We start from the raw sequence: 144,179 nt of genomic DNA, 5'->3' as shown, positions 1-144,179 counted from the left end.
TCAGTTAATGGTACATTAGTCTCATAATGACAATTAAAGCTACGTATATCAAAACTTACTCTTAAATTCTTATTTGATTCATTTGTGTTTCAAACAAACAAAAAGAAAATATGCCGCATTTGATATATTTTATTGAAATGATAATTGTTTAGATTTGTTTTAACGTATGTTATACTTGTCAATGCTTTACTGATAGAGTAAAATAATAAATAAATATTGTTTTTCTCTAAAATAAAATATTTTTTAAATGATTTAATGCTAATTAGCTCATAAGTACTAATTTAATTAACCTATCCGAGTGCAGCATAAAAGCATCAGAAATGTTTTCTCGTGTTTTAGTAATCGATGAACAAACATAAATTCTTATCCTTTATTTAGAAATAATAAAATATTTTTAATTTAACAATCATTAAAATTATATTTTTTTTTGCTAGGAACAACGATTTAGATTCAAATTTTATTGAAATGAAATGATATTTATCTCTCTATAACAAAAAAAACATTACAGGTAATTTAAAGTAACAGTACAGTAACAGTAACAGCCTGTTAATGTCCCACTGCTGGGCTAAGGCCTCCTCTCACTTTTGAGGAGAAGGTTTGGAGCTTATTCCACCACGCTGCTGCAATGCGGGTTGGTAGAATACACATGTGGCAGGATTTCAATGAAATTAGACACATGCAGGTTTCCTCACGATGTTTTCCTTCACCGTCAAGCACGACATGAATTATAAACACAAATTAAGCACATGAAAATTCAGTGGTGCTTGCTCGGGTTTGAATGATGAAGCCAATGGAATTGGATGAAAGCAAGATAGATAAAAATATGTTATCTTATAGTCAAATAAATTATGTATATGGAATAGATCTGTTGGTTGACGCACTTCTTTTGTTGTGGCATAGTTTTTGTATTACGTTTAAAAATAACATTTCAGTTTAATTATCAAATTACAGAATAATTTCGCTTTACATTCCTTCCGTGTTTTGATCATTACACTTGTCTTGTCTAACATCATCATTATATTGCTAAGAGCAACTGCCTCATTGGTCTAGTGGCTTGATATAAGGCCGCAGACCCGGAGGTCCTGGGTTTAATTCACATCTCCTGCGCAGTTGGCTAATGTCTCTTGAGATTGGCCGCCGTGGCCGAAATCTGTCTGTAGGACATTATTATTGCTAAGAGCATAAAAAAGCGCAAATGCTACCTACCAATAGCATGTATTATGTTTCGAGTTCGATTGTATTAAGCAGCTTAAGTGATTGTTACATCCCGTGCAAATAAATTCGTATATCGCTTTAAGCGCTCAAGTTATAAAAAGTAATTTGAACAGGATCATGTTCTCAAATGATACTCTGAATACTCAATTATTTTCAATCATTGCGATATTTTGATAGGTTAAAGCTATCATGTTTAATTGGTATTATTAAATTGAAACATTTTTGGTTGTAAAAGAATATTTACCAGCGTAAATATATTACAGAAAACATGAAGCGAAATGTTTAACACTGTTGTTAAATTAATAATTATAGCATAAAATTTATCAGTACGTAATACGAATTCCTTATCGATTTGTTATTCGGTTATTTCAATACAGGTATACCGAATATAGATAACGACTACACGGACATTAATCGTACTCTTCTACATATGTGGGCCGGTTGGCGTGGTTGGTAGATACTTGTCTTTCATTCCGAAGGTTGTGGGTTCGATTCCCACCCAGGACAGACATTTGTGTGCATGAACATGTCTGTTTGTCTTGAGTCTGGATGTAATTATCTATATAAGTATGTATTTACAAAAGAAAAAGTATATCGGTTGTCTGGTTTCCATAGTACAAGCTCTGCTTAATTTGGTATCAGATGGCCGTGTGTGAATAATATCCCTGGATATTATTTTTATTCGATTACTATGTATATCTGAAAATAATGAAATACTAAAAAGTACAAAACACACATCGTATCGTACACAAGTTTTATCTAGATATATTATTATATAACTCAGCTTACAATTAGGGTATAGTACAATAAGCGAGCAAAGGCGGTCGTATTGCTTCCAGCAATCTCACCAAGACTATCTTTGATTAGAGGATTTTTGAACGAAAAAGAGGCTCACATTTATATAAGATAGTAGCCGTATACCAGATAGGATATACCAATTGGAAGAAAATCATAAACCTACCGAATTTCCTTAAGCATTTGTTTGTTTTGTAACCTCCGTTGCCCATACTCTCAGCTTACCTCGTTCATGGCACACTATCTGAGTATCTTTACTCACAAAAAAATCTGCAATAAATCAACAATATTATTTCACGGAATATCTCATTTTATTTGATAAATAAACAAAGAATAGGAGAAGAAGTAAATAGCCAAAAAAAAAAGTTTTGAATAAAGAAACAAAATTATTCGGTTTTAAAACTGTTTTATATAGGCAACAATACCAAGTAATTAAATTAGGACATTTTTGTAGAAATTATTAATATTCAGGACATTACAATAGGTGGTCTTCTTGAACTATTTTGGCTTGAACAATATTAAAATTAAATGTATTAAACATTATTTTTATTTAAGAAAAAGTTAGTACTGAGCTATTTATACATTTTCTTGGAGAGCTGTGTATAAATATTATGGTTTAATGAGCCTTCTTTATATTTAAAGTTGGGTATTATGTGGTAGTAAAAATATTTTATAAGCGTAAACGGTTATTTCCTAGAATAACGTGAAATGGGAATTCATAAAAATGGTATCCGACACAAGTGGTGACAATTTGAATATTGTTATTTAAATTAAATAAAAACTGGGTGCGACTCGTGCAGTCCACATGACTATCTTCCTAGAGATGAGGAATAAAAACTATTAAATGCATTTTAAATCGCTTTCAAAAATTCTGTTAAGATGCTTTTTTTTAGACCAATTTTGCTGAAAACCTTTCAGCTCTTAATTATGTAATTACGCATCGAACGAGCCGAATCCCATATCAATATCGTTTCTGGTTCACGAGAGCGATAATCAAGGCGAAAGATAATTCCGAACGTACACACAAACATCTATATAATTTATAATCTGGTGACCTTAAAATGTGGAGATATGCAAAAATTGGGGTTTTACAAAATTGGCCCCATTACATCAACTTTCTCTAGGAAGTTAATATTCTATCAAATCGTACGTAAATATTACGTTTTGATATCCAATGACGAACGTTCCCTTTATTAATGAGAAGAAATCACAAGCAGCGTGGCAGAATTTCAGTGAAATAAGACACATAAGATTTTTCTTAAAGTTGGTTTAACATCTTTTTTTAAATGTATATGAGTCGAATGAAAATATGCAAAATTACTCATGTTGCATATTTTCCTCAAAACCGCATTAGAGCAGCGAGATGGTATAAGGCTTCAAACCTTTCAGTACAAAAGTCGAGGATGCCTTATGACAGCAGTAGGACATTTACTGTTACTTTTGTGTTATCCATACTTTAATAATACATTATGACAATTCAGAATGGTCTTCTATGAAATCCTCAGTTCTGTGAAACGTGTTATCGTACAAAACTGTGCACTATTACAAAGCCATAAAGATCATAGCTATATGAACTTATCTCGACCATAACGCCTGAAGCTGGCATTTTATGTAAAAATCCTTGAATATTATAACTACTCGTGTTTGTTTAAAGAAACGTTCGCGGGGATTACGCAGTGCGTATGAATTTTAAACCAAGTTAATTTCAATAACAAAACATGATGCCACGAGTAGTCTGCGCTATGAATATTAAGCTTTTCACTTTTACCTCGCAGCTTGAATTCTCGTGAAAATAATAAGCTATTTTTCCGTACACGATGTAAATGAACGGCTTGTTTGCATTTTCTTTTAAAACAAACAAAATATTTGTTCTTTTAAAATGGTTGCATGGTGAAAAAATTAAAAACAAGGGGAGGTCACTCAGCATGGTAGTTGTAGTGTTTATGCTCACACACACATTCATATGTTATAAGAGAAATATAATTATACTATAAGTATTAATATCATATAATATTTTATAAATATTTAATATTTTGTATCCATACGTAGTGTCGTATGGACTTAAGAGCGCATATAAAGCCACCGAAATTTCATATTTGACCCGCGCGACCGTTGCACTTACTGTCGGTACACGATCTCATTTCTACGCTGTTTCTAAGCACAAATATTTGTTTATCTTATTGATGGCTGATTTTTTCCATCATGTGGCGACTGTTTTAAAAAGCAGATAATATGTATGAAGTACCCATGACGGGAGATTTTGTAGTAGTATGTAGTAAACGCCATCAACGCGTCTTGTTTCGGAATAATTATTAACCGAAAGGGACTTTAATATACCACTAATGCCATCGATGCCAGATTATAGGTCATAATAATATTTAATAATCCCTTTTTTATCTCAATAACCTATATAATAACAAGAATAAAAATTCAGATTTCGTGATTTCTATCAAGAATTTAAACTCCAAATTTGAAAATATGAAATTATAATGTTATTTTATACATACATTATTTACTATTTATAACTGAGCATACTCTAACAAACTTTTTTAAAGATACGCTGTTTTGTTTTATATTTTTCCTTTTGTATGTGATACTTACAAAATAAACTTGGTGGTAGTGTTTCGTGCAAGACCGTCTGGGTAGGTACCACCCACTCATCAGATATTCTACCGCAAAACAGCAGTTCTTGGTATTGTTTTGTTCTAGTTTGAAGGGTGAGTGAGCCGGTGTAATTACCTACAGGCACAAGAGACATCTTAGTTCCCAAGGTGGGTGGCGCATTGGCGATGTAAGCGATGGTAACATTTCTAACAATACCAAAGTATGGTGACTACCATCAGGTCGCCGATATGTACGTCCGCCTACCTATACCGTAAAAAAAAAATTACTTATAACCTTAATTTCAGCGCTGACAATCATTTTACACGAAATGAAAATGTGGTGGTTGACCGGCTTGGCACTCGATATCTATTTTTAAATACCACGTGGTCTATCCAGTATGGTGTTTGGGCTGACCTTGAACCTTTTCTTGGTTCATAAAACATTTAGTATTTTTTTATGTCACTAGTGATATTCTTATTTATTTTTAGTACATTCATTTCGTACATTCTTATTTATTTAAAAAATATAACGGTAGGCGGACAGGCAAATGTGCCAAATGGCAAAATACTTACTACTGCTCATAGATATCGGTAGTGTAAGAAATATTAACCACCGATTGCATCAGCACAGCGCCACCACCCTTTGATATAAGACAAAAATCAATTTCATAATAATCATCCGTTAAAATTATTCCAAGCACCTGTAATTTGCTGAAGAAGCGCATAAATTACTGAACGCAAGGAAATTTATGCAAAAGCTCCACGCGGCTGTCAGTTTTAATCAATGTATTGCAAGGAAGGGACGCTGAAATTAAGGTTATAATTTTACACGAAATGAAAATAATAAATTTGATAAAAACAAATCTTTTAAAAAAATACCAAATTAGTGAAATGAGAAATTATGAGATCGGATGAAAAAATAATGTTTTAAATAAAAATAAGTGGAATAGGGAAATTGGACAAAAAACACTGATTTTATGTCACTGTTTTTTCTCATTTATACGGTTTTTACTGTGACTTCATGTAATGCCTCTATATTGATTAAAGTATTTTGATTTTCGAACAATTACTCAGTATAATGACATGACTGGACATAATAATTATCTTTGTATTTTAAACAGATTACTGTACCTGTTGAACATTTACTGGTGGTAGGGCTTTGTGCAAGCTCGTCTGGGTAGGTACCACCCACTCATCAGATATTCTACCGCAAAACAGCAATACTTGATATTGTTGTGTTCCGGTTTGAAGGGTGAGTGAGCCAGTGTAATTACAGGCACAAGGGACATAAAATCTTAGTTCCCAAGGTTGGTGGCGCATTGGATATGTAAGCGATGGTTGACATTTCTTACAATGCCAATGTCTAAGAGCGTTGGTGACCACTTACCATCAGGTGGCCCATATGCTCGTCCGCCTTCCTTTACTATAAAAAAAAAAAAAAAAAAAAAAAAAAAAAAAAAAACATGACTTGTGTCATTTCGAGTAATTCCCCGCAGCAGCAGCAATCCGCGATTATCGAGCCGATTAAAGGACATCCAACACAACACAACAGCCAGTAGAGGCGGAAACCAAATCACTAAAATCAGTACCACAGAAAATAATACTTTTATCGCGGGGCCTGAAAGTCTATCTGATCACGTCATTCAGTACTATAAACACAATGTTCTCACTTCCAATACATATGTACATAATATAAGTGTATAGTATATATACATAATATAGTGTATATATTATGTCCGCCATTATAATAATTATAATGGCGGACATTTTAATTATACCGTACAAATATGTCAATATGGGTACCGAGATTGCCAATATTTAATACGAAAAGGATATTTCGTATATTTACAACAAAAGATCTGCGAATAGTATTTACTTGTAAGGACTTACACGGGAATTCTTTAATTGGTAGAGTAGGTGTAATTCATCATTCATCTGTCATTTCATCCTTTCAATGTTTGAAACTTTGCCATTGAAATACATTTAATACTAAAATTTTATAATTATCTATAAAATTCTTCAGTCACAATAAGGCTATATTATTATTTAATTGTCTAGACAAAGCGTTGCACTACAATCGTCTAATGAAAGAAGGAGGCCGAATTAAAATGTTACGTATACATTACATTACCTTCTCCTCAAAAGGGAGAGGAGGCCTTAGCCCAGCAGTGGGACATTAACAGGCTGTTACTGTACTGTACTGTATACATTTTACACACTTAAGTGTACGTTGCTTCTATTATTTTACATTCGTTCATTGAAGTGTATTGATTTTCATACTAAATGTATAGAAATTTAATTTTAATATAAAGGTAGATGAATAGCATTTATTTTTAATTTGATCAGTGAATCATAGTATTATAATGAAAGACTTGACACAATATTTTTTGTTGGTTAAGAATTGTATTAATAATAAGCTTGCGAGGAAATCGGTAAATACGGTATAATATGATCCCATAATTGGCTGATAGTTTTCTACGTACTATAAAGTTGTATACTCCATCTAAAAATATAAACATTCAAAGATAGATATAAAGATGCATGCAGTTTTTATTTTCGATTTTCATGCAGGATATGTAAATCAAATTATATATTATTTTACGTATATATATAATTGAATTTATTCTATATTTGGAATTGGTTTCTTAAATATTCTGTGGTAGCTTCAGATTTAAATGAATTTATTATAATAACGAAGTTTAAAAGTGTTTGTCAAAACCTTCTTAGATAGAATATATTTCGATAAATAAATTTTGACAAAATAAAAACTGCGTGTTTGTCACGCAGTTTTTATCAGCTATCAAAAATTATTTAAAGAAAATGTAGCAGATTATTTATTAATATAATAAACACTGTATTCAAATTAATTTAATATTATTCAACCTTTAAATATGGAAAGATTTCTGGGTCATCTATTTTAAATAAACAACAAACCTCTTTAATTTTGTATAATATTATGCTAATATTATTATAGATAAAACATTTTATCTCTATATAAAATCGAATACCCTATAACTACAAATGTTATTTGAAAGGGAAGTTTTCAAGCTAATGTCTTTAATATCTACGTCTATAATGCAATGAGCTTAGTCATTAAGCGTGCTTATCGTATGTCGTTATAATAATCGTAACAAATAGATGAAAACATACGTATATATATTTTATCAAATAAATGAAATTTTATTTACGTAAATACTTCTTCGAGGCATATGAAATACATGTCTACATAGTTTGACTGGGAAATGGGGTCATGATAAGTGGTCAACACCGCCCATAAACATTGGTACTGTAGGAAATATTAAACATCTCGTACATAGCCAATGCGCCACGAACATTTGGAAGTAAAATATTATTGTATCCGTATTTACTCTGGCTCACTTACCCTTTAAACGAAAACAAAAGAATACTAAGTATTGCTTAATAATAATAATATTGCTTATTAATATTAATATTCAAACAGGCTTCCTTAAAAACCTGTAATTACTCTGACTCACTCACCTTCAATCCCAAACATAACAACACCACGAACCGCTGTTTTGCAATAGAATATCTGATGAGTAGGTGGTACCTACTCAGACGAGCTTGCACAAAACCCTACCACCAGACAAAGAAATCTCCTTTGTGCTTGTGTACTTGTGCTATCAAAGCGGAACAGATAAATTCTAAACGATATATCATTTCAAGTCATGTGTACCACACAACTTCCAGCTACCAGCTGACATATTACAATATGTTTAAACAAACAACTTGATAGTCTTATTATAATTGCAATACATGAACTATATTATTATAATTCCTTAAAACAAAAAAAGTACTTACTATTCTCTAGGAAATTCCTTAGTATTTTATTCGTGAAATATTTGAAACCTAATTACGGCGATATATTTTGATGTGTGCATTCAATGAATGTTATAATTATTACAGTCAATGTCTAATATTACATTGACAATTCAATAACCGTGTTCAGCATTGAGTTTCGAGTTTGTCTCAACATAATAGCACAATGTTTGGTTGTTTATTAATGTTAACTACCTGCCAATTCATCAAAAGATATTTTTTAAATTTTCACTTGACGTCCCACGTTTATTACATACATTTGATATTTCATCATTATATAACTAATTTGTTAAATAATTTTGTGTATTTAATAATAACATGACAAACATTCAAAGTTGAAGACAAAAATATTTATTTAATATAAAAGCGTTACACTTACTTATTCATTGTCATATATCTACCAACGGTTCGAAAATACCTCAGACCTGAGAAGAACCGGCGAAAAAATTCATTCAAGAATTCTATCAATACTATACATTCATTAGTATAATAGTGTTTAGAATAAAAAAAGTTTACTCTATTGGATTATAAGGCGAATTTCTCAAAATACAAATACAAATTAACTATTTTCAATAAGTAGGCTAACCGGAACCGAACTGGTTAGGTTGGGTGGGAAACTTTGACTCACAAAAAAAAAATAGGTTAGGTTAGAACTGTGACTACAACGCATGAGCTGAACAAGTGAAGCGAGCTTAGTTCAATAAAATTATGCAAACCAATATTTTCTGTGATGATCAGTTAGCAATTCACTTAAAATAAATTATTATTACATAATGTTTGTATAAATGTTATTTTACCTAAATAATCGAAATATTAAATGAAACATGTATAAATAATCAAATATAATCCAAATTATTTTTAAAGAGCAGAATTTATAAAATAAATATTTGTAAAGTGATTGCCTGTGAAATAAAAAATATTTGCAGAACAAGTTGTTTTAAAATGGATAGCTTTAACAATTAAAATAAGTATGTTATATTTTTTATATGAAACATCCAAGCTGGGCACGCTTTTGCGGTGAGACCGAATCATGACTGTAAAACTAAGTCAGATTGTAATATATAATATTAGATGTAAGACGAATTATTATTAAATATTACTGGAGAGTATCTGTCAATTTTTATATAAATCAATATTAATCTATATTTTTAATCTGGCAACATTGATACATTGAACATTGATAGTTACTCTTTATGGCGGGAAAATGATAGACTGCATACTTTTTACGAAGATTGCGGATTTCGTGTTGAGATCTAGTTTTTTATATGATGCACTTTTCCCCGCCTCTGTACTCTACACTATGTATAATATATACTTCGTTGCACTATGTATATTAAAGTAATAATAAGAAAAAATATACTACATATTTTCTATTGATTTTCTTTTATTTTAATACTTATGTTGCACCTCTGCCAAACGTCTCGTGACGGTTATGTTTTCTTTTTTTTATCGCTATAGAGGCATAATCGGGCCACATAATGGTAAGTAGTCAACGTCGGCAGCAATGCCAGTGACATAACCAGGCTGTTGTCTTTCAGAAAATACTCTTCTTAAGCCTCGCTTAAAAATGACATATTGTAGTGTTAAGTAATCACTGAGGACGGGACGGTTTTGTTTTCATAAATGATTTAACAACTAACCTTTGCTATAAATAATTATATTATCTGAAAATTTCCTGTTCAATTAAATTATAAAAATGCGTTTAATAGAATATTTCCTTTACCGTGTGTATACTGTTGTAGAACTAAGACAGGCTCGGAATGCACTAGACTGAGATAAGATGATGTTGATACAATTCAGATACAATCGGTGCATTTGTTGATTAAAAATCCCTATTTTATTCGTAATAAATCTTAATTTTATTTATAATCATTGATTTTTTTATTGTTTTTTTTTTACGAGCTTATATAAAACCTTACCTGTTACTATGTATATAAATCAAGTGTAGTAACTTAATTATTAAATTTAGCCATATTTAAAATTTTGTAAACATATTTACTCTGGATACACAATAATTAATTAAAATATAATTTTGTTATGGTTAAATTAAAAAAATAAAAGACACGTATAATAATTTTTCAAATACATTTTTATTCTATGAGCTAGAACAAATAAAAGCGTAATGTCTGTTCTGGATCCTGATTGGAGAGACTTTAAATTCAATAACATTGTTTGACAAACATACTAACAATTCAAGTTGAATAAATGTTTTTAAAAAAGAATTTACTTTAAATATAAAACTTTATCCTTTTATATTATTTTAATACATTTCATATTTTCATTTTTTATTCATTATCTGTTTATAAATTATGAAATATAATTAAATATATACCCGCCTGAACAGGCTATGTGATATATTATCAGTTTGTTTATTCTCTTTATTATACTACTGGTGGCAGGGCTTTGTGCAAGCTCGTCTGGGTAGGTACCACCCACTCATCAGATATTCTACCGCAAAACAGCAATACTTGATGTTGTTGTGTTCCGGTTTGAAGGGTGAGTTAGCCAGTGTCATTACAGGAACAAGGGACATAAAATCTTAGTTCCTAAGGTTGGTGGCGCATTGGCTATGTAAGCGATGGTTGACATTTCTTACAATGCCAATGCCTAAGGCCTTTTGGTGTCCACGTACCATCAGGTGGCCCATATGCTCGTCCGCTTTCCTATTCTATAAAAAAAAAATACACGATGTGAAAAATAATCATACACTTAAAATAGCTAATGCTGTTTTAAATTATAGATTTATATTTATTATTTCATTTTCTCCTTTAGTTACGTAGGTCTCAAACTTTTTGTCAGCAGTGTACAAAGGTGGACTTAAAAATGGATTTCAACAAAACATGTGTGTAAAAAAGTATATAAATAATGTATTGATATAAAGTAAATATATAAATAATAAATATATGCCCATATAATGTGAAAAAATATAGCTCAGATCAACGTCCTTTTTAGTCGCATAATTTCGCAGATGCTTTCTAGCGGCTGATTTGAAAATAGAACATGTTGGAGATTTTCAAAATGTTTCACTAGAAACGCATTTAGTTAATTGAAAGAAGAGCGCCTGTTTTTATTTTAGGATACATTGGAAAATACAAATTTAAATTATGACTAGATCTAATTCGTTCATCAGTAATATCATCTATGAATCAGAAACGTTATTTTAGCAAGAAGTTATAGGAGCGAAAATAATCTTATAAGAAAGAGATAGAACATTCTATATAGTTTAAGTTCGTCTAATTATTTGCAATCTATGGAGTAGTAGGTTTTGCATGAACTCGGAAAATACAAACAAATAAAACTTACCTATGTAAAATATTAATATGAACATTTATTTGCTTTAAAAACTTTAAAATCATCATTTTAAGTACTTATCTAACAAATGAAAGAAAACAGACTGCTATTGTTATTTGAATAAATGTATTAAAAATACAAAGCATAAATATTTTCATTGTTAATACAATAGCGGTTACATTCAATAGTACAGAAGACATTATTAGCTAGTAAATAGTACATAAAGTACTGCTCTGTGGCCGATTTAATCCCCGTCCCCGTACTTAGTACTCAGTTGCTCCGAGCTTGTCTCAAGATATAGGGTTACCATGTTTTCTATTTATAGACATTCAACAAAATTAGCGTATTATGTATCATGAAGAAGAAATTAATGAATCACGTCCTTCTTTTACATTATACATGTTTATAAAATCTTGTATGGTGTGGTATCTACTTGGTGGTAGGGTTTTAAGCAAGCCCATCTGGGTAAGTACCATCCACACATAAGATGTTCTACCGCTATGTAGCAATATTTAGTACTGTTGTGTTCCTAAGCTTGGTTTAATGAAATGAACTGTTATTATTTCTTACAGCACCAGTACCTATTTGCGGTGGTGACCCTTTGCCACCACGGTCCAATGCGCGTACTCCTAAAATCGTTCTATTAAAAAAAGTCTATTCAAAACAAAAGGGAGAAGAGAAAAGAAAAGATAGAAATCCATCTTAACAGCTTACTCGCTTTTGGCAACTCTGAGAATAAACACCTCCTTCGTCGTGATTATAATTTGAATGAAATTCTCTGTATTTTAATTTATATAGAAAGTTTAAGTTTAAAAATTACCTCATAAAAATGAAACTTATTTTAGGTACATACATATGAAATTTGCGTTTTGTACGGGAGGAATATAAAGTCATAACCGTAACAGCCTGTGAATGTCCCACTGCTGGGCTAAAGGCCTCCTCTCCTCTTTTTGAGGAGAAGGTTTGGAGCTTATTCCACCACGCTGCTCCAATGCGGGTTGGTAGAATTCACATGTGGCAGAACTTCAGTGAAATTAGACACATGCAGGTTTCCTCACGATGTTTTCCTTCACCGTGAAGCACGAGATGAATTATAATCACAAATTAAGCACATGAAAATTCAGTGGTGCTTGCCCGGGTTTGAACCCACGATCATCGGTTAAGATTCACGCGTTCTTACCACAGGGCCATCTCGGCTTTATATTATATTTATAAAGTCATTGTTTTTTGTAAAATATATTTAATTAATCAACGTATGCACCGTTGTTATACACTTTTGCCATCTCATAGGTAGTTCATTGATCCCTTTACTAAAAAAACCATGGGGGCGAGAATCAATAAACTCTTTGAAGGCGGTTTGGACTGCCGCATCGGATTTGAATTTTTTTCCTTGTAAGAAGTTATCCAAATTCCGGAAAAAATGGTAATCTGTTAGAGCAAGGTCTGGGGAGTACGGTAGATGTCGCAGACATTCCAATTGTAGCTCATCTAACTTAGTGGTTGTTTGTTGTGCAGTGTGTGGTCTTGCGTAGTCGTGAAGCAGCAATGGCCTAGAGCGATTGACCAATCTCGGTTGTTTAGCAGCTAGTTCTTCCTTCATGGTTTGCAGTTGCTGACAATAGATATCTGCCGTAATTGTTTAGTCAGATTTTAGAAAGCTGTAGTGAACGACACCGGCGCTAGTCCACCAAACACTCACAAGTAACTTTTTCGGAGTCAATTTTCGTTTAGGGCAGGATTTGGCTGGGTCTACAGGATTCAGCCATTACGACGAGCGCTTCCGATTGTTGTACAGTATCCACTTTTCATCACAAGTAATGATTCTATTTTAAATCCCTTCATTATTGTGTCGGTTGAGCAAAATAACACAGCAGTCAACGCGTGTTTGCAAGTTCAATTCACTTAATTCATGAGGTACCTTCATTCAAGTTTTTTTACTTTCCCGATTTGCTTCAAGTGGATTAATACAGTTTTATCACTTACCCCGAAACCTGCAGCTATCGTTGAAGTGCTTTGTGATGGGTCTGCTTCCACAATAGCCTTTAATTCTTCATTTTCCACTTTGGTCTCTGGCCGTCCACGTTGCTAGTTCTGAAGGTTGAATTTTCCAGAACGAAGACATTGAAACTAAAAACGTACCGTGCTTTCTTTTGCGACATCAGCACCGTACAGATCATTAATCGTTTAAACTGTTTCTGCAGCACTGGTGCCACGGTAGAACACGTACTCGTAAATATACCGATATTTCATGTTTTCCATTGTGCGGTAATAAGCGACGCCAAAGAAAAAAATGATGAGGAAAAAATAAATGAATGACTGTTTTCAAAACTCAAATGTACCGGCTAAGTGAATTTATAAATTTGAATTTGGAATACTTAACCAAAGAGGAAAATATTTCAGATCAAAGTGGTCAGTACGACAAAACGCTTATTTAATATATTATTTAATGTAAGACCTAATATTTATGGTATTTTATTGTTGTGTTTTAATTATTATTCGAAATGTGGAAGTCAATTACGCATTTAGAGATTCTTGTCCCAGTTAATTAACATGTTCTATTCTATGTTGTTGTTGTGTTGTTCTTTTGTATTTTATTTTTTCGCATTTATTTTTAATTAATATGACAAATTTACTTAATTGCTTTACAATTAATAAAAAAAAAAAACAAATATTTTTTGCTATAAATTCTATCCTTTACCACCTAATAAGACTTTCTCAACTTTTCAGGGCTTTATAAATATTATTCCAATAGAACTGTTCGGCAAACGATGATTAACTTGTAACACGCTTAATAACAGTACGGTAAAACAAGCTAAACATTTTTATACTTATTATTTAATGCTGCGGCAAGATGTCCCAATGGCTAAAACCCGTTCATCGTAACCAAAAACTTCGGGTTCAAATCACTGAGTTTTCTTGTCCTTGAACAAGATATGAGTTATAAATACAAGTTATTCATTTCGAGCTCGATATAACCTCCTCAGAATATCTACATGTGTCAAATGACATTCTGCTACATGAAAAGTGTAGTGGACAAAGTTGCAAAAAATTCTAAGAGGAGCGGAGGCTACTCAATGTTCAGCCTTGGGACATTTGCTGGGTGTTACATTATAGACTATTATTTTTTGACCTTCATATTTTATCCTTAAAAACTAAAAACCATGGTCACTCTAAGACAACAAAGCATCAATAAGATTAAACTAAATTGTACTTAGTAGTTTTTAGAGCGTCGTAGAGTATTACAAAGTATCTTTGCCAAGTTTGTTTAATGTGAAGCGATGGCCGAAGTTTTAACCGCAGCAGCCGTAATTAGCAACCGGACAGAGAAGCCGGTCTCGAGATAAATTAGACTTTTTAAAAGGATCGTGCATTATGATCTTGTTGAAATAGAAATATAATTTTTTTCTTTAACACTGGCCTTTTATACGCTAACATATGAAGTACGTGTTGCGTTACTTTGTTGCAGGGCTTTGTGCTGGCCGCCTGGATAAGTACCACCCACTTATCAACTATTCTACTGTTAAGAAGTAATTATTTTTATTCATGACGTGTTCCAGTTTGCTAAATAAGCCAGCGTACTAGCACAAAAGATATTATTTACAGCTTAGTTACCATGGTGCAATGATGGTTGAAATTAACAATATGTCTTATACCACCATATACAACCATGTGTCTATATTATCGGTAAAGACTACTGACTGACATGCGGACAATTTGTCTGTATATATGCTATATATTATTAAATTATGTATGATGTATATCTCTTTGGTATAGTGGCTATTTTGTGCGCTGCATATCCTGCAATTGGGATTCAAACGCTGGGTTGGGTCAATAAAAGTTATTAAATATATTTTTTCAATAAGTATGTATTTACACAAGAAATGTGTAATATATCAGTTGTCTGGTTTCCATAGTACAAGCTCTGCTTAATTTGGGATCAGATGGCCGTGTGTGAATAATGCCAGTGTAATTACAGGGACATGGTAAGACATCATGGTTCCTGGGGTTGGTTAACATTTCTAACAATGCCAATTTCTATGAGCGTTTGGTGTCCACTTACCATCAGGTGGCCCATATGCTCGTCCACCTTCCTATTCTATAAAAAAAAAATGTAATGTTTATTCTCTCATGTCTCAGAAAGTCATTGTTCCATTGCCTGAACTCTTTAAGGTCGTATCAGACTATGAGAGTGATAGTAAAGAGACAGTACACATTTCTGCACTAATATTTGTTCTGGGCAGTCTAATTAGGACCACCAGTGGTTATTTCTTGGTGAACATGTTTAAAGAATAGAGAACTCTCAGTGACTAAAGTAGAATTATAAACCGAAACTTAAGCTAAATCTATTTTCGCTTAATTCAAAAATTAAATTCTTAAGGAAAAGAAGACAGTATTTACGAACAGTATTTTATAATTTATTTAATAATTTTAATCGTTAATAATTTAAAAGTTTTTAAAATATTTTCCCTAAGCCTGAGACACGTTTTATACATATTATTGTTCAGACATTTCATAGAATAAAAACAAAAGAATGTGAGGTGACAAACATGTTAAACGATTTTTTTTATTACAAAGTGAATCAAAATTTTATTATAATACAAATCATCATTAAAAATCATGTTAAAATTTTAGAATTATTTTAAATTATCGAATAATTTTTAGTGACGATATAGATTATCGAATTGGAAGCTGCAAAACTTTTGTCTTTGTCTATAAATTATGTTATTCATGCGCGTTCTGAACGTGATCATATAGGTCATGACCCAAAAAAAAGACAAAAGCCACGTCTAGTGTCTTAAAAAATTTACAATTAAATATTCATCCAAAGATAACCCTAGACGACTCAAATAAAATATAACCGATTTATGAAAAATTATAGACTCATTTCTTTTTTAATTTATACATTATATTATATTTATTTTAAAGTAAAATTTAATATGCATTGCCCCAAAAGTATTTAGCTGCGACCGCGCCTATGAATTTATAACTAAAACATTTACCCGAGGGTATTTTATTCCATGTATTATGTAAAAGAACACAAATAAAAAATAATTACAATATAAATTGCCTTTCGTTATTAAAAACAGAACATCACGAAATAAGTAAAATGACTATTTAATACAAAATTCTTTCTCATCCATAAATAAAACTCACAACACAGGACATTTGAAATGGAGCGTTCAATAAACATTAAACATTTTTACGCGTATTGTTGGACTTTTATTTATGAAACAACAACGCGTTGTAGTGTGAAATATTAAAACAAATTGTATGGCCTTGATAGCAATTTTCGAAACGACCTCCGTACAATAGTGTTGACGTGTTGAACGCACTCCATCACACGTTACAATCGTAAGCGCGATGCAAACGCTCCCATTGCGATTTCGTGACAAAAATGTTATATGTGAATTTCTTAAAATGTTGTTAAAAATATATCTATATATAATAAATATAACATGAGTGATAATGAAATTGTTATTTCTAATTGAACATCACATTAAAAGAAGTGGTTAGACTGTGGACTATCTCCAGACATTTTAAATAATTATAAATTATCGTGATTCATTGTATGTTCTATTTTTTCAAATAAAACACTATCTTTTTCATTTATGTTATTGATGCTACATAGCGCTCGAACTCGAATCATTTCGCTTGAATCATTATTCTGACACATTGGTCAACAAGTCTGTGTAAATAACTATTTGCCGTCCCATAATCTCATTTATCGTTCCTAACAGAAAGACTCAGCTCCGCGATGTCCATATGTTGTTAAAAGTTATTTTTATTAATGCTGCTTGATTAGTATATATATTTATAGTGTTATATATAAATAATGTTTTACGTCATATTGCTTGGAATAACATTATGGATATTTAAATTGTTTTTATTACAAATATATACAACACGAAAAAAAAAAATATTACCGGTTGTACATAGAAAAAGCATAGATCGTGGACCGAGGAGGTCAATTGAGGGACGCGCGGGAGAATTCTGAAATTTTGATGGCTTTAACTTTTGCTGAATTCTCTAATTTGCTGGCTTAAGCTGACTTAATTTGAAGTCATTTATTACATTATTTTATTAAATAGAATAGTGTAAATGTATATTTATTACATAAATATAATTAAATCAATTGGTCGGGCCCTTAGATCAATATTAATATTTTATAGTATAGGTAGGCGGACGAGCAAATGAGCCACTCGACGGTAAGTGGTCACCAATGCTCATAGAAATTGGCATTGTTAGAAATGTTAACCAACCCCAGGAACCATGATGTCTTACCATGTCCCTGTTATTACACTGGCAGTATTCACACACGGCCATCTGATCCCAAATTAAGCAGAGCTTGTACTATGGAAACCAGACAACTGATATATTACACTTTTCTTGTGTAAATACATACTTATATGGATAATTGCACCCAGACTCTGGTCTGGTGGGATACGAACACACAACCTTCGGCGTGAAAGTCAAGTATCTACCAACCACGCCTACCGACTCGTCAAATTATAGATAAGTACTGTTTTATATATTATTATTTGGTTTTATATTATATTATGTATTGCATAAGTCTGATAACTTGTTTAATTTTATTATATCTAATCTAATTCAAATGAATTATGTATAAATAAGTTATTGATGACTTGTAACTGTGTTTTGTTTTGCTTAATGCCTTAATTACCTTAATAAGGATTAGTTTTGAGAGAAATATTTTATTCATTTTATGATATCATTTAATTAAGATCCTACTTCTTACAAGAAACACCTAAATGTTTATTACATATATGATTAAATATTATCATAATATATTAAAAATATATATGGCAATAATCAAAATTGGTTGTTACCTTTTTTAAACCCTTATTTTACAGAATATACAATAATATAAAATAAAAACAGCTTAATTGATTTGTTCTTTAAATTATGCAAATACGGCCTTATCACTTACGGTGATCTTTTCCAGGTATTTTCATTACGTGTTCATCAAAGCAGGACAAAAATTAAAATCTCAGAAAATTACAACGACAATCGACATATATGTCGAGCTCGACAACAGTCAAACAAAAAAATTGTAAGTTTATCCTAATTTCCTTAATAAAATTGTATGTTTGACGCCTAAGAAAAATATATGGGGTCACCTGGAGACCTTAATAAAATAAAATTTCAATCGCCTAAATCCGTATAGCCGTAAAACATGTTATCTCCTAATTTTCATTCTAGAAATATGATTATATAACCATTTATATGCCATATTTTAACGATTTTTATTTTAATGCCAAATCAGGTCACATATATATAAAGACTAGAGCCTGAAAATATCCCACTGCTGGGCAACAGTCTCCATTTCACTAGAGGAAAAGGTAAGATACATATATGACAATATTGCATCGGTCCCACGCAGATTTTTATCTTAATCATAATTTTTTGGTCCACTGCTGGACATAGGCCTCTCCAATGGTACGCCACTGAGTTTGATATTCAGCTCTCAATTTCTATTTGCTGCTAGCCACTTTGCGTATATCGTTACTCCATGTTTCCATTTACCGTCAAGCACAAGATTAATTATAAGCACAAAAAGCACATGGATATTCAGCAGGTAGGTCCTTGCGCGGGAACCCGTTGGATTAAAACTAACATGCTATCTCGATTTATATATACACGTAAATACAAACCTAACAAAACAGTACTATATTTTGATTATCCGTAATTCCATACCCTAAACGACCAAAATCGGTTATTCAGCATACATAATACACAAGTAAGTGTACCGCGATGTGATTTACTCGCCCCTTCTACTAGATTTATGATAATTGTTAGAAAAGTTATGATTTAAGCGGCACCTCACACGAAAACATCTTTAACGATATTTTTCACGGCCACAGTTTTTCTCACATTTAGAAGATGTACTTGAAACTTCGTGTATTGTGGAAAAGTGTCTAACTTGTGAATAGCATTTATACAAGCTGTATTGTAAAAAAATGTGGACATCAACAACAGAAACGTGAAATATCGAAAATGATGATCATTAAAAGGATATAAATTAAAAAAAAATATATAAATTAAAAAATAAAATAATATAGAGTAGGGCGGGACAATATAACAGTAAAGCTGTTTGCCGTCACGGCATATCACTCGTTCCTACCACCAAAGCGCGATAATAGGAGTTTCACATAAAAATATTAACTTTTAAAATTTGTGTTATATCACTTAATGCTACTAATCGCCATATTGTTAAATTTTATACGGCTCATGCTCAATTTCTGTTTTACTAAGCATTAACACTCGTCTTCATTAATCGTCATTTCTTATTTATACCAAGAACATGCAGAAATTTATTAATGAGTTACGGTTATATGGATATACGGATATACGGTTTCATGGTATAATATGGTGACTATCAACTCTACCACATTTCTTTCTTCATCAATGTAATTTCAAAAAACTTTAAAAATCATTATGATTCCAAATTGAATTTAATAAGATAAAACTCATTACGATCAATAATATCTAGGAGGTTCTCCAGCTTTCGGTACGGTAACAGCCTGTAAATGTCCTACTGCTGGGCGAAGGCCTCCTCTCCCTTTTTGAGAGGAAGGTTTGGAGCTTATTCAACGCTGCTCCAATGTGGGTTAATGGAAAACACATGTGGCAGAATTTCAGTGAAATTAGACATAGGCAGGTTTCTAAGCGATGTTTTCCTTCACCGAAATAGCACGATATGAATTCTAATCACAAATTAAGCACGTGAAAAACTTCAGTGGTGCTTGCCCGGGCTTAAGCCCACGATCATCGGTTAAGATTCATGCATTTTTACCACTGAGCCAGCTCAGCTTTTCATCTTCTTAAGGAATATATCGAGTTTATCAGCTTATTTGTCGGCAACTTTGTTATCATTACTCAATATCTTAAATATCCTCGGTACTCGAGAATTGGCACCTATTAATGATCTTCTAAGAAGGGCACATAGTAGAAGTAGTTTTGTAATGGGATTATGAACGTAAGCGCGAAACGGGAATCTTATCACTAAAAGCAGTCAGAAGTAAAGGTCAATTATTATTATCCTTTCCAACTAGATCTAATACTTTCCTTCTTTTAATAGTCATCTTCAAGTATCACAGCTTCTAATTGTATATAAAGTCTTTACTTCCTCGGCCAGTTTTTTTTCTAAATTTGCTCCAAAATCACTCACGTTTGTAATGGCGAAATCACAAGAACAATGGACAATATTCCGAAACGATCGGGACTAAATGTTTACGTCATTGCATTTATAATGATTAAGCTAAGCATTTAATGAGAAAAAATCTATAGAGCTACCAATTTATTAATATATAGAAACATATCGCTATGTTTTTTGTATAGAAGGAATTTGAATTAAGCTATTGAGCGTTGAAATATTTTGTTTTTGATGCTAACATCCCTGTCATATTTTTACGAATCTGGATGAATCCAATTTATAAACAAGAATTTTTGGCTCGATTATGTAATTATAATGAAAGTAATATTTTAATAAACATTTGAAAGCGAGCAACATTAAATAATGCAATTATGAAAGAGTTTGTATTTTAATTAAATTGTGTTTGAGTTTACCATGATAAATTAAAATTTTATATTTTAATTATTTTATAAAAGGCCGAGATGGCCCAGTGGTAAGAACGCATGAATCTTAACCGATGATCGTGGGTTCAAACCCGGGCGAGCACCAGTGAATTTTCATGTGCTTAATTTGTGATTATAATTCATCTCGTGCTTTACGGTGAAGGAAAACATCGTGAGGAAACCTGCATGTGTTTAATTTCACTGCAATTCTGCCACGTGTGTATTCCACCAACCCGCATGGGAGCAGCGTCGTGGAATAAGCTCCAAATCTTCTCCTCAAAAAGGGAGAGGAGGAATAGCTCAGCAGTGGAACATTCACAGGCTGTTACGATACGATATTAAAAGAACGGATGTAGAGTCTAAGATCGTGAGTTCGATTCAAATCACGGGCAGAGCCACAACATCTACGGGACTTATACGACACAAAAAATTATAATACCAGTCTGAAGATAGGAAATTTGTTATCTTAAACTTCCGTGCCTCTGAAAGTTCCAATTTTGTTGACACTCCAACAGATTATAAAATCGAATGAACGTCATTGTGCTTTTTTTTTTTTTTTCTTGCTGGAAAAACACATTTATGTGTTTCCCCCACATGAGGTGGGGGGGTATGTGGGACTCGCCGGCGCTGAAGGCACCGGAATACCCACTAAAAAACCAGCGGTACCCACTCCGTCTTGTCGGGGGACGTCAAGGGATCGCTTGTGCATACTACCGTGCCGTCCCGACGGTTGGCCCGCTCCTGCGGGCCTCCAAATCCTAGGGGGTAGTCGGGGTACGGAGACCCCCTGACCCTGGCGACACTCACGGCGGGAGGAGAAGATGCGCATAGCGCCGACGTCTTCTCCCCGGTCTTCTTCGGCGAAGCGGGTCAGCGGAGGCACTCTCCTCGCGCTCCCGCTCCGCGGCCTCCTTCTGCGACATGACATTTTCGCAGAAGGATACCATCTCCATCCAGCACCTTTCGCTACCAAGCATGGCGTTTATCACGCTCAGCAGCGAAAGGTCTCTGCCGATTAAAGTCGCCAGGGAAAGGCGCTGAGACCCCCAAGCGGCCCACTCCATCAGAGTGTGGCATGTCGTGTCCATAGGCGCACCACACTCGTGGCAGGAGGGCGTTACCCGCCTGACTATTCTATGCAGGTACTTACCGAAGCACCCATGTCCAGTAAGCACCTGAGTCAGTCTGAAGGTCAGTGTGCCGCCTTTTCTCGTTACCCAGCGACTCAAGTGGAGACGGATCGCCTCCACTGTCGCCAGGAATGCTGATGGGGACCTCAGATCCTCCTCCCACCTGCGAATCAGGACTTGCTGGGCGATAGTCCTGATTCGCAGCACCTCCTCCAACCCTGGACGGTCGCCACGCGACCTCACTTCCGCCCGGAACCGGTACACTTCCGCGAACACTTCCGCCTGGAGCTCCCAAGGCGGATCGCCCGCGAGAAGTGTTGCCGCTGTCCACGACACCGTACGATATCCGCGTATCACCCTCACCGCTATGATTCTCTGCGGCCTTCGTAAGAGATCCTTGTTCCGAGCGGTGAGAGCGTCCACCCAGATGGGAGCACCGTACAGAGCCATGGACCGCACAACACCGGCGTATAATCGCCGGCATGGCGTTTCCGGCCCTCCTACATTTGGTAGGAGCCGGCTTAAGGCAGCAGCAGCATTGATGAGCTTCGGGCCAAGTTGGACAAAATGCTGCCCGAAGCTCCATCTTCCGTCCAGAGTCAGGCCCAGATACTTCATGTGGGCCTGCAACGTCATTGTGCTTGCTTACACGCTTATGTCAATATATTTTTTTATCGATTGTATTAATCAAATGCTATATCTTTTGAGAAACATAACATGTACATACATGACTTTATTACTTCAAATATTTGCTTAGATGAGGCTTCGTTATTGTTAGTTCACCGTTATTGGTTCCCAGGAACGCTCAATCAATTCGTCGACCTTCGCAAATAAAGGCAATAACTATTAGACCTGGATTGGGAATTATGTTCGTATTTGTTCAACCCGCCTGTTTATTTTCTAATAAATGTGCCCCAGTCGTTTATGCAATTTAAATTTAACCGAGATTTCGTTTAATATTACAGTTCGGCGTTGTACTATTATTGAATTGTTAATGGTAAATTTTACTTATTACGTTATTGAATTTAGACTGTTTCTGTAATTATTTAGTACAATAATAAATGTAATTTCGTATTTTTCAAAAAATTTATATATTAAAAATTTAATTGATGGGTATACAAACTTTTATAGACTTCAGTGCTTAAAATCAAATGGACGCTTATCGGTTGTTTTAACATAATGAATCTTTAGTAGTAGTAGTAAAAGGCACTCAATGTGATTTTATAAGTTTGTTATGTCTATTGCTACTTGGAATATTTAAATTTAATAATATGCGACAATAATTATATAGTTTTTTTGTATCTCTTCAATTTTAATATCTACAATTTTGATATTGTAATGGATTAGTTAAAGATATATATTATAAGTAGAGATAGTGATATCTTAGTTGAGATGACCCGGTGGCAAGGCCTCCTCTCTTATAGAGCAGTATGACATTTATATGCTGTTACTTAAACAATGAAATTATTCCGAATGTATATAATCAAAATTACAATAGCATTTGCTTAAATAAAATGATTATACATAAATCAATATTAAGTATTAACAATAAGATACAAACAGCTAACCAAACAGAACTGATGGAAATCTGGAAGGCTGTCACATTTCAACATGAATTTGTGAGATGAACAAACCGCAAATAGCAAACGCAAGCCGCTTAATGGACAGCCGCTATCATTACCACGTTTTAGATTAGGAGTGTTAGAATTTGCCAATTTCACGTCTTCATTTACTTAGCTACACATCTCATACGAGCTTTGAATTTGAATTCATTTGCGTGGATTTTGCTTTATTCGGGCAGACTGTCAAACGAGTTACTTAATGATGTGGTTAGCAAAGTCCATATACACGGGAAATGTAAGAAATAATAGCTATCCCTAAAATCCTCAATGCGCAATCACCCTTGCAAACTAAGACGTTATGTATTTTTTTTTTATAAAATAGGAGGATAAGCAAATGGGCTACTTGTATACCTATGTAAGAAATATTATCCATTCCTTACATCGTCAATGCGCAACCAATCTTAGGAACTAAGATGTTATGTTCCTTTTGCCTGTAGTTGCACTTGCTCACACATCCTTCAAACTGGAATCCAATTATATGATGTACTACTACTACTACTATTGTTTGGTGATATAATATGTTATGAGTGATTGGTACCATACCATAGGGCATGCGCAAATTCCTACCACCAAGAAATTGGGTAAAAGTTTTGATCTTATAATTAAACAGTAAATATTTCCTTTATAGAAATGAATTTCCCATATAAAGATACACAAACAACTTTTTATTGGTATTAATTTCCTTGTATGTAACAACTCACAATATGTTAATACTTTATTATATAATACATTTATATATTTACAATAGTCCAACCGCTGTAGTTTTTTTTTTAGTCAAAAAAATTAGATTTTATTTTATTTAAGAATTTTATAAAATTCAAACTCTAAGCGGCTTAAATTGGATGACAAAGTTTGTATGGCGACATAATAAAAGTTGACACAAGTACTTAACAGTATAAACAAATAATCTAATTTGTAAAGTTATACAATAACGCAGTACTACATTTTACTATATAATAGAAATAATAGAGAGTGCCGTTTATTTCCTAAAGCAAACTAACGAAAGTTTCCTTCATTCATAAGATGATGCATTAATCAACTCATATAAAGTATTTATACTAATATTATATTTTTTTTTATAGAATAGGTAAGTGGACGAACATATGGGCCACCTGATGGTAAGTGGTTACCAAAGCCCATAGACATCGGCATTGCAAGAAATGTTAACCATCGCTTACATCGCCTATGCGCCACCAACCTTGGGGACTAAGATGTTATTTCCTTGTGCCTGAATACTGGCTCACTCACCCTTCAAACCGGAACACAGCAATACCAAGTACTGCGGTAGAATATTTGTTGAGTGGGCGGTACCTAGCCAGACGAGCTTGCATAAATCCCTACCAGCAGTAAAAGACCTAACACCAGTATAATATTATAAATGTGAAAGTGAGTTTGTTTGTTTCTTTGTAACGTTAACGTCTTAACTACTCAATCAATCATCATTAAATTTTGTATACACGTTCATAGGCATACAGAAAAGGACGTAGGATACCTACCACCAGTACCACCTGCTAACTCTTCAGCGCTGCATAACCGTCGACGATGTTTTTTTTATAATAATAATATTGTGTAACGAATAATGAAAAAATACTAAGAGCGTAAAGCTTCTCTGTTTGATAAAAAATATGCAATATATTTTAATTTTAATTCCTGAAGAACTAGAGCTAACATTTTTTTTGTTGTTTGTTAGTTATAAGTTACTAGAGGCAACTGTAATAAGAAAAAGGTACACTGAACAAGTATCCTACATTACTAACAATTTTATTATACTGCAAAATGACATTATGAGTTATTGTGAGACTTTTTCCAATGTCCACTACTTCCTATATAATCCTTACTGTCTATTGCATATGCGTCATATTTTTTGTACTTTTATATTTATTACAATTGTTATTATTTGATTATATACAAGGTTAGGAATGTAAATACTAGGATAAATTGTTTAATACTTTTTAATCCATTTAAAATTGTGTTCTTATCAAATTTCCTTTCCATTCAAAATATTTTATGAGTTTTTGAATGCCTTAAGGAAGGCCAATGGGCCGGTATCAATTCAAACTCATTATTAAGTTTATTTGGAATACGTAAAATTTCAAGAGTAAATATTTCTAATACAAAAAGGACGTTAAAACAAATTTCCTACAATATAACTTCTTACCCATGAACCACGTGACAAATCTTCATTCAAGCGATGTCACCAACTTGTACTTCATCACACTAATACAAACACAATTGTTAACATTACATTAGTTTTAATAGAAATGATATCTCAATAACGTTTAGCGTCGAATGACAAATGCAGAATTGAAATTTAATACACGTTCAATATCTCCGAGTATTTCACTTCCAGTAAATTAATGTTTACGTAAAGCAGTTCTTGAAATCTTAGTACAAATCAATATGGCAGTGTCTGAAATATGGAAGTGATTTATTATTTAAATAGATTATTTACTGGTGGTAGGGCTTTGTGCAAGCTCGTCTGGGTAGGTACCGACCATTCATCAGATATTCTACCGCAAAACACCAGTACGTGGTATTGTTGTGTTCCGGATTGAAGGGTGAGTAAGCCAGTGTAATTAAAGGCACAAGGGACATAAAATCTTAGGTCCCAAGGTTGGTGGCGCATTAGCTATGTAAGCGATGGTTGACATTTCTTACAATGCCAATGTCTAAGGGCATTGGTGACCACTTACCATCAGGTTTCCCATATGCCTTTCTATTCTATAAAAAAAATTGTTACAACATAAGACATTAAACTAAAATTATTCCTTATTTAAATTTAAATATAAAATTATATATACTTATTCAATTTACTGTGTAAGTATTCAATGTATTATTATTATTGCTATATGTTTCAATCTCACTTACGTTATTTATTAAAATATTCCTTAAAGACCATTAGAAGCTACTGCCCGTTTATCTTTTCACAGAAAACACATACTTATCTTGAAATAATACAGTGCGCAACTTTTACTATGTCACCTTATTAACATTGAAAACGTTATTTTGTTTGCATCATACATTTTATTAAAAAATAAGTGGCAAGCGTTAAATTACTAATTACTCTAGTAAAGTAGTTCAGTAACAGCCTGTGAATGTTCCACTGCTGGGCAAAGACCTCCTCTCCCTTTTTTCCACCACGCTGCTCCAATGCGGGTTGGTGGAATACACATGTGGCAGAATTTCAGTGAAATTAGACACATGCAGGTTTCCTCACGATGTTTTCTTTCACCGTCAAGTACGAGATGAATAATAATCACAAATTAAACAAATTAAAATTCAGTAGTGCTTGCCCGGGCTTGAACTCACGATCATCGGTTAAAATTCACGCGTTCTTACCACTGGGCCATCTCGGCTTTTAATTACTCTAAAAGAAAAAGAAAAATAAATCCAAAGTTTTAAAATAGAATTATAGAATTTATATAAATAGTACATATATATTCATTATACTTATACAAATTGTGAATTCCTTGCATCCTGATCGCGGTTAGCAATTCATGAAAAAGTAAGTAAGTTAAACACTACATTGTCATATACTTAGATAGTTATTAACAATTATTATTATTTTATCAATATTATCTTATTAAAATATTAACACTTGCCATGTGTTTAGTTTATGCATTTATGTTTAAGTGTATTGTTAGTGAAACGTTAAACGTAAAAAAATATATTTTGTAAAATATATTTGCTGCTGCTTCTAAGTTATTTTTGCTAGTAACATGAATATATATGAGTGAAATCGTTATTGTAAATATTAAAAAGTAATAGTAGAGACACATTTGTAGGCAGACAAATATTGGCCGCAATCGGTGGTCACCATAGCCTATAGACATTGGCATTGTAAGAACTGTTTACCATCGCTTACATCACCAATGCGCCACCAACCTTGGGAACTAAAATGTTATGTCCCTTGTGCCTGTAATCACACTGGCTCATTTACCCTTCAAACTGAAACACAACAATACCAAGTACTGTTGTTTTGCCGTAGAATATCTGATGAGTGGGTGGTACCTACCCAGACGAGCTTGCACAAAGCCCTACCACCAGTAAACATAGCATAGTTGTTTGGTCTGAGCGCTGTTCGAGTTTCATTCCCGCTCACAACGAATATTTATATATATAGCTCTCGAACTAACGACACAGGATTTTTTAGTGAAAACATTTTAAAATCTATATTCATCAACGAACGAAACGAAATATGGATTAAAGCGTAGAATGAAGCGAAAGGAAAGGATAATGGAGGGAAAACCTGAAAAAATAATTAATTTTATAAGTTTCGATTTTATTTTGTTTTGTCTAAGTAATTGAGGCTCCGACCTTATCATCTTTAATTTTTATCCTACACCAATTAAACAATAAAACTTTTAAACAGGTACGAAATAATATATAGACTTTAATTCACTCGGTGGTTCGTCTGGGTACGTACTACCGCTCACCACATATTTTACTTTGCTTTGTGAATGGTCAGTGTAACTACAGGCCCAAGGGACGTAACATCTTAGTTCCCAACGTTGGTGATGCAGTGGCGATTTAAAGAATGGTTAATCTATGTCGTTCTTTATAGATTGGTGTATGATGTTGACCGTTAAAGATTTCTTTCTTCGGAAGCCAATCCTATATCCAATATGTAGAATCAGGTCATGCTTACCTTAAAAATGCATTATCATCGGAACTGAACCAAGATGTAAAATTTCAACTCTGTGAAACAAGAGGATTTGGTTCTAAATTCAGCTTGCAAAATTTGGTCTTAACAAACTATCAAACAAATATTGCAAATTGCAAAAGCTTGTTAAAACATTATTTATTTATTAACAACAAAATATTAATTTTTATTTTTACGTGATGCTATCTCGTACATCTATTGAAATACGTTTTTTTTATTTAATAATGTAATAGGTATTCTTTTCGGCATGATATTGTACTCACTCACTATTATTTTGAGAAATTTGATCTTGCTTATTTACTTAAGCATCTTCTAAGATACTTAAAGACTAAAAGATTAATAAAAGTTAAAAGTATTCTCTTACAACCTTACCCTAAACGAATAAAGAAATAAATGGAATATTTGTATTAAAATTTCAAACCAATTTGATCCTTGTATCATTGTAATTATAATTATATTTGATTGAGAATCGATTCATGAAAAGGTTTTGCCCAAGCTATGTACACACATTAGCTATGTCAGCGCGAACAGTAAGCTAAATATCATCAATCACTAACATCGTTGTACACTCGTCAACCTTGAATTTAGTAATTTTAGTAGTTATAGCCCTTATTGCGTTTTGAATAAGATTCATTAAACTGTGCTTATTTTGCAGGGTGTATGCAAACAGTTGCATCTCATCGCTTCTGATGCTGTTTAGAACGTGTTGCAAGTTTTAAGTCGTTAACGTTACCTAATCAATGAATTCATGCCAAGCTTCAATTTATCAGTAAAGTAAAGATATCAAATATTGTCCTAGTATTAAATTTTATTCGTATTCACGTATTGAGGAATCAATACTTAGTATTGTTGCTTACTGGTTTAAATGGTGAGTGAGTTTTACAGTTTTACTACAGGCACAAGGGACATAACATCTCCGTTCCCTAGGATAGAAGCACATTGGAGATGTAAGGAATGTTTAATATTTCTTACATCGCCAGTGTCTATGGGCGGTGGTGATTTACCATCAGGTAAATAATCACGTTTGGCCATCAACCTATCTATAACATAAAAAACCCTCTTTGTATCAATATTAGTTTCCGCCTGCTGTTTCGCCCACCTTTAAGAAGGGAGTAGGCAGGTTAGTTAGTTAATTTAAAACATATATATATATATATGTACTTCACCAATAATTAAAAAAAAAGATCAAATTTAATAAATATGTTACTGTTTATCTTCGCTTTAGTTTATTTCCTAAGTAATTCAAACAACAAACATCAATCGTCATTAATAAAAACACCACTTTTTGATATTGATATTTCCGAAATATATGCATTAAAATATATTGCTAGGATTATCTTCCAAAGGGGCGTGGCCTAGCGGTTCGACTTAATCATCGTGGTTGGGACTGGCCCTGCCGAGCTCATCGGTCGGCCAGACTGGCTTTATTTCACTTTTGCTTGGTTGTGGCAGATATTTCTTAAATAATAATTCAGTTACTCAGTTTTGATTCAATTTCAATTTTTGTCTATAAATGATTTCTAAAACTGACAATGTAAGAAATGATGAATATTTCTCATAGTGCCAATGCATATATACATATATATATATATATATATAATAAGGCAGCTCATGTGCCAATTTTGCTACCTGTTTTAAAGAATAAAAAAAGACTGCTTCGTTATTTGTGGCTAGCTTGTGAGGCTACAGAGTCTGAAGTCCTAAGTCTAATCTCGGGTATAAGCAATAAAAAAGTTAAAAAGTTAATGTGTTTTTCTTTTGAGGTTTTTTTAATAGCAGCTCTGAGTTGCTGCTTTGCTCGAAATGCATTTACAAGAATTTAGTTTAAAAATCTTATGATAAGTTGTGTCATACAAGATGCATTTTTTTAATACCGTCCAGTTTCAAATCCGTTATATATCTGGAATGACAGATTAAACATACTAATCCTATGATAGAGAACACAGTTTTGAAGGGTGAGTGAGCCAGTGTAAGTACAGGTACAAGGGTCAAAATATCTTAGTTCCCAAGGTTGGTGGTGCATTGGCGATATAAGCGATAACAAATAAAACGTTGCTTATATTGCGCTATTAAAAAAAACATGGAGTTAAATCCTTATTATACTCGTACAAAGTCGAGATTAGTCTAGAGACGCAACAAATATGTATATTTTTAGAGTATTTCGTAATCATCTTAAACGCTTTCCAGTATACGTTTACGTTCATAAGCTTACAAAAAGCTTCTATACCAATTTCTTACAATCTTTATTCAAGTTAATATTTAAGAATACTTTAATCGATACTGTAACATTGTCTTGATTCCTTATAAAATATAATAATAGTTTCAATCAAATGATCTTTCGTATTAAATTTTTATAGCAACTTTCATACTCGTAGCACATTGTACGCGTATTTCAAATTGAAAACAACGGTAGAGCTATCAGAAGGAAATCGCATACAAGTTTGTTGATAAACGGCGCATGCGCGGAGGGTATGCTCCTAGAAGGCAAAGTTCCCTCGAACAGTTGCAAATAGGACGTTGGTGTGATATATTACCGCCATCTTAAATATTCGTACGCTTCCTATCGCGGGACTCGAAACTAGTTCAAAATATATTTAAACATTTATTCTAATGTTGGATGGTTTCGTTAGTGACTTTATAGATGTGAAACGTGGTTTGTGATGATGTGGCCATCTTTTCATAAAGTTATAATACTTTTGGGAATTACAGTGTTGTTTCGTTGTACGGACTCTGTCGGTAAGTTTATTAAGGAATAATTTATTTATTATTAACTGATTATGTATTGTTTCAGTTATGAATACTAATTAATATAAATTTGTATTATTTTAATAAGAAATATGTTTTAAATAATGGATATAATAGTTTGAGCTTTGAAAGTTATGTTTGTAACGGAATACTAAAAGAAAACTTAGCTTTAGTTTTTAATTCTAATTAATTTAAATAATTTTTTTGTTTTTTTTTGAGATAAATATATAGTTTTTTATTTTTATGGTAAGTATATTTCAAAGAAGCTTTTAGTAGGAGCTCGGACAAAATCGTTTTGTGTGTTAAGTTTCCCCTCTAACGGATTCTTTCGATATACGATGTAAAGTATCCCTTGGCGATTTAGACTACGTAAATTATGGGAGTAAGAATTAAATTGGAATAAAGGTCATAAAGTATAATGAAATGTAAAAAAAAAAACTAAATAATGTTATCAATAAATCAAGATCAGATCACACAATGGTTTTAAATCAAAGAAGGTTGGAATTTTTTTTATTAAAAAATGACTTGTAATTTTAATTAAAGATATTGAGATTTAAAATAAGAGTAAATTTAAAAATTAAGAATAAAATTTATCTTCAACGAATTATGATTCTATTGTCAGAAAAAAAGATTATATAGTTAAGTAGAAATTAAATAAATGTCTTAGTATTTGTCGGTAGCTTCTTGCAATTAGACGACGAAATTGGTGATTTATACAAACATATCACGCTGTTCTACGCAGCTTAGATGCAGCCTTATAGCTTTATTTATCTACGTATTTATTTAGGATGCTAACTGATAATTAAGTAGAGTTTTAATATATATTCGAAACTTGATTTGCCTCCAATTTCTGAAGTATCTTTTTTTTGCGAGCAATAAATCCAATAAAATTAAAAAAAAAACTAACTCGATTTTCTAATTCATTCTGTAATTAAATTAGATTATTCAATTAACTGGGGAATGAAACTCAAGACTCGCTTGGGATTTAAAACGTGTTTTACCTGCAAAAACATCTATATAAGCACATTTTTGCGCACCAGTGGATCATTTCAGTTTTCAAAGTCCTATGAACTTACGTAACTCGTCGAACGCGTTTCTTTTTTGTGGTATAAAATATTTTTATGTGCAGTAAAGATGTTTATGCAATATGCAAAATTTAAGTCGAGAAAATTTTGCTCAACACAGAATGCGCAGCGGATTTGCAAAAGCCTCAAACTTTCATAAAGGCCTTTGTAAAAGGGCGATAAGAATGTAGAATTAAAAATTGGCTAGACTTTTTAATTATTTTTTTATTCTTACGTAAATTGTACGATAAAGACGATAACAATCAACTTTTAATTAATTATTTTATAGCTATATTGTATTTATAATTTGTTTTGACTGCGTCATTGGTTCAATTTCCAGGTCATGCCAATAAGAAGTTATTTGTTTTTTCTGACAGCAAAAACTTAGTAGCAGCCCGGGGTCTGGAAGTTGGAAGTATGTATACCGACGTGCCTCGAAAAGCACGTAAAGTGGTTGCTCCTGCGTCTGAACTCTTTCCGGTTATATCGAATTGCCGTCCCATCGGATCATAAGAGCTAGGGAACAGATAGTGCACCTGCTTGCGCACACACTTGTGCACTATAATATGTCCAGCGCTGTTGGCTAATCAATCTTGAGATTGGCCGCCGTGGCCAAAATCGGTCGCGAGGACCTCAATATGATTTAAAATGTTTTCAGTCGAAACACAAATTTGAGTAGAAGTGCCAAATATGAACATTAAATATTTAGCACACCGGCTTTTTGGTTGGATTATATTTGGAAATTGTATTTATAGGAATTGCGATTGACTGGAAAAATGCTGCTTACATATTTGTCTCCATTCCACTTGATTGTGAATTTTATAGTGGTTTTGTTTTGTATTTATTTATTTAAGTCCAAAAAATGAGCCATTTACATATAAAATATACCACGATTAGCTAAACTATCAAAATTAAAATCTTAATTGGAAATTATTTGGAATAAACGTTAGTATAATTAAACTTGTAATTCAAAATTATACATTTATAAAAGTAGTATAAAACTATATAAATGTTGTAGTAACTCATTTTCGTTTTATTAATTCTCTTGGTAGTACTAAAGAAATATCAGTAATTAAAGTGAGAACGAATTGTTTCTTCCAAATGTATAATTATTAGTCGTCAAAGAGCTCTTGAAGGAACAACAAACCTTTTCCTTTAAGTTAAAACCAATAAATCGTAGGGTCGTTTCAAGTTCTGGTCACGAATTTCCATTTTAAAAGAATTATATTTTCAACTCCGATTTCGTAAGGGAGAGAAAAAATTGTTTTATTAAAAAAACATCTAAATCGATCCATTCGTTTAGAAGTTTATATAGACATCGAAAATATAAAATCAAGTATTGCTAAAAGACGCTCAACGCAATGCACTTATTTTTCTGGACAACGTCGCTCTTAAGTGGAAAAATGATATAAGTATTGTATGTGCGTTTGGCTATAACAAAGCCGTTAGCTTAGTCAGAATTAAGTAAAATTATTGATTCAATCCAGTTTTAATGAGCTCCAAACCTTCTTCTCAAAAAGAACAAGAGGCCTTAGCCCAGCAGTGGGACATTGACAGGCAGTTATTTTACTTTTTATTTTAATTGATTCAATAAATAAATATATACATACACTAATATATTTCCGGTCAGTCCAAACTAAAGAAAAAATGTGATTTTTTTTTTATAGAATAGGAAGGCGGACGAGCATATGGGCCACCTGATGGTAAGTGGTCACCAAACGCCCTTAGACATTGGCATTGTAAAAAATGTTAACTATGTAAAAATGAAAGCATTGTAAAAATGAACTAAGATGTTATGTCCCTTGTGCCTGTAGTTACACTGGCTTACTCACCCTTCAAACCGGAACACAACAATACCAAGTACTGCTGTGTTGCGGTAGAATATCTGATGAGTGGGTGGTACCTACCCAGACGAGCTTGCACAAAGCTCTACCACCAGGATACAGATCAATAAAATACTTTCACATTTATTTACTATCTACCCGTTCTTACTATGTACTGTTAAAATTAAGTTTTCTATGACGTTTTCTTGAAAAAGAAAAGCTTTGGAAATCGATCGCTGTTCAAAAACCCCAATTTAAAATCCACTCAAGTATACAAAAAAAAGGGTATCAAAATTGGTCCAGCCGTTTAGTGACATACACTCGTGCAGGAGAAATTTATATACATAAAGATAAGTAAGGTAGACGCATCGAGGTACATGTAATTGTATATAATAATATGTATTTGATTATATTATTACAAAAAATATCATTTAAAAAAGTAGAAGTTCAATTATATTTTAAAATTCTAGTATTATATTAATTACTGCCTTGTAATTAAGTAAGGCCGCAGACCCGGAGGTCCTGGGTTCAACTCCCAGGCCGGGCCAATAAAAAGTTATTGGGGTTTTCTCTCGAAAATTCTAAATAGCAGCTCGGAGTCTAGAAGTTGGTAGTGTGTACACTCCCGTGCCTTAGAAAGCACGTAAAGACGTTGGTCCTGTGCCTGAACTCTTTCCGGTCGTGTCGGATTGCCGTCCCATCTGATTATGAGAATTAGGGAATAGAGAGTGTACCTGTGTTTACGCACACACTTGTGCACTATAATATGTCCTGCGCAGTTGGGTAATCTCTCTTGAGATTGACCGCCGTAGCTGAAATCAGTCTGGAGGACCGTATATTCATTGCGTGGAATGCGTTTCATATAAATATAATATCATGAAATAAAAATTGTATTATTTTTCAAATAATAGGTTATTAATATTATTACATTATAAGGTAAACTCAATTCCTGAAATGAAATAAACGTTTTATTTAATTAATCTACAAAGCCTTATAATCTATAGTTTAACAAAAAAATGTTTCTAATCGGATTATGAGTTTCAAATCCCTTGTAGTAATTTCTTTAAAAAAATTAAATCAAATTTTTTGAAACGTAAAAAATATATAATGTAGTATTATATTATTGTAGAATAGTTTATTCGTAGTCAGTAGCTCATAAAGTGTATGAAAATAGCCTAATTAGAGTATTAAATATAACTCAGTATAATGTTTGAGGTTAAGTTTATTATAGCAGTTCTCAAACTACAGCAAACTGAGAATAAGAACCGAGTGGTCCACGATAGGACCGCTTAAAGATAGACCGCTCTCAACCAAAGCCATTGTCCTTTATGCTTCCAATTAAACTAATAAATTTGAACTTGGGACCAGTTCATATTGTTTGGTCACTAGATTAGGATGTTATAATGGAGTTTGCACTGAACAGTCATAATTTGATAAGTATGGGTATCCAGATGAGTCTACTGAACTTAACTGGACTTATAATTTGAGTTCATGAGAATATTTTACGGTTAAAAAGTAACAAACATCTTGTGTATTGCGAAATGTTCTGTGAAGTTAAAAAAACAGTAGGATCAACAAAGCGATCTTCCAAAAATCTGTCCTTCATTACACTTAAAAAAAACTAAATACACTCTTTGGGTAACGAGAAACATTTCCTGTGTGTTGATAAACGAAAACAAACGTATGTCATATTAGCGCTAAACGCTAAACTAATTTAACTGAAAAATAAATGCATCTTAGGCGATTCTTATAAAAATATATTAACGAATACCAGCAGTTTTGAGTGAAACATCCACGTGTTTTATGTGTCCTATATTTTGATCGCTTTATAAAATTATTATAACGCATGTATTTATCAATTATTTAAATATGTGATATTTAATATGATAATAATTCCAAGGCCTGAACGAAAAGGACCTGCCCACCAATCTAATTAACAGTGGTCCAATGGTTTACATATTCGTATATCAGTATGAAATAGAATTGAGGTAATATAGTCAAAGACACAAGAGATATGAAAACTCAAACCAGAAATCGTTTTAGGCCAATCACACTAATTACCACCTATTACTATCGTACAAACCACTTTTGGACGGACCTGGTGTTATAAATCGGAATAACGACGATACTACCAATGATAATTAAGAAAAAAATATGTTCACGTTGAGACGATAAATTTCGAACGCAAAAGCCCTTTTAACAAAGAAAAGACTACTTGATCGAGTAAGGGATGAGATGAGGGAACGGGCAATTAGGTATTAATTAGTTTAACGAACCGCTGGAGTGAACAATTGATGTGGTTAGTCGTAGGCGGAGGATATTGGATACGCTTTTTGGGAAGATATATTTATTTAGTACCTGATCGATATGTGTTTAGCTGAATTCTGTTTCATACCTTCGTTTCTATTACCAAAGGCGATTGTAATGAGAGTTATTTTGTATTTGGTTTGGAAGTGAATTATTTTCCTGGCGTGGATAGCTATCACAGCCACCCATAAACATTGGCATAGTGAGAAATATTAACCACCCCATATTGTGCCTGTAGTTACAGTGGCTCACTCACCCTTCAAACTGGAATATTGCTGTTTAGCAATAGAATATTTCCATTGGACAAGAATATAAACATATACATAGCTATAGAATAGAAAAGAAATTCTAACAAAAATAATAACATTTGTTTACATGATTTAACAATAAATAATATGCAAGAGGACAATATCTTACAGACATATCTACCCAGAACGGGCATGTCCAAAACCCTACTACCGAGTGAATTTGGTATTATTATTATCTTAAAACATTTCTCAAAACACGAAAAAAATACGAATAAGTTGGCTAGCAAATCTTCATAATATTTCATGGGTTATAATCCATATATATAATATTTATATAAATTATTATATAAATATTATATATAAGAAAAAAGTTTTTTGAAATATAGATATCAGCGGGACAAACAAATTTGTTAATCGATGTATAACTGGTCTAGACACGCAGTTCACTTAGCACATTAGAAAGAAATAAACTATATTACTTGCATGTTCATACACATACTTACTGGTGGTAGGGCTTTGTGCAAGCTCGTCTGGGTAGGTACCACCCACTCATTAGATATTCTACCGCAAAACAGCAGTACTTGATATTATTGTGTTCCGGTTTGAAGGGTGAGTGAGCCACTGTAATTACAGGCACAAGGGACATAAAATCTAAGTTCCCAAGGTTGGTGGCGCATTGTATATGTAAGCGATGGTTGACATTTCTTACAATGCCAATGTCTTAGGGCGTTGGTGACCACTTACCATCAGGTGGTCCATATGCTCATCCGCCTTCCTATTCTATAAAAAAAAACATAAATAGAAATATATAAAATTATAACATTTTAAATTATTTTAACAATAAATTTTATATAATTTAAATTATTATAATACAATCCAAAACTGCAAAAAAAACCAACATCGAGTGTATCTATATATTTTAAAACCTCATATCGCCCTTGCAGATAAATCCCTATATCCTCAAATTATTACTGAAGCTGTGTCCAGAAACCCTATTTATTTTTCTACAAGAAACGTTTATACAAATAAGATTTTGGAATGTCCCTTATGGGTCAAAGGGAGAGTACAATTTAGTCCATTGTCCACGTATTCAATAACGCCGGTCACGCGACTGTGTGATTACATCACGGACCCTTCATCCTGAGCCCTTATTGCTCCTATTTCTTTTATTTGTAAGCGCTTATGATTATTATGATGCATAACGGTTATATTATTTCATACACATGGATCTCGTCTTTATTTATTTTTTTGTCAATGTACAGTAACAGCCTGTTAATGTCTCACTGCTGGACTAAGGCCTCCTCTTTGAGGAGAAATCATTTTGAGGAGAAGGTTTGGAGCGTATTCCACCACGCTGCTCCAATGCGGGTTGGTAGTATACACATGTGGCAGAATTTCAATGAAATTAGACACATGCAGATTTCTTCGCGATATTTTCCTTCACCGTCAAGCACGAGATGAATTATAAACACAAATTAAGCACATGAATATTCATGGTGCTTGCCCGGGTTTGAACCCACGATCATCGGTTGAGATTCACGCGTTCTAACCAATAGACCATCTCGGCTTGTATTTTATCATTGTACGGAACTGTTTAAGTGCAACAAAAAATATTTTACATGCGAGCGAGTATGCTTTGTGTTGATGCGTTCTGGTGTGAATTCTGAGATAGTCGTTGTTCCGTACATAGCAATGGCGAATCGCGTCTTGTAATGGCATTTTATTGGTTTTTGTGTGTTTTATTAGTTACATCATCAAATTTGCATATTGCATTTTCTTTTCTTATTTTATCCCATTGAAATGATTGATTATAGTTTTTTTAGCACAACAAAAAATTTAGGAAATATAATAATAAATTAACTCGACTAATATGAAATCGATAAATATTTTCTATAAAATATTTTAATCATTTGATTATAAATAACAAAACTTCAAATGTATTTATAAGTCAATTATAAGCACAAGTAAGTATTAATACTCAATGTCTTTATAAGTCAATTATACATTAGAATAAATGTGATGTTAAATTAACGAAATAGGCATTAAAACTTGGGAAAATGTGACGACCGATTTCGCCAGTGAAATACATAAATGAGGATATTTAATATTGAAATTCAAAGGATCCACGATCTTTCATCGAAAAACTAAAGAATGGTTCTTTGTAACCAAATAAAGGTTCTCTTTAAGAAATATTTGAAATACTAACAAATACGCGGAAGAAAAGACGGCCCTCAAATTACTTACAAAACATTCAGAGAGGCGTATTTAACGGCAATTTTATACGAAAAAGATCACGGCCTTTCAATATTTTTATCAAAAAAATGGTCATACAAAATGACGAAATCTATTCATGAATATTAATGGTCATTTCAAATACGCTAAGAAAATATCCATTCAAAAATGTTACAGCGATTTATTATAAAGTGACGTTTAATTAAGCTACAGGATATCTTCCATTTCTTGTCTGATTTATGAAGTTATAATGTTAACTTTAATTTTATTGAAGCCTTCGTGAGTTGAACAAGCGAGTTGTTTTAATCAATCTTTTTCTGTTCTTAATAAAGTTTGCCAGCGTAAATTTTTTCTCATTCATTTTTCTTTGAACTATGAATAATAAGGAAGCTGTTACGAAGTGAATAATTTTAGCCTTCTCGTTAAGGTCGAGAAGAGATAATTTAATAAGCGCTCAGAAAAAGGAAATATATTAAATTATTGAATGAGTTTTTGTATATAATTTTACAGGATTTACTACTAGTTGATAAGGAACAAGAGCCTACGAGATAAGATACTAGTTCTGTTTCTCTAATCAAAATTGGCGAATATTGTCCAATCTCAGATGACTACGACGGGAGAATGATCCAGATCACAGGCTTTCAAGCTTTCTGAGGCATATAGATCTAAGTGTTAGTACAATATTGCTTTGACTTAAAATTTCAGTTAACCTTAAAACAATTACAAACGAAATATTAGAGAACCTTTATTATTTACTTTAGCAGATTTTTTTTAATCCGTAGTAATTAGTTATTTTATGAAAGCAGAATCATTATCCATTTCTGTTAAAAGGAAGGTAGGAGCTTAATCCATTATAAGGATTTGTGGCTATGGCAACGTTTTATGGCCTCGAAGGAGAAGACGATTATAAAAAGAACAAATAAATATAAATAAAAACTGATTTGAACTGTATTCTTTGTCTATTTTATGTAGATTTTCGAAAAGAATAAATGGAAAAATTATTTTCTTCCAAAGTAAATAGCACAGAATTATAATTAATTAAATTATGATATAGAGGGCCTATTCAATCTTCACTAAGCTTTCCTAGGTCAAACTTACAATGAGATGGCTTTTAACCCGAGCTATTGTTGTCGGTCTCATAATGAATCTCATTGGAGCGACAGAGTTTCGATTTTGTCTGATAATTTCATCAATTTCAACTTAACATAAGACGAGAATAAAATATAAATAAATATACATTTACCCCCTGATTAAAAATATCTTTCATCATATCATATTCAGTCCACAGCCACACACTGATCAACAGCTACAGATACTCGCACGCCTATTCTCACGGTGCCGTGCTGAGCGCATCCATTGAACACCATTTTTCGAAAGTTATCCGATCATCGGGTGGATGGTCTGGCCTCTTCGCTTCTCTAGGCTATCAATCTGTGATCACTTTGAGCCAAATTAAATGGAACAAAAGTATTTTCAACCTGACACATTTAAGCGAATCGCCATTAATCGCGCTAGTACTGAATCTCTCTCCACAATAGCTATTAATTTGGCAGACACGCTTTACGTATCTGATACACGACGGCTTATATTTAACTTATCATTGGGCGCTGGAAACGGTTCAAAGTTAGAATTGGTGCAAGTGGTTAAAGATTTAGTTTGGTGAACGGGTTATTTACAAATATTTTTACCGATTTCAATGAATAAAATATTATTAGAAAAGTCACAGTGCAAAAATGTTCCATTGATTAAAAAAAATCTCACTTCTTAGGAAATATTCTGCTTCGTACATCATATCTGACAGATTTACCGGCATATGATCTGCTTGCTCAGCTTTGCACCTATATTGCCGGCTTACTATAATAGCGTAGCCTTCGTGTTTTAGTTGATGGTTGCGCTTCACTATGTAGTGAATACTGGGGTCACTCAGGTATCTGTGCTATCCCCCACACTCTTCTGAATAAAGTATCTGTCGGTCTTGCGTTGAATATTGCTCGCACCTTTGGGATGGCTCTGCTAAGCACCTTTTGGAGGCCTTAGATCGGTTGCAACAACGTGCGATTCGTATTATTAGCGATGTAAAGGCCGCAAAAACCATCGAAAGCTTTTCAATTGCATCGAGAGATTGCGCCGCTAAACGCTTTCTATGTTAATTATTCTCCCTCATTTCCGCTTCCACTTTTTTGCTGGCTTTCGATGTCACCGCCTAACTGTGACTTAAATTTCATCGCACACGAAAAAATTTGGCAACTCTTTTCTTTGTCGCACCACTACAAAATTGAATTCTTTACCAGCACACGTGTACTTCTCCTCTTACAACCTGGTTTCCTTCAAACGAGGCGTGAAGAGGCATCTTGTGGGCCGGCAAGGAAGGGGCGGCTAGTGCAGAACATTCTTCCCGACTAGTCTAGCTGTCGTCGCGTTTGGACTCCACTACCACTCACCATCTGGTGGAGTGAAGTCTTTTGCTTTCCCGGTTTATTAAAAAAAAATTCTTCCGATATATCAATTAATATTCCTTCAACTCTAAGCACTTGATTAATTATAAACAAAAATTAAGAATGAAAAACTCAGCAATATTGTATGTTGTATTAAATATAAATGCATATTGCCTCTGAAAAAATATAATTACACTCTTACAAAAGTACGTAACAACAAAAGTTACATTACTAAAAAAGTACTAAGTTGACTGACCACCACAATTTAATATGACCTGTTTTTTTATTAAATTAGAATATTTATGTATTTAATTAATTCTATTTATATCGTATAATATCTTTATGGGCTTTACATTCCAAAAAAAGTACTAAGTTGACTGACCACCACAATTTAATATGACCTGTTTTTTTTATTAAATTAGAATATGTATTTAATTAATTCTATTTATATCGTATAATATCTTTATGGGCTTTACATTCCAACTATTTGGTTTAAATTGTTATCATAGATTAATTTGGATTTGGTAAGATCCTCAGAATGTTGCGATATGCTATTTATAGATTATAATGCACAAACCAGAAATTATTTTATTTAATTCGTAAATTTAAAAAAAAATCGTTTGTGTAAAACCGGCTTAAAATATATTTTCCCATAAACGAAATTAACATTTGGACCAGCGGTCGAGACTGATTGCCTGTCGTAGTAACCGGCTAACGGTCCGTTCGTTCTGGCGGAATTGATTGCTGCCATTTTGCAATTGATGCCTACTCAGCTTACCACTGCTTTATAATGCTACTGATTCGGAATTAATTTACTCCGAGGGATACGAATTAAAATAAGGCAAAGGTTAATAACGATTTTTTTAAAAAAATATAGTAAGCAATATGTACTTTTATTATTTTTTATATTACATATTTTTTATATTTTATAGAATTGGTATTATAGCATGAGCAGCAACTGGCTACGTGATGGTAAGTGGTCACCACCGCCCATAAGATTAGCATTGAAAGAAACGTAAACCATTGTTCACATCGTCAACGTGCCACTAACCTTGGGCACTAAGATTTTATGTACCTTGTGCTTGTAGTGACACTGGCTCACTCACCCTTCAAACCGGAACAGAGCTATACTCAGTAGTGCTATTTTGCGGTAGATTATCTTTTGAGTGGGTGGTATCTTCATAGATCAGCTTGCACAAAGCCCTAAAAAAATTAATGATAATATACAGGTTATTATCATTTATTTATTTTATTATATCCTTAGATTTATTTATAAGGTATAAAATTCTTAGATTCAGATATCGGACATTTATTACTTAAGATGATATGATAAAATATATACATATGTAATATAAAACTAGTTAAACCCTTATTCTACGTAAATTGTTATCCTCCGCAAACTATTCCACATTTCTCTATAATTCAGCAGATGTCTTGGCGTAGCAGACAATTTTTCGCACAAATACACCCATTCGTCATCCGTCAGTCCCAGAGGATGAAGTCAGTGGCCAAATAAACACTCGCAATATTTATCAAAAGAACCCGCACATTGTTATTGTACAAGGAACATTCATATGGGGAGACATTTACGAAATCGCATACAATAATATGGTTTTAGGCACATTAAAAGGACTTTCACATTTACTCACGTAAGGATTCATTGTTTCATTAGATTCATACACATTAACACATTCATATTATTTGATGTACAATTTTTATTCGACAAATAATAACGTTTGTAATTTATACAAAAAAAATACTTCGTTGCACATCAAACTTTCACCGTATGGTAGGGTGTATGCCGTTGTTTGTTGAATATTTTATTAGTTGTACTCGTTGCTAGTTGTGACAACGTAGTTGGAGAAAAAAATTGACGATCTGGCGAATTTTTTGCACGCCTACAAACCTCATCTATAAAATTTTTTAATGGCCTTTGAGGAAATGTATGTATGCCTTTGAGGAAAATTCTCTAATAGCAACGATATACATTTATCTTTCATCGTAAGTCACCGTTACCACTTTCATGCTTTAAAAAATGTACGTAAGCGTAACGTCATTTATTTATAGGATTATTACGTATTGTACAACATACCACAAATGATAAATGTCATTACAGTCTTATTTTTTGTAGCCATAGCTTCGTTTTGTATTTATTTATATTATGTTTTAGTAGCGTATTTGGGGAAACTCGCTGAATGATGGTAAAATTATAATTGTAGTATATTTTTATCTATATAAAAAATTACGTATATAACACAAAATAAATTATAACTTATAAGTACCCATATAAGCCCTTATGAACAACATAATATAACATTAAGAGTATTAATTCAAGCAAATATACTATAATATTTTCGTGTTACTTCATTAATATTTTATTTCATTTATGTTACAAAATATAATATAAAAAAAACTCTATATACTTTTATTATGATTCGTTTTCATTCAGAATAATATACTTAAATTTCAGAACGTTCCTCAATACAGTCCCTAGAATTTTGTTTGAACATAAAAAAGCTAGATGGCGTTATTCTAGGTAATGATTGTATTTTTTCGTTCAACCTTAAAACCTCAATCAAATAGTCCAAATCGACCCTTTCCCTGTTTTCTAAATAACCAGACATTTCGCGGTTTATGGAAAAATTGTCGTCGTCTTTCGAATGCTGAACAGTGTTTGGGACGTGACAATTTGAATCGAACTATTACGATTGCAAAGAACAGCCGCCGTTTGAATTGGAATTCCTGTAGGGATTTTCGCAATTTTTACGTTGACGACATTGTAGCTTATGTTTGAACATTTTATTGCTTTTATTTACACGTTTTTATTTGTTTTCATTATTACACAGATGCAATACAACAATAGGCATATTTACATACCTGTTATGATAGTACAATTTTTTTCACATTTAACCTATTTTATGTCACAATAATAACAATAAAAAGTATATTTTATAGTATATATATATATATATATATATATATATATATATATATATATATATATATATATATATATATATATATATCTCAATTTATCGTAGCTTAAGGACTGAATAAAAACATGTTCACAATCCGGAGTTTGTTATAACTGATTCAACGAATGGAACAAAATGTAAATAAAACGTGACATCGTCATTTCTTAAGAGATTTTGTTCCAGTGTCTTGAGTTTGTATTTTTTTATGTTCTTTACTCTTAGTAAAAGTATAATTAAAACTTGTAAATATAAACCTGTCAACACAGCGCAGTTTTTGTCAAGCTTGTGCGTAAAAATATGCAGCAATTCTTACAAACTCACATGTTTGTAAAAGTTGCGTCATTGCTCGCCGCTGGTGAGACGGTATCACGATTCACTACGTGCATGAAAGAGCGTGTACAAATTCAAAGGCCGTTATAAAAGTGCCTGTTAACACATCGTCACTTCTTCAGCATTAAGCTGAATTATTGAATAAGGCTGCTTTGATACGGCACCGTATATTAGCTGCCTAATTGAGTCTTTCTTAAATATAAGATCAACAGATTATTACAACTACTATAATGAAGTTTACAAGTAAATTTCTGTTTAGTAACGCAATGGTTAGGAATAAAACGCGAAGGTTGCCATTACGAGTCTTGACACGGTCGCTTATCGCTAATGTTTCTACACGAACGCTTACAGGTTGGATGTTACGTAGGCACTATTCACAAAAATATGCTTTTATTTTCATAAAAGCTTTAGTTACTTTAGATAAGTATACCTGAAAGCGAAAGTTACTATATATTATTTTAGTTGAAATAGAAATTTTTCTAATAAATATGAAGAAGATATTTGCCATAATAGTAGCAATTGATATTTTAAAACTATGTTAGAATGTCACGCAACTCGTAGTTCACTTGCCCTCATTCCATATTCTTCATGAAAATGGTATTGAACCGAAGCTGCATGCAAAGGTGGATGAAGACTATAATATGGCCTGTCGTCTCCATAACATCCCACTCTCCTTATAAATGCTTATATTATTGGTTCTCCGACACCAAGGTTAAGCGCTTACGATCTTAATTGATGGATATACTTTGCAAAAAATCTCTTAGTCTCTTTTTATTAAGTGGGCGCCCCATAGTTGTCGATACCCGTACCCTCAATTACAATACTCTACCATAGCTTCACGGAAAACACACACAACAATATTATACAAAACACGAACGTATTACTACGTCACGTATCACGAACATTGCAACAACTCAGCTTTAGGGGCTCAGGAGGGGAACATAAATACGAGAAAATGCAGCTTTACTTGCAAGCCGTTGAACAATTTCTAGCACTTCCAAAGCGTTCCGTTTTACACTTGAATTGCAATCTTTAGAGCTAACCTAGTCTCTTTGATTAAACTGTTTCAAGAATAGTTGGACTTTTATTCAAATAATAGTACTCGCATATGAAAGTATTTCGTTACATATGCTTCAAATTTCATAAATATCTTTCAAAATAATTAATGATATACAAGATTTATTTTACATACAACATTTTTTTCACTTTTAATTTTAGTTCTAAAATTTTTCTCGTCCGTAGAAGATATTTTATAAAAGATTCAACAAATTGAAAAGAAAAATTTAGACTATGGATTTTATAAGCAATAATATATTTATATATTATGAGATCTATGAGGAAGACTCGCTTATTAAAATACTAAAATATCTTTTGATTTCTGGATAAGAAATTGCGTTAAAAACTTACGGAGCTATTTTGGAGCACAAAATAAATACACAATTCACAGGACATAAGCGAAAACTTAGTCGTTGACATCACTTACATTTGGCCATTAGATATTTGATTCAGAGTTCAAAAAAAGCCTTTAAAGATTATTTCAATTAGTACTCTACATAAAACTATTATACATAAAAGCCGAGATAGCTTAGTGGTTAAAACGTTTGAATCTTAACCGATGATCGTGGGTTCATATCCGGGCAAGCACCACTGAATTTTCTTGTGCTTATTTGTCTCATGCTTGACGGTGAAGGACAACATCGTGAGGAAACCTGCATGTGTCTAATTTCACTAAAATTTCACCACATGTGTTTTCCACTAACCCGCATTGGAGCAGCGTGGTTGAATAAGCTCCAAACCTTCTCCTCACACAAGAAGAGGAGGCCTTAGCCCAGCAGTGGGACATTTACAGGCTGTTACTGATAAGATTATTTTGTCTATTATTACGTATGAATCATTTTATATCAAAACATCAGTTTGTTTTGATCATATTTTGTGATACATATTTCAACATTAAGTCATTTCCTTTGCCCTGAGATTGTCTAAGCCAGGATAGCGGATGCGAACATCCTTTTTAACATCTATTATTATTTTGTTTTTTTTCTTCGTAATTGTTTTTGTTTTGAAGTATATTTTTTTATTTATGATATATGTATCTTTTTTTTTTTAATTTGTATCAATGTTATTTCATAGTGCTTGAATGGTTTTTATTACCAGACAAGTGCCTGGTAATAAAATTACAACTTAGGTGTATAATTAATACAGACAATATAAAACTTATTAAGAACTACTTATTTAAGAACGTTGCATATATTTTTAAATATAGCTTAATATACTTTATTGATCAAAATTATTCTGAAATGACAAACTAAAATCATATGAATGTTGAATACCGATTGGTTAATTAAATTGTTTAGCTATCACTATGTTATACTAATAATATTTTTAACAATTTTGCAAGAATAAATAAGTTTATTTTATGCTAAAAAATATTTTATCTTGTTTAGATTTAAACAGTTATCTTTAAGCGCTACAAAGTTTGAAGATAGATTGCAATCTTGCTTGGGTAAAGTTGTTTCAGGAACTAATAATCTACGAGTCTATTATAACGCTAAGTAAAGTAGAAGGACTGGTTATTTTCATAGATACTTGATTTTTACTAGAAACGAAATATAAAGTTGTTAAAGTATACTCATTTTAGTTCTTAACTTATATATAGATAGATACACAAAAACACACACATACTTACATAGCTAATGAAAACGAACGCTGCGTTTCTTAATTCAATTTTACTTCGCGTAAGTCTTATAAGCGCAGTTGCGGTACAACATCTATCCATATGTCACATATTTAAAAGAAAAAATATATAATTAGAATAAAATAGGTATATAAATTAAGAGTCGTAAAATATATAATGTAAAATGTACGAGTACATGAAGACAGCGGATATAGCTTAATGGTTAGAACACGTAAACGTTGACCGAAAATTTCGTGCTCAGACTCATAAGTACCAAAAAGTTTTTATGTGCTTTATTTTTGCTAACAAGTTATCTTGTTCACAATGTTTAATTAAATAAATATACACCAAAATCATTGAAAAAGCGTGCTGGAATAAGCTCTAAATATTCTCCTCAGAAGGAGAGGAGGCATTTACAGAAGGTATGCAGTTACTTTTTTAACTATTCATTCATAAGCATATTTACGCAAGACCTTTTCTCAAAACTATATAGATCAGGTACGAAGTCGTCGTTTGCGTAAAATTTTAAATGAGTTCAGTTCTTCATTGTATCAATACAGACTGGTTACTTAAATTTAAGGAGAATATTTCAATAAACATATTTGTCTATTAAATCATTGTTTTTTTTAAATATTTTTTTATAAAGTATCTGATATAGACATTTGATAATAGATTAAAAAAGAACGCAATAAAAGAGAACAGTACTAATAAAATACTTTATTGTAAGTTAATAGTTGATACCTTAATATAGCTTTCGAAGTGGACTCTGCTAAACACTGATATAAAAAAACTTTAAGAGATTTGTATTTCTCAAAAATTTCTTCAAAATAATCAGCGATAGCATATGCTATTTTTAAGGCATAACTAGTGAATGGCCCAGATAAATTACCAGGAACTTATTATATATTGGGTACATAACATATATAATATAATCCAATATAGTAGAACAAACAGATAAATTTTATATTAAAGGCTGCTTAGGTTATTATTATATATTTATTATATATTTAGTCCAGAGTGTGGATCTACCAGTTACCTGTCGGATAGCTGGTTGGAATCACTACGGGTACGCGACCCCGGACTGCTCTAGCTATTAGTGTCACATTCCTGTATCTTCCGTGATCATAGTATCCTTACCCCTCTCCTTGATACGCTGTTTCCCAAAATTATCCCAGCCTCACGCCCTTGCTCCCACGTCACTCCCTTTCTGTTTCCTTAACTTCCAGCCCATTGGACGTAGTAGTAGCCCATGTAACAGCGTCGCTCTCTGCTAACCGACTTTCTATTGCCGGTCGGCGTGGTTGATAGATACTTTCACGCCGAAGGTTGTGGGTTCGATTCCCACCCAGGACAGACATTTGTGTGCATGAACATGTTTGTTTGTCCTGAGTCTGGGTGTAATTATCTATATAAGTATGTATTTACAAAAGAAAAGTAGTATATGTAGTATATCAGTCGTCTGGTTATATATATAGCACATAGCACAAGCTTTGTACAAGCTTAATTTGGGATCAGATGGCCGTGTGTGAAAAATGTCCCAGAATATTATTATTATTATTATTATTATTATTTTGAAAGTAGCAGATTGTCGTTAAAATCGTTGTTCCCTACAAACTCTCATCAGTAGCTCTAAGAAGCTGTAATAACATCACAGCGGCTACGTTCTTCTTCTTCACGTCGGCTCGTGAAATAAAACCTGATGATGGGAGGGCTGTGACCTCACAACGGCAGAGACGTCAACACCGAGTCTCTAAAAAAGAAGGAAAACTAGTATTAAACCCGGAGTGGTGCCTCTTTTAAGTTGTAAGCCAGTTACCTGCGGCCAAACCAGCACCACACGTATTGACTCGTCATTCCTGCGGATCCTGCTGGGGAGGAGGAGAAGGTGGCATGGGTACTGGGCAAGCCCGTGTTGCCATAAAGTCGCCTGGCCCAGGCGTAGCAGCATCCACGGAGAGGACAATTCGCTCATCTGTCTTGCAGATGGAAAAAAACACGGAGAGTGGCAGTCACCGGTTATAAGTCAGCACAAATAGGCGTAAGTGCGGACGCCAGGGGCCACTCTTGACAGTAGGAGGATCCATAGTAGATCCATTGATCAGCTACCGCCTGCTTTAAGTCGGGCAGCCCCCGATCAATAAGGTACTGATCCGCCTCAGCGTTAACTTATTCCGCCTGGGTGAACGGAACACAAGCCCTACAGCTAGACGTTGACGCTTTGACATTAACCACCTGCTCAAAGAAACAAAAATCTCAAAACCCACACCAACGCTGCTTACATGCGCTTTGCGACATGTAATGTCCGAACGATGAGGACAGGCTTCCCGAACACCTACGGAAGCTCCGATTGCGCCCAAGAACTGCGCAAAACTTACAGTATCGACGTGGAGCTTAAAAGGCTCAATATTGATATAGTAGCCTTACAAGGGACCAGAACTGAAGACGAAGGGTCTTTGCGTGAAGCTAACTACACTTTTTACTGGAAGGGCAAGAGTTCCTTGGAAACACGAGAGCGTGGTGTAGGTTTCGTGGTTCGAAACCATCTCATCAACGCCATAGAGACACCTGTAGGTATTTCCGAGCGGATTATGGTCTTGCGTCAAAACACAAAAAGCGGCTTTGTCACGCTAATTTCCGCTTACGCACCGACGCTTAGTTCAAAACCTGAGACCAAGGATCAATTCTACGGCCAGTTCAATGAGACAATGCGCAGGGTGAATCCAACTGACAGACTGCACATTTTGGGTGACTTTAATGCCCGCGTCGGTCAGGGCACATTAGCCTGGCCTAAATGCCTCGGTACACACGGCATAGGCAAGCTTAACGACAACGGACAACGATTATTGGAGTTTTGCTCAAGGCACCAGCTGTGTGTTACCAACACCTTTTTTAAAGGCAAAATGATGCGGAAAGTCTCGTGGATGCACCCTCAATCTAAACACTGGCACCAATTAGACCTTGCTCTTACAAGAAGGAGGGATCTACGGGAAACGCTTCACACGCGGGCGTTTCACAGTGCTGAGTGTGACACCGATCACAGCCTCGTTGCTACTAAAGTCCGACTTGTCCCTAGGAGAGTCTATTCTTCCAAGACACTCGGTCGAAAAAAGATAAATCGTTTCAAAACTCGTGACATGGGAGTAGTGGAGTCATTTGGGGAACTCGTCCGCGAAGAAGTTGCAACTTGGGACAGTACGGCATCAGCGCGAGTCGAAGGGGAAAAAGTCAAGTCTTTTCTCACTGACACTGCAGGCAAGGTTTTTGGCTATCAAAAGGCAAAATCTTACGACTGGTTTCAAGAAAACGAGGAGCACTTACTTCTCTTGATTGACTCAAAATGCCAAGCCGCTTTAAATTTTCGCCTTAACCCTTGCGATGCGACGCGTGAAGATCTCACGAAGGCAAAAGCCTCACTCCAGCGTAGCACGCGCTTCTTTGTAAATGCGTATTGGACAGAGCTTTGCCAAAGCATCTAAGCGTGCGCAAACGCGGGGGATATTGGCGGGGTGTACGCGGGCATCAAAAGAGCTCTTGGACCTACTCCAAATAAGACGGCACTGCTCAAGGAAACTTACGGTTCTGTTATAACAGACAGCACCCGTCAGATGGCAAGATAGGTAGAATACTACAAGGGGCTCTACTCGTACCCAGTGGATATTCAGCCAGAAGTAGTGGAGCTTGTCCCGAATCTGGCTACTTGGCACGAGCTAGACGTTGCACCCACAGTAGAGGAACTTTATCTGGCCGTCAAGAAGCTCAAATGCGGAAAGAGCCCCGGAAAAGACAATGTTGTCACCGAAGTCGTCAAGCTTGAGTGCCTCTTGCCCATCCTTCATAACCACCTGTCTAAGTGCTGGGAAGAAAACTACGTCCTCAGGATATGCGAGATGCTAACATCGTCACTCTTTATAAAGGCAAAGGCGATCGTGGCGACTGCAACTGTTACCGCGGAATATCTCTTCTTAGCATCGTCGGTAAAGCCTTTGCCATGGCCATTTTAGGCAAACTACAAAGGCTTGCCGACCGCGTATACCCTGAGGCACAATGTGGTTTTAGGTTCCAACGGTCAACTGTCGACATGATATTTTCTGAGTGAAAACTGACAGCTACAAGAAAAGTGTAGGGAGTAACATACCCCCCTAGTCATTGCATTTGTAGATCTAAACAAGGCTTTTGACTCCGTGAGCAGAGAGGGGTTGTACTCGGTTCGTGTCAGAATTGGCAGGGGACCGTGCCAAGTGGCGACGCCTTATTCACGAAGGTCAATCAAAGCATGACGATGCCTGGTTTAAATTACTAAAAGAAAAACGCACTAGGCGTCATGAGCGGGCTTCAAAGCCCCGCCCATCTGGGGGCGCATACACTTGTCGGGAGTGCGGCCGAAGGATCCTCTCATAATATTCAATATTCCCTGTCCACTAAAGAGGAGCGGAGATTTTGTGCAATCTTATTGGTTAATATTGATCCGTTTCTCCGCTCCGCTGCCTCGCTCCGCTCCGGTGGACAGGCAGCCTTAGAGATGTTTCAGTGATCAACAGATTTAATACCGGAAGTGATCACCGTTTGGTTCGAGGCACTCTAAATATCGACTTAAAAGCCGAAAGATCGAGAATGATGAGGTCTACTCTCCGACCTACCATGCTCCAAGCTGCTCAAGGCTCCGAAAAGTTCCAAATAGAACTTCAAAATCAATTCACCGCGTTGGAAACCGTAAGCAGCATTGATGAGAAAACCGATAGGCTGGTCAAAATACTGCAAAACACATCCCGCAAGTGTTTTCCGCCACAGAGAAGAGACAACGCACCAAAACTGAGACACTCGAGCTCATGAGAAAACGACAAGAACTACCATCGTTTTTGTCAGATAAGGCCTTAAATCGAACATTAAAAACGCTGACGCGACGCGATCTTCGACGCTCCAATACCCGTGCCATCAAGGCTGTGATTAAGCAAAATCAGGAATCGAAAGTGTTCGCTCGCAAGTTTGGGAGGCCGCGTCTGACAAAACTTAAAACTGAAAATGGTGGGGTCGTTACCTCTAGGCCTGAGATTGTCGGAGAAGTAGAGAGGTTTTATGGGCAGTTGTTCTCTTCAAGATCGGATAAACCCGTGGGAATCAGTATTGATGACCAGCGCGCCCCTCTTATGCGCCATTACTCCGAGGAGCTCCCGGTCGTTGACCAAGGCGAGATTAGGGCGGCTCTAGAACAGCTTAAAAACAACAAAGCTCCGGGAGATGACGGAATCACAACAGAGTTGCTTAAGGCAGGCGGGACTCCGGTCCTGAAAGAGCTAGCAAGCCTCTTTAATTCAGTTATCCAACATGGCAAGACCCCGGAAACGTGGAGCGGGAGTGAGGTGGTACTGTTTTTCAATAAAGGTGATAAAACCCTCTTGAAAAACTACAGACCAATCTCCCTCCTGAGTTACATGTATAAGCTGTTCTCAAGAGTCGTCACGAACCGTCTCGCCAGACGACTTGACGAGTCCCAGCCCCCAGAGCAAGCCGGCTTTCGATCAGGCTACAGCACCGTGGACCACATCCATACTGTTCGACAGATTGTGCAGAAGACCGAAGAGTACAATCAGCCGCTGTGTATGGCATTTGTGGACTACGAGAAAGCCTTCGACTCCATCGAAACCTGGGCAGTGCTCGACTCATTGCAGAGATGTCATATCGATTGGAGATATATCGAGGTACTGAGATGTCTGTACAACGCCGCTACAATGACTGTCCACATCCAGGACTGTAAGACGAAGGCGATCCAACTGCGCAGAGGGGTGAGACAGGGGGATGTAATATCCCCGAAACTGTTCACCAACGCGTTGGAAGACGTTTTCAAAACGCTGGATTGGACTAGGTATGGAGTCAATGTAAACGGCGAGTACATCTCACACCTTCGACGACGATATCGTCATTATAGCAGAGTCGCTGGAACAACTCACCGAAATGCTGCGTAGCCTAGGCGAGTCTTCCCGGTGTGTCGGTCTCGGTATAAACTTGGACAAGACCAAGGTCATGTTCAATAGGCATGTCGTGCCGGGAACGATATACGTCGAGGGGAAACCTCTCGTTAGTTGTTAGTAAATATACCTACCTAGGACAGATAATACAAGTCGGTAGGAACAACTTCGAGAAGGAAGCCGATCGAAGAATTCGCTTGGGATGGGCAGCATTTGGCAACCTTCGTCAAGTCCTCAAGTCGTCTATACCGCAATGTTTGAAGACGAAAGTCTTCAACCAATGCGTCTTACCTGCCATGACATACGGTGCCGAAACGTGGACACTAACTGCGGGACTAGTCCACAAATTCAAAGTCGCTCAGCGTGCTATGGAGCGAGCTATGCTCGGAGTATCTTTGAAGGATAAGATCAGAAATGAGATTATCCGGAAAAGAACCGGAGTCACCGACATAGCTTGCAAAATCAGCAGGCTGAAGTGGCAGTGGGCTGGTCACGTATGTCGTAGGACCGATGGCCGTTGGAGCAGACGAGTCCTAGAGTGGAGACCGCGAATCGGCAAGCGCAGCGTAAGGCGCCCTCCAGCCAGGTGGACCGACGACCTTAAGAAGGTGGCGGGCACCAAATGGATGCGGAAGGCGGAGGAATAGAGGGAGCTTTGGCGCACCCTGGGAGAGGCCTATGTTCAGCAGTGGACAACGATTGGCTGTTGATTGATTGATTGATATATATTTAATACCTATTAAATATATATTAAGTGAGATAGTATTCAGTATTAATGTTGAGATAATGAGAACACAAGATTAGATTTCTTCTTGATATATTTATTATTTATTACGTAAATAAGTTAGTGAAGTAAGATCTCGTTAATATCCTGGTGGGGAAAAGGATTCTCTGCTTTGAGGAATTTTTCGGATTTTATGTTATTTATTTTATGACTATTATGTTAAAAAACAAATATATTTTAAAATTCATTTGCCTAAATTGTTTTATTTAATAGTAAATAAATTTTAGTTACCAATTTATATTTATAAAAAAAAACAACGTTCAATAAGCAATCTGAATCCGTAAAACTCGTACAAACGTTTGGTCACGTACGTCAGCTTTCGTTACATTCGTGAAATTCTAACTTTAACTGAATTGAGATAACTACCAGTTGCGAGAATATGAATTCGCGAAAATGGATTGAAAGAGCAATTTTGTTGTTTATTTTTTGTGGTTTCGACGAAATTAATAAACATAGTTTGTCGTATATCACACACATACAAACAACGCTAATAAACACGAACACTCTGATTATGACAACACTACTTAATCGTCAAAATAAAGAGACGTAAATTACAAATAAAAAGTTTCATTTTTAAAAGCTTTTATGTAACTTGCAATGTTTGTTTGTTAATTAGTTTATATCGAAAAATGCAAAGTTGAATTAGAATCTCAGTTTAATAATAAAGTCCTCCAGACCGATTTCGGCTACGGGGGCCAATCTCAAGAGAGATGTTTGCGTGTAAGCGTACAGCTGACTGCCGATCGGTGGGTGCATCGGCGCGAGCGCCGCCTTTCGGTGAAGTAGACTTTCGGTAGAACAATGGGAACTGGCTGCGGCCGATCTATCAATTCACTACTAATAAATGATGTTTGCGTGTCCGCTTTACATACAAATTTATTATATATATTTTTACAATATTTATTTTTTGTTTATGTGCTTTTTTATTTTTTTATTTATATGTCTTTATATGTATATATATTTTTGCAGTTTATTTTTTATATTGTACGATTATGCTAGTTTTTTAAAATCATAGCGAATTGAAATATGCAAAAACGAATGCCCACCAATCATTGCCGAATGTTTTGTTACATGACACAAATAATTTCATTTTGTATTTCAGTAAATTTACATATTTCTACCCCTAAATCATAGTAAAAGTCATGTAATTAATACAAGTTCTTTTTTAATGTTTTTATCGAAACCTAAAACTATTAATATAATTGATATGGAACGTTTTAGGACATTCACACTGAGCTATATTGTATGTTAATATTTTATTAGATGTAGCTTAATGTCAGAAAGAAAATTGTCGGTACATGTGCTTTTGAAACCAAGCTGTAAAAACTATATGAGATACACAAAAATTTAAGAAATTAGTAGGGCAAGACGTTGGCAGAATAGTGATTATATATTTTATAGCTTTAATAATGAGTAACTCAACTCAACCATGGTCTTGGCACTGGCTATACATCGGTGAAGAAAAATATCAATTTCTATTAGCCGATGCTAACGTTCATTCCATTCAACGTAATGTTTTTAAGGCATAACATCACACATTTTTAAAAGCGTAAATTTTTAAAGGCTTATATTTGTTAAAGTTTTAATACATAAGATCATTAATTAAAATGAAATGATTTTGAAGTTGAACTATTACCTCATTGATAAAAAGATTTAACAAAATTGAAAAAACAATTATAGTATGAAAAACTTTATGAAAATTTTATTAAAATGTGAACGTAAACTTGGTATATTTTTTAACATTTAATCAATCAACCTTGACGCACAGAAAAAAATGATAAAAATCGTTTTAAAAATTCATTTCATATACGCAGATTTTACCGTCGACTGTGGCTAACAAGCTGTGAAATCGGGTTTGAATGCATGGCCACTTGACCGGCTTCATATTGGTAGTAATTAAATTTGGTTTTATGAATTTGAGTGAAATAGAAAATGAATTCGAATTTCATTTGAATAAGCTTGTCCAATTGTATTCAATAATTTAGTTTGGTTAACTCGATTGAAATTGCTTCGAGACTATTATTGAACTTTTTAAACCTTATATCAACCTTAGAAATCCTTTTTTATTTTGTTGTAAGTTATCAATCAATTTAAAAAATTGCATTTGTACGTATTCAAAAATTGTTTGATAAGTAAAATAAAACATGTCTAATGTTATTTGGAATAGATTTTTAGTAAGTTTAACACTTTAATGCTGGCATTAGTTGTCTGACTAGCTACGGTGTAAGAACTCACTTTGTACCTCGCTTGTGAAAAATTAAAAAAAAGTTTGTAGCTATTCTGTAAAAACAAACTATGTTTTTAATAAGTTGGTTGTCTACATTTCACGGCTTTTATACAATTCAAAACCCTCTCCGCTGAATGTATATGCGTGTGCGTGAGTGAGTGTGGGTGTAAGCGTTATCAACTGTCATCTGTCACCTGTCAACTGTTATCTGTCAACTGTCGTCTGTCAACTGTCATCTGTCACCTATCAATTGAGGGAAAGCTAAAATAGTCTAAATCGGTTAGGAATGCGCGACTATGCACACTGAACTAAAAGAGTTTTCCTTCGTTTTCATATTTAAAATGGCGTTTTGATTTGACCAATTTTCGTTATGATATTCGTGATAAGGAGGCCATAATACGTTATTATACCAAATTCAGATCGATCGGTGGTATGCGCTTTTCAGAAGTACACCAGTATAACCATGTTAATATTATAAGCAAATGTTTACTTCAGCGGACTAGGAATGTTCTCGATTTAGTGCAACTTCTTAGAAACTATGCTCAAACGAATCGTTGTTAGTATATACTAGCGTTAAGCTGATCGATGATTTTCGATCCACCTATCAGTGATGCCTTGCAATATTTAAGGCTTGCGGAATTTATTAAAATTTCCAATTATAATACATATTTATTATTTATATTGATTCCATTTTGTGTCGTTCAATGGTAAGTATAACTAATTTAGTCACAGTATTTGGACCGAGTACCCAACCCGGGTTCCTTCAAACGAGGCGTGAAGAGGCCGGCAAGGCAGAGGCGGCTAGTGCAGAACATTCTTCTCGACTGTACTGGCCGTCGTTGCGTTTGGACTCTACTACCGCTTACCATCAGGTGGAGTAGAGTCAATTGCCCTACCAGAAATATAAAAAAAAATGTTGGTGGCGCTTTGGAGTGGTAAGTAAAGTTTTATACGCCAATGTCTACGGGCAATCATGTGAATTCACTATCAGATGGCCTATTAACCCGTACACATACCTAGATTATGAAAGTAGATGTAGGTATTTTATATAAAACTTCATGGTCCTGATTTTTATAATTTGACGATCGGTAAGGAAGTATTTTTGTTCGATGTACATGAAAGGATTTTGTCCAATGAAAAATGTGTAATATTGTTAGCGATCTGTGGGCAATAGGTCTGGCAGCATACATATCGTAGTTGTCACGGACGTATTGTGTTTCTATTATGATTATTTTTTGTTAGCGATGGCTATGTTAACGATGATTGAGGGGGTAATATTTAAAAGGCAGTATAAGATATCGATAAGATCTCTAAATGATTTTTATTATAAAAAATCGTTCAATTCGTAATAATGTGATAATTCCGTATCCGTAACAGCCTGTGAATGTCCCACTGCTGGGCTGAAGACCTCCTCTCCCTTTTTGAGGAGAAGGTTTGGAGCTTATTTCACCACACTGCTCCAGTGCGGGTTGATGGAATACACATGCGGCAGAATTTCAGTGAAATTAGACACATGCAGGTTTCCTCACGATGTTTTCCTTCACCGTAAAGCACGAGATGAATTATAATCACAAATTAAGCACAAGAACATTCAATGGTGCCTGTCCGGGTTTGAACCCACGATCATCGGTTAAGATTCACGCGTTCTTACCACGGGGCCATCTCGGCTTTTTTGATTTATTACTTCTTTTTAATTGATATTTTGCTTCTGTCATAAAATTATATTTTCTCTAACGGTTTTTGCGTAATCGAGCACTAAGAGACACGAAAAGCAATAAATAAGATTTATATTTTAAGGTCCGCTAAAATTAACAATTAATTTTATTTTTTCGTAAGTAAAGGTAATTTACTTTATTTAAAGTATTGTCATTTATAAATACTTCAAAGCAAATATTAAATAAAACAGGTTTCTCATTGTATGTTACTAGATGGCGTTAATTTTTGGAGTTTCTAAATCGTGCTGTATGAATTTTTTGTAAATACTTACCATGCGTGTTGTCAATGTTATACAATTTGATCAAATTTATGAGTTTCGTGATCAGAAAAATATAGTTCTTATTTCTTTCATAATTTGGTCCCTCCTATTACTTTTATGTCTGGGCTTCATATAATACATTTGATTAATCAATCAAACTTTTACAATGTAAAATAGGCTAAAAGCTGTGGATGAAAGCTAGATTGTCATAAAAAAATATATCTAAAAAAATAAAAATCATGTTTCAATTGAATAAAAAAGCAACAAAAAAAGTGTTGAAATTGGTTTTAAAACCCTATTCATTAATGCTTATAAACGAGTTCGTTTTTGCAACGCGTACGCTTGTAATTGGTTAAATTTGGTGAACCAGACAAACCGAAGCCTTCGCTCAAACTGTCAAAGGACTTGATGAATGCGTGTGGGGTTTAATTAATCAAGCGAGCATTTAAATACAGATTTTTGTGTACGCTACTAAATGATCATTTGTGTGTCTTAAAAGCGGATTTTTAATATGATTAGCTTAATTACTGCAAAATGTTTTATAGATATGACGATTTCATCAAGTGCATAAATGTGTCATAACTATGGAAAGTTAGTACTAATAATCCATGTGTCAAATAAGCTATTAAAATTTCAATAATACTTATATCAAATTATTACACTGCAAAACATCAAAAGAACGTTTTTCCATTATCCACGCGTATTACTGGAAAGGGTTGTTACCTAAAATCAAATGACGTCATTGGTTTTATTATTTTCACTTTAGTTTTAATTTTAATTACAGACGTGATCATGGCTGAATCGTTTTAAGCTTTCTAAGCTTAGAATAATTACAATAAAATAATTACATTACTTTATATGAAATATAAAGTAATGTAATTATTTATATATATAATATAGGGAGCTTTGGCGCACCTTGGGAGAGGCCTATGTTCAGCAGTGGACAACGATTGGCTGTTGATTGATTGATTGATATGAAATATATAAAATACTTAATTGTCATGAAAAAAATAAAACATTAAAGATAAAAAAATACAACTACATAAGGAAATACACGCCGTCAAAACGATTATCCAGATCCAGGCTGAGTCCGTTAATTCTTTGACCTGTAATAAAAGTCTTAAGCAAAGTATGCTCAGCTCTCCGATCATCAGGTATGCCAAGGAAACAACAGTTAAAATTATAATTTGAATGATCATACATGCAAATACATACATGCAACATAACATATTCGATGATATTATACATTAATATTATTTTTAAAAGTGCTTTTAAATTTTATAAGATAATAATATTTTAGCATAGAGCTCTGCGGATTTTGTTGGTTTTTCTACATCCAATATTTTTATAAGAACAAGCTTTAGAATGCATATATGTTTTATGACATTTTGATATCATGCATTTATGATCGAATATTTTATTGGTTTAACTGTTTTTGTGAAATAAAAATGTGATCAAATAACTTTTCACATTTGAAATAATGATCGAAAAATATTGTTGATTAAAGAAAGGTAAAATTAAAAAAACTAAAACCTTCTTTTGCCTTCTTATACAAATACGAATATTTTGTAGTAATTGATTATTGTGTGTATAAATTTATTTGTATGTAATTAGAATTCAATTATTTTTTCCTAAAAACAAAAAGAAAAAAAAAGAATTATCAGCAAATGTAAGTAAAAAGCTAGAGTACTGTTTCATTACTTCTATTTATTTATAGTCGATGAATGAAAGTTATCCGTTAGTAGTAGTTAAGTAATTATTGTTTCACTTTCATTGCATGAAATAATCTAGTTATTTTAAAATTAATAAACTTAACTTAACATGGAATAAAGGAAAGATGTGATTTTATTAAGAAAGTTTATAGCGACATGTACATGAAAATGTAACACTTGAAATTCCGACACGGAGACAGTTTTATAGGAAAAGTGTTTCAAAAATGCTTAGCGATGTATTCTCTAATAAAAAATGACATCACAAAGAGCAATTACGTTGGGAATGTTTTCTAAAAATCGAAATACTTATGAAATACTTCGTACGATACTAGTAGTCAGTTTTTTTATATGAAACTTCTATTGGCGCGTTTTGGGAGGTCCGACTCCAATACTCCAGTAGTCCGATACAGACTCGTCTGCCGTAACAACAAACAGCTCGACACTCATATGCCTCCACGCCTTATTTTGCTATGTATTTTATATAATAATGGTAAAAATATTTTTATTTTACTGAATTATATGTTATTTATGCTTCACATCGTCTGGGCGTTCCAATGACGGCCAAATTTCAATAAAGATAAAATGTATATTTTTGTTTGTGAACACATTGAATAGAAAATATGGATTAATCGAAGATTGTTTTCGTATATAAAAATAAATAGTACACAGTTTTCAAATGCTGTGTTTGTTAAAATAACAATAATTCATCTCATAGTTGGCACTAAAGAAAAACTCAGAGGGAGCCTCCGAGTGTTGGACACAATTCCGTAAGATGTTTATTTTTTCACCTGACTAAGTTGACTATATAAGACATGACATTTTTATTAGCAAAACATAAAATCATTTTATTGATTAAATTTATTTAACAAAGTTACAAAAAATATATATTACAAGTCTTAAGACTTTAGTAAAGATATTTATCTTTATTTTCAAAAAAAGGCCAACCCTTAAATTTGAAATACTCTGTTCCATATTTTATGGACATTGATTAAAAATTGTAGAAGGTATATATAAGCTATCTTCGGTAGATTCTCACTAACGATAAAGCTTTGTGATAGCATGTCTGGCTGGGCACTTACAGTAACTGCAGCTTGAAATAATATGCTTCATTCATAAGTTATTATTATGTTCATTTATTCATCAATTATATCTATACTGTAAATATAACGATCACTGTTGATTTATTTCTGAATTATGGTGTTAATTATTAATTAATTATAATTCGAGTTAAGCTCATTCTATTTTTGAACTATAATAAGACTAATATTTAAATCGACTTTAGAATTTAATATATATTTGAATAGGAATATAATTGACTTATACTTGCCTCGATGTAGGTAAAGTGCTCAGGTACATCAAACTGCTAAACTCAAGAAACATTATAATCAATACATACTAAAGACGCGAGCAAAGCTCAAATGTCGCTTGCGACTATTATGCAATATTACAGTATATAAAAAAATACCTAAACAACAATATCACCCACATTAAGGATGATCTATATTTTTGGGAAATTGGTAAAGGGTGGATTTTTTGTTTCCATACTTAATAAGAATGAGCTATAACAAAGTATTTGGGCTCCTATCTTGAGTATTAAGGATCTACAAAATAAATTAGGTAATATACCGTGTAAAATTATTAGGCAACATAAAAGATCTGGGAACATAAATATCACACAATATATGTGGACAGGTAAAATATAGCTGACATAAGCCGTGCAAAATTTCACTAACTCCACTCAACTTATGAAATATTACCGAAAATTTATTTTAGCGTAGACTCTGTTGATGTGTGGGGTCTCATTCCAAAATGGTGTTATGTACCTAATTATTGCGTAGAACGTAATATGTAAAGACAATAAAAAAGGTTGGTCCATGTATTTAACAAGGGCAGCATTTGTTTTTGTCTATAATGTTTTCATTTGAGATCGTACTTGACCCTCAATGATCTTGAGTAATAGTGTTTTTTATTTTGATATTACTAATGAGTACCAGTTTTACCTGACAATGCGAAACTTACCTCTGTTAATATTTTGAGTTATCCTCTTTACAAATGCCACAAGGGTAAACAGATGAACACCAAAAGAGAGGACGCGAGAGCTACTAACTTACAGTGAAGTCTATAAACGTCCTACTGCTGAGAAGGTTTGGAATGAAGGAAGGTCTTGTTGAATCAATTGTCTTCGTTTACAATTTACATGTTCTAGCCTATGTCTGCTCTTATTTCTCAGTAACAGCCTGTGAATGTCCCAATGCTGGGCTAAGGCTTCCACGCTGCTCCAATGCGGGTTGCTGGAATACACATGTGGCAGAATTTCAGTGAAATTCGACAGATGCAGGTTTCCTCACGATGTTGTCCTTTACCGTCAAGAGAGATGAATTATAATAACAAATTAAGCACATGAAAATTCAGTGGTGCTTGCCCGGGCTTGAACCCATGATCATCGGTTAAGATTCACGCATTCTAACCACGGGGCCATCTCGGCGTTTTTTCGCTGTGATTATACTACAGAGGAATATCATTTCAATATGATTATGCTGCTGTATGTTATATTTTACAATATCAGAAATAGCCTGCAGCTACTGCATTAAAGATCTTATGGATAATAAATGTCTTAAGTGTTTTTGATAACAAACTTTAATATTGAATCAGCTATTTATAGATGACGGTATTTATGAAATAAGAAATCTTGCTGAGTTTTTTCATGTATCTGGTACATATATTTTTTTATATTATAAATAGGCAGACGGGCAAATTGACTAACTGATTGTGAATGGTTACCGCCATCCATATTGGACATTGAAGCTGTAAGGAATATTATCAAATCAATCAATCAACAGCCAATCGTTGTCCACTGGTGAACATAGGCCTCTCCCAAGGTGCGCCAAAGCTCCCTGTCCTCCGCCTTCCGCATCCAGTTGGTGCCCGCCACCTTCTTAAGGTCGTCGGTCCACCTATTAAATAAGTCCACCTAAGGAATATTAAGCATTTTTTATATTGCGAACTCGCTACCAAAATTGAGATATTAGATGTGTCTCTTGTGTCTATAGCTGGCTGGCTTACTCTCCTTCAATTCAGAACACAACAATACTAAGTTTTGCTATTTGGCGGTAGAATATTTGATGAGTGGGTGGCTCCATTGAGGAATGGAGGACGCCTCCGCTGATCCGTTCCTGATTGATTTGAAAAAGACTATTGAAGGCATAGGTGCTATGCTCATCTTCCCCCTACCGTAAGTATTACCCGTATTCTCTAAATCCTGGGATCCCCTGGAATCCCGTTTACTCACAAAGTTACCGTTAACTCCCGTTTACTCTTAAAGTTCGATCCAAAACATTTATTAAATAAAAAAAACTCCATTATTCTCGAACATTGTGTCGTCATCACAAGCGAAACAACCTTGTATGTGTATGTATTCATCCACCCTTAATTCATCGTCAATAGACTCAATATTATCTAATAGCCTCGCTCTGTAATATAAGTACTTTTTTTGTGAACCCTTACGTAATTTTGATAAAATGAATTAATAAGAACACTGAAAAATAAAATAAATTAAAATATTATCTTTTCTTTTCGAACTTTTTACATAACGTTTACTAGACTTCACATTATATGTACATAAGTTTTGGATATGTTTTAGAATGATGTTAAGTGACTAATATTACAGCAAAAAAAGGTGTATAGGTGTATTTTTGTACTATTCGAGTATTTAATAAGTATTTTTTGGTGTTTAATTTCACTAATTGGCATCTCAATCAGTTAATTCCTTAATAAATTCAGCGTACTGCAGACTAACAAAATCGTTATTTAGTTTAAAAACAGAAACATGAAATGATGTTTTTAACAAAAATAATAATATAAATGCCAGTAAAAATATTTGTATTTTAGTAGAATTTACATATTTTTATATTATATTTCTATACATGTATTTTCAAAAGTATTTCTTTTGCCTAACATATCATATAGGAAAATAAGATACATATTTATAAGCAATTTAACCCGATTTGTAAAGTATAAATTGAACATCTTATTTACTTAACATTAAATTGGATTTCATAGTTATTTTTACGCTCTTTATACAAGCTTCACTTGTAAGAATGTAACAAAGTAAGCCAAAAGCAAAATATGCATGTTTGAACTCACAGCTTAATGTCGTGTAGACTTGAGTACTTTACAATAACTGTATTGAAAGTGTGCACCTGGCGGGCGAAATCGTAATAGTACTTATTATAATAAAGCTGAAGAGTTTGTTTGTTTTGACAACCCATTCTCAAAAAACGCTACTTAAAATCAAGCTACGATTTTGGAGTGGAGTAGCAACACCTAATAAAAACCGTATGGAGCAACTTGACACATTAATATTATAACCACACATAAATAAATCAAAGTAATTTTATTTAAAATATTATACCGTTAATAATAATTGATTTAAATTGAAAACAGACTGTAGTAATAGTTTTAATTTTATTTTATAAAATTAATTGATAAATGTTAATCCGTTAGTCATATATAATGAACCGTTTAAAATAATTTTACCATTTGAAATTATATTATCAAACTATTGAACGATGACAAATTGTCAGCGATGTAAATTCGAAATAATATTATAACTGTTATGCAATTGATTAATGGTATTTTATTTGATGAAGACATTTTGTAACAGCGAATTCCTTCAATTAAAAACCTTACTCTTCTTTTTGATAAATATTCCATTACAAAACGTGAGATATCAAACCTATATGACACTAGTGGAGTTGCACTTGGTGGTAGGGCTTTGTGCTACCCCATCTGTGTAGTTACCACTAACTCATCTTACTGTTGTTGTGTCCCGGATTGGAAGGTTATTGAGCCAGTGTATCTGCAGGCACAGGACAAAACATCTCAGTTCCCAACGTTGGTGGCGCATTGGCGATGTTAGGAATGGTTTATTAACCATTTTTTACAGAGCCAGTCTATGGGCGGTGGTGACTACTAAAAATTTACAATAATTACAATAATAATAATATCTTGGGACATTATTCATACACGACCATCTGATTCCAAATTAAGCAAAACTTGTACTATGGAACCCAGACAACTGATATACTACATATACTACTTTTCTTTTGTAAATACATACTTATATAGAAAATTAAACCATTTTTTTTTCGCTGGAAAAACGCATTTACGCGTTTCCTCCACTTGAAGTGGGGGGTTATGTGGGGCTCGCCGCCGCTGAAGGCGCCGGAATACCCACCAAAAAACCAGCGATACCCACACCGTCTTTTCGGGGGACGCCACGGGATCGCTTGCGCATACTACCGTGATGTCCTGTCGGTAGGCCCGCCTCTGCAGGCCTCCAAATTCTAAGGGGTTCTCAGGTTACAGACACCCCCTAGCCCCGGCGATATTTATGGTAGGAGGAGAAGGTTTGCATAGCGCCGACGTTTTCTCCCCGGTCTTCTTCGGCGAAGCGGGTCAACGGAAGCACTGTTGTCACGCTCCCGCTCCGCGGCTTCGACATGACGTTTTCGCAGAAAGAGACCATCTCCTTCTAGCCCCTCTCGCTACCGATCATGGCGTTTATCACGCTCAGCAGCGAGAGGTCTCCGCCTACAATGGCCGCCAGCTAATGGCGCTGAGGACCCCATGCAGCATACTCAATCAGGGTGTGATGCGCCGTGTTTGAAGGCGCGCCGCACTCGAGACTCGAGACTCGCACTCGGGAGTGACTCCCGGCCTCGCTATCCGGTGCACATACCTACCGAAGCAACCGTGCCCGGTAAGTACCTGTGTCAGCCTGAATGTGAGTGTCCCGTGAATCCGTTCCACCCAGCGACTCAAGTGGGGACGGACCACCTCCACTGTCGCCAGGCCTGCCGAGGGGGACCCCAGGTCCTCCTCCCACGTGCAAATCAAGGCTCACTGGGCTAGAGCCCTGACTCGCTCCACCTCCGCCCATACTGGACGCCACTCGACCTCGCTTCCACCCGGAACCGGTACACTTCTGCAAGCACCTCTGCCTGGAGTTCCAAAGGCGGATCGCTCGCAAGAAGTCGCTGCCGTCCATGACACTGTACGGTAACCACGTATCGCTCTCACCGCTATGACTCTCTGTGGTCTCCGAAGAAGAGCCTTGTTACGAGCAGTGAGAGCGTCCACCCAAATGGGCGCACCGTACAGTACCACCCCGTCGCCGTGATGAGGGTGTCGTCCGCGTAGCACAGCACCTCCATCCCGGGAAGGACGGGTGCTCGCAGGAGCCAGTCAAAGCCAACGTTCCACAGGATTGGGCCGAGAACCGACCCCTGTGGAACGCCGCAGCCTACTCGACGCCGGACAAGTCGCCCATCGCCCCCCTCCCAGAGGACCATCCGATTCTGGAGGTATGCCCCCAACAGCCTTCTGAGATAGGAAAGCACCCCGTGATATCGAAGCGCCTCCCCTATTATCCCGAAAGGAAGACTATTGAAGGCGTTCGCCACGTCCAGCGATACTCCATGGTCCGGGTCTTCAGGGTGTTCAGGGCGTCAATAGTTGATTGACCCGCCCTGAACCCGAACTGAGCCTCTGAAAGACCCGGTCCCACCTCCTCGAGGTGCTGAACAAGACGGGCAGCGACAATCTTCTCGAAGAGTTTGCCCGTCTCATTCATGAAAGACATGGGCATTCCTCCTCAGCTTGGCGCTGTCCGACGTTATCAGTGGTCTGGGTGCCTAAGAACATTTTTCCTTTAGTGATCGGTGGGTTACACTCCCCTGACCCCATTACGTGCCCGAAAAGCCTACCGGCATCTGTGCATACAGCGCAGCACAACTTTCCGGTGCAGGTATCTGCCTTGTGGCTTTCGACACCACACCGGTAACAAAGCCCCCCTCATTCCGCCTTAGATGGGCAGAGCGCCTTAGTGTGACCAAGGCCCATGCATTTGAAGCAGCGCAAAGGGCACTGCTCCAGTACGTACACCTTGGTTGAGCTCCACCCAACCAGGAGGCGATCAGCTTCGGACAACCTTTTCGCTGTTGTAATAAATATATACTTATAACAGTGCGGAGCTTCTCGGCTAGCTTTTCCGCCTGCTCTGTTTGTGCCTTCGGGAGTTCCAGGACCCTGGCTTCCGTTGCCGACCTTCTGACCTTAAGTCCCCCGCAGAGCCCTAGATCCTGGAGCTTGACGCCTTGCTCGGCCCGCTCCAGGATGTGGGCGTAAGTCACACGTTTAGGTGCCGGTGCGGGTTTCGGCAGTGGGGCCAGCCAGTCAACCTCGACTCCGTCTCCGTATCGGAGTCAGAATTAAAAATTAATAGGCCATAAGGCCGCTTTCGTCTAACCAAGGCATCTGACGACGTCCATTGCCGAAAACAACAAACAAAAATCGAAATCAAAAGACCAAAAAAAAAACAACCAACGATAACAAAAAAAGGTCTATAAAGACCTAATTCAAAACAACAAAACCAATCGATACGCGAAACAAAAGTCCATATACCAAGCAAGAATGTCCAGATGTGTCGCATTAGAGATAACAAAACCAGTTTACAAAGCCAGATGTCGTTTATGCATCAATTCGAACAATCTTATCGCAGTAAGAAACACAACCTCGCTCAACGACGTCCGAAAGGCGAAACCAGAAAATTACACCCTGACTCAGGACAAAAAGACATGTTCATGCGCACAAATGTCTGTCCTGGGTGGGAATCGAATCCACCCAGAACATCCTTTCACGTCGAAGGTTGTCTTCGGCGTGAAAGGCAAGTATCTCCCAACCACGTCAACCGGCTAGTTTTATGGTTTGGCCGTTGTTAAGAGTATAATATTTTACTAATAAAAATGAATAGGTGAGTGTTCATTAAATTTTGTTATTTCTTAATATCGCTAGCTAGATTTTTATATTATATGCTTACGTTATTTATAAAATAAAATTTCTAATCGGAATCGTATACTTGACACTGCGAAGTACGGCAACAGGATTGAAAATCAGAAATAAAATAAAATAACTGTAAATACCAAATTTTTAACAGTTTTGTTAACAGCAGAATATAGTTCGCTTTGTTTTAAGCATAATTTGGTCCCACCGATTATTTCGAGCGCGAACTGTATTGTAATATCGAGTAGTCGATACAGATTCCATAAATATAAAATCTGTTTCATCACTATAATAAGAAAATACCATTATTTAAAACTCCAATTTTGCTCTACTTTAAGCCTATCAAGTTCGTCTATAATCAATGAATAATATACACAACTTTATTTAAATTCTTTCATTGAACATCTCTAGAGAATAATCATTCATTTGTATTTGACGTAAAGAGGTAACGTATTGCACTCCAGCGGCCGAAAAATTATTATATCGTTTATTTGACTGACGATTCACAACTAATTAGTGAACGATGCGTTCAGACGCGTGACAATTCAATATGTCACTTATTATTGATAGTAGGTTTAATAAAAGTTGTTTTTTTTTCTTTTATATATTTTCATTGAGTCTTTTTCATGTCAATGGTAGCTCCATAGATTTGGTTACTGGCAATTTTTGCATGGAAAATATAGTTTTTTAGACATATTATTTTATGCTCTTTTTTTGTACATCACATTACATAAGGCTCACGTCTCACAAAACATAAAAGAAATCACGTTTTCCTATCGATTACGATATGGTTACTGGATTTTAAATTAGTTTGTGTGATGTATTAATTTATAGCAATTATAACATGAAAATACGTACATTTACTACATACTTTATTTGTGTACGGAACACAAATACGGTAATACGGTATAAATTTTGCTGTTAAATATATGTACCATTTCACGCTACGTATTGATTTACTATCAATTATTATGATGCATGATTTTGACGAGCCGGTTGGCGTGGTTGGTAGATACTTGCCTTTTCACGCCGAAGGTTGTGGGTTCGATTCCCACCTAGGACAGACATTTGTGTGCATGAACATGTCTGTTTGTCCTGAGTCTGGGTGTAATTTTCTATATAAGTATGTATTTACAAAAGAAAAGTAGTATATGTAGTATATCAATTGTCTGGTTTCCATAGCACAAGCTTTATACAAGCTTAATTTGGGATCAGATGGCCGTGTATGAAAAATGTCCCAGAATATTATTATATTATATTATTATTATATTATGATGATTAATATGTACGATTATGTTTATAAATATTTGATACATAATGATATGCTTATAATTGATGTCTTAGTTATAATTAAAAGAAAAACTTACAAGCAACTATAAATAAAAACAAGTGATTATATTCGCCGATACTGCCAAGAAGTATAAATCGCTTCTTGTATCTTATCAATAAAAAACTATGGGATCTCAGACGTTAGCACCCCTTGTCTGTAATTACTCACTATCGTTCAGTTTGTTATGAATACAGAATAACTAATGAATAGCAGACGTATGCACAGAGCCCTAACAAATTTCTGATACCTAACATTGGTAAGTAGTCACCAACGCCCATAGACACTGGCATTGTAAGAAATGTTGACCATTGTTTCCATTGCAAAGGTGCCACCAACCTTGGGAAATAAGATGTAATGTCCCTTGTGCCTGTAATCACACTGGCTCAAACTGGAATACAACAAAACGAAAGACTGCTGTTTTGCGGTAAAATATCTGGTGAGTGAGTAGTACCCAGACGAGCTTGCACAGAGCCCTTAGTAGCAAACAACCAGTGGTGATTATGATGGTGTTGATAATGATATTCTAGCGACTGTTTTCGGCCACGGTATTTGATTAATGGCTTTTATATTTTAATATTGTAATTATGAACATCCATTGAACCATTTATACTACTATTTTTTTTAACCTATACTAGGTGTAACCCTATAAATTTTAAGTTTTCAATATTTTAATTTTTATTAAAATATTGTATTTATTTTACCAAATCTAACCGGTTTATAAAATAAATTACGATTATCGAATCGGCATTCATTGTTTCGACATTTATTAGGTCCCTACATATGAAATTAGCGTTTTGTCGTACAAACCACATCTCTGATGATCTGAAATATCTCCTCTTTGGTTAAGAATTCCGAATTCAAATTTATAAATTCATTTAGCTGGTACATTTGAGTTTTGAAAACAGTCATTCATTTCTTTTTTCCTTATAATTTTTTTTTTTGGCGTCGCTTATTACCGCACAATGGAAAACATGAAATATCGGTATATTTTTGCGAGTACGAGTTCTACTGTGGCACCAGTGCTGCAGAAACAGTTCAAACGATTAATGATCTGTACAGCGCTGGTGTCGCAAAAGAAAGTACGGTACGTTTTTGGTTTCAACGTTTTCGTTCTGGAAATTTCGACCTTCAGGACCAACCCCGTGGACCGCCAGAGACCAAATTGGAAAAAGAAAAATTAAAGGCTATCGTGGAAGCGGATCCATCACAAAGCACTTCAGAGATAGCTGCAGGTTTCGGGGTAAGTGATAAAACTGTATTAATCCACTTGAAGCAAATCGGGAAAGTAAAAAAACTTGAACCTCATGAATTGAGTGAATCGAACTTGCAAACACGCGTCGACTACTGTGTTACTTTGCTCAACCAACACAATTATGAAGAGATTTTAAATCGAGTCATTACTTGTGATAAAAATGGCTGAACCCTGGAGACCCAGCTAAATCCTGCCCTAAATGAACATTTGACTCAGAAAAAGTTACTTGTGAGTGTTTGGTGGACTAGCGCCGGTGTCGTTCACTAAAGCTTTCTAAAATCTGGCCAAACGATTACGGCAGATATCTATTGTCAGCAACTGCAAACCATGAAGGAAGAACTAGCTGCTAAGCAACCAGATTGGTCAATCGCTCTAGGCCACTGCTGCTTCACGACAACGCAAGAACACACACTGCACAACAAACAACCACTAAGTTAATTAGCTACAATTGGAATGTCTGCGACATCTACCGTACTCCCCGGACCTTGCTCCAACAGATTACCATTTTTTCCGGAATTCGGAAAACTTCTTCCAAGGAAAAAAATTCAACTTCGATGCGGCAGTCCAAGCCGCCTTCAAAGAGTTATTTGATTCTTGCCCCTATGGTTTTTTTAGTAAAGGGATCAATGAACTACCGATGAGATGGCAAAAGTGCATAGATAACAACGGCGCATAAGTTGATTAATTAAATAAATTTTACAAAAAAAAAATTGACTTTATATTCCTCCCGTACAAAACGCCAATTTCATATGTAAGGACTTATATTAACCATATTTCAGCGGGCAAAGATAGATTCAAGGATATACGAATATTAAAAATATTGCCTTAATACAGAATTTTTTCTGTACCTAATAACTGTCTTAAAAACACGATTTCAAAATAATATATATTTATTGAAAAAGTCTGACGAGTTAAAAACATTTATAGTTAAACTAAAATCTAAATTAAATGATTTTTAATATTATTTCAACGGGCGGACATGTATTGGACCAAAGTCATTGTTTATTCGATCAACCCTTTTATATGATTTTTTATGAATATTACGACTGGCATCGTATTTTTGCCATTTCCCTAAATTTAGCATTTAAAAATGCTTATATACACCTTAAAATAACTATAAATACAATATATTTATAGTTATAAACACAATAACACACATATACACACGTCCTCACACAGACTCATTAATTAGATTCTCATTTCTTAATAGTTTTAATTTGCTTACTGTCTTCTAAGTAAATAATTCGATATGATGCTTAAACTAATTGTGTAATCCTTTGTCAGTTTTGGTCAAAGTGAAATCATCTCATGTCGTATTTACGTTTTTTAAAAAAGCCGAGATGGCCCAGTGGTAAGAACGCGTGAATCGCAACCGATGATCGTGGGTTCAAACCCGGGCAAGCACCACTGAATTTTCATGTGCTTAATTTGTGATTATAATTCATCTCGTGCTTTACGGTGAAGGGAAACATCGTGAGGAAACCTGCATGTGTCTAATTTCACAGAAATTCTGCCATATGTATATTCCACCAACCCGTATTGGAGCAGCGTGGTGGAATAAGCTCCAAACCTTCTCCTCAAAAAAGGGAGAGGAGGCCTTTAGCCCAGCAGTGGGACATTCACAGGGTGTTACTTTACTTTACTTTTATTTCAGTTTTAGTTACATTTTACTAATTAACCAAATAAATAATAAACAATTATCATTAAATAATTCATCGATTTTGTACTTTCTGAAGCTGTCTTTATTTTTTTTAATTAAACCATTTAGTTCTAGATTTGTTCAACTTAACTAAAAATATGGATGGTAGAATTACAAAGCAATTTTAGTCGACTAAATTAGTAATACATTTTAGCTTGAGGCTAGACAAACAACAGTATTTTTCGCGTTGACATATTTTTTTTAATATATATTAATATTTACCTACAATTTCATTCTCATTTCGATTTTACCGAGCTTAGCTTAAATTCTCTCGTTATTGAACTTAAATTATCCGGGGTCAGATTTAGGGATGAAGCTACGGCGAAACGATGTTCGATGCTCGGATTTATGTTATAAATATATTTTTAAAAGTTTGGATTGTATTTTATAAAATTTTATAATATTATCTGTCAGAATTTTTTTGCAAAATATTCAAACCTTAATTCAAATATTGTGAAAGCCCAGGAAACACATTGGGACGTTTTTTGATTATTTAAAAAGCGTTTTAATTATTTGACGTATAATTAAAATTGTATGTGGCAACTTAATTTGTCTTTATTTTAATTACAAAGTAATTTATGATATAATTGTATATGTATATTCATGTATGTATATTATACCTCTTTCTGTCCTCTCTAAGTTATTGGTTAATTTGTATTAAAATCTTAACCTGAATTTAGATGACGGTAAATGAGTTTACTCTAAAAATGTTTCAACTAGGATCTGTTCATAATTTCAAATACAAGTTACTGAGGATAAAAACCGCTGAAGTGAAAAATGTTCTCGTTTCAAAACAAACATATCTCTAAAATTGAACCTTAAGATCTTAATTATAAGACTGAAAATTTAAACATTTTTGGTCATGTTTTCTCGCGTTATCCGTCTAGGGAGCGATTGTCGTTTCTCGCTCCTCTCGAAATGTCCGTTTCTTGAAAATATGGTTGGTTTCCTCTTGGGATTTTTGGGTACATTTGAAAAATGGTATATCATTGCAAGGGTACCTGGGGTCAATTTGCGTAGGTAAGTGAGAGATCGTGTAATTTTACCTTAACCGTCATTTGGTTAACTGCCTTTTTTTTCATTCAACATTCAAAGGCTCGGTGATTAGGGTTTTCTTGTTACATTTTACCTGGAATAGATAAAAGATTTTATGCATCAATTATATGATATGTAATCGTAATTTTCCACCAAGTATTTGAGCTTGAAGGTATACTTTAACTAATCAGTTAACTTTATGCTAACGAGCTGAGCGATTGGTTTAATTTTTTTTTCTTGGTACGTAATTTGCCTAAACGTGGACACTAACTGCGGGACTAGTCCACAAATTCAAAGTCGCTTAGCGTGCTATGGAGCGAGCTATGCTCGGAGTATCTTTGAAGGATAAGATCAGAAATGAGATTATCCGGAAAAGAACCGGAGTCACCGACATAGCTTGCAAAATTAGCAGGCTGAAGTGGCAGTGGGCTGGTCACGTATGTCGTAGGACCGATGGCCGTTGGAGCAGACGAGTCCTAGAGTGTAGACCGCGAATCGGCAAGCGCAGCGTAGGGCGCCCTCCAGCCAGGTGGACCGATGACCTTAAGAAGGTGGCGGGCACCAACTGGATGCGAAAGGCAGAGGACAGGGAGCTTTGGCGCACCTTGGGAGAGGCCTATCTTTAGCAGTGGACAATGATTAGCTGTTGATGATGATGATGACGTAATTCATAGATTTGAAAAAAGGAGGAAATATTCAAATCGTCTGTTTATTTAGTTTTTCCTATGTTTAATATGTTAATACTATACAATATTCTGTTTACGTTTGTACTGTTTGTACTTCAACCAATTATATAATTCCTAACCTATATTATAAATCTCGATGAAATCATATAAAATCTACTCAATGAAATTTCAAAATGACCATCTGGCATACAATGCACAGCCTAAGTCGGTGCTTCGAACAGGATGAAATTTTGCACAGGATTTCTTTAATCAAGGTAGGTGTGGCATAAGAATTTTCAGAATTCATCAGATGTCAAATGGAGGATCAATATTTGTATGGAAATTCGTAATTTTTAATGTTAGAAATATGAAATTAATGTTTACGCTGATGAGCTAAAGCGAAAGATAAATGTAAATTGTTCTTAGTCTTTTGTTGTACGAGTTATACATTTTTCCAAATTAATGCCTTAAGAAGATGACAAATATTTATTAAGATGTTTGTCATATATCAAATTAAAAACTCAATTAGTTGCTTCGTTATTATTACGTTCTAAGGATACAGCCTCAATTTAAAACTTTATTGCTATCTCATTCTATTATATTATTGATAGAAAGAGATAGTAAAAAATTAATTATACAATAGTAAGCTGATAAAATATGTATCGGTATGGAATCCTTTTAATCTCAAACAGATAATATATCAATATCCAATGATATAGTAACTAAAATTATTTTACTCTTCGATATATAGATAAGCGAACAAACCGTACAAATAATACTCTTGTATTGCCCTTTATAACTTTACCATTGAGCAATTTACGGAGCCTTTCAGTGACGTAGAAACCAGTGGAATAAATTACGACTTTAAAAATTTTTGTTATAAATTATATCCGAACATTTTTAGCAGAGTTCGGTCGCGGAGAGCAAAGTTATCCAATATTTTATACCCAGGTACGGTCGTGTTTATTCATGCCCTGTGTAAAGTTCGAATTATTCAATTATCGTTAGTATTAGTCAAGTAAATATTTGTACCTAAATTCTGTAGCGCGTGTTTCATGCGAATATTAATAATTCGGCATAGTTGTTTTGTCCTATGAAATCAAATCCGATATAAAGGCTTTTATGTTTGGAATTTGTTGTTGCATGACCGGAAAATAGCGAAGATTTTATGCGTGTAAATTGAAAATTTGTTTGTTTTTTTATTGTATTGTGTAGTGTGTATATGTGCGAGTGAGTATGACGAATTGTATAATAAAATATAATCACAAATACATCATCATAATGTACATATATTATCTGCATGATCAAATTTCATATCAGCAACGGTGATGTATCTTGATGTCTATAGAAAACCTAATAAAATTTTATTATGTCTATTATTTGTCATGTATATTTTATAATTAATAAGTTAATTCAAGAGGTTACTTACTTCTTGAAGTAACTTATTTCTTTAAAGAAATTATCAAAAATGTAGACCGCTTGGAAAAATGCAGTAAAATATATTATCACAATACAAACAGATATGTCACTTGTTTCTTTTCTCCGTTCGAATTCAGATCGGATTAATCTAATATAATCTGAAATTTATCTCGAAAATTGATTATAATACCAGAATGGCTTACGGACCACCGTAGGCTATTGTCATCCGCACTCCTAACTCAAGCTTTACGCCTAAGTAGAGGGATAAATACGAATATTAGTGATTCCTTAAAAAACGGGCATTACTATTATTAAAAAAAAATGACTAAGAATTATAATGATATGCTTAGATTTAGTTTTCGTTTTATTTTTAAAGACCAAAATCCGCAGATTCGCCAGCGTGATATTTTGTGACGATAATCCTTTAAAAAATTGTCATTTCTACCGTGCATATTTGAATTATATACTATACAAAATATTTAAATTACGAGGTACATCTTTTATATTACACTATTTTTTATATTTATGAATTCATCATGGTATACCTAGGAGGACAATTATAGTTGAACCTTTATTATATCTCTTTAAACTGTATTATCTTTTTAAGGTTGTAAAGCGGTTTTTTTTTGTTACAGATTTGCCACGATTTGTGGGTCCAGGATCAAATGTGACGGTGGCGGTAGGCAGAGACGCGGCTCTTACTTGTACAGTTGACAATTTACAAACATTTAAGGTAACTTTCCATAGTGCGCATATAAAGTAGCAACCACTAAATAATCTACTGAGCCGGGCTGGGCTGCTTACCTCTTGAGAAAATGTTTGGAGCTAATTTTACATACATGCAGGTTCCCAATATGAATTTCTTCATAGCCAGGCACGAGATGAATTATAAACAAATAAAACAACCGCAACCTTCGATTAAGACTCATGTGTTCTAACCACTAGGCCATTAAGATGCTTAAAGTGTTTGTAGCATGTAATTTAAGACTGTGTAAATTGTTTTTCACATAAAGCTACGCTGTCAAAAATAACTGTTTTATAAACAGACGTGCATATATACATAGATTTATGTAACAGTACTTGCCTTTCACGCCGAAGGTTGTGGGTTCGATCCCCACCCAGGGCAGACATTTGTGTGCATGAACATATCTGTTTGTCCTGAGTGTGTGTGTAATTATCTATATAAGTATGTATTTACAAAAGAAAAGTAGTACATGTAGTATATCAGTTGTCTGGTTTCCATAGCACAAGCTCTGCTTAGTTAGGGATCAAATAGCCGTGTGTGAATAATATCACAGGATATTATTATTGTTATGTCCTGGACAATTGAAATAAAAATATCTTATTAATAAAATTCGAGAAACATGTTATACGAAATTTAGTAATTCAATACCGTATTAATTTTGATTATTATTTAAGAAGTTATTAGATACATTATGCCTTTTAATGCATATTTATTACGTGGGTCTGTCTCGGAATAAAGTACTGGATTTATAAAATGATATTTGAATATGAAGGAAAATGTATGTAAGCAAATAGTTGACAATATTTTGAGTCATGAGCATATGTCAATCCACAGCGGATCTGCAGTGCTATTCTGTAAGATCGAATTCTTATTTCAATGTTAGTGTTGAGAATCGACGTTAGATGCTACGCTATTTTGTTGCGTGTGTATTTTAAACATTTAAAAAAAGTATAGTAAAGGCTGCAAATGTCCCATTGCTCTGGCTAATTCTTCCTTTTCGAAGAGGTTTTTGGAGTTTACTCCACAACGGTGCCCCATTGCGGGTTGGTTGTTACACGTGGTAGATTTTCATCCATCACATGCAGGTTTCTTACCGCCAAGCACGCGATGAATTATCAAAACAAATTAAGCACGATAAAATTCAGTGGTGCTTGTTCCGGTTTAAACTCGGAATCATCAGTTTAGATTATCGCCTTCTAATTACGGGACCATCACGGCTCTCATGGCTTTAATGTTATCATTTTATTATAACAATGTCACATATAACTTCAAATATTTTTTTATCATACCGGGACGTGTGTGAAGTAAACATTTGCATTAAGCGTTATCAAATGAAATCAAAATATAATAAATTCAATTGGCCTCTTTCATTTCACAAGATTAAATTAAAATTAAAAATATCAAAGCTGGTTATTTTCATTTATTATGAAAATAAACATGTTGTTTATGATATCTTAATTATTTAAAAAGAAAATTTATGAGTACAGACGAGTGAAAAAAACAATATAAATTGACAATGGTAGGAAATATATTATATGATATTTTAACTCTACTTTTAATTAATATATAACAGGTATAACTCATTAATTCGCAAAAAAATATAAGTATACAATAAAAGGAAGATTATTGTGCCGACTAAAAAGTAGTGACTCGGCGTATATCATTGAATAGTTATAAGCCTTATAATTCAACAAGGCCTCATACATATTTATTTCAATAGAAAATATCAAGTCATTATACCGATGTTCTCAAATATGTATTACTGTAATTTCAAAGAAAGATTTGAATAATTATAATTAGAGATCAATTCTTTAACTTGGAAATTATTATCATCCGTCAAAGTTATTCCAGATATATAATGAATATATTATATAATGTAAGATCTTGTTAAGAAAAAGTATTTTTCGTGTAGGTTGCGTGGCTACGCGTAGACACGCAAACTATCCTCACAATAGCGGGACACGTGATCACGAAAAATCACCGAATCAGCGTACAACATGGAGACGGAGCATGGACGCTTGGGTTACGTGATGTGAGCGCGACAGACGGCGGGAGATACATGTGCCAAGTGAACACGGAGCCAATGATGAGTCAGACTCATCTATTGCAAGTTGTTGGTGAGTATAAATAATATATTTATTTAATATTGTAACAAATTATAATAATTAAAGATATGTATATATATGTTTAAGATTAATAAACTCCGGCTGTTTAATTACTATTATTCATCATTTCACGGAAAAGGTTCTTGTATCATCCATATTGTTTTAACTCGCCTCTATGTAACACTACAACACATTAACTTCTTTACCAATCAACCCGTGGCCAATTGATCGCCAACCGGTCCCTACGTACTGCAACACAACGTCTGTCGGATTTACTCATAAAACGATAAATAAATTAAACTATTTCACACTCAATCTCACAGGCATATATGTATATCATATTCATCGACTTAAGCCATTTAAAGCAATGATGATTCTTCGCATTGATTAAGGAAGATCGCAACCAACAGACTGATATTATAAATGTGAAAGTACTTTTGTCTGCTTGCTAATTCATCATGACTAAATCAGAGAAATTATAATTACATAATATAACGCTTAAGTAGTCTTGAATCAAAATAAGGACATAGGCATATTGAGAACTGAATTCGTAGGATAATTATTTTTTTTCATTTTTTTTCCATCGTATGACTAGAAACATACAGTGTAGGAACAAATTTTATTCTAAAAATGGTAGCATACATCAATATTTAGAAGAAATAACAATTCCAGCAACTTCGATTCTCAACTTATGATGCCGATGATAAACATTCTGAGAACTATTCCCTCGGAAGATATTACGAAGGACCGGGAAACGGGACGTCTGAAACAAACTTAGGGAAACTCTTTCGAACTACTCGTAGCTTACTTTATCAGGACCAAATGTCTTTTACGCTTCTTGACTGAGAAAACGTGAGTTCTACGTGATTGTTCAAATTTTAGAACTCGGTACAAATTTGATGGTTTTTTTTTTCCATATTCAGAAATACTTCATCACTTTCACTCAACAAATAGTAATCCAATTTTCAGTTCACAATTTGATATATCAACTTAAATATAACTTATAGTTGTTCAAACTATTTTCTACCTTAATATAAACGAGAGGGTGTAAAAATCACCTAAAACGAGGGTTTTTAAGACCTTAACTATTTTTAAATGAGACTTAAGACCACAAAGGCTAATATTTAGTTGTTTATATTCATAATGCTGTGTCATTTTTGCATGTCATGGTGGTAACTAATAATAAGTATGGCAACTTTTACCCTTAGACCTATTAGTTTTTAAACTTTTTATTTGTAATTTTAACTGTATGTCATGTTGGTGATCCTAAATAAATAAATAAATAATATTATGTGAATGATATACTATTTAAAAGGCATCTTTTTAACAATTATTTACGTTAATAATAACAGTAAAGCGGACGGGTTAACTTGTGTTAAGTAATTGATGGATGAAGAATCATTGACATCCCCGCTGTTAGATATTGACTACTTTTTATTTTAATTATATTTTCAATCAAAATACATATTATTCAAATGGTCTTTTAAAGCAATTTTTTGTCATCATTCTACTAGATTTAATTTAATGTAAAGCAACAACCGATAGGAAATAAAAATGAAGGATTTTTACTTCCGCTTGCCAGATGGCTTTTGTGCTTTCTATCACAAGGATATATCAAAGAAAATAAATAATAAAAATATGCATAAATAGAATCAGAAGTCGAACAAATAGAATCAGAAGCCAGACAGACGCTGCTGCGGTTGTTTAGTCGACAAATGGAAGAATATACTATACTATACGATATGATCATTGGAATATTAATTATAATGCAGTCGCATATTTTATGACGTCACTTTGAAAAATGAAATTAAAAATAATCAATAAATTGTAATATAGAAAAGCGAATAGAAAAAATGTTAAATATAAGCAAAACCGAAAAAATTAAAAAGAAACAGAAATCGAAAAGTGATAAGGAAGTATACAAAATATACATAAGGAACTACTTTTCCTACTAAATCTCAAAAAGAGAAATATTTAAAAATTTATTTAACTGTGAAAATTAAGTTAATCTCATAAGATTATTTGGAAAAGAAAAATAGCATAAGACTAGAATTGCATTTTTAATGTCTTTAGAGAAAATGTATTTTAAACGTACATATGTCTAAACAAGTAAAAATAAGGCTGTGCATAGAAGCTAAGTAGTAAAAGAGAAAATTATCGTAATGTGTTGTGAAATGAAATTAACCACAATCTTATGTGAAAGCGTTTTCTGTGCAACGCCATGCTTTAGAAATATCAAAGAACACTGATAGCATTATGTGATTTCTTCCAAGCCACCAATATATTTACACATTAAATTGTCGCGATGGATGTTATTAATTTCATATATTAGATTCGATTCCGAATCAGCTCATGACCATATCTGGTGCAAACCTTTCAAAGTAATATAAAAAATAGGTAAAGGTTGTAATTAACATCCGAATACAATATTTAAAATGGGTAATCTATGTATGTATATGGGTCTAATTCTATGCTATTTCTGCTACAATCGTGAAGCGATTTTCTCAATATAATATTTAATACCATTAAAGCACTATATAATATACATATATTTATAAAATTCAAATCCTTTCTTTGATTTCTCCAATCCCGTAACTGTTATTAGAAAAGAAAATCAATTTTTGGTAGTATATATGTAACGTAAGAGTCATTATCGACATTCCAATCAAATTGCAGCTTTGTAAAAGTTATAGCTCGAAAATGCAAATATATAACGCCCTCGTATATTCTACTTGAAGATTTATTCGAAAAAGGAACAGATTTGTCAAATTTAAAGTCCCAGATCAAATAGTTCAGAAGATTTCTTAATATCAATATCAGCACCAGGGAATATCTCTTATAAATCAGTTACATAGTTAACTTAGAAATTAAATTTAAACACAACAAATTAAAATTAAGTTATAAGCAACTCCGAAACTGCAATTTGGTAATATTATTTACAATAATAGAGTATTTTCACTTTCTATTTATAATCTCGATAAACGTTACTGCTCGGCCCTTTATATTGTAACGTGATGTTATAATATAGTCATCTTCATAAATAAATGGGCAATCAAATGCGAAAAGATTTTCACAAGAATTAAATGTAGTTGAACTTTATAATATTACTATAGATGTATTATTGACATTTCCGAAAAATTTAAATATCATTACTTTGTTACAGTTCCCCCAGATATAGATGATGAGGCGAGTAGCGGTGAAGTGCTAGTGAAAGAAGGGGAAAGTGCGTCCTTGCGATGTGTCGCTTCAGGCGTCCCGCCACCCAATGTGATGTGGAGGAGAGAAGATTCGAGGCATTTTAAGATTGACAATCAAACGCTTGGTAAGTTAAGAACTCTATTTGTTTTTTTTTTTTGTATTCTGACGCATTTTTTATATTTGTAAACGTGAGCGAATAAGAAATCAATTTTGTAGAAATGCTGTTTTTATTAGGTCCTTACGTATGAAATTAACGTTTTGTCGTACTGACCAGTTTGATCTGAAATATCTCCTCTTTGGTTAAGAATTCCAAATTCAAATTTATAAATTCATTTAGCTGGTACATTTGAATTTTAAAAACAGTCATTTATTTGTTTTTTGGTAATTATTTTTTATTTGGCGTCTCTTATTGCCGCACAATGGAAAACATGAAATATCGGTATATTTACGAGTACGAGTTCTACCATGGAACCAGTGCTGCAGAAACAGCTCGAAGGATTAACGATGTGTATGGCGCTGGTGTCGCAAAAAACAGCACCGTACGTTTTTGGTTTCAACGTTTTCGTTTTGGAAATTTCGACCTTCAGAACCAACCCCGTGGACGGTCGAAAAGCAAAGTGGAAAACGAAGAATTAAAGGCTATTGTGGAAGCGGATCCATCACAAAGCACTTCAGAGATAACTGCAGGCTTCGGGGTAAGTGATAAAACTTTATTAATCCATTTGAAGCAAATCGGGAAAGTAAAAAAACTTGAACGATGGGTACCTCATGAATTGAGTGTAGCAGAAACTTGCAAACACGCGTCGACTGCTGTATTACTTTGCTCAACCAACACAATAATTAAGGGATTTTAAATCAAATCACTACTTGTGATGAAAAGTAGATACTGTACGATAATCTGAAGCGCTCGTCGCAATGGATGAACCCTGGAGACTCAGCCAAATCCTGACTCAGAAAAAGTTACTTGTGAGTTTTTGGTGGACTAGCGCCGGTGTCGTTCACTACAGCTTTCTAAAATCTGGTCAAACGATTACGACAGATATCTATTGACAGCAACTGCAAACCGTGAAGGAAGAACTAGCTGATAAACAACCGAGATTGGTCAATCGCCACTGCTGCGTCACGACAACGCAAGACCACACACTGCACAACAAACAACCGCTAAGTTAGATGAGCTACAATTGGAATGTCTGCGACATCCACCGTACTCCCCGGACCTTGCTCCAACAGATTACCATTTTTTCCGGAATTTGGATAACTTCTTTTTAACCAGGAAAAAAATTGAACTCCTATGCGGCAGTCCAAACCGCCTTTAAAGAGTTTATTGATTCTCGCCCCCATGGTTTTTTTAGTGAAGGGATCAATGAACTACCTATAAGATAGCAAAAGTACATAGATAACAACGGTGCATACTTTGATTAATTAAATATATTTTTCAAAAAAAAAAAGACTTTATATTCCTCACGTACAAAACGCCAATTTCATATGTAAGGACCTGTTATTATTAGTTCCTAAAACAGATTAGGAAATAATGCTTATGTAACTTTAATGTATATAACTACAATTTTATTTTTTTTAAGCGGAAAAACAACACCATTGCATACATAAATATCCCACCAATACTGGGATTTTAGACGAAGTGGCTTTATATTATTGTTTATATAATATAAAGGTAGACGCAATGGAGTAACACTATTTTAAAGCTGTATTAAGGAGTTACTCAATGTTCAGATGAAAATTGTTAGCCTTTATAAAATATGAATATGTATGATGTAACATTTCTATGATTGAAAATACTTATAAAATATCGAGTGTATGTTGTAAATAATATATACAAAAAATCCATTTAGTTGAAAAGAAAATCTTTAGTACATCCACTGAAGAGGATTGAAAGGTAATCCGGCAAGCGCTCCATTACAATTCAGCATTAAGATTATCGCGAGATACGTATTCACAAAAAAAACTGCTTGTTTTGATACCTTTTCCTTTTTTGGAATATATAATGTAAAATTGGTTTTTATTAATATCAAAATCAGACAGACTGATTTGTAATCTAAAAGCTCATTGGTGGTATATTACGTCATCGGCTATTAACAACTATGAACTGAAATATGAAATTAATATTTGCTTAATTCAAGTTTAATTAATATTGGAAATAACTTTTAAAACATTTTTTGTATAAAGTCTGCATCAAATAAACCTTTTCGGAATTAGCAAAAATTTGCAATCAGTCTTAATGAAAATGATTATTTATTCAAAACTTTCAGTTATAAATACTAGTAATGAACAATCCTCGCAATGTCTTTTAACGCTTAGTATGAAATTAATTATAAACAAAACAAGTTATGATGATTATACATAGATACAAAAGTATATAAAAATACAGAGGTGACATCGCGAATTTGAATCCGTAATTAGTTCACGTGTTGTAACCACTGGGCTATATTACTTCAATTGATTCGTAAATGACTCACAGCTCTTGAAATATCAGGTATGATATAGAACGCAATACGGTTTGTGTAAGCTATGATGGACTCAACATAAATTAAATGATTATAAAATATAGTGTTATTTCATCAGATTCAAATCTGTGGTAGTTATTTAAAATCTACCTTCCTTAAGCTCCCTTACGCAAGCACGTCTTGACATACTTTGTTTGTTGTCTCACTAACGAGATATTTGTTGTTACAGAAAATAAAAAAGACACTACTACAAACCAAAACTTGAATCTGTCATGTCCTAATAAAAAATATCCATTAGAGTCAGTTTCGAGCGCTAGATAAATTCATAGTAAAAACACTACACGAAATTTAGTTGTTTTAATGAAACATATTCCACAATGTGGTCCAAAAGTAGATACCTATTATGTATAGTTTTATCCATAAACTTTAGTTTGAAATGCTAGTTATCTGTTGTTTGCAATAGAATCATCTTTTGTACATGGAAAACAGTCTCTATTTACTTAAAATAAGGTAGTTATTTGTGTGGCTATTTAATGTGATGATAAATATAATGTGATACTCTATAAAAACATTCGCATTGTATAGGTAGAAACGGAACAAGCAGCGGTTAGTGTAGCTAAACAAAGGAAACTTTGCCGCCTGCGGCTGCAAATTGAATGTAAACTAGACTAATTTGCATTCCAGCTCAAATATACTTTACGGATTGTCACTTTCAGAAGTTTTCTACATTTGCAATATATAAAATATTGAACTTTAGTTTCTATGAGTGTGTGGCGATTTTTCTTTGTAGTTTTATTTTCTTAGTCTTTATTATTGACCATTGAAATGTGTATATTCGGAATATAAATTTTTTTAGATGAATTTTCAGATATATTACAAATCAAGTGAAATTTAACAATTTGTGCTTAAGGTGATTTTAAGTTATATTAAACAAATTATAAAAAGAAAAACAGTTCAATTGTATATCCATGTCCTAATTCAAACCAAATAATAACTAAAGGACACAACCCGATTAACTAACCCAATTAACTAAAGGACAGTAACAGCATGTTAATGTTCCACTGCTGGGCTAGGGCCTGAAGGCTTGGAGCTTATTCCACCATGCTGCTTCAATGCGGAATTGGTAGAATTAGACACATGCAGATTTCCTCACGGTGTTTTTCCTTCACTGTCAAGCACGAGATGAATCATAAACACAAATTAAGCACATGAAAATTCAGTGGCGCTTGCCCGGGTTTAAACCCACGATCTCTATCACTAGGCCATCTCGGCTTTTTATTTTCATTCGTAATAAAATAAAAAAGCTAAATTAAATCAAACAATTTTTTTTAGATTCTAATATTACTGACAATAATCAATTTATCGATTTTTTTTTGACGAGCCGGTTGGCGTGGTTGGTAGATACTTGCCTTTCACGTCGAAGATTGTGGGTTCGATTCCCAACCAAGACAGACATTTGTGTGCATGAGCATGTTTGTTTGTTCTGAGCTGGGTGTAATTCTCTATATAAGTATGTAATTACAAAAGAAAAGTAGTATATGTAATTTATCAGTTGTCTGGTTTCCATAGCACAAGCTTTGTACAAGCTTAATTTGGGATCAGATGGCCGTGTGTGAAAAATGTCCCAGGATATAATAATAATTATTATATTTTATTGCAATTGAAAATTTAAATGTCACTTTGTGTTTTGAAATTGCATCTTTTTGCATTTATGGATCTTTTTAACTAAAAACAGCTACTATTTTTTGAATTTAAACACCCAAATAGTTCATAGTCACGTCCAGTAGCGCTTCATTAGTGTATTATCTTCACCGTCTCTTGAACCAAAGTTGTTACGATGCCACAAAAACTACCCACATTTGTATAATATTTATTTTGCAATGTTTGTGATAGATATTTTCGATTTCAGTTAAACGTTTTAAGATTATAATTTATTCTTTTGTACTCTCGCATATAATGTAAGTGCTAATTTTAATTATAGTTTTAAATTCTCATGTAAGTAAATTTAATCCTTATGAGGATAATAAAGAATCTTAAACCAGAAATTCTTCAAAAACCATCTCAATAAATGCACTTTTTAACGGTAAATATTTTTCAAATTGGTATTTTTAGATTTTGGGATTAGCAGGTTCAAACGAAGAAACACAACTTTATAAAATAATATAGATGTACGATGATATGTCAATTTTCATATTATAAAAAAAAACATAAATAAATAGATTAGTGTAGCGGAACAGCTAATAACCTGGAGGAGTGAATGTGCATGCCAGTAGAAAAATATCTTCATTTACATATTAAAAAAAGGGTATGGTCTATTAGATACCTATTGAAACAAGGTAATGTTTAACGATTTATGAATTAGAACAATAAATACAAGTTTAAATAAATCGTCCCTTTTTTTAATAAGCTGACTAAAATCATAACAACAACCTGTTCAAAACATATTATAATATTCTATTTGTTACTAGTAAGGTAATTAAATCCACATTATATTTATGTTAACTTCAAGCCATGTTACTTTGTATACAAATTAACAGCTGTTTTAATAAAAACTTTCTATTAAAATTATAGATAATATATATAGATAATATATAAGCAAAATTATTGTTTTAATCATATTACTAAGTTAACAGTACACCCGATGCTGCGAAAGCCATTTCAACAATTATAATTTTCTCAATCGCTGCCAAAGTTTTAACAATAAACTTCGAATAAGTTCCCGTTAAACAGTTTACCCTCAATCAAGATACATTTTAAACTTAATCTAAAACAATTCGAAGTGCGATCAGAATCCCAACCGATTTTTCGATCACTTGCAGTTGATATATTTACCAATAAAATATATTCTTTTTATAGATTCATAGTGCCCAAGGTTGGTGGCGCATTGGCGAGTTAAGAAATGGTTATTATTTCTTACATCGCCAATGTCTATGATAAGCCGAGATGGTCTAGTGGTAAGAACGCGTGAATCTTAACCGATGATCGCGGGTTCAAACCCGGGCAAGCACCACTGAATTTTCATGTGCTTAATTTGTGTTTATAATTCATCTCGTGCTTAACGGTGAAGGAAAACATCGTGAGGAAACCTGCATGTGTCTAATTTCATTGAAATTCTGCCACATGTGTATTCTACCAACCCGCATTGGAGCAGCGTGGTGGAATTAGCTCCAAACCTTCTCCTCAAAAGGGAGAGAAGGCCTTAGCCCAGCAGTGGGACATTAACAGGCTGTTACTGTTGTACTGTACAATGTCTATGGGTTGTGCTGACCACTTACTATCATGTGTCACATTTGCTCGTCCACCTGCCTATTAAAAAAATGAAACATGAAACTTTCCATGAATTTGTTAATTCAGGTCTTCATGGAAAATGTGACGCAAGCCTATTCGAATATATGATTAGGAATAATTTTAAGCTTGTTTTAAATACTAATGACATAACGTCCAAGATGACAAATATTAAAATGACACAATGATAGATTATGACGTGTGTATATGTGTGTGTATTTTACACGTGTTTTTCGAAATAGTGAAGCAATTCAACAGTCATAAAGACAATGTAATATTTAAAATTATTGTACGCTGTGGAATAAGACCGGTAATTTGATATCAATTTAAAAATATATATGTTTTTTATTTCTTTGCATGGCGTATTAGTCAAATTAGACGACTTTGTTGAAAAAAATATGAGATCATGATATAGCTTACGATACACAATACTGTAAGGCGAAGCTAACGAAACCTCATTATGCATAGATGAACATTCCCACAGACGTAGACTTAAATCTTTTTTTTTGCTCAACCGAAGTCTCTTTAAAAAATAATGTTTGGAACATAAGTACTCATGAAGATTTTTGTTTACAAAATTGTAACTGCTTTATCCTCACGTATTTAATAACAATCTTGCCTTAAGATCGCTTCTCCTTTTTTTTAAATATAGCAAATTTATTTGAGACCTTGAGCACTTTGGCACAATTAAACTTAATATTAACGAGTGAAAACAATTTTATTATAAAGTTTAGTAAAAATAATTACCATGAAAAGACAAATTCATGGTAAAAGTGTGGAAAAGGACTTAACACCTGCCCTTACTCCCTCTTCCACTTGGAAAACGCGGAAATTAGTTAGATTATAATCGTATTTTATCAGTCATTCATCTGCAAGTGAATTGCAATGTAATTAGCAACTAAAAAATAATAAAAAGAGGAATCGAATTATTAAAGCATATATTTACTTATATTTTATCCATTTGGTTAACATTTGAGTGACATTAAAACGGTGCCAGCCCATCATTGAGGAAAACGTCTCTCCGGTAATCGTTACAGATACATTAGAGTTTTTCTACATTTTTTTTTTTGCGTTTCTACTTTCCCCTTGAGTTATTGCTCTTAAGAAAGTTGTTTTTGATGAAGTGTATCTATTTTCTGAAAGAAATGGAATTTCTTATACACTTGACTTTCATAAAATATCAACATGATACGATATTATTCAATTTAGTAAATGCTTATGTAATCTGTTATTTATTATTTATGAATAAGCCGAAATATTTGATCTCACATTATTTTCCAGTTTTAATGTAATATGAAACATATTCTAACGTTTTATGATAAAATCCGAAATTTGACGAGCCGGTTGGCGTGGTTGGTGCATGCTTGCCTTTCACGCCGAAGGTTGTTGGTTCGATTCCCCGGGGCCCAGGACAGATATTTGTGTGCATGAACATGTCTGTTTATCCTGAGTCTGGGTGTATTTATTTATATAAGTATGTATTTACAAACGAAAAATAGTATATGTAGTATTCTGGTGCTAGGGCTTTGTGAAAACTTTGTCTGGGTAGGTACCACCCACTCATCAGATATTCTACCGCAAAACCGCAGTACTTGATATTGTTGTGTTCCGGTTTGAAGGGTGAGTGAGCCAGTGTAATTACAGGCACAAGGGACATAAAATCATAGTTCCTAAGGTTGGTGGCGTATTGGCTGTCAGCGATGGTTGACATTTCTTACAATGCCAATGTCTAAGGGCGTTGGTGACCACATACCATCAGGTGGCCCATTTGCTCGTCGGCTTTCCTATTCTATAAAAAAATATATCAGTTCTCTGGTTTCCATAGTACAAGCTCTGTACAAGCTTAATTTTGGATCAGATGGCCGTGTGTAAAAAATGTCCCAGGATATTTTTATTATTGTTATTATTTCTATTTAACTTTTAAAGTTTCTCTTCTTTCGAAGGGTTTAAACCTAAAACGCGGGCTGCAGCCAAGCGTTAAGGAGTGTTGCTTAAATTAAAAACGTTGATGATAAAGTGGATGATGATATAAACTTTCGGGTGATACGGCAGATGTTAAGGATTAAGGCTTTTTGAATTATATGGAGGACATATGTTGGCATTTGTAAGGTGTTCAGACTTTGTGTCAAGGATTTTGGCACGATACCTGTGGATGATAGTACTATTGGAACTATGTGTACTATTTGTGCTTTCCATTGCGTTTTAATTTCTATGGCGAGATCTTGATATTTATTTAACTTTTCAGATAATGTGGTTTGTATGTTATGTGAATTAGGAACGGCTATATCGATAAGATAAACGATTCTATTGATTTTATCATGAACGGTAATATCCGGTCTATTATAACAGATAGTTTTGTCAGTTATTATTGTTCTATCCCAGTAGATTTTGTGGTTTCTGTTGTCTAAAGCACTTTCCGGTTTATATTTGTAATATGGATTCATTTCTGTTATAATATTATATTTGTATGCTAGATGTTGGTGTATGATTGCAGCCACTTGATCATGGCGATGCTTATAATCGGTCTGTGCGAGAGTTTTGCAAGCCCCCGTTATGTGTTGAATAGTTTCAGAGGCTGCGTTACAGTGTCTACATAAGTCAGTAGGTTGATTATGATCCTTCATTATGTACTTTCTATAGTTACGAGTTGCTATTATTTGGTCTTGAATGGCGAGCATAAAACCTTCGGTCTCAGGGAACAGTTCACCTCGTTTGAGCCATTCGTTCGACTTCTCTTTGTCGACGTGAGGTTGGTTCAAATAGGCTCGGTGCCTCCCATGCAGTGTTTTTTCAGCCCATGCCAACATTTGTGGTTGTGTACTGATGATATGTTCATTTACTTGAGTGTTTTTGTCATGTAGGTGTAATGGTGTAAGCTTTTTGTCTATTTCTGTTGCGTGTCTATGTAGAGGTGAGTGTTCGGATTTATCATGGAAGTATGCTCTGAGTGAGAGTATCTGCTTATTGTGTAAATTGTGTATGTCTATTAATCCCCTTCCTCCATCTTTGCGTGGTAGTGTGAGCCTTTGAATACAAGATTTTGGATGATGTTGATCTATATTTAGTGAAGTGAGTGTTTATAGTACGCTGCAATTTTTTTATGTCACTTTTTGACCATTGTATTATTCCGAAAGAGTACGTAAGTAAGGGTATGGAAAATGTGTTAATAGCTTTTATTGTGTTTTTAGAGTTAAGGTGTGTCTTTAATACGAGATTTAATCGGTGCGAGAATTTTGTAAGCAGTTCTTGTTTTGTCGTAGTTTGTAGTATTTGCCTAGATTGTTTAAAACCAAGGTATTTATATGTGCTTTGTTCATCCATTGGTTCAATTTGTTCACCAGTTTCGAACGAAATTAGAAGTCTGCGTGGACTCTTCTTCTAACGATGGCTCGTTCGCCTGTATATATTTTTTAGTTTTAGACCTAGTTATCATATTATTCCCACGAGTAGCTAGGGACATAAAAGTCAATCACAGCAGAGCCCTGCATTCACTGTGATAAGGGTAAATTAAATTAGAGGTCCCCTTGTCTCTGAAGTTCGCATACTAACGACTAAGCACCCCCTTAGCCATGGAGCCCTCGGCGTACGCTGTTCCACCTTGGCTTGGGTTGTATCTCTCTTGGTCTGTCTTCTCATCTTAGGCCAATCCAACATGAGTAGCTCTATTGGCATAGCCCTAAGAATCATTGCCAAATCATTGCCAAAAGCCGAGATGGCCCAGTGGTAAGAACGCGTGAATCTTAACCGATGATCGTGGGTTCAAACCCGGGCAAGCACCACTGAATTTTCATGTGCTTAATTTGTGATTATAATTCATCTCGTGCTTTACGGTGAAGGAAAACATCGTGAGGAAACCTGCATGTGTCTAATTTCACTGAAATTCCGCCACATGTGAATTCTACCAACTCGCATTGGAGCAGCGTGGTGGAATAAGCTCCAAACCTTCTCATCAAAAAGAGGAGAGGAGGCCTTTAGCCCAGCAGTGGGACATTCACAGGCTGTTACGGTTAAGAATCATTGAAGCGCACAAGCGCCACCACGTCGGCAACGTAAAGATACGTCAGTGGGGCTATTATTATTATTATTAAAATGAAAATCAGCTTACTTCCTTTTTATTTTTTTAGTCGACTTCAAAACATAAGGCTGTTCTCATTGTGATTTTTTTTCTTTATGATGTTCCTCTTTATGTCAGGAGACTTATTATCACGGAATACACGTGTAACGATGATGGATGAACATAATTTTACATAAAATGTGTAAGTTATAAATATGGATGTTCATAAAGCAAAGAAAAGACCAAAAATACAAATACAAAAAATATCTCAATGAATGAATATGTTACTAAGATTTTTATTAGTTTAATATTACAATGTATTTTTTCATTATGTTTTAATAATAAATTTTATATAAGCCCGCGTCTATTGTTTTATTATTTCATTTAAATTATTTGAAAGGGATTCTAAACAATAATAAATCAAACCTTTACAGTACTCAAGAGCAATTATCTGAATATCCATTAAGTTAGGTATGTGTGTATACAAAATCATTTAATGACATCCACTTAAAATGTCCCAAACAGATTTTATTTTTATTTTTTATTGTATAGGTTGGCGAACGAGCATATGGGCCACCTGATGGTAAGTGGTCACCAACGCCCATAGACATTGGGCACCAACCTTGGGAACTAACATGTTATGTCCCTTGTGCCTCTAATAACACTGGCTCACTCACCCTAACACAACAATAACAAGTAGTGCTGTTTTGCGGTCGAATATCTGATTAGTGGGTGGTACCTACCCTGACAGGCTTATACAAAGCCCTACTAAGATTGAGTAAGGACAAATAAATAATTATAATGATGTTCAATTATAATTGTTTACACTTAATTTTGACTTATGCCTGCGAGTGCGGCAAATACAAGAAAGTTATGTAAAATATATTTTTTAACCATAATATTCTGGTTAAAAAAGTGAACGTGCAAGAAACCTACAATATTATTGAATCTTAATAAAACCTGATTTATTTCTCCTGAAAATTTACAAGACTTATATAGGCTTTGTTTCAGTGTCAAAATACAGTGGAGAGTGGCTGAATCTTACAGAGGTAGAACGTGTTACGTCGGGTGCTTACCTCTGTATAGCGACCAACGGGGTTCCACCCTCCGTGAGCAAGAGGATACAAATAAACGTCATGTGTGAGTCCAATCAATAGCCGCATCGCAAAATTAAATTGTGTGGCTTTACTTCATCCAATATTGGAAGGAATGTTCGAAATGAAATTGCGACTGACAAGTTGAAAATGACGCGCTCTATTGGCTTAGACGCGATGGATGGATAGACCAACGGACTGACGAGACTAGAATACGAGGGACCGTTTGAGATGTTTGAACAGAATACCGGCGGGCTTTTGGTTATCACGCACAAAATTTAATTCAAATTTATTTGCATTACATAAACGCAGTTTATCTTTACAAAGGAATAAATCTTTCCAATATTTTACTGAAACGATAATTTGCTTCAAATATCTTTATTAATAATTATAAAAATTATAGTGGTTTTTTAACGTAGCGTTTTTTGGTACAGTTACGCCAACAGTTTGGGCAGGTCGAGTTGCGATCCGAGCATTAGCTGGCACTGCTGTCACACTGACATGTACTGCTGAAGCATATCCTATACCACAAGTGTACTGGATATTAAACAGCGAACAAAAACTCGTTAATGGTGAGTAAAGGCCACATTTTAGTTGAAGTTCCTTCTAAATTTTTGAACGCTAATATTAAAGAATCAGAACTATTAATGTCCTTTCATTTGTCTCGGGCAAGTGTCAAAAGAAAACGTTGAAGCATTTCCTTGACAAAATATCCGGAATATTTTAAAATGTCTCTCGCCGGATAATCACCCCACTCATTTATCATTTCACTCGTTGTCATGTCTAAGTCTTGGCCACTCGCCAAAATGTCCAGGAGTGCTTCGTGTAACTGATGATTGATTTCGTTGCTAAGAGCCAACTCGTTATTTACACATTTCTGTATCAAATCTTCATTTGTATATCATTCTCTGAATACAAATTATTCATGATATATCAATAAGGGAAGTGATTTCAATATTTTGTTACATTATGTTTACAATAATTATATTTATTTCGCAAAAACATAATCGAACATTGCATGTTGAACAAAAAACATATAGTTGATCCTGGACAACACAAGAAAATCAAATAAAACCATGATCATGTATTTACTAGCTATCCTAGCTAAGAAGACACTTAAAATATCGCCTAGATAAATTACAAATATTATAAATAGCATTCACATTCACATTTTAACTAATTAAGCAGTATATCTCAATTAATGAAACACAATCCTAGTGAAATCAGAACACATATATTTTTGTGTACTTGGGGAAGAGTAGTCGTGTGTATTTCGAAACAATATTGGCTACAACAATAGCTGGTTAAGTGTTCGTTCGATAAACAAAGGACTTACAAATAAAACACTTGTAATCGTATGTTGTTTATTGTGTTGTGTTGACTACTACGTTTTTCTTGTTTACAACAAAGTGTAGATTAACACTAAACTTAGCTGAAAATATAGTTAAAACTTTATTGATAGAAAAATATATGTATATCGTATATTTTAAAATCTTTTTACTATGCCTAAGGCAATCAATCATAATTATAATGTATAACGAGTTTATGTCAGCATTCTCAACCACATAGACATTTAATATATTTACGCTATCTTTCCTTTTTGACGGGCCGGTTGGCGTGGTTGGTAGATACTTGCCTTTCACGCCGAAGGTTGAAGATCATGTTAGGAATGGAATACTACATTCCTAGCTCAGATCACATCAGTAGGGGTACGCGTAACCGTTGGTTCACTTGTGAATGTGCCAACGCTGTATCATCTAAGCAGGCGCCATATCGCGCGTGGATCAACGGCTGCGTTAGCGGGGCATCTAACATTGAATCACTGAAAGCAAACTACAATAAAAATTCCAAGTCCTGTAGGAAGGCATACACGAGAGCGGATGCACAGCGCATTGTAAAGATTGGTCATGACCTTATTTCGCATCCTAGGGGCTCCCATAGCTTCTGGCGTCTGATCAAGTCTGTGCAAAACAATTTCTGCCAACCGGATGGATCGCTAGCTCACAGTTCGCAGGAGAAAGCCGATCTCCTGGCTAAACTAGATGATTGTAGTGCGCTGCTACCAATAATACCTTCATGTGGCCACACGATGCCTGACATCAAAATCAGGCAACGTGATGTGCGTGCGGAGCTGCAATCACTTGATATACGGAGAGCTAGCGGTCCCGATGGAATACCAGCCATAGTGCTGAAGAAGTGCGCGGCGGAGCTGTCTCCTGTGTTAACGCGCCTGTTCCAACTTTCTCTCTCTTCGGGATGTGTGCCGAAGGCTTGGAGAAGAGCTAATTTGTAAGCGGTTCCCAAAAAAGGGGATTGGTCTGACCCGGCAAATTATCGACTAATAGCTATCACCTCAGTATCACGGCGATTGCTCTGAGGAATTATTCACTCTAATTCCTGCTTCCCCCTTCCTTCTTAAGTCCACGCGAGCTATCTGAGTTCTCGATGTCACCGCCTAACTGTGACATCAATTCCATCGCGCACAAAGAAATTTGGCAACTCCTTTCTTTGTCGCACTACCAAAAAATGGAATTCCTTACCAGTTCACGTGTTCCCCTCCTCTTACAACCCGGGTTCCTTCAAACGAGGCGTGAAGAGGCATCTTGCGGGCCGGCAAGGCGGGGACGGCTAGTACAGAACATTCTTCCCGACTGTACTGGCCGTCATCGCGTTTGGACTCTACTACCACTTACCATCAGGTGAAGTAGAGTCATTTGCCATCCCGGCGCATATAAAAAAAAAAAAAGGTTGCCTCTTGGTTGGGTTCGATTCCCACCCAAGACAGACATTTGTGTGTATGAACATGCTGTCCTGAGGCTGGGTGTAATTATTATTATAAGTATATATTTACAAAAGAAAAGTAGAATATATTGTATATCAATTGTCTTGTTTTTATAGTACAAACTCTGCTTAGTTTACGATCAGATGGCCGTGTGTGAATAATGTCCCAGGATATTATTATTACTTTTTATTAGGTTAGGTAGTCCAGTATTTTCTTGTTTTCGATTTCCTTATAGTTATATTTTTTTATTTAAAATACATATATTTTATCGTTTTTATTTTTTTCGTTTAAGTGTTAAGAATTTTTCAGGAACGAAAATAAGTAAAATAATTTAAATACAGTTTATAACTAAGCACACGGTGTTTTGTACCCCTTTTGTAATACTGGTCGAATACATGATAAGCTTTTTTTAAAAATATTTCTGGTTCAAAAACACAATTTAATTATAAGCGATTTACAAATATTTCTTTTGCAGGATCAAAGTACAGATTAAATAAGCTGTCCAGAGGTTATCGACACACACTGACGTTACAAGTGACCGAGATGTCGAGAGATGATGCTGGGGCGTATCGATGCCATGTCGAAAACAATTTAGGGAAGGCTTATGCGGAAGTTTTCTTACATAGTAAGATATTCAAAAACATGCCTTCTTCTTAGTTATTTTATGTTAACAAGAGCTCACTCAATGGTAGCAATTCAACCACAATATTCAAAATTTTTGAAAAACAAATGAATTTCATGTTTCGATTATTTTTTTCCACTCTTATTTATATTTTTTTATTGATACCTAATAAGAATGTATAATCATAATTTATCAAACAGAAATAGTTTTATTAGTGAACTGTTTTATTTTTGCCTAGAATTTATACATAGATGTTGATGAATGAATTAAAAAATACTGAACATAAATTTATACATCCATGTTCAGTATTTTTTAAATAACAAGTCCACACTCACAATGTCATTGTTTGTGGATGATTGGTAAGACCCACTTAATGAAAAGAATGAATAAAATGTTTTGTACTAGAATTAATCAGTGATTTTTTTTAGTGTTAACAACAACAACTACTACAACAACAACAACGACAACCACAACAACAACGACGACTACAACACCGCCTCCTATAACTACATTGCCACCGGGTAAATAAATTGAATTATTATTTCTATTAATAATCGCTTTCGCAGCTCTCGGTTCATAATAATAGATAATAATATTAAACACATCATTTTTATCTACAAATAAACATTTATTTTTTAATTTTGAAGGTACCACTTGTCATTAACTAGCCATAAAATATAATTCCATTCATAATTTTTTTGACATGGATTGGATTAAAAATATGTTCATTTATCTGTTTCGAATTTGTACGGGTAAAGTAAGGCGCCAGTGATATTTAAAAAAAATATATTATTTAACCAAATAATGTGATTAAAGTACACTGTTACCTAGACGATAATAATAATAATGTCCTCCAGAACAATATCGGCTTATATCAAGCCACTAGACCAACGAGGCAGTCATGGCCGTGGCTAGACGATATATAATAATGATATGACGATTTTTCTTTTAACTACGCTTACATAATACTGAGTAATAAAATTAATAGTATATTATTGAAAAGGTCATTTTGTTGGTTTATTAATCAAACAGCAATATATTTTATTTTGGTACAATTACACATAGTTCTATAATAAGGCCAATCAGACTGCACGATTTACTAAAGTTTTATTATAACTTAAATAAATATAAAGTATAATTTGCCAAACTAAAATCTTTCATCATATAATGATGTTATAAACAAAAACTAAGTAATTTATAAAGAAATAAAAATAAAGTATATTTGTAATTTATTTGTTTATGTATATCTGTTATTGAATTTATGTATGTTATCACCAATATGGCATCATCATTTCTATGTTGAAAGCTCTAATTGTAATTACTATTAACTAATAAAAATATTACAACATACAATTTTACTCTGTAGACTTTATTTTAAATTATTTAAAAAAACATCTCAAGATTTTTCCCTATGGGAATGATATTATTTAAATAAATCTCAAGTAAAATAAAATGAAACGTTTTTCATAATATCTCGAATAAGTCCACAATCAGCACGTCTAACGCTGAATGAATTCATTAACTAACCTTTAGTATTTCATTTTCGTTTAAACATAAAACATAAATCGTGGCCCGTTGGGACGAGGAAAACATGTTTATCGTCCCTCGGGTAGATCTTTTTGTAATAGACAAAACTAGATATATACGTCTCTTCTTATTTATTTTACTTTCATTCCTTACATTGAAATTTGTTTAGAAATGTACAAAATAAATTTGTAGCAATGAATCTTAAAAATCAAACAGAAGATTTTTAGCGTACGTAACGATTTTTTTTTAACATTTACCTTTATGATGATGTTCTTTTGAAAGATTTATGCCACGATGACCATTCTCAAGCGTACGCCAAATGCGCACAAGGGCATACTTTATTTTCTCATTCTCGTTTTCCTATGGGATGTTTAATCCGATACGGCCGGAAAGAGTTCAGACACAATACTAACACTTTTAGTGATATCCAAGGCATATGGAAGAGTAAACACGGCAAACTTCCAGACTCCAAGCTGCTACTGAGAATACTTTGACCAAATATCGGATTATTTGGTCAAAGTATTCTCTAACTTCTTAGAGAGCTGACCCAGAGTTTAAGCCCAGGAGTATGGGATCTTCGGCCTTATATGCTTCAAAGTAATCAAAAGACCAACAAGACAGTTAAATATATATAATATAATACATTTGGCAAGCGCTTGATCACCAACTTGCTGCCAACTATGGTTATCAATATTCAACATAAATTGCCTGCAATTAAGATAGCACCCTTAGCTAAGTTTCAGTGTACAATCACAGAAGTTTCAATATATCCAGTGCGATATTTGGCTTAGTGAATAATTTGGCTTATTTTAAAATGTTATGAATATGTATTCAGACATTCTCTTCGAGACATCGTTACTTAAAAATTCCTTAACATCATATACCCGCTTTAAAATCACTTAATTTGAACATATATCTATAAACTAATTGCACTGGCTAGATACGAAAGAAAGAAAATTTGTTTATGGCATAGGAATTATTATAACTGTATTTTTTATTTATTAATTAATATAAAGTAATAATAAACTTAAATTGAATTCGTATATATAATATCTTGTAATTTTTGTCACGAACGAATCCATTAAAACAAAAAATCTTAATGCAAGTAGACTCTTAATAAGCACTTTATTTTTGTCGTCATGTTACATGATAAAAAATTAATAAAAAGCTACCACTACTTTAGTAAATATATTATTTGTCGTCATCTTTATTAAAATTTATCGTCCCCTTATCAAAATTGAAGATTCTTTCGAGAAGGACCAAGAATCAACTCAACTAACAACTCGACTCAACTATCCGATTGTAAGTTATAACTAATGAGCTAGAAGCTAAAAATAAAAAAATATAATTTTAAAGCTTTAATATCTATAAATAGTAGTTGTGTATTTTTCATACTTTTAAAATGTTGATACCGCACATATGAATGTATATTATATACTTACACGAAGTGATGCATTAAGCGCTGACCTACTTGCTTGGGAGTAAACCGCTGGCAAGAAACGTCAGTTTAACGTCGAAAGAGCCAAAATGACATGTAATAGATTTATGGCCGATGTTCAAGAAGCGTGTAAATATGATCAAGTAAGGAACACGATGAATATCTTATCTGTGTGAAATTATATAGATTTAAATAATATTGTGTGACGAAAACTTGTATACAATCAGATGATTGGAGAGGATATCGCTACATCCATATTAGAAATAGTTCAAGCGATTGATATTGAAATGAAGTTTTAAAACAGATCACGACAAGTTGATTTTGATAAGGGGATGATAAATTTTAATAAAGATGACGACAAATAATATATTTGAAGCATACTATACATATAGTGTTTATTAATAACGTATCAATTCTATCTAAATTGCTATTGTTGTTAGATATATTATTATGTTATATAATAAAGATTGCAAGTTGTTAAAAACTATAAATATAGAATACAGATGAATCAGCTTAGAGAAGATTTTGAGTTTGTAGTAACGTTATGAACATAGTGAAATAAATCAGTATAATAATTACTACATGCCATGACATGCCTATTGAACATGACATATTTTTTATGTGTTTTTACAATTATTAAACGTTGTTCGTTTGACTACTTCTCTATATCTCCTCAAATCGCATAGTATATACTATTTTTTTTATAGAATAGGAAGTTTTATGGCGGACGAGCATATGGGCCACCTGATGGTAAGTGGTCACCAACGCTCTTAGACATTGGCATTGTAAGAAATGTCAACCATCGCTTACATATCCAATGCGCCACCAACCTTGGGAACTAAGATTTTATGTCCCTTGTGCCTGTAATTACACTGGCTCACTCACCCTTCAAACCGGAACACAAAAATATCAATATACGTGACAACTATAAAAAAAACGTACAAGTCGTATAAACAAAATAGCGGCAAATTTAAATCCGTCCCTCTTGTTGGGTAAGCCGTTTTTTCTGCAGGTTTAATTTGGTTGTTTTAAATTTAATGATATTGAAAATAAAGTAGGTGACCTTTTGCTTCATTACTCATGTGCACAGCCAAGAAATGTCCTTGCGGCCTCTGTGTAGGGCGGTCTTTGAAAATTCAATTTAGTCAATATTGAAGGCAAGAGAAATAGGCTTCCTCTAGGCGTGATTTTTTCAGGTGTGATTTTGGTTCAATAAAAATTGTTTCATTTTATAAATGGAATGAACAAAAATTTATTTTAAAAATCGATGGTATTCTTGAATCCAATATTAATCAAGTGTTTTGTCCCGTGAATCAGCTTCACAATACTGTGTGTATGACGGAAATAAGAATATTTTTAACATATTAAATTTTGCAGATGACGCTGAGAGACACTTGGAACAGTTACATAGAGGTGTTATGGAAGATCCAGCTCTTGAAAATTCCTACATTGTCCTTAGTCAACATCAAATGCAAAATCTTGGTAACTAAATAAAATTATATCTATGTGTTGTACATAACGTAACATATATCTAAATGTGAAGGAAATTTATATAACTAATAAAGCATCTATCAAGGCTTAGTAAACAAATTTTATTTATATAAAAGCTATTTACATTGAGAACTTAAATAAATATAAATAAATAAAAAAAAAAAATACGTACTATAAAATCAGGACCGTGTGGAATGGCAACCGGTGGCTATATATCCCTATTGAATCGCAATTCCGATTCTATTGGCGAATCGAACCAGCTCTCTTGTCACCAGTGTAAGCAATAAGTGGATGTTATATGTTTTAAAAATATTCTTGCATTATTACTCCAAGGCCCGAGTGCTTAAACTGCAAACAGTACAAATATATCAATTTAAAAGTTATTTAGTTCCTTAAGATTCAATACAAGAACCAATACGTAAGAACAAACCAATTTAGTATACTGTATGTATATAAGTAAGTTACTAGAGCCTATTTTTTTCTTGTTCGATAGCGTTGACGCTAACTTCGATTTGTATGGAATTCCGATTGTCGTTACTAGACGGTGCTATTTTCATCCAATTCGAATCGCGCTAAACGTTAAACGTCAACGCTAAAAAAGAAGTTTTACAATATACAATAATAAAAAACAAACATTTTTTTTGACTAATTTTCAAATGAACAACTCCTCAAGCCATTCGCTAAATAATAAAATTACATTTTACATCAGATACTTTAGAACATAAATTAACCTTTAAATAAATTCATAAATTATTAATCTCATTAGTCCGAAACTTTTCGTTTAATATAAAACCGTGAACGGATCATAAAGTCCCAAGTGAAGTAAAACTTGTCTCATTATCACTAAATTGTAGAACGACCTCTGTAAAGTCAATTTGGTCTTTAATTTTTACGCCCTAACACCCTTCGGTGCTGTAACGTCTCATTAAAACTTTTTAAGCATTAAATTATATAAACACGAATTCACACGATAATAGTGTTCAGAATATAAATATTAAGCAAATTATCCTTGATTGAATTAATTGGCTTCATTTGACAGAAATGGTGACGACGATGTGACCGGAGCTAAGGGGCCAGGGCGAATCCCCGTGGGGCGAGAGTTGGCCCCTCCCAGACGCGGCCCCCTCCCATCTTTCTCGGCTTTGGATCATAACGGCGGTTGTGTTACTCGCGTGACCTCGCTGGCTGACACAAGACGCTTAAACTGAGAACTCGTTATAATGAAGTTAAAACTTAAAGTGTTGCGTTTATTGCTACAGCTGTTTTAGAAATATTAAATTTATAATTTGAATATTCATTGCAACCCTTCTAGCGTAGATCTTATTTTAATATATATACTAAACGGCCATGTTTTTGTTCAAGCATTCTATTGTTTTTGAAGTACATTTCTTTTTGTATACGTATTAAATTATTGGATGTATTATATAGTAAAAAAAATTTATATTAAAATAGTTTATAAGAATGTTAAGGTATCGCTGTAAATAATTTTGCACGAACTAGTCATATCATATAAATCACGCCGAAACATAATCGTAAGCAAGTCGATTATATAGCGAAATGTTTTGTATCAAACGCTTTTTAACAAAATTAATTTAATTTTACGTAATAACACATTTATTTACCCAAAGTTTCAATTAAATAATATTCTAAATGTGAGTATGTATTTAATATATATATGTGGCTGTACATATGTATATGTTAAAATTAATAATTCAAAATAATTATCGTAATTAGTTTAATATAAGCGAGTTATAAAAACTCATATAAAATTATGAAAAATAATGTGGATTATGAAATATTTATAACATGGCTATAATAACACGAAAGGAGAGAGACTGTTAAGAAAACAAAATATTGTATAATTTAATTTTAACTTGGATGTATGAGGAACCGATTTTAAGATAATGATAATCATTGAAAATGTAATTCTGAGTTTAAATCATTGTCATCGCTACATGTAAATGCTAGATAAATGTATAAAAATGAATGTATCAATCTGTTCCGTTGTGAGAAATAAATTTTCGGAAATAAAATTGTCTTTTATAATAATTGAGGTTTGAAAAAGTGAAACCAAATGAACCCTTGTCAGTCGAATCCCTCTAATAGAACTTCTGACCGTACACGATTGAGGACGAAAAACATAGGATTTGGTATAAAAAAGGGTGAAATCGAAGGACTTAACTACATACGTGTTTTTATTTATTGTAAGATAACAAGAACCATATTTTATAATAACGCTATTGACAAAAGACAATTATTATATTAACCTTTGCTTTGATTTACAATGTTAGTTTCAAAAATTAAAAGTATCTTACTATTTTTCAAGAGCCTTTTTCCACTCAAGGACAAGGTTCCAACGCGGATTGATGTAAACGAGTGTCACAGAATTGCACCCGAGACACGCAGATTTCCTCACGAACTTTTTACTACCAAATCTGATATAACTTATTTATGAAAATGATACATATTAATAAATAAAAAGTACTTTCGGCTGTGATCGTCACATATATTGCTTTTAAGGTAAGTGAGACATCTTCCATAACAACAGAATCACGCTTGCCACCTCAACGCTTAGACTTTAGCTCAATGTCGAGTCTATTATATTGACCTAAAAAAAACATTGAATGAAATATCACCGTTTTTGATTGATTTTTACATATAGATATTTGAATATAACTAGAAATCTAAATCTTACTTTTGATCTTAAAACACGAATCAAGCAAAATCAACCTTATTATTAGATTGCTGAAAAAGTTATGTTATTAAAGAAGTATTACTTGGCAGTTTGTATTACGAATTTCAGATGTTATTTATTTTTATGTTTATTTAAATGAATTTTTAGATATGCGTCATCGAAATTTATTATTAATTTTCATTTGTCGTCATCGTTATGTAATATTACGTCTTTTGATCAATGATAAAAGAAAAAAATCAAAAACTACAAAGATCAAAAGCTGCTCTAAAGTGATTTTCGTTTTAATGTTTTGTTAGTCTCGTATTAAATAATGTGAAAACTCAATTTTCACGCCAAGCGAAATTTTTGCGACAGCTTTTATAAAATTAAATTTTTAAAATGACTTCGCTTAAGTAAGTTTTGTCACGTTTAATAGTTTCTACCTTTAGATCACTTCAAGTAAGTAAAATATCATCAAAATATTTTTGTATATAATCTGATTTACCTAACCAAAATTGTGTATGCAAGTAAGACAAATATTTATCAAAGGAATAATAATAAATAAAATTACGGCCACAGTGTCAATCTATGGACATTTCATTCCTAAAAGGAAGGCAACGCATCTTCGGTGTTGCAGATCTCCATGGGCGGTGACAGTCACTTTCCAACAGGTGAGCCTCCTACCCACTTGTACAATTACAAAAAAAGACTAATCATTTGCGTAGTAGATGGTGCGGATGACGACAATGACAAAATGACGATAACAATTACAATGATGTATGAATAATATACTCCGGACCAATTTCGACTACTGTGGCCATTTTTCATGGAAACTAACTACCAACACATATCCTAGATACCCGCATAATATATTATAGCCCTATTTACTCATCGGCATATGAGCCGATGAGACAGGAATCTGACGAGAATGAAGATAGATTATATATAAGATAAATTGTTTTACTGGCTTTACGAGACTTTTTTAAAATCCGTAAAAATAATTATGCGTTATATAATATAACACGCATAAAATTCGCTAAGTCATCGAGTCGTCGTCTTGTTGTCCAACTTTAGTTCTGTAGTTAGTAGTGCATTTTCTGTTTTTTTAATTTTAAAAATTTTAAAATATTATTTAAATACTTATTTTAATGTTATCACTGGTATTTAAGTATTTTTTTAAAGTCACAATATACGTTAAAACCTTTATATACCATAGTTTTTATTCATGTTTTACTGTTGGTAGAAGAGAGAAATGCTAACACAGCAAAGTTCAAATATAATCAGCTATTGGTTCAATATAAGGGTGAATAGCGTGAAATTGATCAGGTTTGTTCCCAACAAAGACTCGCTCCTATTGTGCTTGTACGATTTTAAAAAAGTCGAGAAATATATTCGATTGTAAATCGATTGTAAATTGATGGATATTTTATACGCTACTTCAAATGTAGTCAGAAAGCATTTATTTCAAATAAAAATAAGTAAAAGTAAAAGCCTGTAAATGTCCCACTACTGGGCTAAGGCCTCCTCTAGTGAATAGGAGAAGACTTAGTTTATTCCACTTCGCTGGTAGTATTCGAGTTGATTGTTACCCATGAGTAAGCCTGCCTGGTGTCCTATTCATGTTTTCTTAGACGCCATAGCAGTAACAGCCAGTTAATGTCCCACTGCTGGGCTAAGACCTCCTCTCCTGTTTTGAGGAGAAAGTTTGGAGCTTATTCCACCACGCTGCTCACATGCGGTTTGGTGAAATACACATGTGGCAGAATTTCAGTGAAATTTGACACATGCAGGTTTTACCAGATTGTCCTCTTTTCGGTCTATAAGAGTATCATAAAAGTGTATTGGATACTGTTTTTAGAATAAAAATAAGTTTATATTATAAAACATGATTTACTATTGAACATGATGAAAATATATCATTGATTGTGGCCACTTAAGTAACTATCATAACAAGAATATTAATAATGTATATGGCTGTTATTGGCTAGCTATTGGAAAACATTCCCGTGTCTCAGAAAACACGCACAGCCTTTGGTCGTGTACCTGAACTTGTCCTATCGGATTACGAGAGTAAGGTCGTAAAGGCCACAGTGACCGAAATCAGCATAATCATTCTATAATGATGAAAACTTATCATATGCTTAAATTATTTTAAATCCGGGAGCCTAACTATATCAACTATGCATGTGTAAATTTATATTGCATGTATACATACAGAAATATTGTGTACTTATTTGGTAAGTTATACATATTATTATATTTATCTAACCCTCATTCTTTATATCTATGCTTAGAGTTATATGGTTGTAATTTATATAACAATCTATTATTTTGACTGTATCTACATCAATATAACTAATAACTCATATTACTCACACTCTAGGGTGGTCGGAAGAAATCTCTTATATGCTTTTACATTTTTTCACGTTAAATATTCTTAGAAACTCGATGGGTACAAAAATAAATAAATAATTTTTACTGATATTATAGCATAAAATACATAACACAATGTTTAGTCGTATCTAAGCTTTTTTACTTAATTGTAAGTTTTAAAAATTTAGCAATTTTTATATCAAGAACACCTTCAAAAAATAAAACAATAAACATACCATAAATCGAAGTTAAATGAGAAAGTGGAATAATATTTTCAGTTTAATAGCTAAAGGGCTAAGGCTTCCTATTCGTTTGAGGAGAAGGTTAGAAGCTTATTCCACCATGCGAATTTTTGGATGCACATGTGAAAGATGAGTATGATCATTTTCCTTCACTGTCGTGCACGAGTAAATAATAAGGTCAAATTAAGTACGTGTAAATTCAGTAGTGCTTTCCCACTCCACAAATTTCAGTTAATAATTCTTATGGTGCCAGTATCCATCACATAATCGTGGTGTGTAGCATATCAATTTCGTAATTCGGTTAGATGAGTTAAATGTTGAATTGCGGATATTATCTTCATTTTCGTTAGTGGTGTAGTATGTAACATATACTGTATCAACCAACATGTAAGCGTGATACCCGAGCATAGTTACAAGTCTCCAAAACTAAACTCAACGCGGTGAACATCAACTTTCCCACTTGATGCAGTTTCAGATTATACTCGGCCTTGTTTTCAAAAGTCCTAGAAAATACTAACATATCACCATGCCACCGATAAAAGAAACAAACTAAATAGGTAGTAGATAAAGTAGATATAGATAAAGTAGATAAAGTTAATGATTAATATAATTTATACATTTTTTTTTAAATTATTGGAATCAGGTAACCAGAAATTTGACAAATTACGCTTAACATTTATCGTATAATTTGGTGATGAATTGTTTTTTTCATTTTCAATAAATCTGTTTCAGTGATTTTGTTTATATCTCCGCTGTTGTTGTATTTAATTGTTATTCCATAAGCCCATTTATAATTGTGTCTTTGTTTAAAGCTGATTATGAGAGTTCTGTACATATGATTTTGTTTAATTATTATTATTTGATATTTTAATCTACATACTAATAATAATTTCAATGAATTTTCGACATAATAAATAATGATACTCAGCTTTAGTCAATATATATTATTGGCCTTCAAAGAACAAAATTCAATATTAACATTTGTTTACATATATGTAAGCAAATAGAAATTAATGCAAAGCCACTCGTAGTACAATAAAATAGTTTCATAAGGAAGTGTGATACTGTTTATTTGTACAGTTGTTAACAAAATATTTGTCTTAACACCGAATATCCCTTAAGAATAGAATTGTTATGTGACTACACGTAGAAAGCTTAACACATTATTTAAGTTTGAATTTATGTTTATTTTATCGGCAATAGCTCACGGTTGAATGGTTCACTTAAATTATAAAGATCGTAGCTCTATCCTGACCTTGAGTTATCATTAAATAGAATCTGATTTTATAAAGTTTTTAAAAATACACTGAAAATTTTAACGCTTATTCGAATGAATAAAATGTATATTCAGCGGGTTTTAATAATTTATAAAATTTATTACAAACTGTCAACTAAAAGTACAAGGTTTATTATCAAATATTAATCGAGCCACGAGCAAAATCAAACGTGGTCGCGAATTTACTTCTTCAAGGATTAGTGGACACGAAAAAACATAATTACGTGTTTTAGTTATTTTTTTATACTATAGGCGACAAACGACGTCTGGACGTCATGGACATCTGCAACAACCGAGGGCTTGGCGATTAGTTCACGTTGCGTGTACGGCCTTTGAGGAATGAGTACGCTCTTTTCTTGAAGGTTTTTATGTCATATCGGTTCGGAAAACTCGCCAGCGAAAGCTAGTTCTACAGAGTGGTTGTGCGAGGCATAAATTACCGTTCTCCACTACATTAATTGTTTTTCAAGACACACGACCTCAAAGTATGTAGTGAAGCTATTGCTGGAACTCTGCTAGTTAAATATTTACTTGTTTCGTCTTTATGCTTTGAGCTGTTACATTACTAACGCGGTGTGTGTTTTTTACGACCATAAATAGACATAATAATTAGAATAATGTATCAAACTACGGTGGAGTCGCGCTCCGCAGAAGATAGCCTAAGAATGTATGTAGTATGTGTATGTGGCAATTACAGGCACAAGGGACATAAAATCTTAGTTCCCAAGGTTGGTGGCGCATTGGCTATAAGCGATGGTTGACATTTCTTACAATGCCAATGTCTAAGAGCGTTTGGTGACCACTTACCATCAGGTGGTCCATATGCTCGTCCACCTTCCTATTCTATAAAAAAAAAATGTTTCAAGTATCATTGTCACTTAAGAAACATAACAAAAAGCAAAATCAAAATGTATTATATTAAAATCAAGTTACAAATACGTTTAACTTTACGACTAATGTAACAGAGTTTTGTGTATAAAATACAATATTCCTTTTATATTAATAATTTTTGTTCTTTAATGTAGCCTTAATTCCGATAGTGTTAAATATATTACGAAAATTATATTTTTCGCTATAAACTGCATTGTAAGAACCACAGTAGTTTTGTTTTCTTAAATAAAATTCATTGTTAGGATAATTATATGTACCTACAAGTATATTTTTATATAATTAACAGAAATCAATAAATACGAACAGCGTGGAGTTCGTATTTTCATTAGCTATATATTCTTATATTACGTAATAAGCCTTCTTCTTTCTTTCAATTTTTAATGTTCTTTAACATAAGATTTTAATTATAATAGTAGCCAAAAAGAATATTTTAAATATCTTTTTTTTTCTCGATGTAAAAACGTATTTACGCGTTTCGACCACTTAAGGTGGTGGGGTATGTGGGACTCACCGGCACTGAAGGCAACGGAATACCAACTAAAACACCAGCGGTACCCTCATCGTCTCTCGGGGGGCGTCACGGAATCGCTTGCGCATGCTACCGTTACGCCCCGACAAACTGCGGAATCTTTGCGAAGTAGCTTACTCCAGGAAGAATGTATTAGGACTTTGTGGAGTCGGAAACTTAGTTTTATAATGTTATTTACATTAAGAGCAGTAAATGTCAATTTACTGCACGTGTTTATAAAATATTCACCGATAATATTAAAATGAAAATAAAAAATATATGTACTTAATACAAGCTCAATATACCATTACACGAATTACAAATGAATATCCGATCACCTATAAATAATAATAATAATATACTAAGTAATTTCTTATAAATCTTTCAACGCACAGTCCTTTAGTGATTGCAGGATGCAATCACTAAAGGACTTATTGTATTTGACGGTTTATTATTCCAGTCACGTCTTAAGCTGATGAAGGGACGGCGAATTCACGAGACAATCGTTTCGATCCTCGTCCGCAGGATACCCATACGATTGACTAGTTTTTGTAACAAGATAAGTGGTTATTGGAATTGGTATACACCCTTCGTAACTCGCATTACTGTTGGTGGATGTTATTTATTATTAATGTAATGTTCCTGTATTTTTAAGATAATACGTACTACTACTATAACAAAAACACACACGCTCTCTCACACACACATACGCACGTTACACGTACACATGCACACATTAGATTCTTATCTCGGTTGTAATTACTATAATTTTTAATTAAGCAAATTAAATCATTATAGTATTTTATTTTCTACTAACGATTTAAATCTATTTATTACTCTTTAATTTGTTTTTTTTTTTGTAGATTCAGTTTATGTACACGCACGCGTTTAACTGAGCAAAGTTTTTTTTTTCATTAGAAAGAAATAATGATTGGGCATATTTTATTATTATGCTAGTAGTAGTAGAGATACTTGTACGGAATCTGTGAATATTTTATATGCAAATAAGGTTCTGATAATTCTTGCAATTAGATTTCAGATACAGAGACTATAAAAATACGCGAGAAAATAAGTTAAGGTTTCATGAGATCTTCGCGAATACTGCCAAATTGTCTACATTTAATATCGTATATTTGACACAATAATGATATTAATACTTAATAACTCACAATATATTAATTAAGAATATATTATTTTTAATAAATTTACCTTCAGATGTCGGAAGCTCTGATCCAAATCAGATTTATCAATTTGATCAAACACTGCTGATTGCTCATTGGTAGTCTATTACGTCATTGGCTGCTATCGACCAAAGACCATTCAGATTGAAATCAGATAAATGTCCTGACCTGACTTTGAACTGTGTTTCAGGAACTGATGTTTCAACTGGGTTGGAAATGGAGATACAAATATAGTATAAGGTTTTATGTTACAAATTAATATTTTACTAGCTTAATTAAGAGTCTACATATATTCATTTTTTCTACGTAAGTAGTCAAAAAAAAGTTCTTCATATAGCTCTTTTATAGTTAAGCAAATACAAAAACGCGTGAAGTAAGTTTGACTTTTGGCTTTTAACACCGCGTAATATAGTTAGACTGAAACAAAAAGGGCCGCAGAAATCCAATTCTTTGAGTGAAAAAGGTTTACAAATTTTTAATCTGCTATATTTGTCAGCTTGTAAAAAGAGATTTTGATCGGATTTTAAAGCAAGCTACCCGAACGTCCCGTGCATTATATACGAAACTGATAAAATTGATACAATAATCTTTATAGGATAGAATGGAATAATTTTTGAATTTTTGCTTCAAAAGAGAAATAATAAATTTTGTAAATATAAGTAGGTATTATTATAAAATATGGTACAGTCATTAAGCTAAGCTGCAATGCAGCTAATTGGAAAGATATGAAACGAGATGAATTAGTGAGTAAATTAAATTGCAGTTTCGAATCGAATTACTGAAATAATATGAATAAGCCGAATGGTTGATATGACCGAAATTGTACGAGCAGAGTAAAAGGGGTTTAATTTTGGCACCTCTTTTACATTGCATAAGGTATAAGTACCAGTCTATGATCAGAATAACTGGAATACCGAAAATGGTAATAATTTTTTTTTTATAAATTTTTAAGTAATTACTTAATCAATTCACTAAAATTCAACTACGGGTACATTATGATATTTTTATTCTATTAAGATTATTTGTACGCAGGTAAACTAAATATGATGAGGCTATGAACTATTACTTCACGTAAACTTGTTGATACAGGCATATCTGTTGCTTTATTAAAATATAGCACCCCTAATAACACGTTTCATATATTGTAGTTTGTTTATTTTTGTTCTATGTATCCTAACTTAACATAATAATAATGAAGTAGTGATAATGATGTAAGTCATAGATTTCTAATCGAATTTTTGTATATTTTTAAATATATATATATATATATATATATATATATATATATATTTAAAAATATAAAAAAAAAAAAATATATATATATATAATATATATATATATATATATATATATATTTACAAATATATATATATATATATATATATATATATATATTAAGTATAACAATTAAACACAGTATAACACGATCGCGATATGAAGTGAAATGCGATATCGTCCGATTACCACCCACTTATCAGATATTCTACCGCAAAACAGCAGTACTTTGTATTATTGTGTTCCGGTTTGGAGGGTGAGTGCGCGAGTGTAATTACAGGCACAAGTGGCATAACATCTTAGTTCCCAAGGTTGGTGGCGCATTGGCGATGTAAGCGATAGTTAACATTTTTTACAATACCAATGTCTATAGGCGTTGATAACCACTTACCATCAGGTGGCCCATACGCTCGTCCGCCTACCTATTCCATAAAAAAAAAACATCAAAATAGGATGTCACCATAACTCAAACAAGCAACCATCATATAGCTGAATAGTATCTTCGATTTGTTTGTGAATTAAATAATCTAGATAAGCCTTTTATATAATAACAGTAACATCGACTTATATATTCATGAAATGTAGCGTTATTATATAAGATATAAATTAACATAACAATTTGCGACTTCAAACGCTTAGAACACGATGGCCATGATATTCAAAGTTGGTATCGGTCGGCCCAAATTAATTTCAAACTCAGCTTGTACAGTTCAAGATACAAACTTCGAAACGATGATTTCCTTTAAATATTTGAAGCATACTAAATTGAGCCTTTTATGAAAAATTTAATTTTGAATGATTAGCATTTTAAACTAAGCTAGTTGTCCGCTCTTGTTTCGAAATGGTATAATGAAGGTGTCATATTAGATTTTGTATGCCTGTTTCACCACGCTGCTTCAGTGTGGTGTATCAGACATGGTGTGTCGGATGATATTCAATTTTGTGCCCGTTTTTGTATTTTTTTTTTCAGTGTAAAGCATGTGTATTATGTGCATTTTATATTTAATGAAATCCACTTTCATACTTACGAAAAAAAAAAATATCTGAGAAAAAAAGAGACGTTGGCTTCTAAAGAATATAATACAGGAACGTGAGGCGCAGTGCTTGGGGACAAACGCAGAGAAGCAAGTGAATACTCGGTGGTAGGACTTTGTGCATGCACGTCTGGGTAGGTACCAACCACTCATCAGATATTCTACTAATTCGAATAAGAACCACTGACTAAGTATCTTTTGGGTTATTCCTGAACATTTTATCGTAAGTGTTGGTACGTGGTACTCAAATATGCTAGTATATTGTATTTTTTTTATAATAGGTAGGCGGTCTGGCAAATGGGCTACTTAGTAGTGGAAATATCAACTATCCCTTATATCGCAAATGCGTTATATTCTGAATCCTGGTCAAAAATTACGTGTACATACAAAACCAACTAATAACAATTCTATTCTCTTTAAATAGCGGCTAAAAGAATTCCCCCTTGAAAATCTTATTACGGGATCTAATTTTGATTCTCCAAACCAATATGGAACGCGTTTTGTTGAATTTTACTTAGGCACGTAATACGATCCGAACCCATACCGCCTATTGAAACGGTACAATTGGACGTTCAGGTGGCTTTATTTAATATCGGAGTAAGCCTGGAATTGGTTCAGAATCTTTTGGTTTTGATTAGATTATATGAATGAGACCACCGACGGTCGAACGTATCGTTTGTTAACGATAATCAAGAATTTGACCTCGACCCAACGTGGGCTTATATAACTGAACAAGAATGACAAATTAAGATGTATAATTGAAATCAAATTTCTTAAAGAAATCGATAACCAATTTTTTTTTTATATTTTTTCGAAAACGAATTTCTCTGGATATACTTAAATAAATATGCCTTAAACATTGCTGTTATATACAAGCCACCGAACACAAATATCAGTGATTTTTTAGAAACCTATGAGCAACAGCTAACTATAAAACGTAGAAGTTTAATCTTCGGTGATTTTAATATCAACCTATTAGATGAGGGTGACCGGAATACAAAGGATTACAATTCTATTCTGAATGAAACCGGCTTTCATATTTTAAACAATTTAAGTGAAGATTACTGTACACGAGAGACTGTAACCAAAAAATCCATTATAGATCACGTTTTGACTAATATACCAGAAAACATCTTTCACATGGCTGTATTAGACACGCCTTTATCGGACCACAAACAGATATATTTAGATATTAAAATGACAAAACAACAAATGAAAAGAAACAAACGCGAATCCTTAGCAACTAATTATGAAGCCCTATACAAATCAGTCAAGGACACCTCAATCGTAAATGAACAATGCATTTATGAGATTTTGGAAAACTATATCATAACTAAAATTAAAGAAAATAAAACTATAAAAATAAAAGTTCTAAACAAACCAAGAGAAGACTGGATAAATAGGGCTGTAATAAGTAGTATATTTAATAGAAATATCGCTTGGAGTCACCACAAAAAAGATCCTAAGAATTCTGAAATTGAATCGATCTACAATATCAGTAAATGTGGTCTCACCGCTATGCGTTGCATTGTAAGTTTTTATAGCATGCGTAATTATTACTTTTCTAATACTACCTACATCTTTTTTAATATTGTTAACTTCTTTAATTTACTGTATCCGAGACACTATCTTTATTTTTAACTTAAATTAACGTAAAAAATTGTATATTTCTCATTTTAAGTGATTTTTTTGTATTCTTTATGAGAAATAAATGTCTATATTTATTTCAAATTAAAAATATATTGTATTCTAAAATATAATGATCTTTGTATTCAATCATTTAATTTCCCTGATCTATAAACTGTTTCAGACACTATTTGACTTATTAGAATATAAAATAATATAAAAACGTGAAACAACGCATATATATTTATATAAAAATCTACCTATATATTATAAACGCGAAATTTTATATGGACGTTTGTTACTTTTTCACGCAAAAACCACTGAATAAATTTTAATGAAACTACAATAATATAGGTCATAAATCAGAATACATAAAGGCTATAATTTATATAGCTATTTATTAAATTAGCCAAAATATAACAATAAGTGTCACGTAAGTCGGAAAAAAATTTCCTATCTGCGAGCCATTCTGGCGTGCGCTGCAAAAACCGTAAGAGTTATACGAATATTATGTATGGTGGAAATGTGTCTCTTAAATACTTCTACAAAAAAGTCCACGACACCATTTATCTATATTTTATGCGTAAGCCATTATCGCTAAAATAGTGAATCGAAAATATAATAAAATTTGATATTTATTTCCAAGATGCGTATTTTGTATTAACAAATTAATTCTTATCGAAACAAATACTTTTATCACTTCTGATATTTAAAGTAGATAAACTCTTTAGTAATCTTTTACTATATCATTTGGACAAATATTTTAAAGTTACGACGATGACAATGTGAGCGCGCGCCGCGCGGTATTGGAAGGTTTTTTGTGGTTAGTTACACTTAAAACAAGTTATTTAGTTTTTATTTGAATTACAAAGATAGGCATTTAAGCTAATTACAATAAAACTGCGAAACCGTTACTTAGTAAGATTACTTTAAATATTAAACTTAAATTAATTATTACTTTCTATACATATAATAAATCTGTAACTGATCGCTGTCTGTACATTGAAGCCGTAACAGCCTGTGAATGTCCCACTGCTGGGCTAAAGGCCTCCTCTCCTCTTTTTGAGGAGAAGGTTTTGGAGCTTATTCCACCACGCTGCTCCAATGCGGGTTGGTAGAATTCACATGTGGCAGAATTTCAGTGAAATTAGACACATGCAGGTTTCCTCACGATGTTTTCCTTCACCGTAAAGCACGAGATGAATTATAATCACAAATTAAGCACATGAAAATTCAGTGGGGCTTGCCCGGGTTTGAACCCACGATCATCGGTTAAGATTCACGCGTTCTTGCCACAGGGCCATCTCGGCTTACGTACATTGAAGATATATCAGTAAAACAATTACCGGGGGGCGTTATCAACGCAATAGAATCCAAAACAATGATTGTTAGAATTTTAGTCTGTTTATCTGTGCGCTTGTGCAGGCTAATCTTAGAAACGGTTTAACGGATTTGAGTGTGATTCGCCAATGTATTATGGCTAACTTTATTTAAAATTTAGTGTTTGTTTTATTTCAATCGGTTCATAAATAATAGTTATGTCAATTAAAAGTATCACGTTGGACATATATTCGATAAAATTCCTATAAAGTATCTGTTCAGTAGAATTGGTTGAAACTTTAGTTATCTATAACTGATTGTCTGTAAAATGATGATGATTGTAAGTTTATAGAAACAAAATAAAGTTAAAAAATGGACAGTTTCAGAGATTTAGTACTCCAATGTAAGTTGAACTCGGATCTATACGATCTATCATATTAAATAGGGTTCAGCTTATACTGTTGTACGTCGGTTAACTCGCCCATACGTAGATATGTGTCTAACTTTAAAGATTGACTGTAACTTTTTGTATGGTAATCAAATTTGTTCTGAGATAATGCATTATTTGCAAATTCGTTTTTATAAAATATGAATTCTTATGAAAGATATCGAGATAAGGCCAAAAATAGACATAGACAGTTTTTATTACTATTATAGTTTTAACATATTATTACAACGGATAGTAGGTTGGTTGAAAGTACGCCACGGTAGCATGCGAAAGCGATCCCATTATACAATGAAATATTATAAGTCTGTATTTTTTAAGTTATACGCGGGTGAAACCTTGGGTACAGCTAGTTAACAAAAAAACTATGATACAAAAGAGTGTAAGGTTTTCGATTATTATTATGGTCATAGTGCATTGTTAATTATGGTGATCTCATTTAAAGTTGTATAAGAGGAATGGTAAGTTTATTGCCCATTAACATTGGTACTGTTAGCAGTATACATCATTACGTAAAAGTCAATGTGAAGCAAACTAAATACTTAATTTAAGTCGTTACACCGCCCGTTATCCCCATAATGGCACTGGCTCACTCACCCTTCAAAATTTTACCACAAATAAAATAAAATATATATAATATTGATGTTTGACGGTAGAATAATTGGTAGGTGAGTCATTATTAGCCAAGGAAAACAGCGAGAAACTGCAACAGTTAAGAATTTCTGACTGAAATACATATTGTATAATATACTATGCGAAGCGGTGTAGTTACCTGAGGTCTCATGAAAGGAAGCCAGAAATATTTACAAACTGATGAAGAAATATGCTTCGATTTGTTTATTGTTTTCTTTCTAATGTTTTACGTTACTTTACTTTACTTTTAATACTTTATTGTACATCACACCACAAAGAGAAAAATACAAAACATGTATATTGCCTAAATAAATGTACAATTATGGCGACCTTATCGCTACACAGCGATCTCTTCCAGGTAACCGAGTGTAAGTAATTACAGATAGGATATGGGGTAGGTGGTGGTATGAATAAAATAATATTAATATTTAATTAAAACAAAACCAATTATTAAATGTAAATATAAAATACACATATTATACATACATATATAATATAAAATAATTTATATATATAATATAAAATACACATACTATACATATATCCATAAATAAATTATATTATCAGTACATACAAAATTATAAGTATATGATATACTTATAATTACATACTATATACAGCAACAACGAATAAAGCGATAAGTCCTCAAACATAACAAAAAAGAAAAAAGAAAAGCAGATGACTAATACAAGAAATACTGAAATAAAAGAAATTATTGGTGATAAGGCATTTGAGACAAAAAGTGATCTTTCACAAGTTTTTTAAAAATATTTATAGATTTTGCCTCCCGAATATTTATAGGAAGATCCTTCCAGAGTTTAATAGCTTGAATTGTAAAAGAATTATTATAAAATGATGATTTATGTTGGGGCACCTTTAAAATCCATCTCTTCACAGAACAAACTACTTCAACAGGATTTCCTAAAAATAAAAATTTCTCCTTCAAGTAAGGGGGAAATGTGATATATTATTATAAGTATATTATATTATTATATCGATATATATTTATAAGGGTGAAACAACACGCAGTACAGAATAGACAGGATGTGCATATTCCGGCGAAGTCGAATGGGTAACCAATTAAGACGAGAACGAAATTGTGAAATGTGGTCATATTTGCGTAATCCAAATATAAACCGAATAAATGTATTTTGAAGTCTCTCAAGCTTAGTTAATTGGTCTTCGGTTAAGTCAACAAAGCTTGCGTCAGCATAATCAAGGATAGAAAGGAGTAGAGTCTGTGCGAGCATAATTTTAGTAGGAATTGGAAGAAAATGTCGAAAACTACGCAAAGACCTCAGCGCAACAAACACCTTCCTGCTGATCTCATTTACATGGCGAGTCCAGCTAAGAGTATTGTCAAGGAAAACTCCCCAAGTTTTTAACACAATCGCAATAAGGGATGACAATATTGTCAAACATTATTGATGGCAAGAAAGACCAAGTCAATTTTTTGATAATTGTTTCCGGCTGCCAATTATTATGGCTTGATATTTGCTAGGATTAACATTAAGACCAAAAGATTTACTCCACTCAAGAATGGTATTGAGGTCGTTATTCATCCTTGCGATAGCCAACGGAAGATTCTCCAAAGTCGACGAGGTGTAAATCTGGACATCTTCTACATACATGTGGTAGAGAGAGGATAGATTATGAGTAATCGAATTGATGAAAATAGAGAAGAGTAACGGAGACAACACACCGCCCTGCGGTACGCCAGCAGAAATATCGCGCCATGATGAGTAAGTATCATCAGTGCGAATACGCTGCCGACGACCACGAAGGTAACTGTTAAACAAGTCAATGACTGCAGGAGATACGTTAAGAGAACGCAGCAGACTAAGTAGCACATCAAAATCAACACTATTAAAAGCATTGCTGAAATCCAACAAAGCCATAATGGTGAGTTGCTTATTGTCCATACCCCATCGAATGTCATCAGTAACTTTTATAAGGGCAGTAACCTTACTATGTCCAGGGCGAAAGCCAGATTGGCAGGGATTGAGCAAATTGTTCTTGTTTAGAAAGAGATTTAATTGAAAGTGAATTAGTTTTTCAAGAACTTTCGAAAGGAAAAGTAAAATAGAGATAGGACGAAAATCAGAAAAGGAAACAGGATTATCTTTCTTTTGAAGAGGTATAACATTAGCGCTCTTCCAAGCTTCAGGAAATATACAGCAAGAGACACATTCATTTAGAATATGTGTGATCAGCGGAGCGATAATATCAAGAAGAGAAATGATCATAGTACGACTCACATTATCGTTGCCGATGGTATTGGATGAGACGGACAGAATGTTCTTCTTAACATCACACACAGTAAACGGACTTAACGCGAACGGAGGATAAAGAGGAGTCGAAGTCGTAGAAAGTGAGTGAAGAGTACGTGATGTAGTTGAATTATTAAATGAGTTCGGCGGAGCAGAAAAATACTGATTTAAGAGTTCTGTATCTACATTAAGAACAGATGAGTTCTGAGATGATTTACCAACTCCAACCGTCTCAAGAAATTTCCAAACTCTGTGAGAGTCGCCGTTCTCGACTGATGTATGAATATAGCATCGTTGTGCATCCCTACATAACGTATTGCAGCGATTCCTAGCTTTATGATACTTCCTTGGATTTTCTTCAGAGTTATTTAATTTATATTTTGTTTTAGCAACGTTTTTCCTGTGTATACTATTTTTGATGTCTTTAGTTAGCCAGGGAGCAGGAAGGTGTTTCAACTTGACTGGGTGAATCAGAGCATGAACGTCATAAAGTTGAGTGAGCAACGAACAAAAAACATCAACCTTATGTTCAATACAAGACGCCGACTCCACTGCTGACCAATCAATATTGCGGGCATCAGCACAAAGTCGTTCGCCATCCATTCCAGCAAAATTACGCCGCAGAAGTATCTTAGGTTTAACTTTGGGAGGGCGCAATTTATACGAAAGAAAAATTAAACCATGGTAGGAAAAAGCATCGGCAGGACACTGACCGTGCTTGGAAACGAGATCAGGAGAAGACACAATTATAAGGTCAAGAAGAGAAGGGGTGGAATTTGGAAATCTGTGGGTCGCCGTAAGGGGCAGAATATGCATATTACACGCTTCACATATTACAGATACAAGCCTATTAGCCCTATTGTCATCCTTCAGTAGACATGTATTGAAGTCGCCCATTAATATGGTGTGACTATAATTTGGGACAAACGTTTCTACAGGGGCTTCAAAAGAGAAAAATAAATTCGTTAGTAGAGAGGGACAATAAAACACGCCAAGCAAAATTTTTGTCTGGTTTAGAGAAACTTCAACCAGTAAGTGTTCAGCAGAATCAACAGGAGGTGGCTGACACGACGAACTTACAATTTTAAAAGGAATGTAGGATCTATGATAGATCGCCACATCACCACCAGTCCTATTGTTAAGATCATTACGAATGAGATGGAACCCTGGCAAAGAATACGATGTAGATGGCAAACAGGGCTTGAGCCATGATTCCGATACTAAAATGGCGTGAATATTACGGGACTCAAAAGACGCAAGCATGTCAAGATAATGAGCCGGAATACTTTGGGCATTTATGTGAACTACGTTGAAATTTTTCACACAGCCAGAGAAGAGAGAATTGAGATTGGCGTTAAATGGAAGGGAAGAATTTGCACTTTGAAGACTTAAGTCGCTCAATGACTCATCACCTAAAGACACCGACAGAAATGCACTACTTAGTAAACTACAATTTGAGGACATTATAATAATTAAAAATAAATAATATAAATTAAAATTAATAAAAAATAAATAATTTTAAAGCTTACTTAATAACTAGTATTTCTTATTTACTGTAACTGTGCCCGACATCCACCAGCTGCGTGAAAGAGATCAAAGTATATAACAAACAGTGCAAAAATAATTGTTTACAAAATAAAAGTTATAAAAGTAATCTGAAACATAAAAAAAAACAAATGATATTGTTGTTCTTAAGCACTAATCAACTTGCAAGTCAAAACGTATCTTAAGAAATAAAATATACATGTATATGTGTGCACGCATGCACATACGCATACACATACATATACATACACACACACACATATATATATATGTATAAAGGTATTTAAGCTAACTAATTTAAATGAAGTGCAATCAACACAGTTAATAAGTTAAACATATGGTAAAATAAATTCCCTACCTGTGCAAACAACGCAATAGTAGTAGCAACGCAACGAATTACGAGGCCTGTGACAGTCATTAGAAATATAAGATAAACAGTTGCAAAGAAGAAGAATAGTGAGCCCGCGTCACTCGTTGAGAGTGCGACTTCCATTGCAGCGTAATCAAATATAAATCAAAGTAATATAGTCAAGGAGTTGCTTTTTAAAAGAAATAATGAAAACGGAAAATTTTAAATGCTATTTAAGACGCTTATAACTAACAAGTTAATCAATACAAGATAATAAACAAAGATTACACAGATGAGTTAAATAGAACTATTTTCTATAGGGCTTTCTGGGCCTAACATTAACATTTGGTTTCGGGGTAATCGAAGCCACTGAGGTCTGCTTCCCTGCTCCCACCTGCATCAAGGTTGCCGGCGCCGCTGTCACAACGTGGCCTGCACTGGTGACGCTGCCAGCCGCCTCCGGAATAGTGTCAACCTCGGCCACAGAGACGACCCGATGGTGCTTGCCGTCAGGGCCGACCACTACAACACAGCCATCCCTCGTCCAGCAGCGGGATACCCCAAATCGTTTGCGCGCCGCAACAAACGCTTCGTGTCGGCCCTTTATCAGAAATTCGGACAATGTGATACCGCTGCCCTTTAATTTAGATTTTCCGTACCATATCTTATTGCGGAGCCCCTGATCACAGAATTTTATCAAGATAGCACGATGCTTATTCCTATTATTTGTACGACCCAAGCGATGGCACCTCTTTATGTTGCTTACTGTGATTTCTGGCAAGGATAGCCGCTCTCTTAACACCTTGCACACAATCTTCGCTGGATCTTCATTGTGAGCTTGGGGCACTCCATGAACAAGCAACATATTCCTCCTGGATCGGACCTCCATGTCCTCCTGCTGTCTGGAGAGAATTTGCAGCTGCACTTGCAAGTTCTCCAGCGCAAATCGTCACAAAAGCTTGAAATGCACTAAATTGCGCATGTATATTGGACGTCGGGCTGGCTGCAGGAATGGACAACCGAACTTCCCTCTGGAACTCGTTCATTTGAGCTGTGAACGTGGCTGCTAGCTGCTCAATCGATTTTTGAAGCTGATCCATTGTAGTGTTTGTAAAAGTGAGTGGTAGGCAGTGATGTGGCAAATTATTAGATTAGTAATTTATAATAGGGTTCAAACAATTATTTAATGTTGAAGCCGGTGGATACCTGAACTCACAGGTACATTTTATTTATTATTACACTTGTTGAAACAAATATTAATTATTATTTAAAAACGAGGACTGATTATAATGTGTTTACTTTGTTGCGCCTACGTCCGAAAAAAGCTATGCTTTCAAATATTTCAACAACGTTAAAGTGTTCCGCGACAGTTTTCTTTTGGGAGTGATACTAAATACAATTATGTCTGCGAAGCAGAGTGAGTGCAAGGAAGATACCTGTGATAGCGAAGATTCTTGGTCTCTATTAAACAATAAGCGATTAACAAATCGCTCAAATACAACAGTATCGAATTATTGTATTTTGTGTACTGTGGTAATAAATAAATTCTTATTTTCATCGACGGCATTTTGTTTGCCCACTAGCTCGTAACATTTTAAATTAAAACTACTTCTGTGTGTGAAATATATAAATTATCGAATAATTCAGATAAGGAGAATACGAAATAAATGAGATAGAAAAACTACTTACGCAATCCTTCACTTAATTGTGTATAGCCGTTTGAAATACGAGTATGTGTTTGTCCAACCAAGTCACGTCGCAAGCTGATGAGGGACGCCTAAACCCCGTTTACGATCAAGGTCCAGGAAATGCTTAAATAATCGTCTCGTTATAGTATATTAATAATATTTTGAAATAATTTTATATTTAATAAGAAGTATTATACAAGCATTTATTTCAATATTATTATATATACTCGTATCTGTAAGTATATATCCTGTAGAAATATGCTTCATTAAAGAAAAAAAAAGTTTGGATTCATGCTGATAATTCAAGATAATTATAACATATATTAAGTAACAGCTTATGAGTGCTCCTGAAAATGAATTATAAACATAAACACAAATTAAGCACATGTCTATTATTATTATTAAGCACAAATTAATTATAACATAATAATCATAATTGTCATTATTATCTCCTTTATTCTTATCTCATTGATTTACAGTCCACGCAAAATGTTTCTTTGCACTATCATTTTATTTTTCTAATCATATTCTCGGTTTGTATTACTTTTTCTGCACGTGACGTCCCTCATAAAGTCTTTTTCGGTTTTGATTTGGTCTTCCTTTTGCATTATAACAAAATGGCTTTGTTTATGTATAATAATGTTAGGATAAAGTTTTTAGTATATTTTACTTGTTACAGTGTTATAGATTACATAGGTGAAGGTCACTTGCTATTATTGGTCTTTATCCTGAATTAAAAAAAAAACGAACCGAAGACTGCAGTTATAAGCCCAGGCGAGCACCAATGAGTTTTCAAATGCCTAACTTATGCTTATAATCACGTGTTCGTTGATGAGTGTTAATTCTGTAGAATAAAAATCTACCATCTATGTATCCACTAACCAGCATTGTAGCAGCGTGGTAGAATGAGCTCCAAAACTTCTCTTCAATAGGAGAAGCTTTTGTTTAACAGTGGAATATTTACGGTTATTTCATTAAAATATTTTTTCAGTGGGACATATTATTTTTCAATAATTCAAAGAATAAAGGTGAACTGTACGAGTTGTAATTGAAAATGAACCTAACGTGTCTTAATACTTGCATGATTATTAGTGGTCGGTTTAAGGTTGGTTCTATTCAATTTTTATTTTACCACAGACAAAAGGGACAAAAGGAAGGGATTTTTAATATTTCTTACAGAGTCAAAATCCATTGGTGTTAGTTACCACATACTATCAATCTATTTGCCTGCCTGACTATCTATTTTAAATTTAAAAAAAAATCTTATATATTGTTTTTTGGTCAAACCATTACGTTTTTATACATAAATAACAAAGCTGTAATATAAGTTAGTATCTGCACGGTCTAGACATGATAACGTCTTACACACATTACCGTGTGAGAGTGTGAACCCATTTATAAGGTTAATATTATCCATTTATGGTTAAAGGAAAGATCGACCCGAGATGGGTCAGACTCTAGATATATGATAAGTTTAAATTTTGTCAAAGTTGAATTTAATGGGATTGCAGATTTTTATTTTGATTAGAAATGAATAAGAATTACTAGCGATTTTGTGTTGTTTATTTAATTATAATATATTATATTTATAATATTGCTATTGAGATAAAATTTGAACCAATTATTCAAATCAATAAGTAGTAGTAGCCTGTGTATGAAAGTTTTCTTTATTTTCCGTAATAATTATCTATTGTATGTGTAATATCTGTTATTGCAAATAAATAAGCTTTAGTGTATTGCATGATGCACAAGGAAACGTATTTTTAAAAGCAGTTTTTTTATTGTATAATATGTAGATGGACGGGTGAATGGACCTGGCTGTAAATGATATCCCCCATCCATAGACGTCGGCTATATAAGAAATATTAATCATGACTTACATTGCCAATACACCACCTCGGGAAGTAAGATGTTATGTCCTTTGTGCCTGTAGTTACACTGGCTTACTCAACCTTCAAGCCGTAACACAACAATACTAAGTATTGCTGTTTGGTGGTAAAATATCTGACGAGTTGGTAACTTCCCAGACGAGCTTGCACAGTCTTACCGCCAAGTAGCTAAACTAACTTGTGATGTAACTATCACACCACTTGCCATTATTGTCAATAATCTTTGATAGATTTATTGAAAATCATAGCAAAACGAACGAAGACCCAAGAATAACCAATTAAACTGAGATTATAGTTTCGATATTTTTTTATATTCGTTTTTGTATACAAATATATTTTGCTTCATAGCAATACCTGAATTGTTTAATTCGTATATCTATAATAATTAATCAATTGTCATTTGTATTATATTAAGACCTATAGCATAAACTTGAATTTTTTTATTCTTATGCAATTCAGTCAGATTAGTAAATTATTTTATTTCTTTTCCTTAATTTTTATTATGTGTGATGATTCAAATACTTTTATTTGGTTTTATTTAAAACAATACTATCTGCATAAATATAATTATTTTAATTCAAGTCGGAACTTTGCAATAAGAGTTACGTCTTTTCAAGGCTTCTGAATATTTTCTTTCAAATTACAATACATATAATATTACGATTAACACAGATTAAATATAATATTGTATATCCGCATGCCATTGAATAATATAATAAGTTATGAGGTAGGTTTAATAATATTGTATCATTCTTGGAATTGGGAGAATAGCTCAGCCTTGATTGATTGATATTAATAATGTACACAATTATACATTCAGCCTGTCCGTGGTGACTTCATATTGTGCTTATTTATGTGTGCTTATATTACGTTATAAAATATTTTGATAAAATATTTATTTCAACTAGCGATGTCCTTACCTTGGCCTGTCTATACAATAAATAATGTCGTCTTTGTTTTTTTAGCTGACTACGTGATCTTTTGTGACACCTTATGTAACTTTTGATCCCTTAACCTAAAAGTTTCTGGTTATCCAAAACTGTCAGATCTTGTACATGAGATACCTTGTTAGCATGTATTTGGATAAAGTTTACCTAAAGTCGTTAATAAACTTAGTTAATTAACGGATAATATATGAACTCTCACATTTTAAAGTTTATATCTGTTTGAACATTAGGATTATATACAAAGTAATTGAATACGCCGACAACACCCAAATAGATGATGTATATTATTGTTTAAATTATTATTAAAATTCTCTGTCATCTGTGTTATTTCATATTTAGGGATATCTGTATAGTATTTGGAGAATTTTGAGAGGTAAGGGCTATGAATGTCGATTCTAAATAAAAAAAATCTAAACATATATTTTCGCTATGTAATATATATGAAAAATTAATTACATATTAAAAGGTCTTATAACCCCCGGAAAACTTTGTGTGCAAGAGTTTTAATACGATTAGCGTTTATAGAAGATAGCTTTTGCGCCCCCAGAGCTGGTATTTCATAATTATAATATTGAACATTATTCATAATTATAAAATTTCATAAAAAAACCGCTCAGTTTTTTTTACCAGTTATCATCAGAGTATTCTCATTTTAAAACAGCTGGTGGATTTTATATTGACTATTAATAAGCAGAAGTAATGCTTGTTTATTTAATAGACGATATTAAATTTGAATTTATTATAAGAAATACTTGCGTTAATGTACACAAGTATGAAAATTAAGTGATATATTTTAATTACAAAGAAAATAGCCAAACTCTGCTCTGCGCCTCCAGTTATACCTCGGCATACCGTTCAATCTCACTTCATTTCATTTAAAAAAAAATATATAAAAAATTTACAACTTCTTAACAATACTTTTTTAAATTTTTTTATCAATTTAACAAATGAAGCGGCAATCAATGGACAGTCTAAGCCGAAGATTGCTGATACAAGCTCGAACAAGTACAGAGTTATCATGCGCTTTTGAGTTTGTAATTAATCTCGTGCTCAGCATGAAGGAAATCGTGTCAAAAGCTGAGATGTGTCAGCATTTTACCTGATTATGTTGAACAGCCTCATTGGTTTTAGTTGGGTCACTTAGCTAGCTTATACCGACTTACATAGTTATTGATCGGTTAAACTTGTTTTGGCGAACACCTGTGTAAGATTGTATGAGATGCGAAGAATATTGGATATTACTATGGTTGAGTTAGTTGAGACTTCTCTCATATAATACTTTCATGTTTTAACTTCCAACTCACGAATTGAAATATAATGATACTATATTTTTGTATTTTGTATTCTCAATTCATCTGAATGTATTCGCCTTTTATCTGCGTCTTTATTCGGCCTTTAAATAAAAAATAGACGTGAAATGTAAATGATAAAACTATAAAAATCAGACTTGTTGCCATTTAATTGATCAATAAATGGCTACAAAAATAAAAATCTATTCTTTATTAGATTTGATGGATTTTTGCTCTGGACCTCTTAATACATTAAATTTTATAGTAACTTTTTATAATACAGATAGATAGATATTCTACCGCAAAACAGGAGTACTTGGTATTGTTGTGTTCCGGTTTGAAGGGTGAGTGAGCCAGTGTAATTAAAGGCACAAGGTACATAACATCTTAGTTACCAAGGTTGGTGTCGCACTGGCGATGTAAATGATGGTTACAACGCCTATGACTAAGGGTGTTGGTGACTTACCATCAGGTGGCTCATATGCTCGTCCGCCTACCTATACTATAAAAAAATAAAGTAACTCACTTAATTAAGCTAATTTATATTTTAGAGTTTAAAATAGTCTTAAGCTTAACCTTCACAGAATCGTCTTCTCGAGTGACGTTCATTCGTATATCTTTTATGAGATCGCACCTCGGCTCAGGACGCGGTCAGTAGTGTTGAAAGTACGTGTTGATACAATGGACTGGGTATATTAATGTCCCATGTATTAAAAGAGCATGGTAAAATTTTATTAATATTGAAAAGTGTTGACATTCGAAGCTGTTGTATACATATTATTTAATTGTGCAATTTATTTGGTGATAAGACTTTGTGCAAGCTCGTCTGGGTGCTTGGCGGTAGAATATGTTATGAGTGGATGTCACCTACCCAGACTGCCTTGCATAATATACTTTGTGGTAGAGTTTACTATTGTCAAATAATATAAAGTATGATTTTGTTAAAAAATATGGATATAATGATATAACAGTTACCATAACATTTTTTTTTAGTTTATTTTTAACCCAAATTTATAACATTGTTCTCAAAAAGTAGACATAGTGTAATAAAATCTAAATAACGTCTTGGAATCTATGGTATGAAATTAAATGTTCTAATTGATGTAATCTGGTATTTATCTTGAAGTCTATTCGTACAAATAAACTTTGTGAAAAAGATTTAAAGTATCAACTAATTACAGTATTCGTTACTTTAAGAATATCCTATCTATTCAATCCAATACGGATCCTATACTCTAAAGACTAACTTTTAACTTTCAACATTTCAGTTTTTATTCAAGCTCTTCAATCTTTTGTAAGAAAATCGGAATACTTTATCAATAAAATGCAAGCTGGTCAAGTTTTTATTTAAATCACTGGTAATATATAATTATTACTTAAGCCCTTTTATTATTTTATACTCTTTAATTTATGCGTAAAATCTATAAAATGATGATAGTAACTCCACTCTAAGAAGTCACATGTTAAAACCTAATCAAATGTTTACAGCACGCATTTCACAATTAAGATTATGTAAAATAGATTATGTAAATTAATTAAACATAATATGTCATTATTACAAAGCTAAGTTATTTTTTTTAGCAATCCGCTCAAGAATTGTTACTAGCTTTTTAAAAAATAAATTATAGTATGTTTAAATCTAAATAATATCTCATATTGTAATCGAATCATACGTATTTATTTAACTGTTACGGTTTCGTTAAAATTATTATTGTGCTTTAAAATCACGTTAACAATAAGATTTCGCGTAAAAACGAAGCTCACGAAACATGTCGTGCATTCCTTCATTAATAACGTAATGAAAATCGACGTCGGTAATGAAATAATGTTTTTATTCTTTCTCAAATAAATCTTCACATAATTGTTATCCATATTGTTATTTTTTGCCTTTGGTTTATCTTTTCTATTTTTATTTACGTTATTTTTGATGAGCTTGCGTGTTTTTATTTCCAGTCAGCCTCACGTTGTGCTTAGGATTAATAATAATCAACGTTAATAATATTTCGTTCATATTGTCACAAAACTTTTAACAATCAAATTAATGTTCGATGCAAGTCGATGTTTTAGTCACGAAATATCGAAAATAATACAATTGTCAAATTAACGTAAGAATTTCAGGATCAATCTATAACGATACATTCAATAATCACTCAGACCACACTCGTGTTTGATCTGTAAAGCGTACAGAGTCAAGCGGGCGTCGAAAAGCCTCCTGCATAATATATTTGTGCGACCTTTGAGCCTCTGCCAGATTATATGACGGGATGATGTCAATTTTTTTGCACTCATTTTGAAGCTTCCTCCGTGTTCTGAACCGATAAAAATTTCTAACAAAATTTGTGCTACATATTTAATTATTAATTTTAATTTATAAGGCAACACAACTGAAGAAACAGGTTTAATCTAGTTTTTTTTTTTGGGTATAAGATTGAGTACTTTTTTCATTCTTAATAGATTAAACCGAATTGACACGTTTCCATTGGTTAGACACGCGACTACAGTGCCACATGCGTTGAACTACATATACAATATCAATCTTCATACAAACGGTCGGAACGCGAGACCTACCTAAGCGCCTCGAGCTTGGTATGCACTCAGTACACTGTGCGCCGCAGTGACGGACAAACGGTGTAATGATTTTATAAGCAGTAAGCGTGCGATTTGGCAATATTTGAATATGAATTAATTTTATTGTTTGTTTTTATTGAGTCTACTAATAAAAAACATCATGTATTTTAATTGAACACTTACTATTTCAATCACAATGAATGTCATATTTTTAAATAAAAAAATATAATATTTACAATCGCAAAACTAGGTACTTATTTCAAATATAAGTCCGATTAACAACACTTTATATATAACATTACCATGTCATCGATATCCGACCAACCGGATCTGTCCGGTCGATATTTAACGCGCTCTCATAAAAATCTGTATTTTCTGTGAGTTCAATCATCATATATATGTGTGGACGACACTCCCTGGTTCCTTCAGCAACTGGTAGCCTATGGAAGGCTTATAAATAGGAGGATCGAAGACACGTACTGGGCCCAGTCACGCAAGGTGTTGGTGATGTTGAAGGTGTTTAGGATCAATTCCCTATTATATGTTACTTAAATTTGGTCCATCGATACGAATTTGTTTTTATCCAGGCTGTGTTGTCTTAACTTTTGTAAATTCATTACCACGCGGCAACATCTTTGTAATCTAAATTGGCCAAAGCAGTAGCTTGGATAATTTCGAAAGATACGTATTATTTTCGGAATTACAAAGGACGTCAGAACTTATATCTATAGACGAGGAACAGTTTTGTTTGCGCATTCCTGATTAAACCGTTCTACAGTGAAAGTTTTCAAAAATTCAAAGTAAAATAGATAAAAAATTTGAGTCAAGATCATTAAAAACGAAAAATTCAAAATACGAAACGATTTTAACGATTGCTATAACGCTATCTTAATGCACGTTAATAAATTAAAAAATCGGATGAGGTACAAAGACCCATGAGCACTTCGCCATCGTCAATCTTTCACTTTTCGAATATCAATATATTACCTCGCCGTCGATTTCCGGTAAAATTACAGATTGGAAATCTTATTATGATTTATTCTAGCACCTAGTCCACGATAATCGTTCCTATACAGATGTCAAGAAATTTCGTTACTTATTATAAACTTTAAAAGATGAACCATACAATTTATTAAAATCAATTCCTATTACCGAGGAGAATTATTTTGGTGCTCACTAAATCCTAGTTAAGCATTATAACAATAAAGCAGTTACTGCAACAAAACAACTTGGCAGAATTTAAAATATAATCAAAAAATATGAAGAAAAAATAGGTACTTTAAGGAATTTATTCAATATTTAACAGGAAAACATTAAAGCACTTGAGATGATGCAGTTTCCAGTTACGCACTGGAGTTTTTTATTATTAACAATTTTGTTACGTAAAATTTATTTCGCTCTTAGAAGGCATTAAACACGAAAACGAAAACGAGTGTACAAAAATTTCATGTGTTTGTGACACTCGTAAATTTTCTAGAAAGAGAATTATCTGCAAATGAAAAATCGCAAAGTCAAAAAACCATGAGAACGTATGTAGGTAGTTTTCAATCACGAACTCTCGGGTATGTTCAAACCGACGCCGATCGCGAGCCCAGCGCCGGCGCGTTCGTTCCGCGTCGTTCATTTGCCGTCACTCAAAAATATGTCTGACGATTTTCAACCTTATGTAAATAGAAAGAATTGTATTGGTTATGGTATATAATCCTTAATTTCATTCAATATTATTCCTCGAAATCAAAGGAATTATATATTCGTAGATGCCTTTATATTACAAAAAATAATTTCTTATGTGCCTTGTGTGCCGTTACCATGTGCCATACGAAGTATCTTAATATCTAAGGCTCAATTCCCTATTATAAGTTACACTAGGCTATATAAATTTTTTTATACATGGATTCATTTTAAACTCACTATGTTGTCGTTTGAGTACTTGACCGAACTGTATAGTATAAGTACGTTTGTTTGCGTCTTTAGTCACGTGAACGCTTGTTTGATAGTGTTAAGTCCTTACATATGAAATTGGCGTTTTGTACGGGAGGAATATACAGTCAATTTTCGTTTAGGGCAGGATTTGGCTGGGTCTCCAGGGTTCAGCCATTGCGACAAGCGCTTCCGATTATCGTACTGTATCCACTTTTCATCACAAGTAATGATTCGATTTAAAATCCCTTCATTATTGTGTCGGTTGAGCAAAGTAGCACAGCAGTCGACGCGTGTTTGCAAGTTCGATTTACTCAATTCATGAGGTACCTATCGTTTTTTTATTTTCCCGATTTGCTTCAAGTGGATTAATACAATTTTATCACTTACCCCGAAGCCTGCAGCTATCTCTGAAGTGCTTTGTGATGGATCCGCTTCCACAATAGCCTTTAATTCTTCATTTTCCACTTTGCTCTCCGGCCGTCCACGGGGTTTGGTTGTGAAGGTCGAATTTTTCAGAACGAAAACGTTGAAACCAAAACGTACTGTGCTTTCTTTTGCGACACCAGCGCCGTACACATCATTAATCCTTCGAGCTGTTTCTGCAGCACTGGTGGCACGGTAGGACTCGTACTCGTAAATATACCGATAATTCATGTTTTCCATTGTGCGGTAATAAGCGACGCCAAAGAAAAAAATAATGAGGAAAAAACAAATGAATGACTGTTTTCAAAATTCAAATGTACCAGCTAAGTGAATTTATTAATTTAAATTTGGAATTCTTGACCAAAGAGGAGATATTTCAGATTAAACTGGTCAGTACGACAAAACGGTAATTTCATATGTAAGGACCTAATATTTGGCATTTTGTAAAAAATATTATAATTAATCTACAGTTAATTTTACTTAATATGTAAAAATTCACTAAAATATTTTAATTGCTGAATATATCGAGAAAAACGCATAAAATATTAAGGCTTAAATGATAAGGTCCTTTGTTTTAAGGCCGGCTCAAGGAGTTAGCGTAGCAACGTGTCGTTACTTGCGTAGTAACTTCACAAGTTTATAATGAGAAATATAACAGAGAACTTTTTAATCAACCAATACCCTTTTTTAACGAATTACTAATATTCTTATATTTGTTATATACTTTATCGTGTAATTTATCTTCTTATATATATATGTTATTTTATATAAATTTTACACATTCCATATAGCAGTGACTCTCATTTTGTTCACTTGTTCTTTCATTTTGTGAGCAAGTCACCGAGACTCGTGCGGGAGCCTCGTGACGTAATAAACGGGATCGCACCTCAGGTCTTTGCCGTAAATTCTTTTGTCATTTTCAATCCCACTTGTATTTTATTAGTTTGATTCTTTCTCTTGTTTCCTTGAGATTTATTTTTGAAATGCTATAATGTTTTATTAAAAGATATTACATTTTATACACAGCACAGTTTCTACAGATTTGAGTATAATTAACCTTAAAACGATGTCTGAGCTTTCGGTGGAGATGTTAATATGGGATTTTTTTCCTAAAAAGTAATTCAATGGCAATTCGCAACATAATTATGGATAAGGATCGCTCGACGGACTTCCCCTCAAGAGGAGCCTCCATAAAACTTTAATCGAAATTTGCTAGTATGTGAGATGAGAGAATATGTATATAACATGCATATATATATGTTATATTTTCATAATTTATTTATACATGACATACCAGATACATAGTCAGAATATTAGTCGTGAAACTAAATATGTAGGATATGTGTGTAATCGTCAAAAAACTTTCCAAGTCACTTTTATAATTATTTTTATAAATATTTTTTATATTTTAATGGACTGAATGGAAATTCAAAATACGAGTGAAATAATAAGAAAACAAAATTCTTTAAAACACAAATATTTAAATAAATATGTAAAAAATATTTTATATTAGTTTGACCTAGACGTCAAACACCCGCATGACATAATACAAATATTTGTAAGAGTGGAGATTGAATTTGAAATCAATAGCCAGTTGGATAACTGCGTCATTTGGTCTTCAATTTATTTTACAAATTCCTCTGTATTTAGAAGATATGACGTAATATTTTAACAAGAATGAAAGACGATAACGAAGCTGAAATCTAAGTTGTGTTTAGGGTTATTTATTAAATTTAAGGATATGTTTCAATCATTAAATGTTAATATCATCTTTCAGAAGTTACACGCTTACTAGTATCTATTACAGATTGATGTTATATTCACACAATATATTTGTGTCATCAAGATTATGATTATTTCCTTAAGAAAAAAAGTAAAATCATTCCGAAGATACGAATTTTACATTCTGCCCTCGAAACTAAATTTATAAAATTATAAAATAAACATATAGTTCAGCGTAGTAGAATTAAACGATAATTCCTCTACAAAATTAAATGCTATATTTTATGTATGCGGCTTCGGAAACCATATGGTAGGTGATATTATAGGTTTGAATGATACATTAATATGGAGATTAAACAACGAGTAGCATAGAAGGATATTATTGCATAGTCAAAAATCATATGATTGACAAAGAAACTTCTTAGAAGTGAAGATATAAAACAATAAAGAAGTTGAGTTTTAAATATGGCAGAGTAAATAATTTTGTTTGGCTATTGAATAACTGGTGATTATGCTGCACCTATTTAGACTGAATAACATAAAATCACCAGTTAAACTTTTGTCATCTACTTCTTAAACATCTACTTAAATTATCTTGTTCCTTAAAGCATCTGATCCAACATATAGCCAAATAACTGATAGCCATTGTGTCCATGCCTTTGGTGAATATTTTCCATATTGTTAATTCATTTTTTTTCTACATGGATAAAAATATCAGTTTCAAACTTATTTATGAAAAAGAAAATCTACATTACCAATTCTCTCAACAATATATTTGTCCAAATTACACTCTGTTCAAAGTAATATGTAAATTTCCCAAGTTTGCAGCTCTTTTCTTGGTGGTAAGATGGTAAGTTCTTCAATGACCTTGGCATTACGCCAATAAACTACACAATAAGAACTGCAACTCGTAAACGAAATAAAGAAAACAATTGAAACTTTTGAATTGCTATTTATTTGGAGTTTTGAAAGAAAGAGTGTATATTTCTCAAACTTTGATAGAGTCTTGAAAAGGATTCATAAGCGATCGTAACAGGGAACGCCCGGTTACACTTTGGAATATTTGTAATAGTGAATTAGATTATGATATATTTTGAGAACTCAAGCTACATGTCTCTTGAGTTTTTTTTTAGATTTAACAAATAATTTTATTTTATGGCAGTTTAATTTATGTGTGCGCTTACAGGCTTACATGCCTTTGCAACGGTATGGAGCGAGAGACTATAACCAGCCACCTTCAACTTAAAACTAAATCGGTAGGGGATACGAGGGCCTGATTTGTCATGACATTACTAGCCGGGGTCTTTTCCGTCAGTGAAAACGGTGTAAATTTGATAAATGTAACTGCGACAAGCGTAGGGAGCAATGCATATGGGATGAATATTAATTAATGTTTTTTTATAGAATAGGAAGGCGGACGAGCATATGGGCCACCTGATGGTAAGTGGTCACCAACGCCCATAGACATTGGCATTGTAAGAAATGTTAACCATCGCTTACATCACCAATGCGCCACCAACCTTGGGACCAAGATGTTATGTCCCTTATACCTGTAATTACCCTGGCTCACTCATCCTTCCAACCGGAACATGACAATACCGAGTACTGCTGTTTTGCGGTCGAATATCATGATAAAGTGAAAAGACCTCACAAGCATACCACACAAAATATTATAATGTAGTACTTCACATTTTTTATTCTATAGTGGTTCTTACACTTTTTAAAAAAATGGTGTGCACTTTTTAAATCATTAAAGGCAATGTCTATAGCTGTAGTAGTAGTTTATTTTTTTAATAATATTATAACAATATAAACTCATATGGAAATATGTTGGTGTGTGTATTTTAGCACGCTGTGCATTCGCGAGGTTCTTTACGTCACAGATTAATCGCAAACATCACCACAGCATCGTATGCTTAATAATCCACTATTTCTCAGGTGTGAAGCTTTGGTGCGGAAAATTAAGTGGTAGCAATGAGTTTGCCGATGTAAGGCGTTGTTATATAGGTGATAATATAATTAAGTTTTTAAATAAATAAAAATAATCGGCGAACGGAATATTATAACACGTACCATAGATGATTCATAATATCTTATACTAAATAAAGTTTAGTCAAGAAGAATCCCCTCCAGATAATGGGACCGTAGTCTTCTTAAAACTCGAAAGATATTCTCCTGTGCACAGATTATACGTTTGGTGCCGTAATTTTTAGTTTAAAAATTCGTACTAATAAGCTAGTACGATATATATCTAGCAATTATATTTTTAATTGTTGCTATATATATATCATACCAATATCACACATCAATACCACACATGCTTATTTTGGTTGTGCACTCGACCTTTTCCTCACAATATAATTAACAAACCGTACGATGTATTGTGGAACACGCGACGCTCGATCTTGTACATTGTCCCTTACAATCACGCACAGTTATAATATAACTTATTGCATATGCCATAGAGGCTATGTTGCTCTAACTTGAATATACTTTAGTAGAGACGGGCTGTCGGATCCTCTAATTCTCGTTAAAGCAATATTATGATTTAGTATTAAATAAAGCCGCCTCTTACGTGAGATTTTCTGAGGGAAATTTTGAATGTGTATATTACTTTGTTTTATGTTGTAATCATTTCGTTTCGAATAATTTTATAAACAAGGTGATTTCAATCAATCAATCAACAGACAATCGTTGTCCACTGCTGAACATAGGCCTCTCCCAAGGTGCGCCAAAGCTCCCTGTCCTCCGCCTTCCGCATCCAGTTGGTGCCCGCCACCTTCTTAAGGTCGTCGGTCCACCTGGCTGGAGGGCGCCCAACGCTGCGCGATAATTAAGGTGATTTAATTACTTTTATTTAATTAACTCTTTCTTCAAGCTCACGACTACTTCATGATTAATTAAATTATTGTTGCAGATATAAATGATGTCTCCAACGACCGTACACGATAATGAATTTCAATGTTATTTGTTATCGACTATATAGTTTTAGAACACAATATTTGCCTTTTACGAATGTCAAATTACTAATGATAGAAAGAGATAAATGGTTATGTTTCTATTCACCCGTTATATGCTATTTATTGGTAAAGTCGTTAGTGCATGATTTTAATGTGCTAAAATTTAATGAGGTTAGTTAATAGCAACACGTTCAATGAATCTAAATATTAACGGAAACTGATTGATGATTCAAATCCTGCAGTGACAAAGATTAAAGGTGTTATAGAACAGATACGAGACAATACATCTACACTCAAATAAATTGCGAGTAGAACGTCAACTAGATACTTAAAACTTTGATTCATTTAAAATAACTTATTAAAACTTTAAATTAAATGTAACTTACGGTAAACAAAGATGAGAAAGTCGAGATAGCCTAGTGGTTAGAACACGTGAATCTTAACCACCAGGCAAGCACCACTGGATTTTCATGTGGCTAGTTTGTGCTTATAATTCATCTCGTGCTTGACGGTGAAAAAAAACATCGTGAGTAAACCTGCATGTGTCTAATTTCATTGAAATTCTGCAACATGTGTATTCTACCAACCCGCATTAGAGCAGCCTGGTGGAATAAGCTCCAAACCTTCACCTCAAAAGGGAGAGGAGGCCTTAGCCAAGCTGTGGGACATTTACAGACTAATATTGTACAGTAATCAATTTACTTAGAGTTGACGCAGTTAGCGATCTTCTTCCATTTGTCTTTTCTTTTTTTTTTCTTTTTTCTAGGTCAACTGCCCCTGGATTCGCCTTTCGGACGTCGTTGAGCGAGGTTGTGTTTCTTACTGCGATAAGATTGTTCGAATTGATGAATAAACGACATCTGGCTTTGTAAACTGGTTTTGTTATCTTTAATGCGACACATATGGACATTCTTGCTTGGCTTATGAACTTTTGTTTCGCCTATTGATTGGTTTTGATGTTTTGAATTAGGTCTTTATAGACCTTGTTTTTTGTTATAGTTGGTTGTTTTTCTTTTTTTTTTTTGGGTAGTTCGATTTCGATTTTTGTTTGTTGTTTTCGGCAATGGATGTCGACACTGAGGTGTCGTCAGATGCCTTGGTTAGACGAAAGCGACCTTATGGCCTATCAATTTTTAATTCCGACTCCGATACGGAGACGGAGTTGAGGTTGACTGCGAAGAGCAATTCTGCTATTCGCGGCAAAACGTCGTCTAAGGGGCGTGGTAGAGGCCTCGCTCGGGCTAAGGCAGAGCTGTCAAAGGCAAAAGCCGCCGAGGCAAAGGATTTTGAGCGCTCGCTCTGAAGTCGGGCATTCAAAAATGACTTGCCTAAAATAGTGCTGGACTCTGAAGAATCTACTTCATCAGAGGCTCAAATAGGGGATCCCTCTAAGATGGGTGCGGAAAAGCTGCGTACGAAGGCTGGCCGCAATGCGGCACTTATTCTGTAGGTTGCCCAGAAGTCCAGCAATTTGAAAGGTGGCTTCATCAAGAAGTTGAAGGAATCGGCAGCTTCTCTCCAGAGCATTGTGGATGCTCTGGCTTTAAGGAACGAGGTGGAGGAAACCCGTCGGCTTCGCGCCGACAATAACCGTCTCCGTAAGGAATTAGAGGGCCTTAGGTCAGAACTGAAGGCCCATCGCCGCGAATTTAACGAAATAAAGACCACGATGGCAACAGCAAATGGGTCGGCGAGTAATTTAAGTGACTCGCAGGTTGTGGAGGAGCTCAAAGCCTCGATTATTTCGTCAATCGGGGTTATGCTTAACGCTCGGCTAGCATGGATTGAGGAGCGCCTTCCCCCTGCAAAGATTCTTCGTCCACCTCTAGCGGCGGAAAAAAAAAGCCTGCTGTGATGCAGAATACAGCACCAACCTACGTACAGGCGGTCCACCTGGCCCCACTGCTGAAAACCGCACCGGCACCTAAGCGGGTGACTTCAGCCGCCACGCAGGCATCGATCGTTGCCCCATCGAGCGCTATGATTTTGCCGGAAAGGATTCCGCCACAAGTGGTCCAGGAGACGTCCTGGTCCACAGTGGTTAAAAAGGGAAAGAAGGGGAAGAAGACTGCTACGTGGTCAAACCTAAGCTGGCAGCCCCTCGCACGGCTGCAGTAATTGTCACATTGAAGCCGGAGGAGCAGGAAAAGGGCGTGACTTACGCCCACATCCTGGAGTGGACCGAGCAAGGCGTTAAGCTCCAGGATCTAGGGATCTGCGGTGGACTCAAGGTCAGAAGGTCGGCAACGGGAGCCAGGGTCTTGGAACTCCCGAAGGCACAAACAGAGCAGGCGGAGAAGCTAGACGAGAAGCTCCGCACTGTGCTGGATGGAGTGGCCAACGTTGTGCGGCCTGTGAAGCGGGTGGACCTCATGGTGGTCCTGGTGGTATCGCTGGACGTGGCGAACGCCTTCAATAGTCTTCCTTTCGGGACAATAAGGGAGGCGCGTCGATATAACGGGGTGCCTTCCTATCTCAGAAGGCTGTTGGGGGCATACCTCCAAGATCGGTTGGTCCTCTGGGAAGGGGGCGATGGGCGACTTGTCCGGCGTCGATCGTCGGCGGCGGCATTCCACAGGGGTCGGTTCTCGGCCCAATCCTGTGGAACGTTGGCTTTGACTGGCTCCTGCGGGCACCCGTCCTTCCCGGGATGGGGGTGCTGTGCTACGCGGACGACACCCTCATCACGGCGACGGGATGTACTTTTCAGGAGGCAGCCCGCCTGGCTGAGGTCGGAGTGTCGCTCACGATGGATCGAATCAGGATGCTGACCTTGAGGGTCTCTGTAACAAAAACGGAGGCCCTCCTATTCCACGGTCCACGTCGAGGTCCCCCTCGAGGAGCGTCTATCACTGTCCAGAGAACGGTGATTAAGGTGCAGGCCCAGATGAGGTATCTGGGCCTGATTCTGGATGGAAGATGGAGCTTCGGGCAGCATTTTGTCCAACTCAGCCCGAAGCTCATCAACGCCGCTGCCACCTTGGGCCGCCTTCTACCCAACGTAGGAGGGCCGGAAACACCTTGCCGGCGATTATACGCTGGTGTGGTGCGCTCCATGGCACTGTACGGTGCACCCATCTGGGTGGACGCTCTCACTGCTCGTAACAAGGCTCTTCTTCGGAGACCACAGAGAGTCATAGCGGTGAGAGCGATACGTGGTTACCGTCCAGTGTCATGGACGGCAGCGACACTTCTCGCGAGCGATTCGCCTTGGGAACTCCAGGCAGAGGTGCTTGCGGAAGTGTACCGGTTCCGTGTGGAAGCGAGGTCGAGTAGCGACCGTCCAGGATTGGCGGAGGTGGAGCGAGTCAGGGCTCTAGCCCAGCAAGCCTTGATTCGCAGGTGGGAGGAGGACCTGGGGTCCCCCTCGGCAGGCTTGGTGACAGTGGAGGCGGTCCGTCCCCACTTGAGTCTTCTGCCACGAGTGCGGCGCGCCTTCGGACACGGCGCGTCACACCCTGATTGAGTGTGCTGCATGGGGGCCTCAGCACCATTACCTGGCGGCCATTGTAGCCGGAGACCTCTCGCTGCTGAGCGTGATAAACGCCATGATCGGTAGCGAGAGGGGCTGGAAGGAGATGGTTTCTTTCTGCGAAAACGTCATGTCGCAGGAGGAGGCCGCGGAGCGGTAGTGTGAGAACAGTGCTTCCGCTGACCCGCTTCGCCGAAGAAGACCGGGGATAAGACGTCGGCGCTATGCAAACCTTCTCCTCCCGCCGTAAATATCGCCGGGGCTAGGGGGTGTCTGTAACCCGAGAACCCTTTAGAATTTGGAGGCCTGCAGAAGCGGGCCTACCGTCGGAACGTCACGGTAGTATGCGCAAGCGATCTGGTTTTTTGGTGGGTTGGGTGGGCGCACTTCAAGTGGGGGAAACACGTAAATGCGTTTTTCCAGCGGAAAAAAGGTCCCCTCCCACATTTATTAAAACCACTTTTCATTTATCATCATCTATTAATAACATTTAATTCTTCTAACTTTAAAATTCCTTTCATATTAACGTAACTTTACTTACAAAATGCTTTTTCCTGATTGACTATCTACGCACAGCTAAAATATATGTTACTATATAAACAATATACATCCGCAAAAGGATTATTTGAAATTTCAAATTTTAAAGCTTTGAATATTATCCATATGATGTTGGGACGAACACCTTATAGCATATATATAGCATATTTAAAAAATCTTTTATGTCCATTTTGCTTGCTATATTTATGTCTGTAAAAACTTTTCATTATAAAGCTTCAATGTTGGCTCAAACCAGATACATACTTCGGGAAATTAAATCTTACTTCTTTTGTAAAAGAGGCCGCATTTCAAGAAGAATTAGAAGCTTCTAAATTACAGGATTAAATATAACTCCATCTTGGCTCGTTTATCTCCGTCTTTGGTTTTTGTAACAATATCCTTTGGACCACATTAATCTAAGATGAGAATGAAATTTGATTTTACGTTTTATTAAATATTTCTTTCATTCAAGAAAGTTTTAATTCTCAATTTAAGAATTTACTGTGCGTAATATAAGTAAATATGGCGCGTGTTTACGTAATGAGTTTATATATTTTGTTTCTTAAAAACAAAAGAAGATTAATTTCGCGTTGAATCGATTTTTATTAAATCTTATATTAAAACGATGCACTGAAATTCAACTAATATATTATTAAGTTGTCATTTTTTTACAAGCTTACAAGTGAGATTTTGAGATAAGCTAGACGCCGTTCAGGAGAATATTTTTATATAGTAGAAAGGAAGGAATTATGAAAAAAGAGAGGCCTTTGCCTAGCTATGGGACACACCCGGCTGATAATAATAATAATAATATTTAATTTGCAATGTTTGTTATTTTGTTTTGGTCAAATCTTGCAAGCTGGAATTGTGAGTGTGATATTTAACATGTTAGTTCAGTTCCGATTACAACGATACTGTGGTAAACATAAGAGATTTTTTGCGCTGTAAAAATACATTTATGTGTTTCCCCCATACGAACGGGGTTGGTGGGACTCGACGGCGCTGAAAGCGCCGGAATACCCACTAAAAACCAGCGGTATCCACTCCGTCTTTTTGGGGGACGTCACGTGATCGCTTGCGCATACTACCGTGTCATCCCGACGACTTGCCCACCTCTGCAGGCCTCCAAATCCTTGTACTCCATCCAGTACCTCTCGCTAACATGCATGGCGCTTATCACGCTCGGCAGCGAGATGTCTCCATCGACTATGGCCACCAGGGAAAGGCGCTGAGGCCCCCAAGCGGCACACTCCATCAGAGTGTGACACGCCGTGTCTCCTCCTCCCACCTGCAAATCAAGGCTCTCTGGGCCAGAGCTCTGTTTCGCTCTATCTCTGCCAACCCTGTAAGGACCTATGACCTAGCTTCCACCCGGAACCGGTGCACTTCCGCAAGCACCTTCGCCTGAAGTTCCCAGGTAGTAAAAATAACCTGTTGCTACATTTAGAACTGGGTCCAGTCGAAAGATCTCGACATCGTCGACCATCGACATAGACACGAAATTTTATACGTAAATGCTTATTTTCGAAAATGTTGTTTAAATATTAATTAACTTATTATTTAATTTTATCAATATTTTAAATTTACAAAATAATAGCAAGTTGACAGACGAAGAAATATATAGTTTGCTATTTTTCCTGAAAAGGGGCCCACTACATTCATAAAAAAAAGTATAGCTTTTCTAAGGTTTTTTTATATGTATAGATAGGCTAATTATAGTCCGATGATTCTAACATTTAAGTATGCTGTCGAGTAAATTCCCGAGCGCTTTAAATACTTTAATCAAGGGTAATATAAATTCTTCGCGAGTATAAATCAAACGTTAGTGCTCGTTTCCATTCGTTTCCACATTATTTCCATCGCCCTTAAGACCTACGCAATTTTTCCATCTCATGAACGTGATTAATGGTTGGCATGAAAAGACGGATTCCTTGAATGGCTATTTTAAAATCATGCGATATAATTACGTATAAACTATTTATTGATTCGTTATAGTTATATTTTTGATATATATATATATATATATATATATATATCAAAAATCAAAAATGATGCAACTCAACTGCTCATGTTATTTAAAAAAAGGAAATATATATAAATAATTGGAAGACAAGACTCAGTAAACGAGTTGACATTGTAGATTCAGACTGCAATCCGTACAAGAATATTAATATCAAAATAAGCCTATCGCTTAAACATATTTTTTTTTGTTTTGATGGACCTGTCCTTGGGCTTTAGCCGTAACATTCCCATGTTACGGTTAAAGTGCGTATACTTTTTAAATATATTAAAATAAGAAAATCGACTCATTTCCATTAAATTATAATTGCAAATGGGACACTGAAATATAATGTAATTATTTTACTCACCAAATTCAATGATGATAAATGAATGGTATGGAATGGTATATTTATGTTCGGTGAATCGTTATCCTCGTTGAATGTTTGTCGTATTAATTTGATATATAAGGAAGTTTTATTTATTTCAGTCTTAATAATTTTCAAAGCATTTTTTTAAATAACTAGTTAAAAAAATCATTGGTTTCCGCTTTAAGGACGATTTGATAGATAACAATTTGTGAAAGAATAGAATTCAAATTTGATTAAAATTTAAGGCCGCAACTTGTAATTCAATCTTATTTATTTATTTATAATAGCACACTTACAACATACATATAAAGCATTGAAAAGATTAATTTATAAAACAATAATAGTATATCTAATATGCATGTCAATTACAAGTGTACATAGCACTTCCAGATTTGTCTAATCATATGTTATTTAATTTACTTATAAAATTTATTGTATATAAATTGATATATTTAATTTATAAGCAAAATAATTATGAAATGAGACAAACGAGGAATAAAGGGAACTAAGGCAGACGTGTGTTTAGCCGCTTGTAATTAATTGTGTGTTAATTTTTATTTTTCTAAAAATGTTAATGTCTATAGGTGAAACTGAACTCTCATTATTAGGTTATTCAGTTGTCCAACTGGTGTTCAGTGACAAAATTCAATTCAACTCAACTTCTGCGACAAAGTCCTCCTGCCGTCCTTTGCTAATGGGCATATAAATCGTTAAATGTGTCTATTTTGGAATGACATCTTATCTTCACATTGATTGAATTATTTATTATCATATAGATATATACATTTATTTTACAAATTGTTGAAAAATATTATACATTAACATTTCCAATTAAGTACGGAACGATAAATGTTTGCTTAGGTACATATTTGAAACAAAACACGAGATATGAAGATATTTTTATCCTTTGTAAATATTATGAAGTATACAATACGGTCCCTGCGGAGTAAAATATATTTTACATTAACAATATGTTTATATACACATATAATATGTATGTATAATATGCATATTATATTTTATAAATGGTACCCGTGAAAATACATAATTAAGACATTATTTATATATCGTCCTGCTGGCAATGTATACATCAAGTGTAAAAAATCAGGCCAATTTTAATTACATACAGCAGAAATAGTATAAAAGGTGTGTTACATAATAACGTAGTAATCACGGGACGACTCGCATCTGTTATACATCAAAATTAATTATCATTGAAATAACTTATAATAAAAGAAAATAAATAAATTAATATGGAGTGAAGTAAATTCCTTAAAAAACATTGTATCGTTAAAGTAAGAAAGCATAATATACCATCGTGTGCCTCCGAACCTGCAGGTGATCATCGGTGGCTACTTGCACGACAGATACGTTTCGTATATGGAGTAAAACGGTACGAGGACCCGGAGAGAGGTTTGCTGTGCTGTCCCACAGGGGTCAGTTTTGGGGTCTCTATTGTGGGGCCTGTATGTGCGACGCAGTCCTGCGCGTCACTCTCCCTGAAGGTGTCAGAATCGTCTGCCATGCAGACGACACGTTGGTGCTGGCAACGGGGGAGAGTTTTGAGAGAACCAAAGCGCTCGCCGAGCTCGGGGTGAACATTGTCGTCGAAAAGATCTGTGAGTTGGGCAATCGGACCATAAGACGGAGACGCTATGGTTCCATAAACTGCCGAGGAGCAGGGAATCGCCCGACTCGCACGTCCGCGTTAATGAGTCATACGTCCAGGTGCATGAAATACCTGAGTATATACCTCACACTGGATGGTTGCTGGGGCTTCGAGGAGCACTTTGAGCGCCTAGCCCCTGGATCGAGAAGGTAGCGGACGCCATGCACAGACTGCTGCCTAATCTCGAGGGACCGAGGGAGGAAGTTCGCCGTCTCTATGCCGATGTCGTGCGATCGATGGCCTTCTACGGGGCACCCGTTTGATCTCACAGGCTATCGGGCATCCGTAGTTGCAGGACTAAGATCCAAAGTTCGCAGTGGAGTGTGGCCATCCGCATAGTGCGGGGATATCGCACGATATCCTACGAGGCGGCAACCATCCTAGCGCGTTTTCCGCCCTTGGATATTCTGGCGGAACTGAACGCGAGGGTCAACCAACAGACCCGCATCCACCGCCAGAACAGTGAAAGCGCGCCCTCTTCGAGTGCGCTCGAGGCGTTGAAGCGGCAGGAACACCTGAGGGCTCTTACGACGTGGCACGACCGTCTCTCTGAAAAACGGTACGCATGCAAATGCATCGTTGGAGTGATCCTGCCAGCCTTCGAAGCCTGGATGAGATGAAAGCGACGAGTCACCTTCCAACTTACGCAGGTAATGACCGGTTACATCCCACATCCCACATAACCTGAAGGTTTCCACTGAGAATTGCGGATTTAAAACCAGTCCACAGACTTTTTATGTGCTTAATTTGTATAAATACATTTTGTGCTCAGCGAAAAAGGCAAGCTTA

General features: G+C 34.1%; 1 protein-coding gene and 1 pseudogene across 1 annotated transcript; one reads left to right on the top strand and one right to left on the bottom strand.

The window, feature by feature from the left end:
- Window positions 1–31,287: 31,287 nt before the first annotated feature.
- LOC126768977 (lachesin-like) lies at window positions 31,288–101,546 on the top strand. The gene is made up of 10 exons (XM_050487491.1): window positions 31,288–31,489; window positions 76,125–76,222; window positions 78,147–78,351; window positions 81,503–81,661; window positions 92,350–92,478; window positions 92,867–93,004; window positions 95,690–95,839; window positions 96,265–96,357; window positions 100,179–100,283; window positions 101,332–101,546. The coding sequence occupies exons 1-10, from the start codon at window positions 31,414–31,416 to the stop codon at window positions 101,349–101,351; spliced, it is 1,173 nt and encodes a 390-aa protein (XP_050343448.1). The 5' UTR covers window positions 31,288–31,413; the 3' UTR covers window positions 101,352–101,546.
- Window positions 101,547–120,206: 18,660 nt separating this feature from the next.
- Window positions 120,207–121,034, bottom strand: LOC126769016 (uncharacterized; annotated as a pseudogene).
- Window positions 121,035–144,179: the final 23,145 nt, after the last annotated feature.

Source organism: Nymphalis io, chromosome 6 (genome assembly GCF_905147045.1).
Source record: "Nymphalis io chromosome 6, ilAglIoxx1.1, whole genome shotgun sequence".
NCBI lineage: Eukaryota > Metazoa > Arthropoda > Insecta > Lepidoptera > Nymphalidae > Nymphalis > Nymphalis io.
This window is presented reverse-complemented; position numbering and strand designations above follow the sequence as displayed.

Excerpts from the sequence above, each read along its gene's own strand:
- LOC126768977 (XM_050487491.1), top strand. The coding sequence starts at position 31,414 with ATGATGTGGCCATCTTTTCATAAAGTTATAATACTTTTGGGAATTACA. Across the intron at positions 78,352-81,502 it reads TCATCTATTGCAAGTTGTTG|TTCCCCCAGATATAGATGAT; the intron begins GTGAGTATAAAT and ends ACTTTGTTACAG. Across the intron at positions 81,662-92,349 it reads GATTGACAATCAAACGCTTG|TGTCAAAATACAGTGGAGAG; the intron begins GTAAGTTAAGAA and ends GCTTTGTTTCAG.